Source organism: Neovison vison, chromosome 11 (assembly GCF_020171115.1).
Source record: "Neovison vison isolate M4711 chromosome 11, ASM_NN_V1, whole genome shotgun sequence".
NCBI lineage: Eukaryota > Metazoa > Chordata > Mammalia > Carnivora > Mustelidae > Neogale > Neogale vison.
This window is the reverse complement of record NC_058101.1, coordinates 12,622,950-12,729,665: the sequence shown is the minus strand read 5'-3', so window position 1 is coordinate 12,729,665 and position 106,716 is coordinate 12,622,950. Positions and strand designations below refer to the sequence as shown.

The window sequence follows — 106,716 nt, the reverse complement described above, 5'->3', positions numbered from 1 at the left end:
AGCAGGGAGTCTGCTTTCTCCCTCTCCCTCTGCCACTCCCCCTACTTGCACGTTCTCTGTCAAATAAATAAATAAAATCTTAAAAACAAAAGGAAACAAACAAACAAAACAAAAACCCAAAACAAAACATGAAACTGAATGAGATTACCAAGGAAGAGTAACAAGGTCTTAGACCTGGAGTCAGCCAACGTTAGGAGGTCAAGGACGAGGATGGCACCCAGAAAATGAGACTCACCTATGAGTACAAAGTCTGAGAGTAGTAGGAAATCAGAAATACGCAATGCCCTGAATGAAAAAGAAAGTTTAGGAAGGAGGAAGCAGAGATCAAGAGTGCCAATGCTGTTGATGAGACATTTAAGATAATTTAAGATAATCTACCATTAGATTTAGCAACATGGGGACTACCAATGTCCTTGCAAAGAGCAGTTTTAGTGAAATTTTAGAGCCAAAATTTGACTGAAATGTGCTTAAGGAATAACAGAAGGACAGGTATAGGAGACAGTAAATATAGACCGATTTCTTCAAAAAGCTGTCCTGCAACGTCTTGGAGCAGCAACTGGTGGAGAAAGTGGAGTAAAGATAATTTTTTGGGTGTATGTGTGTTTGTTGTTTGTTTGTTTAAGATCAAGGAAATAACAAAAAGAAAATGACTAAGTAGGAAAGGGAGGGAAGAGTTGCGGGAACAAATTACTTAAGTAGGTGAGAGAAGGTGGGAGCTGGTATATAGGTGGAGGGTTTGGCTTTCAATCAGAGCCCTGGGGGCAACAGGTAGGAAGGCCGATGATGTCAGGAGCAGCGACTGACATGGGAATAGACATGGTGAAGGGTTTCTTCTGAGAGCTTCAGTTTTCAGTGGAGGAGGTGAGAAGCCAGATCATCCATGGAGAACCGGGATGGAGAAGGACGCATCAGGGGAACTGTGGAGGGGAAAAGATGTGAAATAGACATCTAAGAGAACGGGAGGGTGACCAGCGAAGGGTCACATGATGTTGGGGAAGCACCGAGAGTCTACTGGAGGCTTGTGATCCTGAATTTGAAGTTAGACCTGTCAGTGTGGTTTTGTATTTTCCTCTAAACTTGTTCAATGGCATGGTATAGGAAGAGAGTAGGTGGAGATTTGGATTTTATCAGGGTTGTGGTAAAAAGCAAGTCTCATATGGCGGTGAAGCAAGAGAGAAGTCCATGAGTCAAAGGTATGTGTGGGGATGGACTGTGGTATTTACCTAAGCTGGGTACAGCTGTGCCAAAGTGGTATTGATTAATGGGTCAGTGTCAACTAAGGAAGATCTCCTACTCGCATGTCACAGGTCTCTGTCCTTCACTCCACCCTGAGAGTTGTACACTAAAAACTTTATTAGGACAAAAAAATTGTAGTCATGATTATTAAAATTGAGACCAACAATATGTATGAATTATTTCCTTATACTGGAATCCATTCCACATGTACAGTGTAGAAATCGATACAGATGTGTCAGAAAACCATTAAGGACATTATGTATCAAGAAATAAACAGGCACAATATGATATGTGATATTATCTGATAGGATCATGATATAATCCATACCTTTTATTCTGTATTTGATTGTGTACCCTGTGGGAAAGTGTGGGGAGCGAGATTATTTATCAAGCAATATGAGATACTTGGAAGTACTGTGGTAAAGCCCAGAATTATAAAAATTATAGCATAATACGCTCATGAAGGCAATATTATTATTTTTTTCTACACAAAGTAATTCCTTTTTAAAAATTTCTCAGGTATTGCTTTGTTTGCTTATTTTTATTACTACTATCATTCTTTATTTAATAAATCTTTATTGAGTATGTGCCATAAATAATATACTTTACAATGAACTCTGAAGTTTATAAAAGTGAATCAGTCATGGTCCTTTCAGGGGACTGGCTAGTTGTTGAAATCAGGTCTATTCACACATATATAAAAGCCATGGGAAGCAAATATATGTACAGAGAGATTTAAAAAATGGTAAGAAGCCACCTGCAAAGAATTTGGCAGTTTCTTAAAAAATTAAACATGTGCTTAACAAGTGATAATTAATGCACTCTCAGCTATTAATCCCAGAGGAATGAATGTTCACAAAAAAATCCTGTACCACTGACACAGAAATGTTGTAGTAGCTTTAATCATGAGAGTCAAAAATTGTACACAATTCAATTCAAATGCCCTTCAGTGACTGAATGGTTAAGCAAATTGTGGTTTGTCATTTACCATGGAATACTACTCAGCAATAAAAGAAGGAACCATTGACACACATGAATTGGATTGATGTCAATGGAATTATGTTGAGTGAAAAAGCTAACCTCTAAAGCTTTCAGATTGTATGATTCCATTTATATACCATTCTTGAATAGACAAATTTATAAAGATACAGAACAGATTAGTGGTACCAGGTGTTAGAGACTGAGGACAGGGATCGGGAGGAAGCCAGGTGGCTTTGGGTAGCTTGAGATCAAACTATGCTATATCTTGTCTGTGGTGGTAGTTACACAAATCAATGCATGATAAAATTACATAGAATTAAATACACACATACACATATAATTGCATGTTTTTAAAACCAATGAAATCTGAGGAAGATTGATGGATTGAAGGATGATCTCAATGTCAACTTCCTGGTTATGGTATTATACTATAGCTAAGCAAGATGTTTATCATTGTGAGAAACTAGGTAAAGTATACACAGAACCTTTCTATATATACAGTATATAAGTATACACAGAACCTTGCTATATACACAGAATTATATTTTACAACTGTATGTAAAAGTATGATTTTCTGAAAAAAATTGTAAAGTTTTTTTTTTTTGATGGTAAGGAATTTCAGAAAAAAAAAAAGGATGTTATATCCACTTGAGGGAGTCAAAGAAAGCTTCAAGGAATAGTCATCATTAAACAAAAAACCAGCTCATTCTGTTAGTCTAATTATCTCTTCATTTCAAAAATATTTATTCAAACTATTATGATCAAGTACCAATTGCTTAAAACAAGATTACAGTTTAATTACAATAATTGTAATAGATACCATTTCTTGAGACCTACTATATTCTAAGAACTGTGCTAAGCACTTTCCAACAGTATCTGATTTTAATCCCTACAATCAATCATTTAAGGTAAATATCATTATCCCTGTCTCATAAGTGGGTATATTAAGGTTTAGAGTGTTCAATTAGGTGGCTTAAGTCACACAGTTAATATAAAATCTGGATTACTTCTAAAAAATCAATGAGTAAGCAACAATAAAGCTGTTTTCTGCATAATAAAAAAATAAATCAATACTTATTGAAAGCCTGTTACATACAGAGCACTTTACTAAGTACTGTGGGAGGAGGGATTAAAGATATAGAAGGAACTCCCTACCTCTTACACAATTAATAAATATTCTTCTAGTCATGACTTCTTAGCTTTCTCTAATGAGTTAAAATAGACATGTTCAAGAATGCTGAAGCTCTTTACATGTTATCTTTCAAAAGAAATTATTTTAAAAACATGATATACTGTATTATCTATTTCTCTGTGCACATTAAGTTTGAACTATTGCCCATATTTTCACTGTGACCCAACCTGTTTCTCAAATTTTTTTAAAAGAAAGTATCAAAAATATTTCTCTGAGTACTATGATGTCATTGTCAAATTAAACTTCTAAAATTTCTCCTTAATTTAAGTCTCTTCAAGTTTGTTTGCAGAAGAAATTACTCAATTACTATTATAAATTTTTAGCTTAGAAACACCCCCAGAAATCTGGAAAATATTAATCATCATGTAAATTTATATTTATTCATTTTTAAGTCACTTTAGAAAGAGAAATTTTATTTTGTTTGCTTGTTTTTTTTTATAAGAACTTAATACAGAATTTGTACTATGGTTTTTATGACTTCAAGATCCAGACATCGGCTTCCTTAGATTTTTCTACAGCTTGTAGGCGCCACCTAGAGGCCCAACTGCAGAATGTACTAAACAGGGGAATCCATTTGGAATGGAACAGTGATTTTGTTTGAAATGTATTTAAATTTTTGTTTAAAATTCACCACTTGCACCAATTTTGTTTTTTTCAAGACATCTATTAAGTGAAACAAAAATAATTTATGCAAAATATTTCACACTGTCAATTCATGTCAGTTTCCATTTTATTTTAGCCAAGCACCTAAATCTGACCCTTTCATATGCCAATATTATTTGGGTGAGTCAAAGTCAAATTTTTCCTTCTAATATTTGTTTTCAAAGTGATTATGGTCCAATACAGAACTTGGATGAGTAGCTGTATATGAGGAGGCAAGGGTAATGGAAAAATTTAGTGTAATCTCACCATGTTAACGTAGCATAGATAATGGGATGAGTTGTAACTAACTTCATAATGGCCTAGATCACCTGCATGCTGTGTCTCTAACTGCTCAGTAGTTATTTGCCAAAACTAAAATTATGAAAGTGGTTGATATTCGGCTTTTACTCTTCAGTTTTGTCTGCAAGCAATTAGTAATTCAGTGCTATACTGGACATAGCAGGGTGGCAGCTTCCAGGATAAATTCCCATGATATCTTCCCATCTCAGCCCAGAGAAGTCCAAGAGGTCAGTGGTCCAATCCTGGGCTGGAAATTCAGCAGCAGGCAAAGGCGTGCCATCATCTCAAAATGGAGTTCTGGCCTCCATTTGCATGACTGTATCTACACCCTAACACCTGGACCTTATTCCCTTCAAGGCTTTGTATCTGAAAAAACTTTAAAACACAAATACAGAAGCACTTGGTGATAATCCTATTTCCTTCAATATTCTGGACTGATTCTCTTGTCATTCTCTTCTATTCAACAACAACAACAAATCTTAACACATAAGGTATACTGGTTGTTTTCAAATGAATTTTCATAACCTCAGATCTTAAAATAATTTGAAATACATTGAGTAGTATTATTTTCCCATATTCCCCTTCTTCCTGAGCTATCATAATATCAATCAAATGTATGATATTATTATTATATATTGATATCCTCAACAGTGAAATATTAAATAAATATTATTTGCTTTAACTTAGAACAAGTACATTATATAGAGTTTGTATAATTATTGTAGGCCACAGGAAAACAGAATCATCCCTACATTTATCTTGTACTTGTTAGCTAGAAATGAAAATAAAACTGTATCTTGGTTTCTGTGCATTTCCTTAATTCCCATTCTTTTTTCAACATTAAGTATTTGGTGTTCTGGAGTCTGTTTGCTTGACCTGTTGTAACAAATGTGATCATTTTCCTTATACCATTAAGGGGGAAAAAGCTCTTAATACTTCTTTGTGCATAAAAATATGTAGTTCTTTCCTTTTCACATTTCCTTCCACTCTGTCCCGCCCCTTGAAAGTGGAGATTTATTAAGATGAGAGACTCTGGGGAAATGAAAGAAGGAATCACTTCAAGTTGTATATATGCATAAGAAATTTATGTCAATGAGCCAAAATTTTGATGACAAAACTTCTAGAAAACAAGTGAATGCAAATTGGGACAGAACATATCTGCAGAGCAGGATGCTCAGGCTGAAGCAGAGCTAGGAAAGAAACATGCACATCAAGCAGACAGTTTAGTTAGATGGGTCCAATCCGGGTGATCTGCAAGACTTCTTTTGGGATTCTGTCTCTCTGAGAATGGTCCATACACAAACCATGTGTTCCATTCTGCTAGGGTTTTCTCTCTTAGACACAAGTTTTGGAACGGATCCAGTCCCGGAAAGCAGTCACTCTAGTGTAAACACCGGGCTTATTAGGCTGGGCACATTCATCGCCCCAGCTCACTATTCCAGCAAGATACCAGATATCTCTGGCATCTGCACTAACCAGTGGTCCTCCGGAGTCACCCTACAGGAGAAGGGAGAAATTAGTCATTAATAATGCAGTTGATTACGGCAGCATTCTTTATTTTTCTGACTTCAGTTTTCAGTGTGCTCGAATGCAGAAGCCATACCCTCGTGTCAGTAATTCACATAAGGGAGAAGGTCCACTACCTAGGGTACTGGCTTACATTCGGGGGTCAGCACACCGAGATTAAAGGCACCATCTCTTTGGAGAACAGTATTCTTCGCTGGTATATCTGAGAAGGTAATTCCTCATATCCCTTATCACTATGACATAGCTCCCAAAAGAAGGGTGAAGAGTCTATTACTGAGAAAAGCACAGACCCCAGAGATGGACACCTGGGTTTAAATCTCAAGTCTGGTTCTTCCAGGTAGCTAAGACCTTTAATTTATATTTAATGCTCCTAATAATACCTACCTCCGGTGATAATTTTGAAGATTAAGTAAGACAGTAAGTATCAAGTGCTTAGCATAGAGCCTGGCATAAATCAGAACTTAGAAAAGACATGTTTAAAACCCGAAATTCCAATTGTCTATGCATTGTGAACTCTAGAGGCCTGTTCCTTCATACAGGTCATAAAAACAAGGTACAGGCTGATTTTTCCTCAAAATCCCGGGGTCTCTAATATTGACCAACCACTAAGTGTTCAGCACTCTATGGAGTTCTTAATTAATTACATATTATCTCATTAACTCGTGTAATTCTAGTAACAAAATGTGAAGTGAGGTTTCATTTTCTCCATTTTAACAATAAGGAAACCAAAACTCGCAGAAATTAAGTAATTTGCCTGATGGCACATGCTATTCAGGGGCAGAAATGAATTTGAATTCATAGCAGTCTAACTCAGAAGTCCAGATTTCTTGCCCTGCATTGTATTAACTTCCCTGTGCATTTACTTTTCTTCATGTAAAAATATTAGCTAATACTAACGGTAACTAAATTTGTAATAATGTGTCTGTAATTTTTAAATCAGTTAACAGTAAGTGTTTACCTATACCCTCAAATGTCAAAAGATAGTAAATATATGCCCTCAGGTACATATAAATAAATCATTTTGGTAACTGAAACCCAAGCCTATATGAAAGCACCGATTAGGATGAGAAAATAGAAGATTCCAGAGATCACAAAATTTAAAGCTATCTAAGAGAAAGGTACAAAAGAGTCTGAGAAATAAGTAATCAAAGAAAAAAGATAGCAGTGTACTTAACAGCCTTACAAATTGTATCAAGCGATGTCTACTGACAAGTATCAAATAGGCAAAGATTGTCCTACTAAAACTAGTTAGCTTATACATGATTAGTGAATGGGGGAGTTAAATCGGTGTAAGATAGAGATTGTGCTGGTTTATATGTGTTTTGTCTTAGGTAGGGAAGCCAGGGTAATGAGAATAGAATTACGATCTTCAGAAGAGGAAAAAGCTCTCAACTGAGCTGTTGCACAAGCAGAGGTCCTTGGGGCTCTACTTTTTTTTTTTTTTTTTTTTTTAAGAATGTATTTATTTATTTGAGAGAGTGAATGAGAGAGAGCACAAGCTGGGGAGGGACGAAGGGAGGAACAACTTCCCCCTGAGGAGGGAGTCTTGGGGCTCTACTTTAATAAAATATTTTAAAAGTACCTGTGCCCTGGACTCCCCCTGCCAGAGAAACACACCACAGCTTCACTCCCTTCATGGATCCTGGCAGGTTACACTTTCTCCTCTACTCAGGGCTACCCTCTCATGTGCACTGCCTTGGCCCCAGCAAGCTGGTCCGTCCATTCTGTCATTTCTCTGCTTTTTTAACAAACCCCAAGTAAGTAACCAGTCACCCTGGGCATTCTGCCTGCCCACACTGTCCAAGTTATTTTTCAAGACACAATTCTGGTGCTGTTGTTAATTCTCTGGGTAAAAAGTTGCATAGCCTTTGAGGGATCTGTTGGTCTGTCTCTGGCCCTTTTTTCCCATAAATCCTGTTCTTTTCAGTGAGTGGTGTAGTGTGAAACAGGAAATTTAATCAGGATTACCTATCATAACAGAAACTTTGAAACTAGAAGCCAAACCAGGAAGTCAATTTAGTGGTTACGATATGAAGTAATGAAGGAATAGACAAGGGTGTTACACAAAAAGTATGGGGGCAGAGATACATTTGGAAGACATGGTAAAAGAGAAAAATATCTCCAAAGACTTAATCGATTAGATGTGAAGAAGATCTAAAAGGAAAAGTAGACTTCAACAATAAGGAAACCCAGTAACATAAAGGAGAAACTTGAAAATGGAAAAACAGATACAGACATACCTCATTTTATGATGCTTTCTTTATTGTGCTTTAAAGACACTGGTTTGTTTTTGTTTTTGTTTTTTACAAATAGAAGGTTTGTGCAATCCTTTGTCAAGTAACTCTGTCAGTGCTGTTTTTCCATTTTGTGTCTCTGTGTCACAGTCTGGCAATTCTCATAATATTTCTAACCTTTTCATTATCATATTTATTATGGTGATCTGTGATCAGCAATCTTTGATGTTACTATTGTAATTGTTTGGGGGTGCTATGAACTGTGCCCCGTATAAGAGGGGAAACAATAAATGTGTGTATTCTGACTGCTCTACCAGCGAGCTGTTCCCCCATCTCTCTGCCTCTCTTCAGGCCTCTCTGTTCCCCCCAAAACAATAATATTGAAATTAGGCCAATTAATAACCCTACAGGGGCCTCTAAATATTCAAGTGAGAGGAAAGTTGTGTGTTTCTCAGTCTAACCAGAAGCTAGAAATAATTAAGCTTAGTGAGGAAGTATGTCAACAGCTGAGACAAGCGGGAAGTTAAGCCTCTTGCATCAAACAGTCAAGTTATGAATGCAAAGGAAAAGTTCTTGAAGGAAATGAAAACAGCTACCCCCGTGAACACAGGAATGATAAGAAAACAAAACAGACTTATTGCTGATGATGGAGTTTCAGTGGTCTGGACAGAAGAAACAAATCACAACATTATGTTAAGCCAAAACCTAGTCCAGAGAAAGGCTCTAACTCTTCAGTTCTCCTGAGTTCCTGCAGGAGCTCAGGAAGCTGCAGAAGGAAAGGTCAAAGCTGGCAGAGATTGGCTCATGAGGGTTAAGGAATGGAGTTGTCAGCATAACATCAAAGTGCAAGGTGACAAGGCAGCTGCCAATGTAGAAGCTGCACTAGAAGATGTAGCTAAGAAAATTCATGAAGAAGGCTTCACTAAACAACAGATTTTCTAATTTTTTAAGATTATATTTATTTATTTGACAGAGAAAAAGTCTGAGAGAGCACATGCAGGGGAAGCAGCAGGAGAGGGAAAAGCAACTCCCTTCTGAGCAGGGAGATGGATGCTGATCCCAGGACTCTGGGATCATAACCTGAGCCGAAGGCAGATGCTTAACCAACTGAGCCACCCAAACACTTAACCAACTGAGCCACACAGGTGCCCCAAAACAGATTCTCAATGTAGGTGAAACAGCCTTCTACTGGAAAAAGATCCTATCTAAGACGTTCATAGCTAAAGAAGATAAGTCAATGTCTGGCTTCAAAGCTTCAAGGACAGGCTGACTCACTAGTTAGGAGCTTATGCAGCTGGTGACCTTAAGCTGAAACTAAGGCTCACATACCATTCTGAAAAATCCTAGGAATCTTAAGAATTATGGTACATCTACTCTTCCTTTGTTATAGAAATAGAGCAAGGCCTGAATGATTGCACATCTGTTTAAATCATGCTTTACAAAATATTTTAAGCCCACTGTTGAGAATGACTGCGCAGAAAAAAGGATTTCTTTCAAAATATTACTGCTCATTGGCAGTACATCTGGTTACCCAAGAGCTCTGATAGAGATGTACTGCAAGATTAATGTCGTTTTCATACCTGCAAACATATGGGCCAAGTAATAATTTTGACTTTCAAGTCTTATTATTTAAGAAATACATTTTGTAAGGCTATCGCTGCCATAGATAGTGATTCCTTTAAAGTAAATTGAAAATCTTCAGCAAAGAAAGCACCATTCTCGATGCCTTTAAGAACATTTATGAGTAATGGGAAGAGGTCAAAATATCAACATTACATGGAATTTGGAGGAAGTTGATTTCAACCATTATGGATAAATTTAGGGTTTGAGAATCGAGTGGATGAAATCATGGCAAATGTGGTGCAAATGGCCACAGTCACCAAACTATGGAAAGAACCAAGATGCTCTTCAACAGACAACTGGATAAAGAAGATATGGTCCGTGTATACTACGGAGTATGATGCCTCCATCAGAAAGGGTGAATACGCAACTGTTGTATCAACATGGACGGCACTAGAAGAGATTATGCTGAGGGAAATAAGTCAAGCAGAGAGAGTCAATTATCATATGGTTTTGCTTATTTGTGGAGCATAAGGAATAACAAGGAGGACATGGGGAGATGGAGAAGAGAAGTGAATTGGGGGAAATTGGAGGGGGAGACAAAGCATGAGAGACTGTGGACTCTGAGAAACAAACTGAGGGTTTTGCGGGGGGTAGGAGGTTGGGTGAGCCTGGTGGTGGGGATTATAGAGGGCACGTATTGCATGGAGCACTGGGTGTGGTGCATAAACAATGAATTCTGGAACACTGAAAATAAATTTAAAAAAATAAATAAAAATTTTAAAAAATAGCAAAAGAACTAGAATTAGAAGTGGAGCCTTAAGATGGGACTGAATTACTGCAATCTCACCATATAACTTTAATGGACAAGGAATTGCCTCTTATGGATGAACAAACAAAGTGGTTTCTTGAGATGGAATCGACTCCCAGTGAAGACGTTGTGAAGATTGTTGAAATTATAACAAAGGACTTAGAATATAAATTTAGTTGGTAAGGCAGTGGCAGAGTTTGAGATGACTGACTCCAATTTGAAAGAAGTTCTATAGTGGATAAAATGCTATCAAACAGCATTGCATGCTATAGAGAAATCATCTGTGAAAGGAAAAGTCTATGTGGCAAACTTCTTTATTGTCTTATTTTGAGAAATTGACTAAGCCTCCCAACCTTCAGCAACCACCACTGTGATCAGTCAGCAGCCATCAATACTGAGGCAATATTCTCTAGCAGGAAAAAATTACAGCTCACTGAAAGCTCAGATGATGATTAGCAACTTTTAGCAATAAAGTATTTTTAAATTACAGTATATGCATTGGTTATTTTATACATAATGTTATTGTATACCTAACAGAGTACAGTTGAGTGTAAAAATAACTTTTATATGCACTGAGAAACAGAAAAAACCATTTGACTCATTTCATTGTGGTAGCCTGGAATGGAACACACAGTATCTTCAAGGTATGCCTGTAACATTTCACAATGCCTGTTGAGTTTGAGATGGCACATATACAAGTTTTAATCTTATACTAAAAACTTAAAACTTATAAATGAAAATGTTTTTGGAGTAGGTGGAAATGTGAGACTGAATTGGGCAAGAGTTTAATTCTGATTATGTAGTTTTGGAAGTCATTAAAGGGACAACTGAGTTCAGAGAAAAGATAGTTTCTTTCAGTGAGTAGATAGAGAAGAGAGAAAATTTTCACCCAAGACCTGAGTCTTAATGGATAGTTAGTCTTAAACAGGGAGAGAGAAAGAGAAACCGGATAAAGAACCAGAAATGAGTGGTAGGAGAAAGAGGAGGGGAAATCAGCACATTTCAGGATTATAGAACCCAAAGAAGAATCTATTTTAAGAAAGAGGAGGTAGCCAAATGTCACTGAGAAGAAGATCCAAGTAAAGATTTTTGCATATGATGTTATTGATGAATTTTGAGATTTTAAAGTATATGGAACTGGTCAAGTGTCAAAAATTGTGAACACTGGACCTAAAATAGGGAAAAAAAAACATGGTGCCAGAGATAGGAAAAAATTGGTTTTCAGAAGTAGGAAAGCAGGGTTTTATAATCACAAAGTGAAACTTTGTTCCTTCTCGTTAATTCCCCAAATTATAAGGAAAAGGAACATTCACATCAAATACCATCATGGAAGTGGCATTGTAAAGTAGAGAGCATATTTACAAATGAAATTATATGACATCTGGGATTTACTTCAAAATAGATCTGAAAAAATAGGGTGGAGAAGGAAGAGATGAGAAGATTGTGTTAAGATATGTGGGGATGAGGGACGCCTGGGTGGCTCAGTGGGTTAAAGCCTCTGCCTTCAGCTCAGGTCATGATCCCAGGGTCCTGGGATTGAGCCCCACATTGGGCTCTCTGCTAGGTGGGGAGCCTGCTTCCCCCACTCTCTCTGCCTGCCTCTCTGCCTACTTGTGATCTCTGTTTGTCAAATAAATAAATAAAATCTTAAAAAAAAAAGATATATAGGGATGAAGTAAAATTGGCCATGAGTTGATAATTGTTGAAGCTAGGTGATGAGTACATTGGGGTTCATTACATAACTCTCTTTACTTATACATACATTAGAAATTTTCTGTAATAAATAATTTAGAATACGAAAGAGTCATACAGCTCTTCCTTTCAGACTTTTAGGAAGGAAGTAACCATATATAGAGGCTGAGATATTAGAATAAAAATCATAAATGATGATCACAAATGCAAAATCATATGTTTTGGTAATGTTAGAGGCAAGTAAGACCAGAGATTAAGGCAAGAGAAGATCTAGAATATCTAAACTATGATTCTATGACTATCAAGAAGCCAAATAAAATATAATTGATTCTTGCTATTCATAGCAGTTCTTTTTTATGAAGTTGCCATAAACCCTGAATTAGTGAATACTGAATCATTGCTCCAGGGGGAAATAAAGGGTTTGATTTCCATGAGCTTCTGGTCCTGTCTTCATCAACTGATCAACACATATCCATATTTTATGTATGTTTCACTTAAAGACACATTAAGATCTATTATTAATTCATTCATGTGGAGCTCATAGCCAACAGCACTGTAACTCATGCCTGTATGAACGCTTACCTAACACACAAATTTTCTCCATGTGGCACATCACAGCCTTCTTGTACCTTACTTCAGCACTATACTTGGGGACTATTTTAAACAGTGAAGTTACCAACAAAAAGCACCAAAATGAGAAAAATGTGGCACTATATAGACCAAAAAAGAGACTCAAATTTATGGTATGAGAGCTGAAACAAGAAGGCAGCACATCTCCCTTTTGACCTCATGTGGGAACATGCACATTGGGTGACTCATATTTTTTGCTATTCTGCTTAGGTTCATGGATGATCACAAAAGTACCTTGATAATTGATTTGGGATTTACAAACAAATTTTAGCAAATATGTGAATTCATAGGCACAGAGTCTGCAAATAATGAAGCCTATGGGTATATTTTCATGTGTGTCTTTTATTCAATTGGTTTTATTTTAGTATTTTATTCACAAGATCAACTTGAATTTTCTGTATAATTTTGTAATGGGAACTATCTATATTGTCCCTTGTCTTCCTCCAGGAATAATCAGGGTCTCAGAGTGGACAAAGAAACACAATGAGTTAAGTCTAATCTTGAGTGTTTGCTAAGAATGTGAAGAAAGGTCAGCTGGGTGAAAGAGTTTAATGTAGCAAATTGAACAATGTTGAATTGACTGACCCAGAGGTAAAAGTTCGGAAAGGACAATGATGAAGTCAGTCATGGATTAATGGAAGTAAACTCAATGAAAGAAAAAAAAATGTAGTGTATATGTGAGAGAGAAAAAACATGAAAAGTTGAAAAAAAATTCTTAGAAATGAATAATATATCACTGTATGGATCTAGACTGCAAAATATACAGAATAACATGTAACTTCAAAAACCAATTTGAAACTTAGAGGAGTGCACATTAAACATAAGATCTGTCAAATCACAAAATTAAAATTATACCATGGAATGAGTATTGGCCTTGATTCTATCAGCAATGTAGATGAAGACATAGAGATCATAGCTGTCATAGCAGGCAAACAAAGCAAAAGCAGGAAAGCAAAAGCAGGATTCAAAATGAGGTCTATGCTCTAGACAAAGATAGAATAGAATTATTTATTTTTTACCCAAACTAAATTTAAAAGATAATAATTAATTAATTTTTTAAAAACTGGACTTTAGAAATAAATATAAAAAACACTGAAAAGTAGATAGAAGAAGCCAGGAGACCTAGGAACCCAAGGACTCAAGGAATGATAAAATAATGAGCTCCCTGAATTTGCTTTTTTGCTCTACTTATCCTGAACATAGAGCTTATAAAAATGTTAATCTAGCAACCTGCCAACAGATATCGATGAAAAAGAAGCCCCGTGAAAACCTTTTTTTCTCTAGTCAAAGAAACTGAAGTGGGGCAATCTATGGAGGACAAAAAAATCCTTTTATTTTTTATTTAAATATACTTTTAAAGATTTTATTTATTTATTTGACAGAGAGAGAGAGAGGGAGAGAGAGAGAGAGAGAGGGAACACAAGCAGGGGGAGTGGGAGAGGGAGAAGTTGGTTTCCCACTGCATAGGGAGCCTGATCCTAGGACACTGGGATCATGACCTGAACCAAAGACAAATGCTAACAGTTGAGCCACCTAGGTGCCCCTGGAGGACAAAAGCTTTTAGATACTACCTGCTGTACTCCAACCAAACACAGAAAAACTGTGGCCCTATCCTAACCCCCATCAGCAAAGGCAAAGTGGGGAGCCTAGGCTTCTATCCCTACGAGGCTGTAAGAAGATCCCCTCCTCCACCAGAGAAGGCTGAGTTGGAAACTAAACTTTGATTTCTGCCAGGTGATAATGAAACCCTTCTCTTTCTTTCCTATGGTGACCAGCTGGAGAGCATAGACTATAACCCTGTAGAAATGAGGCCTACCTTTCTCACTTAGGGTGATGTCAGAGGAGACCTAGTGCAAAGTCAGGGCTATCCCCACTGTCAATAGTAATGAGGCCACTACCCCATGATGTCTGTGGAGGCCACAAAGGGAGCAGTAACAAGGTTCTCCCAGCCAGACTGGTATCAGAGGAAGCTTAATACAGAGCCGAAAATTCCACTTCCATCCAGCAGTAACAAAGCTCTTCTCCCCTATTTGGGTGTCAAAGGAAGATGAGTAGGAAGTGAGGTAGAACCTACCTATTACAACCAGTGTTATATGAGAGGAAGCATGCTAAAACAGAAGAATTTAAATAAGATCCAGAGTTTTATAATACTCAAAATGTCCAAGATATACCTGGAAATCACTTATCATACCAAGAACTAGAAAATCTCAACTTGAAAGAGAAAAGACAATCAACAGATAGACTGAGATGAGACAGATAGTGAAATTTTCTGACAAAGATTTTAAAGCAGGCATTACAAAAATGTCTTAATGAGCAATTACCACTATGTTTGAAACAAATTAAAAAATAAGAAGTTTCAGCAAAGAAATAGCAGATATACAGAAGGATCAAATAGATATACTAGGACTGAAAAATGAAATAATTAAAAACCTGTTTGGATGGGCTCAATAGGATAAAGATGACAGAAGAGAGAATCGGTGATCTTGAAGACAGAATGGCAGAAATTACACAATCTGAGCAATACAATCAGGAATGGGGATGGGGGAATAAAAAGAAGCTCAGGGACATCTGATACTGACAAAATAACTAACATTCCTATTATTAGGCTCCCAGGATACAAAAAAGAAAATGGGGCTAGGAAATTATTCAAAGAAATAATGGTGGAAATTTTCCCAAATTTGTCAACAGACATGAATCTGCACATCCAAAAAGCTGAGTAAGGACATTTTACTTATTGCTATAAACAAACAAACAAACAAACAAACACAGTAAACCCAAAACAGGATAACCCAAAGAAATCCATGCCAAGACGCAATCAAACTTTTGATAACTAAAGACAAAGAAAAATCTTGAACACAGCAATAAAGAAATGGCAGATCATCTATAGGGAAAAAGCAATTCTGGTAATAACACATATCTCACCAGAAATTCACAGAGGCCATGATCTAAATGCTGAAAAAAAAGAACTGTCAATCTCAAATTCTGTATCTGAAAAAATTATGGTTCAGGAATGAATAAGAAATGAAGAATTTTGTAGACAGAAAAAGTGAGGGAATTTGTCATTAGCAGATGTACATTAAAAACAAGGCTAAAGGAAGTTTCTAAAACAGTAAAGAATGATAAGAAAAAATCTTAGAAAACCAGGAAGGAATAAAGAACAAAATTATGAATAAACAAACTTTTCTTCAACTCTTGAAGAAAAGTGGAACTTGAAGCAAAAACATTATCTAATGTGGTTCTCAATGTATGTAGAGGAAATATTAAAATTTACATCAATACTATCATTATAAATGTGGAAACATAAAGACGCTTAAGGGGAAGTAAGTTTTCTATTCTACATTATACTCGAACTAGTAAAATCTCAACACCATAGACTGTGATAAGTTATGTATATACAACTGAGAGGAACCACAAAAATTTTTCCACAGAGATAGCCTAGTCAAAAATACTAATAGATAAATCAAAATGGAATTCTTAAAAAAAAGATACAGTATGATTCTATTTATATTACATTGTCAAAATTACAAAATTGTAGAGATGGAAAACAGATTCATGATTTGCAGGTGTTAGTAATGAAAGAGTGATACAGGATTTACATTAGCCATAGCAACTGCTTTCTAGATATGTCTCTAGAGGCAAGGGAAACAAAAACAACTTCATCATTATAAAAATCTTCTGCACAATGAAAGAAACAATCAACAAAACTACAAGGCAACCTCCAGAATGGAACAAGATTTTTGCAAATTATGTATCTGATAAAGGGTTAGTATCCAAAATATATAAAGAACTTATAAAACTCAACACCCCAAAAATGAATAATCCAATTTAAAAATGTACAGAAGACATGAATGGACATTTTTCCAAAGAGGACATACAGATGGATAACAGACACATGAAAAGATGCTCAGCGTCACTCATCACCAGGGAAATGCATATCAAAACTACAATGAGATATGTCAGAATGACTAAAATCAATAATACAAGAAATAGCAGGTGCTGGCCAGAATGTAGAGAAAGGGGAAAACCCTCTTTCACTGTTGGTAGGAATGCAAACTGATGCAGCCACTCTGGAAAACAGTAGGGAGATTTCTCAAAATGTTAAAAATAAAATTACCCTGTGATCTAGCAATTTGCTCTTCTAGGTATTTACCCAAAGAATACAAAAATACTAATTCAAAGGGATACATGCACCCCAATGTTATAGCAGCACTATATACAACAACCAAATTATGTCCTTCCACTGATGAATAGACAAAGAAGGTGTAGGGGTGTGTGTGTGTGTGTCTGTGTGTGTGTGTGTGTGTGTAATAGAATATTACTCAGCCACAAAAGAGAATGAAATCTGCCATTTTCAATGACACTGATGGAACTAGGGAGTATTATGTTAAGCGATACAAGTCAGATAAAGATAAATGCCATATGATTTCCTCATATGCAGAATTTAAGAAACAAAAAAAGCAAGCAAAGGGGAAAAAAGAGAATGAGAGGTAAACCAAGAAACAGAGTCTTAGCTATAAAGAACAAACTGATGGTCCCGAGGGGACTGGGTGAGGGGATGGTTGGAATAGGTGATGGAGATTAAGGCGTGCACTTGTGATGAGCATGGGGTGTTGTGCGGAAGTGCTGAATCACGGCGTTATACACTGGCAACTAATATTACACTGTATGTTAACTAACTGGAATTTAAATAAAAATTTAGGAAAAAAAAGAAAGTGATAGAGAAATAGGTGTTACTATAAAGGAGATCTTTGTGGTGATGGAATAATTCTCAACTGCAGTGATGGTTACACAGATCTGCATATGTAACAAAATGCCATTGAACTAGAAGCACACATTGCACCAATGTCAATTTCCTAGCTTTTATATTGTACTATAGGAATGTGAGATATAATATTTGTGGAAAATGAATCAAAGAACATGGGAAATCCCTCTGTATACTTTCTATAAATCTCTAATAAATTCAAAATAAAAAATGAAGAAAAATTCTGCAGCATACTACTAGGTCAAACCACATACCTGGCATGCATCTCTTTTTCCTTTCAAGGAGCCAGCACATAACATTCTAGGAGTTATGGCACCATTATAAGATTGGGGTTCATTACAGGTTTGAGTGTCTATGAGATCCACCTGTACTTGCCAAAGATGATTTTGACTACTACCTAAAGGGAAAAAATAGTCTTTATATTTGTATATATACATATGTTCTATAAACCTCAGAAAAATAAAAATTACTAGATGAGATATATAGAATATGTTTATAGATATAGAAATATATTATAGAATATGTTTATAGAATATGGAATCAAAATTACTAGATGAGATATATAGAATATGTTTTTTTTCATCTGGGAAAGAATTACTTCTTAACTACTTTAAATGAAAGAATTACTTCTTAACTACTTTAAATGAAAAGTTAGGTACTTAAAAGAGAATCTCAAGTTGTTCAAGTGACTTCCATCCCATGGCAAAACTTGGAATCTTATTTCAATAGAGAGAATGGTGACCTTATGATTCTCTCATCTTCACAATTGGGTATATTAATGATACCCAATCTCTTATGTGGTTAATTCCCTATTAAAAAGTTCAGCCATCTTTACTGGACTCCTTACCAAGCACCATTACTACAGTAGTAGTGAGGCGCTTGATAGTAACCTATAGCAATGAACGAATGTGTGTGTCTTCTAAATGACCTAGTTCACAAATAGGGTCAGAGTTGCCCAGGTCCATATTACCAACCTGCCAACATATTTTGGCATAATGACACTCCATTCTTTAAATGCCTTAGAATGCCAAATTGAGTTACTATGGTTTGACTTCTCTTCAAATGCTCACCGTCATTTTGCAGTGCTCCAAATCCCGTCACAAACATCTCACTACCTGGGTGAAACTCATGGGATGCATCAGGGAGACAAATCCTATGTACTGCATTTGTGTAGGGAACAGGGCTAGAAAGCTCTGCAACTGAAATATCATAGTCATGTGATGGATACTTATATTTTTCATGGACAACTATTCTTCTGAGTCTTCGTTTCATCTTTGGAGGGTTTATTGTTACTCCAAAGGAAACAGTCCATCTGTCTGGGTCCTTATACCTGAGGGAAAAGTACAAAGAATAAATTCCACTTAACCTTACTACCAGTGTAATGACTTATATTAATAATAATTTAAGCTGCTGGAGTCAATGTAAGTTTTCTTTTTAAAATTACAGTTTCTATGTATAGAAACAAACTCTTTCTAATCTGAGAATCAGACTCAGGAGTACCATCAGCTAGCAAAGCCACAGTGGCATGGTTGTTGGAAGACACATGCCACTCTGCATCGGAGTGTTCAGCCCAGATCGTAGGGCTTTTTGACATTTCTAGGAATCAGTGACCCCAAGAAACATATGGGAAGCATATTTTGTGCAGAATGAAAGAACCAAATGTATTTTATGCACCATGTTCCCTACCCACAAACACACATTTCTCTGAAAACTGAAAGAGGTATGCATAAATATAACAAAGTGTTACTATCCTGTATACACAGGTATTTTGCATGGGGTTGAAAGGTCTCCATTCTTTGGCATACAACTAGTCAACTTACTCAGCTGTATAATTTACTACCAGATTTCTTCATACTTAATTCTTTCTTGACATGTGGAATTTCCCCACTGAGATGAAACCGACTATCCCAACCCCATCTCTCATAGATATACAGCAAAGATATATATATGGCTCTTTGACATCAAGCGCAAAGTCAGAAGATGATGTTAACATTTCTTTAAAACTCTTGCTTCCTTTGACAAATTATTATTTATTTATCAATGGATAATTTATCTACATGTACTTTGAAGCCATTTCCATTTCCAGACTATTAAACCTCTTCCTAAGGATTATGAGACATCTATTTTCACATATATTTTATGTCAATTTTTTGTGACATATATTTGAGATACACTTTATTGTACCTCTTTGTGACATATCTTTTATCTTTATATTAAACTCATCTCTTTCCAACTTCTTGAGGTGGTTCCTTCCTGGCAAGCCCCAACGCACTTTGCTTATCCCCAGTCGTTCACAAGCCAGTCATTCAGGACTTACGTTCTAAAGCAGTGAGCAGCACTCACAAGCCACGTGCTATTAATTAAAGTTGCCCCACAGCGATGGATTCCATCCCATTGCAGGCTAGCTTGCCACGGCCATTCACCCTCTTCTACCTGTGTCCCACCGACGATTCGCAGACTCTGACTTGCAGTTTTACTCCTCCTTGTCCCACAGCCTGCCCAAGAGAGATGATGACTTACTTAACCGTGCTTTTAAGTGTCAAATTGTGTCACTATCTCAAATTTCTTTTGTACTTTGTGCTCCAACAGTATCAGACATTTTCTCCTCTTGCTTTTCCTTTAGGTATAGCAGTTCATTCATTTAACAATTACTCATCTTGTAAGATTTAAGTCAACCATTACCTCCACTAGGAGGCCTTCTCTAACAATTCCTCTGCCCCCAAACTGGATTAGTTATGGCTCTTTTGATACTTCCATCATTGTTGTCATCTTCATCATCAACATCATCATCTGTGTGTGTGTGTATAATTATACACATAACTACATATGTCTATCTCTATATATATGTATATGTGCTAATATAGTTACCAGTACTAATTATATATATACTAGTTATATATATTATATATACACACTACTTATATATTATTTATATATAATAATATAAAACCTGTAACAGGTTTTATTATATATATACACTAATTACATATACATATATACTATATATACGTTAACTCTTTATATACATATATTACATAGTTTTATATATAATGTATATAAAGTTTATAACAGGGTTTCTCAACACTGACACTATTAACATTTTGAGATGGATAATTCCTTGTTGTGGACAGCTGTGCCGTTCATCACAGGATATTCAGAAGAATCCCTCGCCTACATATATTAGATGCCAGTAGCATACCCCCTGCAATCATGATAACCAAAATGTTAACCAGGCATGACCATGACCATGTGGGGGTCAAAATTTCCTGTTTGAGAACCACTGCTTTAGAATTATGTGTTCATGCATTAGTCTCATACATCTAGTCTCATTAGAGTATGAGCTGTTTTAGACAAGGATTATATCTCATTCATTTTATATCCCTTTTGCCTAATATACCAGTAGCACACAACAGTTTCATAATAAATATTGGTGGAAAGAATATACACCATTTAACCATTGAGGTTAAAAGGATTATTCTTGTTTCTCATGTTCAATCAAGTTTGTGAATTAACCAATATTCTAAGCTGGTGAGTAGCATATTTCCTTCCATCTTTTAAGATAAATACATTATGTACTAATTCCATAATTACCAAATATATCCTCTAAATCATGGTGGGGGACTCTGCTGTAGAGGAAGGGAAATACTAGGCCTAGAGTCAATACTTTTAAAATATGGGTGAAGATATTATCTGAGCCTTTAGTAATTTTATTGATATATATACTCCAACCCCATAATTGCTTAAATTTCCATAATATGAGATTAATGACATCATGCAGATTTTATTTCGTGTAGAGTAATAATAAGTTTCTGCCTGTAGCTAAAATATACCAACATAAAGATGACTTTCATATAATTTTTTAAAAATGTTTATGAGAGTGTATTGTAGATATCTGCTATTAGAATATTGAGTCTTTTCTCCCTTTTTTAACAACTGTACAACACATTTCCACTATACACCTGCTGGGCAGCTATATATCCACTCCATATTTCTCCAATGTTTTTTGTTCTTTAGTAATAAAAGTGTAACTCAATGATAAGATAAAGCATCCTGTGCTTTGCACAGACCAATCAAACTTTATTCTGACCCTATAATATCACACAAAGTAAGCCTAAATGATCTAGTGTTAACTTTTTACATTCTAGTAATGCAATTTTAATAAATATATTACACTTACAGTTGTTTAGAAAGTTGTCTGTTTCTGTCTTGTTGATTTCTGAAATACACAGAAATGGTGAATAGAACAGGGCCAGCACATCAGAATTTCATAATGCCTCTGAGTACTTCAAATAGGAAAGGCTGATTAATTCCATTAAAAGACAGAACCTCTAGGTTTAAAAAAAAAAAAAAAAAGCAACGCTGTTAGAATATCATAGACAGAGCATGTTCATTGCCTTGGGAAAAGGGAGGTCCAAACAGTGTTTCTTAATCTTAAATTTTAGCTTGGATAATAGTCACATAAGGAGCATCTTTAACCTGTCAATTCCTGTTCATCTTCCCAGTAATTCTGATTAAGTAGTTTTGTGATGAAACCCAGGAATCTGAGTTTCATACCAGAAAGTAAAATGCAATATGTTCTCTTTGTGGGGAAATGCTATTCTAAATCATAGTATTGATTCCCGAAATACAATGATATTTTTACTGACTATTATTCCAGGTTTTTTCTTCTACTAAATTCATAGGAATAGTCTCATTGTATAACATATATGAGCTCGAGGTCCATAAATCTGTTCCTCATTTAAAAATAATGTTATCCCTTTCTAATTTTTCTTTCTGCTGAAATTTAGAAAGACAATTTTGGCCTCTTTTCAATTCTAGCCCATGGCTCCTTAGCTTATTGACTTTTCAACAATCAGGCCCCAATCCTATGCAAACACTAAGCCAACTAACAGATATATAAATCTTTAAGCATTTGGGTGCCTGGGTAAGTTAAGCTGTCGGTTAAGCAACTGTCATCAGCTCAGGTCATGATCCCAGGGTCCTGGGATCCAGTCTTATATTGGCTCCTTGCTCAGCGGGGAACCTGCTTTTCCCTCTCCCTCTGCTGCTCGCCCTGCTTGTGCTCGCATACTCTATCTCCATTAAATAAATAAATGAAATCTTTAAAAAAACAAAAACAAAAAACAAAAAAATTCTAAGCATTTAATGTCCTTATTCAATAGATTTCCAAAGACTGAAAATGTTCTCTTTGAATATGCCAGGAGTTCTAAATATAGAAATTTCAATGTTAATTATTCTTTTAGTATTTAATAGTATTGATATGCTAGAAGTCTATAGTCTAGAAATGCTTCTTTTTGACCTTCTCCATTCTGGCTACTTTTGGGGGAAATAGCTCAAATAAGGAAGTGGTCATTTTTCTCAGTAAATATTAAATACTATCACCACTGATCTCTCCATGTCAAATAACCTGTTCTTCTCTATCTCACCCTCTTCCTAGTTCTGGATTTGCATGTTGGTACTACTAACAGAGCCAGCTTAATTGATGTATATCTATATCGGGTCCTGGACTCAGCATGATTTTCTACTTGGTTTAATGCTCACTATCTTGAAGTTCTTGATATTTTCTTATTTTTTATATTTTTTAATATTTTTTATATTTTTTAAATTTTGTAACTTGTACTTTAAAAATGAAGTTTGATAGAATAATGGGTCATGGATGGCATGAGCAGAGGAGATACACACAACAAATGTGTCCATGGATTCTTGGCACCCCCTTTGCATACATCATTTGTGATACCCTATGAACTCAAGAATTCCAGTGGATCCACAATGTTCAGCAAATTCAAAATTCAAGATAAGTGTGGGTATCTACCACTAAGGAACCAGGGAGCACTGACTGTCCCAGGAGGCCATGTTTTCTGTTTGAAGCAGAGCTTCCTTAGAACTCAGAAAAAAGGCAATAGCATTCTACTAAACACAAACCACCCAAGGACCCTATTATAACCTTTTTTGCTACCATTTTTCTTTATATTAGCCAATAGCTTCTGCTGAAAATAATGACATACAAGGACTTTCCAGTTCTTTCTTGCTTAAGCTAAAGGTAGAGAGCAATGGTAAAATGTGCGCATTAACAACAAAGGAAATAAAAATTGTCAAACTAGCCTTGTATACTGTTTCCATTGTTCTGGGAAGAGTCAAATTCATGCATGTGTGAGCTATGAAACACAATTGTACACATACTTAAATGTTTTTGCATTTATATTTGAAATGAATATTTTACAATATGAAGATGGATAATCTAACTAATTGCTAGTATTTTAAAATTCTAATTTTTTCATTTAGAATGGCATTTATTAGCAAACAAAAAATACCATGACAAGTCCAGAGAGACTGTAGAAAAAAGAAAAGTCATATTTTAATACCCTTAACAATACATTTTTGTTGCTTTTTGAAGAGTCCGACATTTTGCACTAGCTAGTTCTAATTACTCAAACCTTCCTTCCTAAGCAAGCAGGGTAGGTGATCATCAGGTCAGGCCTCAGGTTAGATCTATCAGCTTTTATGCTAACACACTATGTTCATACTTTCTACTTGTTCCATGTCCAATACTGTGTCCACTAGTCACATGTCCCTACTAAGTTCTTGAAATGCAGCTAGTCTTAACTGAAATGTGCTATAAATATAAAGTCTTCACTAGATTTCAAAGCCTTAGTACAAAAAAATATAAAATGTCTTAGGGATAATTTTTCTGTTGACTACTTGTTGAAATAATAGTACTTTTATATATTGGGGTAAGTGTCACATTATTTAAATGAATCTCATATGTTTAGTTTTGCTTTTTCAATGGGCTACTGGAATATTTAAGATCCTATGGTTAGCCCACATGATATTTCTATAGCATTGTTCTATAGCACACAACTTGACTCTTAACCAAACTTTTACTTCTACTGAGGATCTTCTGTGTTTCTTACTTTCTAGTAATGAGGATCTATCCTTGCTTATTTTGTTCTCCAATACCCAACAACAACAAAAAACTCAAACTATTTAAATTAGCTGTAAGCTAAGTATGAATAAAACAAGTATAAATAAATTATAAATTTTTCATTGGTGAATGGGCTAAGGGAAGAAAATGTAACAAGGTTTATCAATGAAACTTGAAAACAAATGTGTGGATGGCATGAACCTTTCCACACATCATACTCTCAGAACATAAAATGGAAACAACAAGATGAAGGAGAAGAATATACAAAGCTACTTTCTCCATTTATAATTGGCTGCTATAGCTGAAGTGTAAGGTCCAATGCAGGAAAAGAAACCAGTCCCAGAGGTAAAGACAGACTTGCATAGGAGGCATAAGTTTAGGGTAATATAAAAAATAAATAATTCATTATGACCAATTTAATCCCAAAGAAATGTTCTGTTGGTGGCAAGAGTCAATAATTGAAGGACATCCAAAACAATGTCAGGGGCATTGGGGCAACTGGGAGGCTCAGTCATTTGAGTTTTTGACTCTTGATTTCGACTCAAGTCATGATCTTGAGTCATGAGAATAAGCTCCATGTAGGGCTCCATGCTGGCTATAGAGCCTGCTTGAGATTCTTTCTCTCCCTCTGCCCCTTCCCTCCTCTCTACCAACCGCCCATCAGTGCCTAAGACCAAAATTAAGATGGAGCTGTTTTATGTAAGAGAATTAAACTAAATAAGAGAAATAAACTTACTTTTAATTTCAACTGATTCAGGATCTAATTTAGGGGGTCCTACAGCATCTTGCAGCTTTTCAGGTAGAACTTGTTGGATAACTTTATCAATGGCTTTAGGATCCTCAGTAGAGCGAAATTTAAAAATCAACAGCATATGAGCCAACACTCCATGTTCCTCTTGACTGTGGACCAATAAGATTAAAAAAAAAATGGCTTTAAAAGATATAGTTTGGAATTAGATTTATGGTAGTGTAACAATCTATTTCTTTCTTGATCATCCATTTGAAACACACACAAAAACCAAACTTATAATGTAATTTAAAAGATCCAATTTGGGGTGTCTTGGTGGCTCAGTTGGTTAAGCATCTGCCTTCAGCTCAGGTCATGATCCCAGGGTCCCAGGATTGAGTCCCCACATTGGGGGGGGTTGGTCCCTGCTCAGTGGGGAGTCTGCTTCTCCCTCTCCCTCTGTCTGCTGCTCTGTCTGCTTGTGCTCCCTCTTTCAAATAAACAAACAAACAAATAAATAAATAAATTTATTTTTTAAAAGATGTAAAATTATTTTTAAAAATCAAAATAAAAGATCCAATTTATTTTATTCTATATTCCTATTGTTTACCACATATGAAACTTCCGAATCGGCCGCCCTGATAGTAAGCTAATACACTCACAGTCTCCCTAACACCAAAATATCTAGTTGTTAATATAAAAAGACACTCTCTTGTCAACCATTTAATACTATCAGATATAGTGTATGGTCAATACGGCGTCAACTCTGGCTTTGGTTTTCAGGTTTAATTCCCTGTGACTTAAATCCAATCATATCTCTTAAGCAATGTCAAGCTCTCCTAAACAACTTCTAAACCTAAGGATATTAGAATGCTAAACCAAATTGTCTTGACTTCACCTAATTATATTTTCAAGATAGAGCATTAATCAACCTTAATGTTTTTAGAATGAATTACTTCTTGGAATCATCCTTGACTTCTCTTTCTCATTCTTAGTCAGCTACTCTACCCCTTTTTCTTCACATGCAATCAGTTCTCAGAGAGTCTTACTCCTCACTGTACAATGTATTGACTCCTTATATAAACTGTAAGTGGGAATATAAATTAGAGCCTCATTTTTAGAGGTCCATTTTGTTTATCAATTATACATTTGATGATCCATTCTCTCTGATACAGCACTCTTTTCAAATATACTCTTGTGTGTACAAAGAGATTTATACATGTTTATCATAATCTTATTTTTAAATCAGAAAAAATTTGTAAAACCCAAGTGTCCATCAAAAGGACATTGGCTGAACTCCTGACATTATTTGTAGTGAAATACTATATAACGAGTTGTTGAGAAGATGTCTTTTGTTTCTCACCTCCTTTCACTCACTGAGCAAATCTGTACAACAGTTATTTATTCTGTCTTCTTTCTCTTAGACTATTCCTATACTGGCTGACTAATAGAAATAAAACAAACAAAACCCTGTCTCTACCCCAGATACTCAATTTATCTCTCACCTTCTTATCACAGCAAACCTCCTTGAAAGGATAAATTACACTCTGCCTCATATTTACTTTCTTGCATTCTGCTTCCTCCCTTTCCATTCTACTGAGCCTTTTCTCTACACTAATTGACTTCCTTATTGACATATCCAGTGAATTCTTTCCAGTCATATTACTTGGTTTCTTGGGAGTATTTTGTCAATGCTGTAAATTTTTATCTTTCATGTCAGTGGTGCCTTTCTCACGATTTCTTTTTTTTTTTCCTTCTCCTTCCCTGTATATTACCTAGGATCCTATTTTTTCCCCATCTCCTTAACTATTGTTTTCTTCAGGCTTTCTTCATCATCATTTTTTTCCCTTGCATTACAGTTTTTCTGAGAAATTCCGCTTATATCCATGTTCCAGTACTCTTAGTTGATAATGAACAAGGCATATCTTTTTTTTTTTTTTTTCCGGGAGAAAAGTAACTTTTATTTCTGGTAGTTTAATAGTTTACAGTTTAACAAATGAAGCATCATGTTGTGCAGTCATTACATATCCTAAAATATATTTTAATTAGGAAATTTTTTTTCCTACAAAAAATATTTATTTATTTATTTTTTCTACAAAAAATATTTATTTTTTTTTATTTTTAATTTTTTTTAATTTTGTTTTTAATTTCTTTTTTTTCCCCCAATTTATTTATTTTCAGAAAAACAGTATTCATTATTTTTTCACCACACCCAGTGCTCCATGCAAGCTGTGCCCTCTATAATACCCACCACCTGGTACCCCAACCTCCCACCCCCCCGCCACTTCAAACCCCTCAGACTGTTTTTCAGAGTCCATAGTCTCTCATGGTTCACCTCCCCTTCCAATTTACCCAAATTCCCTACTCCTCTCTAACGCCCCTTGTCCTCCATGCTATTGGTTATGCTCCACAAATGAGTGAAACCATATGATAATTGACTCTCTCTGCTTGACTGATTTCACTCAGCATAATCTCTTCCAATCCCGTCCATGTTGCTACAAAAGTTGGATATTCGTCCTTTCTGATGGAGGCATAATACTCCATAGTGTATACAAGGCATATCTTTAACTCAGTTCCCTTTTCTTCCGTTGAGTGAGACCCTATTTCAGGTTCATGTGGTTCCCTAGTATCTCAGCTCAACATCTTTAATACTGATGTCATCTTCCCTACAAACTTGTGTTTCTTCTTATTGATTTCAGAAGAAATACTAATGAGTAGGAAGAGTACTAGAAGGAAGAAGTAAACAAATTGAAAAGTGATTTGGAAGGTAAAACCTGTAGAACTTAGTTATTCATAAAGTGTGAGGGGCCCAGGAAATGGAGGAATGTAGATTGATATCCATGTTTCCCATTAGTGTAATTGGGTTTCACTTGAGTTAGAGAATTTTCTGTGGAATTTCCATGTGGAGATGTGCATAGACAGGTATGTAGTTCTAGAAGTCAGAAAAACAGTTTCGATTGGAAATAGAAATTTAGATTTCAAAAGCATATGAAGTCATGTGGATGCATGAAGACCCCTTGAGAGATTGAAATTTTAAGGCTGGGAGAAGTAGATACAGATCCAAGAGAGAATAATATTTCAAATGCAGGAGAATAGATGTCAGCTAAGTGATAGACTGAGAAGGAACTCTTGGAGTTTTTGTCATTGAAATAATACTGGAAACAGCTTTCATTCTATTTTTGAGAAATTCAAATAATTTGTATTTAGACAATATATTATTTAAGATCCTAGTATAGTATTTTTTTAAAAATGGTTGACTATTTATTGATAGTTGACTATCAGATCAGATTTTCTAAGGTAAATATTTGGAGCAGAAAGGGGTAGAGAAGAAAATGGAGAAATAGGAGGTTAAGAACACCTCATCTACTACACTATTTTACATAGAGGACGATTGGCTACTAAACTAAGGGATATGGCTTAGGTCCCTATTTATGCTAATTAGTTTCCAAAAAAATTATTCAATCATATAGCCATGAATAACACCTCTGTCTTTTTTTTTTCTGTTGAATACACTTTATTTTTTTTTCCAATTTATTTATTTTCAGAAAAACAGTATTCATTATTTTTTCACCACACCCAGTGCTCCATGCAAGCCGTGCCCTCTATAATACCCACCACCTGGTACCCCAACCTCCCACCCCCCCGCCACTTCAAACCCCTCAGACTGTTTTTCAGAGTCCATAGTCTCTCATGGTTCACCTCCCCTTCCAATTTACCCAAATTCCCTACTCCTCTCTAACGCCCCTTGTCCTCCATGCTATTTGTTATGCTCCACAAATAAGTGAAACCATATGATAATTGACTCTCTCTGCTTGACTTATTTCACTCAGCATAATCTCTTCCAATCCCATCCATGTTGCTACAAAAGTTGGGTATTCATCCTTTCTGATGGAGGCATAATACTCCATAGTGTATATGGACCACATCTTCCTTATCCATTCATCTGTTGAAGGGCATCTTGGTTCTTTCCATAGTTTGGCGACTGTGGCCATTGCTGCTATAAACATTGGGGTACAGATGGCCCTTATTTTCATGACATCTGTATCTTTGGGGTAAATACCCAGGAGTGCAATTGCAGGGTCATAGGGAAGCTCTATTTTTAATTTCTTGAGGAATCTCCACACTGTTCTCCAAAGAGGCTGCACCAAATTGCATTCCCACCAACAGTGTAAGAGGGTTCCCCTTTCTCCACATCCTCTCCAACACATGTTGTTTCCTGTTTTGTTAATTTTGGCCATTCTAACTGAACACCTCTGTCTTTTGAAATTATTCACCACACAAATGCTGTCTTATAGGTTTAGAGAATGTATAAAGCAAATTGTAATCCATGACCTAGAACAGTTGTCAAATGAATGTTGGTTTAATTGAATTATATGATATCACTAACATTTCACAACAGTATTTATTAGTGACCAAGTTCACAGCTTTAGTTTTAAATTATATTCAGAAGTCAGCATTCTAGTTCTACATACCTGAACCTGATAATGTGAGACTTGATAAATTCTTCCCTCAAAGAAGATTTATGAAATGCATCTTTCACCTGTTCCAAAAATGTTCAAAATATATCAGTGAAAATAATTTCTGCAAGTCAATTTAAAGCTCTAAGAAAAATTTAAAAACAAAACAAAGCAAAACAGAAAGCATTAATCAACATTTCACAATGCACTCAACTTGAAGAATCTTTTCTGGTATTCTACTCAGTGATTTCAAATGAACTCTGCATTAGAAGTTATAGTATTGGGGAGACACAGTAGTGGGGCCAAGAGTGACACCTACACTCAGAAAGATACTAAAAAGAATAAACATACTTTTTTTTTTTTTTTTAAAGAAAGAGAAACTCTTCATACCCTGAGATAGAGACTTCCACGTAAGTAAACAAAGGAAATGAAGTAATTCTGCCAACTGATGGTTGGGTCATAGATATGTGTGTGTGACAGTGTCACACGGTTCTTAAAACTAGTGAAAAATTTGCCAAATATCCTAGCATAACCTGCTTCCAATTCAGTATTAAAAATGCTCTTAGAAAGGCCCATGTGAACTAGGATACTCAGTCCACCTAATATGTTCTGTTAGGTTTACTTCAATAAGGTAGAAAAATGCATCTTGTGGAGATATTTCTTACTACTATAATTAAGAATTCTAACCAACTTAAATTTTTAAGTTAGGAGTCAAGGTAAACATGTCAAGTGTTTTTTGGTCTCAGTGTGTGAGACCAAGAGACTAAGTAATCTGACAATGACTAGAAACCAGGCTCTTGCTCTCCTGGTCTATACTGATAATTTTTCCACTTTTAAAAACATTTGATTCATTTCTGAGGATGAATGTTGAAGCCTTTAAAAGATGAGCATCCAGGGGCACCTGGGTGGCTCAGTAGGTTAAAGTCTCTGCCTTCTATTCAGGTCATGATGCCAGGATCGAGCCCCAGATCGGGCTCTCTGCTCAGCAGGGATCTGCTTCCCACCCCCTCTCTCTACCTGCCTCTCTGCCTACTTGTGATCTCTGTCTGTCAAATAAATAAAATATTTAAAAAAAAATAAGTAAAAGATGAGCATCCATGTGTCTCCTATAAACTTATCTACCCAAAAGTAGTCCAAGGTCAGATATTTGTAAATATAAAAATACTATTCAAGTATGTGTCTGAATAGTTTCAATCTTATGGTCTTTTGCTCATGGTGTCTTCTATAGGATACAGCAGTCATATTTTGGGTCACCCTCACATTCCCAGAATTTCTGGACTCTGCTGATTAAGACTGTAGCACTAGCTATGGAAGAACGAGTGGGAGGGACATGAAGGAAGGGCTAAGGTCACTTGCATCAGCCCTGCAAGTCATACTCTCCCAAGTCATGTATTGTCAGTTTTGTTTTACTTCTTTCTGGCAGGGCTGCTTCCCATTTTTCAAAGATAAGCAAGATCAGTTGAATGGGTATTATGGAAACTAGGTACCAAAAAAAGTGGATATAAAATGATAACAAATGCCCTAGAAATGGAGGAAAAAAGTGCTTACCATTGATTCAATTTTTTGGCTCATTTCTGTGAAGTTTTTAGAACCTTCTCTTCCAAAGTCGCCATAGAGTTTGTTACTTGTAAACGACAATGTGCTATAGTAATTGTAGGTCTTCTTTTGATCTATGAAGGAAGAGGGAAAAAAAATCATACTGTTTATCAGATGTATGTAAAGCATCATTATTTCCATGTTTGGTGATTGCTAGAAAGACTGAGACCAGAGAGAAGGGCCCTACCTCAGATCATCATCTCTATTACCTTGCCTTGAGCTTCATGGTTATCTCAGAATAAAAGACAACAGCATTCATCATTATAAGATTTAGAGTATAAAATCCATAAGAAATGCTTGTTGTTCCTATGGGCTAATTAGTTATGCATTATCCATTCCTGAATTAGCCACGAGAGGCAGCAATTCACACCATCTGAGCATAAAAACAAGAATGGACTTGGAAGTTTCCCAAGAGTAAATGCACTTTTATATTCCAAAAGTAGATTTCTCCCAACTCAGTAAAATTACATATCAATTTTGGTCTCAAGGACTATAGTGTAGGAAAATTTATTTGGGGTAAAGAAGATGAGGGTAAGGATGAAAATGTTTGAAGTTAAGCTAGGGAGCTAGAGCTGCCATTTAGCGTAGCCTTCCAGGGATACTTGACTTCACCTGGCTCCCTTGTCACTCCACTGATTTTCTCCCACCAGCCACAGAGATTGTCTTGTCTTGCCATTGTGTACATTTTCTGCATCCAGTTAAACAGCCCACATTTTTGGCCCACTGAAAATTAATAGAACATCCATCTACACATCTATATGAAACAAGTATGAGCCCTAAGAAGATTCATTCATCCAACAAATATTAATGTTAACTACCTTTTCTATGAAAGAAACTAATACTCAATACTCTGTGTTGAGTATTAGGAATACTATGATGGTCAAAACAGCTGTGTGTGTGGTTATTGTAGGATAATGGAGTGTGCTTCCCCTAATCTCAATTTCTTTCCTCTTCTCTCTTGCTTCTCATTCTTTCCTTCTTCACTAGAATCCCAGAGGAAAAGAAAACTAACAGCAGGCACCTGTGTCCCAAGCATATTCATGTATCTCATTTAATTTACCGTAACTCCCTTGGGAAGGCAGTATTGTTCATATTTAACAGATAAAGATACAGTCTCAGAAATGTAAATAAGTTGCCCATCCCCAACATGACATAGCCAGAAAAGACAGAATTAGGTTTCAAGTCAAAGTTTAATTCTCAAAGCACAAACCTTTATATACCACTTCATGGAGTGGGAAAAACCAAACCCATTCACCAAAGCTGTAGGAGACATCTCTTATACATAAGAATTATGGAAAAAACTACTGGTAAATTGCGAAAGAACATCCCAGCTGTCCCAAGGATTTGGTTGGATTGACACTGGCTAAGTAACGGCCAGTGATACAAAAAGAGATGAAGGGTAGCCTGAAAGGTCAGTACCTTCTGGGAATTAGCACCAAAGTGAGGGGCTAGGGAGGTTTTGCCTTTCTCCCTCTTTACTTAGCTCCCTTTCAGTGAACAGCCTTGACATGAATTGCCAGAGTGAACTGAAATGCAGGTAGGTCCCTGGAAATATACATAATCTCAAATAAAGTTTTTAATTTACTGAAATATTAGACATTGGGTCTAAATTGGGCCTAAGAATCTGCATTTCTAACCAATTCCCATATGTGATAATGCAGATGATGGGACATAACCCCTCATTGGGAAGTTAGTATCTAGAGAGGAGAACTGACTCTTCCACATTTTAGTCCTATTTTTTTTTTTTTTTTCAATTTGATTGAGGGCACCTCAGTGGCTCAGTCAGTTAAGCATCTGCTTTCAATTCTGGTCATGATCCCAGGGTCCTGGAATCAAGCCCTGCATCTGGCTCTCTGCTTAGCGGGGAGTCTACTTCTGTCTCTGCCTCTCCCTTCTGCTCATGCTCTCTCTCTGACTCTCTCTCTCAAACAAATAAATAAAATCTTTAAAAAAATTATTAGATTAATAAATTTGAAATTACCATTCTAGAAGCCCAAAATGGTCAAACACCATTGATTTCATATACCTCAACCAAATTAACAACTTGTGTGTAGTCAATATTTTACTTTGAGTCAATAGACTCAAACAGGTCACTAAGTGTCAATATTTCCCAGTTGCTAGAATTATATGGCATGTGTAGTTGTTGGAAAATATTGGGGACTATAACAGAAAATAAGAAAATTAAGGATGAACGTTAGTTTATTGACAATTTTCTGAAAAAGTTTGTGAATCTGTTATCTACAAGGGTGTTGCTCATAATAGAGTCACCTTCTATCATTCAATTCACAGATAGAGTCACCTTCTATCATTCAATTCACAGAGGGACAGAAATGCAGTCCCAAAGGCCCCTGAGCACCAGCTGCCACACACAATGCTCTGTAGTCCTGGGCTTTATGCCAAAATAATGTTGTTGTTTTTTTTCAAGGTAAGTCACCTCCATCTTAATCTGTCTGTTTCTGTAACTATTTATTTTAGTTTGCTTATTTAGGTATGCCAACTCCTAAATGCTCATGTGCTATATCCACTCTGTTCTTTGTTTCTCTGTCAGAACAGAGGGTTCTTACACATGTAAGACAGTAACTGTTTATTCAGGTGTGCTGTGTGGGCAGTGTGGAAGTTGGGTATTCCATATTACTACACTGATCATTCAAACAATAGGATGCAGGAACAGGTGACTGGAAAAATCTTGCCAGGTTTTCATTGTATGCATGTGAGCAAGATGGCTTGGGAAGAGGCAAATGGAGAAGCAGTAAGAAACATTTTCTCTCACCGAGACAATGAGACCTCTAGCTTTAGTAGGAATTCTTTGTGATGTCAGACAAACCAAAGTATGCCCCCTTGAAAATATCATAGGTTTGATTCACTAATCTTTATCATTCAGTATTCAATAGATATTCATTATTTAATATGTGGCAAGATCCTTCTAAGTTCTGGGAACATTAAAAATGAACAAAACATAGTGTTAAGCACCTGTGAATTATGACGCTTACAATATAATGAGACTCAATATATTCCTAATGGAACTGTAGAATTATAAAGTTATTTTAGCCATTATTTTTTTTCTTTTTAATTAAAAGGAATGGCCAGTGATACAAAAAGAAATATTTCCACAGAAATAACCAAAATGTAGATACTCCAAAATTTAAGGACTTGTGTGTGGGTAAACTCAACCAAAAAAAAGTCTGTACTTTAAATATATTTTCTTTAAACTACCCAGAAATGATCTACCTTGCTTTAGAAATTGAGATTGGAATTGAGATTATGTCTGTCAGTGGAGGACGATAACCAATTTACAGATCACCTTGTCTCTTTACAAGAAAGCAACTTGTACAAATTCCCAATTAAATTAGAATCAAGTAATTAGCTTCTTTGGTTACAGTGTCTTGAACATCAAAGCATTAGCTAGTCACTAAGGGAGATATTAAGCCAATAGGTCATAGTGGAGTCAACTAATTATAACTTGAGGCAGAGTGGAGGGAAACTTCAGAAGGGTTGTTATACCCTGGAAGAACAGTCCTGAAGTACCCTGGGGACCTTTCTAATCACAGAGCAGACTCATGGTTCATCTAGCTGTGAGATACCTGATTACCACAGAGTGAACCTCTTTATAATTAACCTTCTCAGCATATTCTCTCCTCTTTAATCACATGCAATACATACCAAGATGAGATTAAAAACAACAGAAACAGACACTTACTAAGCAATATATAATTATGAGCATTTTTCCAGCTTACTGGTACAGAACAGAGGCAACTTCTCTATGATCCTTGATTATGTAATTATTTTTTGGGCTCTCAGGATGTCAGTAAGTTGGAATAATTTTAAATCAAGGTGATTGCTCTGCATCCTCAAACAACTCAACACGTTCAACTCTAGCTCTTCCATGGTCTTCCCCTATTTAATATTTGATTATCGCTTATTAATGAACATAAAAACTAGCATGCTATTCCCAGCAGGAAGCATTGCTACATCAAAGATAGAAGAAAGAATCCTCCTTGGCTTATAAGGATTATGTGAGAGAGACAAGGTAGGTAAAGAATGCTTTGTACCAGCTCTGCCAATGAGTTGTACTCATGAATGAATAAGCCTGAGGCAAATCAAAACCAAAATGCACATCAGGAAATATTTGGGGGTAAGTCACATGATGCCAGGGCAGCCCGTACTTACTATATCTCACATAATGAACAGTAAGTCCAATGCACACGGCCACGACAATCAGGGAGATAAAGGTGATGAGGCCAATAACCCAGGGTTCCAAACAAATTCTCTTCCTGTTCTTCACCACAGCTGGCCTGAGAAAGCAAGGAAATAAATGGGTTATATCACAGGGCACACCACACCCATTCCTTGGGTAAAGTAGATATTACTGGGGAATTCAGGACCCTCACGTGGTAGAATACTGTTTATGTTTGGAACTGATTCTGGTCCCAGGCTGCTGAAGCCAATTCTGGCTCTGGTTGCCTGATCTTAGGCAAGTCATTTGACATCTCTCTGCCCGTTTCCTCATCCATAAAGGGAAGATGATTGTGATAGTACCTATCTCATAGGATTGTTGTAAGGATTAGATGAATTATTATATATAGAGTGTCTACAACAGTGCCTGGCATGTAGAAAATATTTAGCAAGTGTTAGCTATGATTTACTGTGCTTATTATGTCCAAAATAATGAGTTAGGCACAATCAGAGCTATGAAAAGGTTTAAAGCCTGGTTTTACCACTCTAAAATCTTAAAAGGTCTGTGAAATATGTTACAGCTTGATTCATTCTGTTCCAGATAAAATTTATATTTCTACTCTATTTTTCTGAATTATTTCCAAACAAACTTTGAGAAGACACATAAGAGATTACCAGAATTTCCTTCTAGAGAACCTGAGTGCTTGTACTCTAAACTTCAGTAACACTACAAGAAATCCCTTCTGCATAGGAGTCCCTCAACCTCTCCCATTTTTTTTTCTGCTTTCAAAAACATGTTACTGAAAAATGTTGGTCAGTTGGGTTTTTGTTTAATTAGTACAATTGCTGTTTCCTTGTTTTTAGTAGTTGCTAAGCAAACTCAAGTTAGAGGAAATAAAATAATAGTCAGAGTTGGCTAAGGAGTTTGAATATGAAGCTGTTATTTTGTATTTCTTGAGGTATTTATCATGCTGGTAGAATCACTGGCAAATATGCTTCTCCCCAGAGCATTGTCTGGTACGTGAGGGCTGGGGCAAAGTGTGGTGGGATGCTGGAGGAGCACAGGGAGGTCAGTCACAGTGGGGAGGATTCTCAATCCAGCTCTTCCCCTAACAGCGGTGTGACTTGGACAAATCATTTAAACTCTGAGCTGAGTTCTTCCTCTGTCAATAAGGGACAGAGAGACATTTGGTCTGAAGCACATGGTTGATTCTGAGATCCTGAATGAGATCATGAACGTGAAAACTTTCTGCAAATTGCGCAGCTACTTTTGCAATAAATAATTTCTGCTTACAGGAAGCAAGGGGACTCGGTTTCCTGTTATGTAGGACCAAGATGTGACATCATCTTGGGACCTATCCCATCATAGCTTGTCTCTGCCTCGATGTTTTGTTTTGTTGGAACTTGGTCACAGAAGTCAAGACTGTCATCATTACTACATGACTCTGCCCTCCTGAAGGCACCGAGATACAGTGAAAGGCTCTAGAGACGCTATCTGGTCTCCTGTATTGTTCCTGTGATTTTCCTATGAGACTATATAGCCAAGGACACATCATCTTCCTCTCCCCAATCTCTTCAATGTTCAATCCTCCCTTAAATGATATTCCAAACACCTGATCCTACAATGGCAATTACTGCAAGATTAAAAAGATTGCTCCATGAGGAGGTCATTAATTTTTTATGTGCAAATGTGCCTAAAAACCCTAAAAATTCATTCCTGTTCCTTCATCTCTGAATACTTGCTATTCACCTGTTGCAGAATAAAGAAGATGTGCATAGCAGATGTAAACAAAACTTTAGGGGAAATATGGGGAGGGAAGGGCTTCTCAACTAATGTCAAAACATGCCAGATGAAGACTATGAATTTGTAATTATAGCAAATGTGCTGTAGTTATCAAAAATAGATGATCACTGTGTAGAGCTGTGAAATATGGCAGAAGTTCTAATTGTTCTATAACTTTTGATCAAAACAGAAAATTAAAACAACACAGCCATTAAATTGATGGGATAAATCTAGAAGCATCAAGATGGAAATAGTCAATGATATTTTACATTTTAAGGAAAAAATGTTGCAGAAAAATATGCATTGTATGTTCCAGGTTTTTTAAAAATAATTTTTAAAAATTTTTATTTATTTATTTGATAGAGAGAGACAGCAGGAGTCAGGGAAGGGGCAGAGGGAGAAACAGACTCCCTGCTGAATAGGAAACCCAACTCAGGGCTAGATTCCAAAGGCTGTTGCTTAACTGACTGGGCCATCCAGGTGCCCTCATCAAAAACATTTTGAATAAACTATGAGGAGAGTCTGATTTTGAGTCCTGACACCAACTTATTTATTGTATAATCTTATACCAGTAGATTCAATTCTCTCTCTTATATTTTCCATGTCAAAACCAGAGATAATAATTTCAGACCCCACCTAACATGATGAACTATGTAGAGATAAAAACAGTAAAGTTTTTTTTTATTACTTTGAGTTCACAAGCAGAAAATTATCAGCAAGGTCTATTATTATTATCATCATTATTTTAATTATTAATAATAATGGTAATGACCATATTACTGAGATGTTTGTCATTTGAGACTTTAAATCTTCCCTTCCCAGTCTGTATGGCATTGCTTTGCAAACTGATTCACCCTGTTTCTTAATTACTTTCTGTTGCCCTCTCAGCAAGAGATTAAGTAATGAACTACTTCAAACCACGCGTGGTAGAATTGTGTTCAAAAAGATAGGTAAAATGGAGGAATAAATCCATTTTACATATCAGTAGACAATTACATAATTAACCCCTCCTGTACACAAGTCCTTCTGATTATTGTGGCCTTTTGAAACTTATCTGAACCTTTTCATGTAAAATCACCTTCAGACTGGATAAATTCTAATAGCTTCAATAGTGTCAAATTTATTTCTTTCTATGATTTTTCCTTTCAATTTGTGGAGAGTTGTGAGTAGATGATGAATATAGCAGTTAAAATACCCATACATTTTTATAAACCTAAAATTGTCAGAAGACAACTAATATGTCCAGAGTTGTATCCAGAGTTGTGCTATCACTTCTTCATGTGTCATTTTAAGAATGGTACTAAAAAGGAAAAGCAGCAACAGCAACAAGAGGGCAAGGACAAGCAAAAGATACTAACACAAAGAAACCTCATAGCAAGCCCTGGAGAGTAGGTCCCGGCTCTTAGGGCTTCAGAGGAAAGTTTATCAGAACAAACCCCTACATAACACCACCACTGTAGACTGATTAACAGTAGATGACTAATTCTTTGCTCATTCTCAGTAATGGTAAGCGGCAATGATATTCTTAGTCTTCATGTTTCACCAGCCCAGTCCAGCTGAGATGTTTTAAATGAATATGTGTACATTATCTATAACGTTGGTGGTTCCAAAGCATTATTATCAAGTACTTAAGCCAGAAGTCAGCACACTCCTCTGTAAAGTTCCAATACAAACTATTTTAGGCTTCCTGGGTCACACATTCTCTGCTGCAACTACTTAGCTGTGCCCTTGTAGCCATAAAGCAACCATTGACAATGCACAAATGCACATGGTTGTGTTCCAATAATACTTTATTTCTGTGCACTGAAATTTGAATTTCATCTAATTTTCTCATGAACAGTTTTCTTCTTTTAATTTTTTTCAACCATAAAAGTATAAAAATCATTCTTAGCTCAAGCACTGTAAAAACAGGTGGTGGGCCATAGTTCACTGATGGTTGACTTAAGCAATAGTCTACAAATCTATGCTAATTGTGTTGGGAAGCTGTAATAATCTTTTCACTTTCTAGTCTCATCTGCATGGCAAATTTAATGTAGTCTGTCTCCAATCCCATTGCCACTGACTTTATTCTGGAATTCTCACTAAATTGTGTCCTGTAGCTTAATATCAGCTTCTCTTCTGTCCTCTTAACCTCTGAATCATTCTCCATTCCAGTAAGCTATCTTTCTAGAAGTGATGTAGCCAATGGCTGAGACTACTAAAAACCCAAGTTGGGCTTAGCCTGGCATTCCTCTTTTCCCCATTAACTTTTCAGGCTCTTTGCCTTTGTTTCTGTTTGCTTCCTACCTGGAGTAGCAGGATTAATGCTTTGTTTGCATCTTTTTTTTAAAATTTATTTATTTTCAGAAAAACAGTATTCATTATTTTTTCACCACACCCAGTGCTCCATGCAATCCGTGCCCTCTCTAATACCCACCACCTGGTACCCCGAACTCCCACACCCCCTCTTAAAAGCTCATCTGTATTTAAGAGCCTGTTCAAAAAATCCCCTCTGCTTCAGTTAGGTGTACCTTGAGCATCATGTTGAAGTACATATTTTGAGCTCCTTAAGGGTAGGGAGTGAGCCTTACTATCTCTATATTCTCAAACCACATGCTCAAGATAGGTTCACAGAAGGAACTGAATTGAAATTGACTAAACCAGATTAAACTGATCATTTGTCAATACCACAATATGGATCTCCATGTCTCTCAAAGCACTTTTGATTTGCCTTAGTCTTAGAAAAGAACTAGGTATATACACACAAGGAAAGACAGGTCAGATATTGTGCAGAATAATTATTATTTACATAAAACCTGATTTCCATAAAACACTTTATATAATGATCAAGTTTTGTGGTTAATATTTCTATATTACATGTGTTTAAAACACATGATTTTCCAACTGTGATTTGATCTATCCACTGTAAAGTGTTATAATAGTATAGAAAGTGACAAATGCAAATGAGGGGACATTAATTTCAGGAAACACATTACTTGGGGCTATTGCATGTATGCAATGCAATATCAAAACAAAAGCATAAAGAAAGATGTCACAATGATGTAAGAACCTAGTACTTTATGACGTTGCTAATCCCCTAAGTCAGTGCTTAGGATTTCAAATATCAGTTAATAAGCATTAATTCAATTTTTATTATGTTTTTGTCACCAGCTTATTTCTTTAGCTGATTGAGTTGTACCCACTTGTCCTATCCACACAAATACTTCAGGTGATTTCTTCTCTGTGAAAGACTCTTAGCAGCAGGCATTGGAGAGCTCTTTAATCTTTCTTACACCTTGTCAAATAAGACTATAAAAATATACATTTAGCATATATTACACCATGTTCTAGATTAGCTTAAGATAACATAAGAAAAAAGATATATATAGATATATAGAGTAATATATATAAATATATACATATATGTGTGTATATATATATACATGTGTGTGTATATATATATATACATATATATATACATATATATATAATTACTAAGACTACATTAATTCCCATCTAGACATTTCTTTAAGTCAGGCCACAAAATTTGTAGCTTTCCAGCAGCCAACTCAAAAACAAAAATAAAAAAACAAAACAAACAAGCAAACCCTCTTCAGGTACCTTTTTCATGGCAACCATAAGATAAACAGTGAACAATTATTCAGTAACAATACAATTCTTTTCCTCATAAAAAATTACTATGTAATGTAATGAACTATAGTCTCCATTGAAACCCAAATTAGTTTTGTAATACTCTTAGTGTTTTCTTCAATATTGGCAATATTGGCAAATGACATAAATTACTATTTAGTAAAAACAGTTTGATGGTATGGGGAAGGGGAGCAGTATGAATCATTCATACCAAGCTCTATGATAATTTTTAAAAATATCTAACAAGCTTTGAAGCTTTTGAAATCTTCTGCACAGCAAAGGAAACAGTCAATGAAACAAAGAGACAACCCAGAGAATGGGAGAAGATATTTGCAAATGACACTACAGGCAAAGGGCTGATATCCAAGATCTATAAAGAACTCCTCAAACTCAACACACACAAAACAGATATCACATCAAAAAATGGGCAGAAGATATGAACAGATACTTCTCCAATGAAGACATACAAATGGCTAACAGACACATGAGAAAACGTTCATTATCACTAGCTATCAGGGATATTCAAATCAAAACCACATTGAGATACCACCTAACACCAGTTAGAATGGCCAAAATTAACAGAACAGGAAACAGCAAGTGTTGGAGAGGATGTAGAGAAGGGGGGACCCTCTAACACTGTTGCTGGGAATGCAAGTTGGTGCAGCCACTTTGGAAAACAGTGTGGAGATTCCTTAAGAAATTAAAAATAGAGCTACCCTAAGACCCTGCAATTGCACTATTGGGTATTTTCTCCAAAGATACAGATGCAGTGAAAAGAAGGGCCATCAGTACCACAACGTTCATAGCAGCAATGGCCACAGCTGCCAAACTGTGGAAAGAACCAAAATGCCCTTCAACGGACGAATGGATAAACAAGATATGGTTCATATATACAATGGAGTATTATGCCTCCATCAGAAAGAATGAATACCCAACTTTTATATCAACATGGATGGGACTGGAGGAGATTATGCTGAGTGAAATAAGTCAAGCAGAGAGAGTAAATTATCATATTGTTTCACTTACTTGTAGAGCATAAAGAATAACACAGAGGACATCAGGAGATGGAGAGGAGAAGTGAGACTGGGAAAATCGGAGGGGGAGACGAAACATAAGAGACTGTGGACTCTGACAAACAAATGAAGGGTTTTGGAGGGAAGGGGGTGGAGGGTTGGGTGAGCCTGGTGGTGGGTATTATGGAGGGCACGTATTGCATAGAGCACTGGGTGCGGTGCATAAACAATGAATTTTGGAACACTGGAGAAAAAATTAAAGAATAAAGGAAACTCAATATCAAAAAAAAAAAAACCTAACAATACTTCCTTAACTATTATTGAAATGGCTCTGTAATGGGATTTTCATATTATAAAGTATCTAAAGGCTATTGAAATTGTAGGCATAAAAACATAGTATTACTTAGTACAGTAGTAAGTACAGTACTTACTATAGTAGTAAGTTTTTAATAAACATTGTGAATAACCATTGTGACAGAAAACCCTACCACTCATGAACTTTTAACTTTAGCAAAACCCATAACTTAACCATTCCTATATTTAACCAACCATAACACTCAAGTGATAGTATCTTTCCTCCCACCTACTTTTAAAGGAAGTTGTGAAGATCACATATGTGATCATCAGACTTTGTTAAATACACGTATTATATTTCTGGCAAGTATCAGTGACAACTCAACAGTAAGGAATGTCTCTGATCTCCACTTGTGTGATGAACAAGGTATTTATTAAGTCCCCAACCAAATATGGTACAGCACAGGAAACTACAAACTGAGATTCAGGTTGACACTTTGCCTGACCTCTAGAAACATGTAATCACAGATAGACGTGGTGCCAAAAAATTTAAATATATTATTAAATAATTAGTATGGGTTTATAGACTTATAAACTGAGCTATTTTCATCCTTAATTCTACTAAGATATTTGCTTTCTTTTCTTCAAACTCTTTTTACTTCAAGATAATAAACTGCCATCTGTACCCCAATGTTTATAGCAGCAATGGCCACGGTCGCCAAATTATGGAAGGAACCAAGATGCCCTTCAACAGATGAATGGATAAGGAAGATGTGGTCCATATACACTATGGAGTAATATGCCTCCATCAGAAAGGATGAATACCCAACTTTTGTAGCAACATAGACGGGACTGGAAGAAATTATGCTGAGTGAAATAAGTCAAGCAGAGAGAGTCAATTATCATATGGTTTCACTTATTTGTGGAGCATAACAAATAGCATGGAGGACAAGGGGCGTTAGAGAGGAGAAGGGAATTTGGGTAAATTGGAAGGGGAGGTGAACCATGAGAGACTATGGATTCTGAAAAACAATCTGAGGGGTTTGAAGGGGCGGGGGGGTGGGAGGTTGGGGTACCAGGTGGTGAGTATTATAGAGGGCACGGCTTGCATGGAGCACTGGGTGTGGTGAAAAAATAATGAATACTGTTTTTCTGAAAATAAATAAATTGAAAAAAAAAAAGGAAATGGAAAAAAAAAAAGATAATAAACTGCCACAATCTGAGTAAGGAACTTTTAAAGCAACCGTTTCCCACAGAAATGTTGACAAGGGATGCCATTGCTGCCAGTCATGGGGAATTGTACACACTTAAAAATATATTTAAAAAAATAAGAATTAACAGGGAGTGTGTAATTATGTGGGGGCAGGTATGATCAGAAGAAAAGTAGTTGAGAAACATAAGCTCAGAGACACTTTCAAGGCTATTAATATATAACATAGACTTTCAGAAACTTTTTGTAATGTTAGATGTTTTCCTACCAAATATTTCTCATAACTTTCTTTAGACGCCTCCTACGAGAGTTGGCGTGATAGAGTAGAATTAGCTCTTAACTGTAAGTCCAGTGACCTGCATCTTAGGCCTAAAGGTTTCTGCTTAAGGATTAAGTCCTTTAATCTATATCTGAAGATTCTGAGATGAGAAACCTGAAAGCATATTCGACATCAGATAAATTCCAGCATCCGTAATCCCAAACTTGTGTGATGTTGAGTGTCCTCTCATTTTCCTCTTCTGCTAAAAGCAATGAGGATTTTAACTGATCTAGATACTCTTTATTTTCCACCAAAGTTAGTGCTCTGTGCCTCACATTACTTAAAAATGCTTAATATATTATAATTAAAATTTAGCATTTACTAAACAATTAGCTTTAGCATAATTTTTCAAATATCTCATTTTTCTGGTTGCCACATGCCAGATAAGTGGAACGAAGTAAGGAACTGCAAGTGATTTTAAATAATTCAAGTTTCATATGAGGAAGTCATAAATTTTATTACTTGTTTCCTAAGCCAGTTTTTTTTTCAATTTATTTATTTTTAGAAAAACAGTATTCATTATTTTTTCACCACACCCAGTACTCCATGCAATCCATGTCCTCTATAATACCCACCACCTGGTACCCCAACCTCCCACCCCCCCGCCATTTCAAAACCCTCAGATTGTTTTTCAGAGTCCATAGTCTCTCGTGGTTCACCTCCCCTTCCAATTTACCCAAATTCCCTACTCCTCTCTAACGCCCCTTGTCCTCCATGCTATTTGTTATGCTCCACAAATAAGTGAGACCATATGATAATTGGCTCTCTCTGCTTGACTTATTTCACTCAGCATAAGCCAGTTTTAAAATCTGTAGAACCGTGAAATTTCGTTTTATGTAAAACAATGATGGCCCTTAGAATTGGAATGTCTTAAACACACTAAGAGTCTACAGTATACTCCGGATTGCTTTTTCCTGGCAAACAGTGTAAGCCACACACAAAGAATCCCTCCAATAATCTAGAAGTTCCTTTTTATAATAAAACCCTACCAGAATTAATTTATCAATGAAGGGCAATTGGAAAATGCATGGATTCTGTTAATGTTTAAATTATTTTCCCAGAAGTGAGATTTCTTGATTAATGAATTTCCTGTCCCAGCTGCTGACCTATAATAGGTGGAAGTATTGAGTCTTAACTTTTGAATGGAACACCAAATTAATACCATAATAGTATAAGAAAGGCGTTATCCAAAAGAATAAAATATCTTCAGTTACCAATGCTATGGCCTTAATTTACATCTACTTGCTGATGACTACCAGATCCATAACTGCAGCTCAGATCACTTGGCTAACCTTTTGACCCATACATCTACTGCCTTCTTTTCATCACAATAGCATATACCTCTAGTCTTTCAAACTTAATATGTCTGTAGTAGATCCTTGTCAGTGTCTACCCCAAATAACTTTTTCTTAATAATACAATCTTTGATATTTGTTGAGCACATAGCCATCTTGGAAAACAGAATAGTGTCCCTTGTCCACAGGCCTATCTGCCTGCCTCCAGACTTGTTTATACTAATTCCATTTTTTATAAGCCACTGTTACCCTAAATTTCTTGTCCCTCATATATAGCTAAATCTGATGCTATTACAATATGCAAAACAAATCAGTTGCAATCAAGGTGAATTGCCACTTTTTTGTAATTATATTTGGGAAACAATATCTTTGGGAAACTAATTTTTTATAGTTTATATGGGAAAGATGATAAAATATTTTAATGTAATATTCTCTAGCAGCTGATTTTAAGATACTCTTGACTATACTCTATGGCTTTAAGCAAATGATTTCCATTTCTTACTTATTGGATAAAGGTCTGGGTTTCGACATCCAACACTTTGGATTTAGTCCTGGCCCTGCCTCTCACTCACTAGGTGGGCCTGAAATTACTCACTCTCTCAGATTCTACATTTCCCCACCTATAAATGGGGCTACTGATAGGACCTAAGTATAGGTTCTTCTGAGGGTTAAATGAAATAACGCCCACAGAGCAATTGGCATCAGGCCAGGCACACAGTCAGTGCTCCACAAATGTTGTCTGTTGTCACTATATCCTCCTCCATAGTGAGAAATTAATTTGTTTTCAAAGTGGGTAGAAAGTCCCTCAAATTGCCTCCTGTGTGCCTAAGGGGATAAGGAGAAGATAGAGCAGTGAGGCTCCCAAGATTAGTGCCACTTCACCCACAGCAACTCTGCTGCATGTGTCAAGGGTTTGCATTAGGTCTTATGTGCGAAACGGAATTCAACTAAGAAAGACGTATGTTCCAACTCCAGCTCTACCAACCACTTACTCAGAGATTTGGAAATCTCTGTCTTCCTAATCTTTGGTTTCCCTACCTGTAAATTTGTGGTAATATTAAAATTATCTACTTTACAGTGTTGCTGATAAATACCAAATAAGAAAATAAATGGTGGAATCAACTATACAGAATATACACTTGTTTCTTCCTGTTATATGTACCCTCTGTGGATTTTGCTAAATGTGACCTGGCATGTCAGCTTTTAAAATGAACAACTAACTTTTAAAAGGCCATATATTTCTATACTTCTTCAAATGTAATAGTGATACAATAGCAATAGTATTTCCTGAGTCATGTGAACATCTATGTTAATTTAACCCTTCTACTTGATGGTATTGGATTAGGTTTACAGGTGAACAGGAAGAACAGATTCTATCTCTAGTGCTGACTGACTCACCAATTCCTGTAACCACATGCAAATTACCTAAACTTTGAAGGTTGTATCACCTACTTTATAGAACAGAGATAGCAATGCTTCCTGTCTACCAACCTTGGAGGTCCACTGAGAAGACTATTCATTGAATAATAGCATTGTTCCTTGTAAATATAACTTCTATATCTTTGGACACAATCAGACAGTTAAATTATCCTAGCAGTAGAACTACCAAAGTGGATACAAGAGATGTGAGGATGGTTACACCACTGTAGTTAGGAGCATAGGTTTGGAGTCAGATGGACCTAGATTAATTCCCAGTTCTGCCATGTATTACCTCTGAGACGATAATGTTATCATCTGAACCTCAATATCCTCATCTATAAAATGTGTATAATAATATAACCATAGGTTGTTTTAAAGATTAAACACTTGTGATGTTTTAGAACAGTAGTTGGCCCATAGAACATGTAAAACAAATGACGGCAATTATTACTTTGTTCTGTACTGACGCACAGTTTAACTTTAAACAAAGTGGTAAGTTCTTTTATATCTGCTTTTGCACCTTTGAAAAAGAGTTATCCTCTGACATTTTCAGATGAAAGATTGGAGGGTAGAATTTAGTCATGACACATGGTACTTTGGATTCCCCTTAGTTCTATTACCTCAGAATTACTATTCTAAAAATCTCACAAATTGCCCAACCACACAGACCATATATGTAAGTGGGAGACCTTTTGGCACGCAGATTCTGGCATGACTTGGTGTCCCTACACCCATTTTTTTTTTCCCTCAACCTCTTAGAAGTTTCCTATTCTCTAATCCACTCATTTCCAATATATTAAATTTGGCTTGAAATTGTGAGATCATTCTTCCTAATTCTCACCCACTATCTTTAATGAAAAAGTGTCTGAAGGAGTGCATTTTGAGAAGTTCTGTGTTCATTTCCTCCAAAACCTAATGCTGACCAAGCCATGAAAGGCAGCCAGAGCATGGACCACCTTCCTTCTTAGATGACCTGCTCCACAAATGCCCAACTCACCCCATTCTCAAGTACTAAAGCCATCAGACATACTTATGAATCTCAATGCTGATATTGAAACACATGATTTTGCCTTTTTTCTCGAATGGTTCAATTTATTCCCTCCTTGTATCAAAGGAATGACATATTTTTGGAGGAAAGCAGAGAACAATGAAAAAATAACAATAAGGTTCATTGAGACAGTTACAGTTACTACAGACTGATGAATCCTTCCATGATACACTGTACTAAGTGAACTTGATTTTCATGAAATAGCAAATGCTGTAATCCTTTTTAGAAAACAGTCATGATGCAATTAAGGTGCTATACTCTCAGTCACTGATCGCCTTTAAGATAGTGTAGAGAAGTTAGGTCATATTTTCATCTTATTTAAATACAAAGACAGTTTTAAGAAAATCTAAAAAGGGGCAGTCCATGCATCTTTAAAATGTTTCTTAAGTAAAATTATACCACCACCCTTCCTCTTTCAGCATGTATGTACATTATTTCACATCAACCTGTGTACGATCTGTTTCTTTGCCTAGACAGTGTATAGCCATCGATGCCTATAAATACATCTGCAATTTCTCCAGTCTGTATCTGTGTGTGTACGTGTGTGTGTGTATTCCTTATCTCTGTCAGAATGCAAACTTTCCAAAGACTCTTCCTTTAGGGCTGCACACGTGATAGACAATGTGTTCACCATACATCTTAGAGCCAGAAAAGCCAAGCTCAGATTCTACATCCAACACTTCCTAATGCTGCACAGGCTGAGTTGCACTGATTCCGTCTTTTAAAGGAGTTATTGCAGTAAGTGTTTCTCAAGGTATTTCCAAAATTAAATGAGATCGCATTTTACAAAATGTACAATACATAATAGGTGTTCCACAGGTAGTTTTCTTCCATGCAGAATTTAATATACATGAGAACGCAATAAAAATTGTTACATGGACCAGGACCGATAGTAGCTGATGAAGTGAGGCCCTGTCAAAACTTGGAGCAGGATCCCATAGCAGCTCTGGGCCTAAACCTCAATATGATAACCCTTCAGTACCACTACTGACTGACTTCAAGTTGGGATGGAGAGGGGAGATACGCTTGGCTGGCTCTATGTTAAGGTTTCCCTGAAAACAGATTTTTAATTTAAACCAACACCTTCTCTGTTAGACATAAACTCCCCAAATCATGTTTTGTACTCCCATCAGTTTCCCATACCTCCTGAATTTATCTTCTCTTCCTTAATCATCACTACATTGCATAAATGAATGCTCTTCTCCTTTGGAGGGAAAGGTGACTAGGGAGAGATCACCACCCATTAAGATATAATTATACCAATTTAAATAAAACAAAGGGCTGCCTCTTCTAAAAGCTGACCTATTTCATTTCTGCTTTAATTCCATTCTGTCTTACATATTCCTTTCTTTTTTATGACTTTATGCTGTACATTTCTCAAACTTTAGTGTGACTAAGAATTACTTGTGTAACTTTTAAATAAAAATATCATTGCCATGCCTCAACCAGAGATCCATGAGAATTTCTGGGATTGGAACTAAATTTTTCTGTTTTTAATAAGCACCCAGTGATTCTAATGGAGGGGATCCATGGCCCACACACAGACTAAGATGTAGCTCTGATCCTACTAAGTAAAAATTAAAGTTGTCCATTTTTTTTAGATTTGAATATTACTCATTTCATCTCTGTGTAACTAAATTTATGTAGATATTGTCTATAAATTCAGTCTGCTTATCCTTAATTCTTGTCAGTGATTGCTGGTAACTACAGTTGGTATATACACTCATCACCAATAAATATTTATTTAATAAATATATTCTCCTCTTCCTAACTCTCTACCCCTTAAACTTATTCCTGATAAAGTTTTCTTTAACCTTCTGCTCTCTGTGTGTGCATTTTTATAAAATCCAAGTGTTATTCTTTTTATGCTGGAAGAATAGCAAAAAAATAAGAGTTTGGGGGAAATGGAAGAATATGAAGAATAATATTTACCTGGTCCAAATGTCTTCTTACTTTTAAATTCTAAAATATTGGTTTTCATTTAGAATAGGTAAAGTGAGGAAAGGGCTCTTAGAGATTTGGCTAAAGAGGAAGGAGTGTACCATTTGATAAAAGCCCACAGCGTTTCTTATATGCCTTCCCAATTATGAACAACATCCTTAAAAAAATTGTCTACATATTTCAATTACATCTCTTTCTTCAAAGCATTCCAGTTAGCGCACTGCACTTGGTCTGGTGCATAATAAATTTAATCCCTTTCCGCTCTAGCCCATTTTCTTAACATCTCCTAGGTTGACAAACATAGATACGTTCCACTTTTTTACAGAGTTTTAGACCAGAAAGAAATTATTTTGTTTGTTTATTTTTTTTGAGAGATTATCTTCCCTCTACTATGAAGTACCAAAAATACTCTGAATACCAAAAAATAGGTGTATCTTTTGCTTCAAATTAGAGTACACTCAGAAAAATGCTTTCCAATACCCCCACATAATAACTACTCTACAAAAATTCTAGACTAACTGATATCTAGCATAGACAAAGCCTGAAATCCATTTAGTATCTTCATTTTGATAGTGATTATATGTTTAAATAAAACCTCTCTTTTCTATAGCACTATTCTTATAGATAACGTAGTAAAAAGGGTAGGACAGGAAAAAAAAAGTCAAGGATTATGAGGAAGTACTCACAAAAGGCAGGGAGGCTTAAGAAGTCTGACTAAATTTGTTATGTCTATAGCTCTTAGTAGCCTCATTAACATATACAGAAGAGTATTAAACTTTTCATAACAAGTATGTAGAAAACTTTCTATCAATGACAGAGCCCGAGTGTTTTTCCCTATTAAGAGTCCACTGGAAGTTTTACATTTCCAAACTGTTTTCTTCTCAAACTAGAAGTTTTTTCTTATAAAATGATATGCCAAAATATGAATTAGAGAAAATAGAATTTTAATCTGAAGATAAAGTATTTTTCGGAGCCCAAACTAGTACATAGAAACCTTATTACTATTTAATTTCTAACTTTTAATGAAAACAATCTCAAAATAATTTTGACTGATCTGTTAGAGAAGTGATTGTGGTCAGGTACATCATTAGATTAATTTTTTAAATCAACTATAATAATTTAATCATACTATCTTCTTAAATTATTTCTTACTCTTGAGAAACATTTACAGTTTTTTAAATTTAACTATTTAAACAGAAATGAATGTAATTTTGATCTGCATGACCTCAGATTTATTTTCTTCTCATGCATACCTTTGAAAATAAGAGTATTTTCCCAATAAAACAAAGTCCAAGCTAAAAACATGTTCTATTCTTGAAACTAGCTAACTAGCTAACTAAAAGACAGATGTCAAACATGATGTACCTTTATCCTTTGTTGAACCCATCTGAAAGTATATAGAAAAATATTTTTGGATGAATCCTAAGATGACAAGAACACTAAAACAGAAAGAAGAGAAATGTACTTCTTGACATAATTGCATGTTAAATATCAAAAGTACGTTTCTATATTAAACAAATAGAAAATTAAAGATCCACACATTCCCTGGTGTGGTTCTTGCCATTTTAAGCTACAAGTAATCTTAAGACAAAGGTAAAGGGAACTCACTGATACATTGCTGACCAGCAGGGAAGAGTCCTGTGGAGACCAAGGTCTGCAGTCAAGTGCGTGCATCCAGGCTATATCAGCAATTTCATGGGCTGGATTAAGGTGAAGAAAGAAGTCACTCATGATCTAAATAGAACCAGTCTGACGGGTCTTGACTAGTGTGATGGGAACCGTGTGTGTGACTAGTAGGACAAAGTCAAATTTTATATGGAGCGGGAGAACATAAATAATTTATAAGCACTTTCTAGGAGCAGGAACTTAAAAGCTATTGCCTTAAGATTATGCTAGCTTAAAAGTGTGCATGTAAACCAGAATTTTTATAAAGGTCAGATGTTTAAATTTAAAGAGATCTTAAAATCACATTGCTTTGCTTCCTCATGTATTCAGTGAAGAAATGAACTTTTAACTTAAATGTTAAATGACGGTCAAAATCATATAGTTTATGACCCACAAACCAGGAGTAATACCTATATTTTAAAAATTTATCCAACTTGCTTTCTACTCTAGCCTGCATATTTTCCTTTGGTATTGACTATAATCAGCAGTTGAAAATACAATAGAGATTAGAAAAGTATTAGTATATTAAAATTATGTGACTTCATTCTTTCAGAAAAGTCAAGTTGTTTATAAATATTAACCCCCAATTGAGACAGTATATTTCTTTCATTATACTGGAGACAAGCATATCAGCCAACTCTGAGTCATTACTGTCTTACTTCTGAAAAGCAAGTAATGTACTTAAAAAGTGTGTGTTTATACATGTATATGCAGATACTTGTGTATTTGTGTCAGGCATAATCCTGAAATCACCGTCCTTAATCCCCATAAACGAAATTAGGTGTTCTTCCTCTGGGCTCTTGTGATATCATAACCCTGACTGCATTGAGGGAGAATTTTTTGTTTACTTGTATCTCAACTCTACTAGACTGAATTCTTAGCAGACAGTAATCCTATTCTTAGTATATAGGGGACCACAAAAATACGCATGGAAAGAGAATAAGAAGGAAAGAGGAAGAGAATAGATGTGATCGGTTCTAAAAAGTCATCATAAAGAAGGCAGATCGGTACTCCTATTCATTCATTAATTCATTTTTTGGGCACTGTTGAATATTGCCACATCCATTTTGCCAGTGGTTCATCTAAACAGATGCAGAAATTGGGATCCATAGTAAGTGTGTGATTAGGCTACCAAGAATTAGAACCACTCTCTGGCAGTAACCAAGAAACCTGTATGTTGGTGCACATTGTTCTTGGGACTAGAGAGAGCATCGAATGTACCCTTTTTATTCCGGCCAATAGATCACTTAAGACTGAAGAATAAATAGCTGTACATTTACCCGAAGCTATTAAACATATAGGATCAGGTTTCTGTCTACTCACTTGAAAATATAATTTAGCCAGAAATAAAGAGGCAACAATAGTAAAGTAAAAACTTCCAAGTTACAAGATCAAATTTTTCCTACTCTACAGCCTTTAAAAAGTGAAAGCCTCGCTAATGAATGTTAATACTGGCTTAATAATGCTATATTCTATTTAACCCCATATTCGATGAAAATATTGGTTATATTCTTGTTTTCAAGGAAAAAACAGATCCCTCTTTAGTGTATCCCTGGGCCAAAACCTGGTCAGACTCAAATTAACAGAATCTCATGACTTTTTTCTTTACTAAAATCCAGATTCCAAACTCAAATAAATTATTTATATGGTCCTATGCTTGTATATACTTAAGGCTATGTGCACCTAAAGATATAGATGCAGAAAATGAGAGGGCTTTCATAACTTTTTGAAAACCTTATGGATATATGCTAGAATTACAGAAAACCAGAAATTAAGGTTATGCAGATAGAGAATGAGTGGATGTCAACCAAAAGATAATAAATCCCAAATATATCCTTCCTATGTTAATGGCCTTTGTTCAGCCTACTCAAAGAGCATTTGTGTGTGTTACCAAATTTCATGATATTCCATATTCTTTAGTAGACATTTGAAGGATAGAGAAGAAAGGAGGAATCAAACATTAGACTAAATTATCCACCAAATGGAGCATTTTATATCCCGGTATTTCTCTAACAGTTATTCTTAGAGTTGTAGGATACAGAAACAAAGTCAACCATTTTTAACTTTATTGGTCTCTAAAAGGAAAAAAAGGATTTTAGAACAAAAGTTTGTCTTTCAGTCGAATATTTATTTTCTTGTTTGCTGTTTTTCTAAAATCATTAATTTTATTTTGTAATCCTTTTGCCTTAAACTGGTGTAAAGAAATGTATTCAAAGAGTTATCCTCCTCTTTGTGACTGAGATCAGGGCAGTCTGTTTTCCCTGTGTCTTTCCATGAAATGTGGAAGCAGAGTCAGGAGAAATATATTTGTGAATTTGAGTGTCCCAGAAACCCACAGTAGATACGTTACATCGTGAAACTAATAAAATAACAAGTTGACCACAGGTATTTTTACTAGCCAACCAACTATTCCACAGCCCTACTTAGACTTAGCAACGTCATAACAGTGAGGCATCTGATGGCCATAAGCATGAGTATGCTAAAGAAGTTTAGTGCCAGTGTGGCTAGTCATGGATTATTTTTATCATTGTTTAAATATCCTTTAGCTTGAATCAAGTTCTTTTATGCCTGGTAATATATGCATGCTTATGCATAATAATATAATTAATTTATGGAAGCCCTCAAAGTTATACCTAGGTTATGTAATGCCAAAACAATCCTTTTATTGGTCAGTTTATTGGGTTGTGCATTACAGACTGACCGATGTTAAACCTGTGAATGAGTGAGTTATCACAGTAGACACAGTTATTGTCATTTGTGGCTCCATTTCCTCCTATCATTATTGTTTTGAAGGTACTTGTGCACTTTAATTTGTTCAAGCTGAGAAAACAAAGAGCAGCAATATAATTAACCTTTGGACTCTATCCAGTAAGAAGAGATCACGTAAGAATGCTGCTGGGGAACCAGCTATCGCTGACTCTCCTTTCCTCTGTCTTATTTTCTTAGCCAAAATGTGATTTATTTTTCACTAACCTATCAGTACCTATCTCTGAAACCTTTCCTTTTGCCCCTGTAAGCCTTTTCTATTGAACGCCATCATGCTGGAGTGTTTCTCAGCACATTCTGTCCATTACTTTTTCAATGGAGAAGACTACATCAGCTAGCCAGCTAGCCCAGCCTTGTCTTGTAATCAGGTATTGCACTCAGTAGGGTTCCTGGTATTGCGTTTAAGTTGCAAAGGAAGAGGCAGATGAGGATAGATGACTTCCTGCATTTTCAGCTGGTTGAAGAGTGCCACTCCCACTCTGAACATCTGGCCGTTCTCTGCAAAGAGTGTACTGTACTTGAAGCAAAGCAGTCAAACACAAATGCCATTGATGGAACTGTTTGCCAAAGAAATTTCTGGTCCTTCTCTCTCCCTTTAACTGCATCGGGGAAGAATCCTGATCTCTAACTTGGCTTCCACCTGTTTTTTTGAAGTGTTTTTGAGTAAGGGACCTGGGACAAGAAATCTGTCATGTAGTTAAGTATGCAAGAAATCTTATTAATCTAGTTTTGTTCAAGAGTTGCTTATCCAGATGATTTTTTAAAACTCAAGTTTAGTTTCACAAGATCCTTTTTTTTTCTTAATTACTTAAATAGGAGAGAATTTTATATAATTATTTTTACAATAAATTCAAAGAAGCCTGAGAGTATAATTTTGAAGCTAAGGTTGGTGATGGATTTTTTAGTTTATGCTGTCAAGAATGTATACTTCCACTGCTCTAGCTTGATCCACAGGAGAACTCAAAGTAGCTACTTAGAGGTATCCATGTTCCCTAGATGAACTTTCTGAAGTAACTCCTCTCAGAGGACCTTTAAATGAACAAAACAGGAAATAGTCCGAGCTCATAGCCTTCACAAAGGCCTGGGGAGTTAGTATCCTATGTTGTTGATTGAAGGAAGATCACATTTACTTTGTTAAACCAAAAAGGCAGCTGACAGAATAAATATTTTATCAAAACTAAGGAGCTGGGGGCACATCGGTGGCTCAGTTATTTAGGCTATCAATTCTTCATTTCAGCTCAGGTCAGATTGTGAGGTTGTGATATCAAGCCCCATGTCAGGCTCTGCACTGGTCATGGAACATGCTTGAGATTCTCTCTCTCCCCCTCCTCCTGTCCTTCCCCCACCTCATCCCCATATTTCTTGCTCTCACTCCCTAAAATAAATAAATAAATAAATAAATAAAGTCTTTAAAAACTGAAGAGCTGGATGAAATCATGTTTTATTGCTTGGTTACTTATTTATTTATTTTAATCAGAGGGAGAGAGGGAGAGAGAGCGAGCAAGTATAGGAAGACAGAGTGGCAGCAGATGCAGAGGGAGAAGCAGGCTCCCTGCCGAGCAAGTAGCCCAATATGGACTCAATCCCAGGACACTGGGATCATGACCTGAGCCAAAGGCAGCCACCCAACCTACTGAGCCACCCAGGCGTCCCTGCTTGGTTACTTTTGTAATGTATCTCAACAGGAGCATAAATGCAAAATAGTTATTTTTACTTCAATCAAAGCTTCGAACCATAATGTGTTGAATCTCCTATTTATAACCCTTTATAATATCTTGCACATTGCATCATCTTCTACTAATTTCAGCTATTAAAATTTTTGTCTAGTTTAAAACTTCAATTGTGAATCTGATGTAAATAAGATCAACTTCTTTTCCCCCTCAACATAAGCTTAAACTGTGATGCTGACTGCTTGGAGTAGAGAAGTTGGGAGGGTCTGGTTCCTCTCTCCTCCCTACTCAGCCCTAGTTTGGGGGTCAGAGAGGGAAGAAAGGGGTAAAAATCTTACATAATCAAGCATGTTTTGGTGTGCAGTGGTGTCCCAGGTCTTTCTGTGGTTTAATCCAGTTTTGTCTACGGCTAATAGATTCTACTACTGAGAGGTCTGTGCTGGTGATGAGCTTTGTTTTCTTTGTGTGGAATTCAGCTTTACCCTAGCTCTCTCAGTCATTGAGGAATTCATCAGGGAGAATCAATCATGTCCACGTTGGGCCCTGACACCAGTTCTTCCCCTAACTCTTTCTCTAGCTGGATTTTTCCTTAACTTAGAAACTATCTTCCCTTTTTCCTTTCCTTCATGTTGCTCTGTATATAGCTATGGGAACCACTGAGATCACTTTCCGAACCTTAAAGAACCACAAAATACTAGGGTTTGTTAGAGTAGGCTATTTATTCCCTGTCAGTAACAAATTCTAGACTGCATCTCTTCCTACTCTGTTAGTGTGAGCTACTCTAGTGAGCTCTTCTTTAAAAATCTATGACTAAAAATGAACAGCCATGTTTGGTTCACAAGTGGCTCCCCAACTTCAGGTGGCAAGTACTTAACTTCTCCAAGAAGACTCTTACCCACAGGACTCTGCCATAGCAGCTCCAAGTACACTTGTGTGTTCTGTAGCTTATCATCCATCCAGCTGAGGAAGGAGAGGTCAATTTTTCCTCTTGCGTGCTCTTGCATGCTCGCACATACACACACACACACACACACACACACACACGATCTTTACACATGATTCTCCCAGTGGGCTTCCATTATTTGGCTTCAGTAAGAAAAAATAATCTCTTTTTCCCTGAGGAAGAGGAATAACCTTTTCCTATGAACACTGTGCTCTCCAGGAGTTTGTTGTCTTTCATACTCTTTTCCCTAGTTTTCTCTTTATACATATTGACAGCTGGACACTGGGTGGTGTTAGGAGGACAAGTTATTTCACCTCACTGTGTGCTTACCTTTGGTGGGGGACAGTGTGTGGTCTCAATTTTTGGCATCTCTTCAGAGTTTCTCATAGGGAGGGTGCTACTGAGATCTACTTTTTAGTTATGAACAACTGAAAAAGTTCTATTCAATATCCTGAACACTTTCTTACAAATACATCTAATTATTGTCCCTAATTTCCATAAGATTTTATACTTCCTGGAGTATTTTTATTTATTTATTTAATTTTTTATAAGCACACAGTATATATATATTTTAAATATAAAGATTAGGTAGTTAACAGTGCAAAATTGGTTTCAGGAGTAGAATTCAGTGATTCATCACTTATATACAACAACCAGTGCTCATCACAAGTGCCCTCCTTAATACCCATTGCCCATCTAGCCCATTCCCTGTCCATCTCCCTCCGTCAACCCTCAGTTTGATCTCTACCATTAAGAGTCTCTTTGGCTTTTCCCTCTCCTCTTTTCTCTCCCCACTTCCCATATGTTCATCTGTTTTCTTTCTTAAATTCTATATGTGAGTGAGAGCATATGGTATTTTTCTTTCTCTGACTGCCTTATTTCACTTAACATAATACACTCAAACTCCATCCATATCATTGCAAATAGCAAGATTTCATTCTTTTTGATGACTAATTTTCCATTATATATATCTACCATGTCTTCTTTACCCATTCATCAGTCCGTAAGTCCAAGAACATTTGGGCTCTCTCCCTAGTTTGGCTATTGTTAATAATGCTGCTATAAATATCAGGTGTATGTATCCCTTTGAATCTGTATTTTTGTATTCTTTGAGTACATAACTAGTAGTGAAATTGTTGGATCATAGGGTAGTTCAGTTTTAAACATTTTGAGGAAACCCCATACTCTTCTCCAGAGTGGTTGCACCAGTTTTCATTTCCACCAACAGTGTAAGAGTGTTCCCCTTTCTCTACATCCTCACCAACACCTATTGTTTCTTGTGTTGTTAATTTTAGTCATCCTGAGAGGTGTGAGATCATATATCATTGCAGTTTTGATGTGTATTTCTCTGCCGATGAGTGATTTTGAGTATCTTTTCATGTGTCTATTACTTATCTGGAAGTCTTTTTTGGAAATGTGTCTATATCTTCTGTCCACTTGTTAACTAAGCTATTTGTTTTTTTGGGTGTTCAGTTTGATAAGTTCTTTGTAGATTTTGGATACCAACCCTTTATCAGATATGTCATTTGCAAATATCTTCTCCCATTCCATGGCTGCCTTTTAGTTTTGTTGATTGTTTCCTTTGCTATGCAGAAGCTTTTTATCTTGATGAGTCCTAACAGTTTGAATTTTTGCTTTTGTTTCCCTTGTCTCTGATAATGTTTCTAGTAAGAAGTTGCTATGGCCAAGGTCAAAGAAGTTTTTGCCGGTATTCTCTTCTAGGATTTTGATGGTCTCTTCTCTCACAACCAAGTTTTCATCCATTTTGAATTTATTTTTGTATATATTGTGATAAAGTGGTCCAGTTTCATTCTTTTACATGTGGCTGTCTAGTTTCATTCTTCTACAAGTGACTTCCAGGACTTTGTTAAATAGTAACAGTGAGAATGGACATCCTTGTCTTGTTCCTGACCACAGGAAAAAGAGTCTTAGGTTTTCCCCAGTGAAGATATTAGCTGTGAGTCTTTTGTATACTGCCTTTATGGTGTTGAGGTAGGTGCCTCTATCCCAACTTTGTTGAGGGTTTTTAATCAAGAATTGATGCTATATTTTGTCAAGTGCTTTTTCTGCATCTATTGATAAGATCATATGGTTCTTTTTTTCCTGGAGTATTTTTTAATCATGAAGCTCCATCATTTCTTTTGATCCATTAAATGTATCTACTATTAATCCAAAATTATTTTAGCTACTCCCACCTTATCTCTAAATACTAAATGTTGCTCCTGTTTGCTCTTAACCCCTGAATTCAATTCTGCTTCATTGTCTTTACATTTGCTGTCTCCACTTTCTAGAATTCTATTAGTTTTCCCAGCACTTACTCTATCACTTCACTCAAGTCTAAGCTCAAAAATCATTTCTTTAAGGGCCATTACATCCAAAACAGTCTATCCCACTAATATCCCCCATCGCTCTCTATCCTTTAGACTGCCTTCTTTTTCTTCGAAGTATTTACCAATAGTTAAATTTATTTTCAGTTTCCTCCATTAGAATGAAAGCCCTTAAGACTAAAAACTTTATATTGTTCCCTTTAACTCTATCCCTGGGACACTAAATAGCATCTGAAACATGATGAGAATTCAAAAAGTTGTTGAATGAGTGATTTATTGAGCATTTCTTTGTATCCGATCTCTTTGTGTCACAATAGGAGACAATTAGATAGCTGGTTCTTACGCTCCAGTAAAAACAGTAATAGGTAACACAGAATATTTGCCTGTGCCATATCCTCTTCGAGACACTTCATATATGTTTTAATCTTCACAACAAGTCTGTAAAGTAGCCATTATTATTATTATTTTTTAAATTTCTTTTCAGCGTAACAGTATTCATTGTTTTTGCCCCACACCCAGTGCTCCATGCAATCCGTGCCCTCTCTAATACCCACCACCTGGTTCCCCCAACCTCCCACCCTCTGCCCCTTCAAAACCCTCAGACTGTTTTTCACTCCATTTTGCAGACAAGGGAGCTACAATACAGGGATTTATGTAATTTTTGTTAATTTTTATTTTATTGTGGTAAGAACAGTTAATGTGAAATCTACTCTTTTAATAAAATTCTCTACATAATTGCCAACATTTGCTATTTCTTATGTTTTTGATTCTAGCCATTTTGTCAGGTATAAAGTGATGTTTCATTTGGTTTTGATTTCCATTCTCTGGTGACCAGTAATGTTGAGCATTTTTCCATATGTCTATGGGCTATCTGTATGTCTTCTTTGGTGAAATGTCTATTCAGGTCCTCTGCCCGTTTTTTAATCAAATCATTTGTTTTTTTGGTGTTGAGTTGTATAAGTTCTTTTTATATTTTGGATATTAACTTTTTATCGGGTATATCATTTGAAAATATCTTCTCCCATTCAGTAGGCTTCCTTTTTGTCTTGTTGATGATTTCCTTCACTGTGCAAAAGCTTTTTATACTGATATAATCCCAATAGTTTAATTTTGTTTTTGTTTCCCTTACCTTAAGAAATAAATCTAGAAAAATGTTGCTACTACCAATGCCATTGTCAAGAGAAATTACTGCCTACTTTCTCTCCTAGGATTTTTTAGGTTTCAGGTCTCACATTTAGGTCTTTAATCCATTTAGAGTTTATTTTTGTGTATGGTGTAGGAAATGTTGATCCAGTTTCATTCTTTTGCATGTAGCTGTCCAGTTTTCCCAGCACTATTTGTTGAAGGGACTATCTTTTCTCCATTGTATATTCTTATGTCTTTGTCATAGATCAGTTGACCATATATATGTGGATTTATTTCTGAATTCTCTATTCTGTTCCATTGAACTACATGTCTACTTTTGGGCCAGTGTCTTATTTTTTGTATTACTGTAGCTTTGCATTATATCTTGAAATCTAGAATTTTGATATCTCCTGCTTCATTCTTCTTCCTCAAGATTGCTTTGAATATTTGGGATCTTTTGTGGTTATATAGGAATGTTAGTATTATTTGCTCAGTTCTGTGAAAAATGCTGTTTATATGCCATATTTTCTTTGTCCAGTCATCTGTTCATGGACATTTAGTCTGTTTTCATGTCTTTGCTATTGTGAATAATGCTGCAGTGAATATGAGAGTACTAATATCACTTCAACATCTTAATTTCAATTCTTTTGGTTAAATACCCAATAATGGGATGCTAGATCATGTGGATGTGGTAGCTATACTTTTAATTTTTTGAGGAGCCCCCATACTATATTTCATAGTAGCAGTTACACCATTTTGCATTCCCACCAACAGTGTGCAAGAGTTCCAATTGTTCCACATTCTCACCAATACTTTTTCTTTTTATTAGTAATAGCCATCCTGACAGGTGTGAGGTAATATCACATTCTGGTTTGGGTTTGCATTTCCCTGATAGAGATACAGAGTTTTGTTTTGTGTTTTTCAGTCATTTGTATATCTTCTTGGGAGAAATGTCTATTCAAATCCTTAGCCCATTTAAAAAATTGAGTTATTTGTGTTTTTGCTTGAGTTATAGGAGTTCTTTATATATTTTGAAGAACCCAATATCAGATAAGTGGTTTATAAATATTTTCTCCTATTTCATAAGTTGCCATTTGACTCTATTGATGATTTCCTTTTCTTGGAAGATTTTTAGTTTGATATAGTCCCACTTTTGTTGTTGTTGTTGTTGTCATTGTTGTTTTGCCAGGACTTATGTAACTCAACCTAGGTGACTACTGATAATTGTCTAAGCTGGAGTTTGAGCCCAGTCTGTCTAGAATTAGGTTATAGGCTGCATTGTTAACTACCATAATTTAGTAGTGCATTTTTTATGCTTTTATATACTTGGTGAATGACAATGTGAAATACATCTTTTTAAACTTTTTAAATGTAAATTCAACTAATTAAAGTATAATGTGTTATTTGTTTCAGGGGTGCAGGTCTGTGATTTGTCAGTCTTATATAATACCCAGTGCTTATTACAACACGTGCCCTCCCCTAAAAGACATCTTCTAATACCAAAAGTGTCCAAATTAAATAAACTTAAGTTATGCTGAATTAATTGAAATTTAACTGCAGAGGGATAGCTGGGGTGGCTCAGTGGGTTAAGCATCTGCCTCCAGTTCAGGTTATAATTCCAGGGTCCTGGGATCCAATTCTGCATTAGGTTCCTTGCTCGGTGGGGAGCCTACTTCACCCTCTGCCAGCTACTCCCCCTGTTTGTGCTCTCTCTCTCTCTGATGAATAAATAAATAAAATCTTAAAAAAAAAAAAAAAGAAACTGAACTTCAGAACCTAACAATGACTATTTAAATAAGTTCTAGCAAGTTGTGTTTGGCACATATGTCTCTGTTTGGCAGTTACAAGATGAATTTAACTGTAATGATGGAAAAGGCTAACTTCTATTGCAGTCTCTTTTAAGGAAATAACTTTGTTTTTTTTCGTCTTTTATTCCTCAAAGCATCTAACATAATGCCTTGAACAGCTGACTCACCTGAAAGCATTTACAGAGTGACCAGAAATATTATTGTAAAATATGTTGTTCTGCTTGTTTAAAACTGGACCTAAGTGAACAACTCTTTTGGTTTCCTTCTAACATCACAAACAAGGCTATTTGGATCTCTGGAAGCCACAGCTTCCTGTTACCAACCCAAATCCCAATATATTACAGTAATATGTTTTTCTGCCTATTGGTGAATCTTTGTTTGGGCCTAATAAAGTTGAAACAAAATATACAATTGATAATGAGATCCTGTCCTATGCGTGAAATATCTAGAAGTATGGGATATAAATTATTAAAAATATAACCCCAAACAGGCTATCAGAATGGATATGCCATTTATTCATGGTCTGAAAATATTTAAGGGAGAATATCCAGTATCAAGAGTCATATTATAACATTTTTATATCTGAGATATACCTGAAATGGAAAAGAAAGGAGGGCTAAAGTTGGAAAAGAAAAAGTCCAGACATCAAACAGTCTTTTGTTTAAGTAACTTGAGGTACAAATCTATATATCTGTAGAAGAGCACAGAAAGGGTAGGGTAGAAACTTTCTTCATCAGTTTTCTTATTCAGGTCCATTACTCAGCCCTGATCAACTGTAAGTGGATGAGGCCTATCTCTCTCTCTCCACCTTAAAGGAGTTCACAATGGTTGGATGCGTTTGTTACTGAATTACTGAAGAGGAAATGAGTCTCATATCATATTCACCTAGTCAAGACAATTTCAGAATGATTGCTAACATCACCACCATTACCTCATTCTTTTATTGAGGAAAAAAAGAGGGAAAATAAACCTAAATTTTCTGAATATTGAGATAGTATAGATTTTAATGATAAAGTAATCAAAATAATCAGTTAGCTATGAAAATAAATTAAATTTGAATACATTTAATTCATATACTTGTTAAAATATCTATTGTATTTAAATGCTATACTTAGTTCTGAGGTTAGAAGATGGACTAATTAGTCGCATTCCACAAGCAGGAAGTCAAGTAGTAGAGGCAGATGTAGATGCTCCTCGAGTAGTATGGAAACAAAGGGCTAAAGGAAGAAAGACAGTGGGGTAATTGATTCTGCTTAGCAGAGATTTTACAGAAGGACAAGAACTCACAAATAATTAAGATTTCACCAGGATAACAAAGAAAGTTCATTCCAGGAAGAAGCAGCAACATAAGCAAAAATACTGAGACTTGAATAGAATATACAATACATTTGTAAGATGTTCACGAAAAAAGCTCAATCTGAAAGAAATACATTTTTTTTTCTAATCCACCCCCCTAAGTAATCAAACTCTTTATGCTGGTCCCTTCTTGATGGATCAATGTAACAAGCAACCCTGGAAATAAGTGCCTATACTGAGTGCTTTTTGGACAATCCCCTTACTTCCAAGAAACCATTCTGCATGGTTGAACAGGACTAAGTTTTCATTCAAATATAGAAAATTATCACCAGGCCACTCCTACCTTGTCTTTCCTATCATTATACTACTTCACATCCTTGGAATGCATTCCTGAGCCATGTAAGGGACCCTGCTCTCTGCTTTGTAAGACACTGGACTTCACATAATGTCATTTCTTAGCCTGTTTTATAATTTTCTGTCCATGTGTGTCCTTCATGACAGAGTAGGCTCCTTAAAGAGAGAATTGTGTCCTTCTTTTTAGCTATAGTATTCCTAAGGCCTGCCCAAGTGCCAGACCCATGGTTGGCACTCAATAAAAATCTATTAAATAAATGAGTGTCTGCATGCTTGTTGTTTTGGAGGTCTGAGATCCTCTTGTGGGATACTAGGTCAGGCCTGGCCAGGACAAGGATCAGTAGGGCTGGCAACTGAGGATTAGTTCCTAGAGTAGGACACACTAGCTGAGGAGGTCTGTGGTAGAAAAACAACAGAACTGAATTTGAGTCAATGTTCTTAAAGATAATGAAGTTTCAAAGTCAAGGAAACAAAACCAAATGGCAGAATCAGAGTTCTAAATGAGGAGAACCTTAGGCTGTGCTTCTTAAATAGGGGACCTTGTTTTCACGGGAGTATTTGTCAGGGTGCCTCAGAGGACAGGAAGCCATAAGACCAATGTGGGCCAACTTCCTACAATGAAAGATTTATTCAATGGTGAGTAATTTAAAACATTCCATTTCTACTAAACATGGAGTCAAATGCAAATTTTCACATATTTTAAAAATAAAAATGAGATGGGGCACCTGGGCGACTCAGTGGGTTAAAGCCTCTGCCTTTGGCTGAGGTCATGATCTCAGGGTCCTGGGATCCAGCCCTGCATTGGACTTTCTGCTCAGCAGGGAACCTGCTTCCCTCTCTCTCTGCCTACCTCTCTGCCTCCTTGTGATTTCTCTCTCTGTCAAATAAATAAATATTATCTTTAAAAATAAATAAATAAAAATGAGCTTTCAAAATAACTTTAGCTTTCAGTGAGCTACTTCATTAGTATGCCCAAGTTCCTAGAGGTATGTGCTTTTCCCCCTGTATTAGGAGCAGTACAAATTAGGAGCAGTACAAATTTCTGAGAAGTATAAGTAGGGTAAGAAGCTGAACAAAACCAAATTTTCGAATTCACTGAACACAATTCAAGAGGAATTTTTTAAAAAGATTTTCTTTTTTTTATCTGTTTTATAGAAAAAAGGTGTGAATGGGGGTAGAAGCAGAGGGAGAGAGAAAAAAGAATTCAGTACAGATTCCAGGCTGAGTGAGGAACCTGATGTAGGGCTCCCCTGGGGGCTCAACATGGGGCTCAATCCCATGACTGCAGGACCATGATCTAAGCCAAAACCAGGAGTCAGAATCAACTGGCTGAGCCACCCAGGCACCCCTTGAGAAGGATCTTAAGCAACTTATGAGAACAATATTGGGCTGTCCTTAGCTTAATTTTACTGATTTGCATAAAGGTGAATTCTACGGATTAGGGAAAATGTTAAGTAGGACTAGATCTTAACTTTTTATTTTTTAACTAGTATTGACTTTTAAAAATAAACTGTTACCAAAAAATGCATAAAACAAGATTTGGCACAAATTGATCATGTTGTAACTGGGCAATGGATACTTGAGGCTTCATTATACTATTCCCTTTATTCTTTTTATGACTTGAAAGCTTTCGTACTAAAAATTTAAAGAGACAAAAACAATGTGTGCTTAGTTATAGAATAATGTTATATGCAGGTAAGCAAAAGGAAGAAAATGTACAAGAAACATAATTCCATCACCCAGATACCACCATTTTGTAGTATTATTTTTAAAACTACTTGTAGATAGCAATAGGTAATTTTTTTAAATCTAAAAGAAATATAATTCCATTGCCCAGACACCATAATATTGTAAGGTTAATTTTCTAGTCTACTCAGATAGAAATTAGATAGATAATTTTAAAGTTGTATTTGACTCTGTAAACACGTTCTACCTTATTCTCTACTGGATGGCAGCAGTCTGGTTTGGGAAATGGTGAGTGAGAATAACATTCCCTTTGCCAGCTATAAATTCAGAAATCATCAAATGATGCAATTCTCCCAATCATAAATGAGGAAATTGTTGCTAGAGACTTCTAAAAAAGTTCCTTCTCTTCAGACTTTACAACAAATGAAAGCCATTCTCTATTTCTCTATCTGAATGTGAATGAGGAAACAAGTAGTCCTGCTTAATTGTACCTAGAATCTATCTTACAATTATTTGGGGAACCAGCTATAGGATAAAGCATATTTTGATGACAGAGCAAACAGAAACCACCTGGTTCCTTGATAACATTGTCGGGTCACTGAATCAGCTAACCCTGAGTCATGCCCTACATCTGAGCTAGATGAATTGAATTAATACATCTAACAACTATTATTATAAAAACCAATGTATCACTTTTAATTCACTGTATCACTTTTATTTCATTTTGAAATAAAAATTTCATTTAAAATATTTTAAATGAAATTTAAATAAATAAATAAATTTTAAAATATTTCATTTTATTTCATTTAAAAATGTATCACTTTTAATTTGTTTTGAATTGGATGTTCTGTTACTTACTGTCAAAACTCTCCTGACACCATGCAGCCTATTAGTCTTTTTACTACTTTAAGATGTATGGTGAACATATGTCACATGTGTCAAAAAATTCAATGAATTCAATTCTACAGCATCATTTTGAATGCCTGTATTGTACTCCATTGCATACCTGTACCTTTGCATCTCCAAAGCTTATGATGCAATCTTCTTATACTGTCAAATGCATGAAGTTCTTTAGCAGTGAATCCATTAAGGATTCTAATATCAGTATCTTTTTTGAAGGGAAACTTCCCTTTCACTGAATAACCACTGTAATAAAATAGCAAGTATATGTTAAAAATTATTTTATCTAAATTTAAGATTTAGATATCAAGATAGCAACTCTTTCTTGTGAATCCAGAAAGTTTACATGGTATTTTCTCTTTTCTACCTATCGTGAGCACACTCTGAAGGCACACACAAGAGTCATGTCTGTCCACAAGGTCAACTTTATTCAATCGAAAAGCAAAGTTAATCACAAGTATAAAGCAGTCTCAAGATTTCAAACTCAGTGACATTTCACCATGTGATTAAACTTGGCCTCTTACAAAGCACACAGAACAGGACACGAGACAAATTACACAACAAACAAGAAGGGCCTTGGAAGTTAACAAACCAAACATGAAGTCAGTCTGTGAACACAGAGCTGAGACGAGGCCTCGGTCCAGTCTGAGTCAGTTCCGGCACCTACTGCTTATTTTCAAGCCGTGAAGAATCTTGGTTTTGTTCGGAGATCAATCAGGCAGAGCCTTTGATGTCAGTTGCCTTTTTTAAGTGGTCAGACATAGAGAGAGCTCATATCTGAAGAGTTTGACAGTTTGCTGCCCAAATCATCCCCTTGCTAAGGTAATTTAATTGGTCTTGGGCCCTAACAGAACTCCTCTGGTTCTGCTCGTTACCAGTTCCAGGGTGTCAGCCGATGCTGGTCCAGGCATATCTCGTAGCTGCAGTACCTTTAACTGTTTGCATCATTGCTTGACACAGCGCCCTGCTTGACATAGAAGACTCCATTTTGCTTTTACACCACCCTTCATCTAAGAAAAGGTTACTATACCCTGCAACTGGAACAATTCTGCCACCTCCTGTAGAAGGCTGTGCAAAGCTCCTCCTCCCTGAGCTCCAGGCAAAGACAGGGTTCAGTGGCAAGAGTTTCGTCATCACTGTTTTCCCAGCATATTCATGCCCAACATTCAGAAGTGTCAGAAACTAGTGCCTGCCAAAGAAACTGGCTATTGTAGGGAAAAGTAGGTTTTGAGAAGTTCTCATTTAGGTTTTTTGTTTGTTTTTTTTTTTTTTAAACTTGATATGTCGTGTTAACCAATTTTCCCTTGACTGGATGCCATCTTCTCAAAAGGATATTGTATTACCAGATTAGGATTAGGATTATCTGAAGAGAATGGAAAATAATTTCTTTTAGTTATAGCATTAATATCTGTATCAAAGACCCCTAATATGGGTAGAGAAATTGTGAAAAGAGGCAATAGTTCATATGTGAATAGTCACTTCAATAAATAGTTATATCAAAAACCACACCATGACTTTAAAAAAATCGTTAAACCATAAATATTGCAAAAATCAGTGCAATCAGTGCTCTACTAAATTTGACTACACTTGGTGCCCCTTCCCTGGTTATTTGCCTTTAATTTGAAGTGGTTTGCCAAGATCTCACTCATGTTGTTTTTTATTTCATACATAGACAGGTTAACTTATGTCCTATTTATACTCCTTTGTTCTAATAAAATAGTGCTACTGAATTGGCAATGGTCCTAATTCAGATTACTTTATGCATAGAAAATTAAAATTATTGGCAAAAAAATAGAACCACAGTGGATGTTCATTACAATGTACTCTTCAGTTGCCTACAACCTATCCAAAGCTATAGCTCCAAAAATATTCTCACCACACATAATTGTCTCACCAAAGACACCCACCTCTTTCCCAAATGGAAATTATACTAAGTCATGTGTATTTGACCTTCACAATATCCTGAGGTAAGTGTTCTTCAATTCTAAGCTTTCTGTACAGTGTCCTCCAGTACAGTTGAGTCAAACTCAATATGAGAGTTTCAAAATACCAGTCTTGGGTTAGAGGATGAGTCTCACTATTCTTCAATTAGGGTCCCCAAAAAGAAATTGATGGCACAACTAAGTAGGTTAACTTCAAGGAAGAACTGTTTACAAAGGGACTATTTACTAAGGAGTGGGTGTTGGAATTATAAGGTAGAATGCAGGAACCCAGGGTTTTGTAGCAGTTGAGCTATTTCCCCTAGGCCAGAAGTTACCAAAGGAGGGAGAGAATCACACAGAGTGATTTGGCTTGAGTAGATCTGTGACCTTCAATGAAAGATGCAGAAGGCAAACTTGTAAGACAGAGCCTTATCCTCTCCCCTCCCCTCCCTCTCTTTAGACCAATTAGGTTCACTCTTTAAGCTAAGCTCAATTTCCCAAACCAGAGCGTTGCTTTTCAATGGAGAATAAAGTGGAATGTATTTGGAGAGTCAAACACAATTTTTAAAATATCTATCTAATCTCTATCTATGAATAGACTAGAAAATTAATCCTACAATATTATATAGTTTCTAGACAATGGAATTAGATTTCTTATGGATTTTTTAGTACATGCTTTTAACAAGGGATCACTTTCTTCCATTTCTGCTCTCTCAATGAGGTATTTTATTATAGTTACTCTGCCTGTGGTGTGCCTTTCTTTTCCACTCTGAATCCACTGTCCTCTCTCTACCTTTCTCTACCTTATACTCTGTCCTGGGAGGTTGACCTGTATAGACACCATTAATAGATTCTTAAGTCCTCTGGTTTCCAGTTGTTCTAAGCCAATGAGGAGGCACAGCAATAGATCTGTGAGGCATAGGTTGATTTGGGGGTATGGTGAGGACAAAAGTATGTCTGACCAATGATTCAGAATTTTAGAATCTCTCTCTGAGGATAAGGAACAAGTATGAAATTAGTTAAAGGAACAAGTATGAATGGAGAAAGGGCCAATGATGCAGCAGGGTAGCATTCCCGAGAACCATGGGGGATCAGAGTAAGAGGTCTAAGTAAAAGAGAATCATGACTGAACTCAGATTTGTATGTAAGAAAAAGGTAAAAGTCCCATCAAACAGGACTTTCTATAGATGCTCATGGACCCATGATAACAGTGAGTGTGGTCCCTTCTATAAATCAGAGAACAGAAGACCTTTCCTTAGACCATTTATCAAAATATTCAAAACACAAAAAATACAAGTCCCTCAGAATTTTTTCATGGAACTTCCTATGTGTATTCTCCATATTCCATATTGTTTGTCAGTTCTTGATATCAAATCTAAAAAAGTTCATTTTTTCTTACCAGTAGTAGATGTTCTGTTTAAGGCATGATACACTTAAGGATTTAAGACAGTCAATGAAATGATAAAAGTTTTCATTTTTCATTACTTGGAGTGGTTAAAGAATTAGAGCTGCACTACAGCAATATACTTATGTGGGTGTAGAATAATAACTATGAGGATAGGCATTGTACAAATACTAGTTATTTTTTTTAAATAAGCCTCTTCCAGTCAAAAAGATTCACTTAATAAAAACTCAAAATACATGCATATACAGAGTTTATTCTGATTTACCCTTGATATTTAAGTACTGACAGGAACTGAGAAATAAATTTCACAAATGCAGGAGCAAATCAACATAGTTGAATGCAGCTAAACTCTCCATGCCAAATATCTACAGTTAAAAAGAAGTGCTTTAACAATGTTCATGCTATTAAAAACTTTCAAAATACTATTTTTGAAAATAAGAAAAACTTTTCCTCTCAGTACTGTTCTTTTGCATGAAGAAAACATTCCTTCCCTTAAACCCTAATGTTTAGACATTAGGAAACATAAAAGAAATGATATTATCAAGCTCTAAATAAATAAGTTAAAACCTAAATGAATGTTTCACCCATTTTTGTTCTACAATCATCACTAATAAGGTTAAAAATCAATTGTTTTAATGTATCAACCATACCTTCTTGTTGCCTTCATTACCTCTCCATCATTACTTAGTGAAGAATTATATGTCAAGTTCTAGTTAAATCTACATGTGATATATGTATATGCTTATGCTTAGTGTACGATGTGCATGTGTATGTTTTGAGAGAAAATGGACAAAGATGGAGAATAAGGACTGAGGTAAGTTTGTAAGAAATAAAAATGGAATACAATGAAATGTGTTTTTTTAAAGATTGTGATTTTTTTTCAGACAATTCCGTGAATAATTATTTGACCACATTACTAAGTACAAAACACACACATTAATGAGAAAAGGGTGGAGGACAGACTTCCAGTTTCAAAATGGCGAACACTTAAGGTAATCTCCCTCCTACACTATATTCATAGAAATGAAGGAAAATGTATTTTAAAAATAAATACAGCCATAATAAAACAAACAAACAAACAAACATAAGTCATAGGAATAAAAAGCATAGCATAAGGAATATAGTCAATGATACTGTAATAGTGATGTAATAGGACATAGTAGTGTACTTGTGGTGAACACAGCAAAATGCGCAAACTTGTCAGGTCACTAAGTCGTATATATATATATACCCGAAGTTATTGTAACATTGTGTGTCACCTAGAGTCAAAAAACAGTAAAATAAGATTTATAACCATCACTAACAGAAAAACAAGAACTTAACTACGAAAAGAGTAATTGATCTTTGAAAAATACAGACAGGTATGAGGGAGCTCACAGATCGGGATTCCCTTGGGAAAGTTCTGACCTAGGAGGTAAGACCACACACTAATGTTCCATGCGTAGAGATGATGAAATCCAGGAGCAGGAGCTAGACCCAGAAGCAACTGGCAGGGTGACTAGTTGGAGTACCACAAAGGGAGGAGCCGGGCAGGTCAACCCTTGCATATCTCTTTCCTCCCCTTTCCCCTTGCAAGACAAACAGCAGTATCTACCTCCAGTCAGGAAAGATGGGTATGGGCACTGATTACAGAGAAATAGGACACTGTCCTTGAGGGCTCGTGGCAACAAGGGGAATGGGGAGCACTCAAACTCAGACCCGTCATTAAGTTACCTTGCCAGGCATGACATCCTTTACTAGATTTAGACAGAACGTAGTAGAAGAAATATTTCAGGGGATAATTGCCTAGAGTTTTCCAGAACTGCACAAAGACATGAAACCTCACAAGGGGCCAGCAAGGGCCATGCAAAATTATAAACACAGAGAAAAGATGGTGAAATCTTAAGAGCATCAAGTTAAAGAGGAGAATCCTGATGCCACTTTAAAGAAAAGATGGATTCCTTTCAGGACAATTAAAAACGGACTTTTCATCAGCATATTGCTTGTGAAGAAACATATGAACAAAATATTTAGTGAAAAACCTTTGAACCTGAAACTCTATACCTAGTCATATTATCAAATAAACAAAATCATTCTTAGAGAAAACAGTTTAACCGGGAATTTGATGGTCTCCTTTTCTAGTTCTGAATGAGGTTAGCTTAATGTTAAGCATCAAGTAAGTTGTTTTTTGTTTTTTTTTTTTTTAAGATTTTCTTTTCTTTTCTTCTGACAGACAGAGATCACAAATAGGCAGAGAGAGAGAGAGGAGGAGGAGGAAGCAGGCTCTCTGCTGAGCAGAGAGCCCGATGCGGGGCTCAATCCCCGGATCCTGGGATCATGACCTGAGCCAAAGGCAGAGGCTTTAACCCACTGAGCCACACAGGCACCCCACATCAAATAAGTTTTAAACACACTTCAGATAAGAATATGCAGCTGATCCTGCCCTTATGCCCTCTGCTGATTGCCTACTATGGATGAATGCAACTGTTAGTTTCTCTGCAACCAAATCTATTCTTTGGAAGCTACACTCAGTTTGCTCCTTTGTAACACCCATATTTTCTACTCGCTCTCCTGTGCCTCCTCACTACCTCACAAAGAATGTAGGTTTTAAATTTATGTGATGCCTCATGTCTCTGCTCTGATTCCCCTATCTCTAAAGCCCATCCTTCCACAAACCCATGGATCTACCAGACTTGAATCATGACCTATCCCAGTCTGGCTCATTCAAATACCACTTAAGACTTGGTTAGGGCAAATTAAGATTTTCAGTAACATATGAGATTATATGTTATGTTAGAGCTTGAGGCTACAATGTGTCAGTAATAAATCAGAAAAAATAAAAGAGTCCTCTAGCATCTTTAAATTTAAATCTTAATCCTGCAATTTACTAGTTGTGTGACCCAGGGCCAGTCTTACTAAACAGGCCTAAACCTATTTTTATAAATGAGGAGAATACCCTTTTAACCTCAGGGTTATTGTGCAAAACAAATGACATAATATATGTAAGGAGACCAAAAAATAGTAGACCGTCAATAGACGGGAGTTTCTTCCACCTCCTCCTTCTTAACAGCAGGGCAAATTCTGCTGATAAAGAAATGTGAATTCATTTAACTTGGAAAAATCATTTGAGAAATAAAAACAAAAATTCATTTTTCTAGTCAATGAATAAAGAAAAGTTCAAAAAGAGTCAAATGCACCAGATGATATTTTAATTTACTGTGTTGCAGGGTTCCTTGGTGGCTTAGTGGGCTAAGCCTCTGCCTTTGGTTCAGGTCATGGTCTCAGGGTCCTGGGATCTGCTCAGCAGGGAGCCTGCTTTCTTCTTACTCTTTGCCTGCCTCTTGCCTACTTGTGATCTCTCTCTCTCTCTCTGTCGAATAAATAAATAAAATCTTTCAAAAAAAAATTTACCCTGTTGCTATCTGTGAATGCCTATTTAAAATCAAATTATCAAATATTTGAGTATGTAAAATACATAATGCGCTCCCAATGCATTTATACCACGTAGTTATGTATCTGTGTCACTAAAGCGTATAAACCAGAAAATTTATACGTTAATTTGCAGTGAGAAATATTGCCAATCTAGCTAAGTGGACCACCATTTTTGGTTTGGCCTGACCAGCCCATTTTTTTCTGGTAGGCAGATCTACTGGGAAAATCAAATTATCAGAATATTCTCTAGTGAGCATACAATCAGAATGAATAGACATTGGTTAGGTGATTCCAGTGTAGCTGACGCATCTTCTCCACAATGGAGATCTACCTGCCAGGTTATCCAACACCTAGAGGAGGCCTTTTACACTTTCCTCAGTGTGATGCTATTTCTTACTACTGAGAGTGGACCTTGGGACGCTGCTTGGTTCAGCTTCTGTGGCTGAATTGTTCTTCCTTTAAATTTGCATTGGCTTCAACTGGGGTTCCTAAACCATCTAGCTAATGGAAAGTGAACTTTAAAATTTTGAAGCAGGAGAAGCTTCTTCCAACGAGAACATAACATATAGTTTTCCTGCATAGTGTAGAAGTGAGATGGGCCTTTTTTTTTTTAAAAGATTTTTATTTGTTTATTTGATGGATCACAAGTAGGCAGAGAGGCAGGCAGAGAGAGAGAGAGAGAGGAGGAGGCAGGCTCCCTGCTGAGCAGAAAACCCGATGCGGGGCTCGATCCCAGGACCCCGGGATCACAACCGGAGCCGAAGGCGGAGGCTTTAACCACTGAGCCACCCAGGTGCCGCTGAGATGGGCCTTGTACACAAGTAGCTTTCCATTATTCTTGAGCAGAGGCCTGACTATAGGGAAGTCCCCAGACAGAAAGGTCTGACATTGGGCTGAAGTGTTCCACTCAGTAACAGAAATTGGATTTAGCAGGAAGTCTGCTTCACAGAGGTGAAGACAGTTTTTCTTAAATCTGAATTCAGTCCGCTCTCTACCTGCAAATTACTATTCCATTCCTGGAAGCTGTGTTTATAATCTTTATTCAAGAATTTGCTCCCAGGAGGGGAGGAGATGAAATTGTATTATATGTGCTGTTTGAACTCCTTGCCTTACCTTGAAGGCAAGATTAAAGCAAACTGTATTGAATTTGGTGCAGTGGCATCCGAACTATAATGTAACCCTTTCCTATAAAGTGTTATTTGAGATGGAATTGGGCAAAGCACATGACTGTTTTAAGTAGTTGGTTGAGCCTGATTTTGTTAGTGGAAAGAATGTGGGTTTTCCCTTGATAAGCATGGAATTCTCCCTCTCGTGCTCTGTGTGTGCGGGGTGTGTGTGTGTGTGTGTGTGTCTGTTGGCTCATGCTATGTAAAAGTCTGATGGTTGCTATGCAGGGACTTGGAAATATAGTTGGACCATAGGTTCTAAGAGTAGTTACTTGTAACAGTAGCTGTTAGTCAAACATGTCAACTAGTGGCCCACAGTCCCACTGAGGCCCACAGAAATGTTTGGTTTGGCCATGGTAGTATCATTTTAAAAATAAAAGAATGAAGTGCCACACTGCTCAGAAGTAAAGTTTCACTTAAGAATATTGATTTCAGACCTCTTGTAAAATCAGGTCCAGCAAACCGAGGTCTTTGTTCCCACAGGCCACCTTTGTTTCCAGCAGCTTCTACCTTTCAGTGGAGCACATTCTGGCCAGTTCACCTCCACTCTCACGTTGTCTGTTATTGGGTGACATTTTAGCCAAATGTCACGGCCACTTTTGTTATTGCCTGCAGCCTTCATACTGGCCCACTACCAGCCAGACCTCTGTTGACGTTCAACTTTGTAATTCTTATGCCTCCCAAACTTTGCAGGCTCTCAAGCTTCTTATGGGGAATTACCAAAACAGGGTCACCGCTCGGGAGTTGGGCAGGCAGTGCCAGTGGTCCTTAGAAACAGAGTAACAGGGGGCGCCTTGGTGGCTCAGTGGGTTAAAGCCTCTGCCTTCGGCTCAGGTCATGATCCCAGTGTCCTGGGATCGAGTCCCGCATCGGGCTCTCTGCTCAGCAGGGAGCCTGCTTCCTCCTCTCTCTCTCTGCCTGCCTCTCTGCCTACTTGTGATCTCTCTCTGTCAAGTAAATAAAATCTAAAAAAAGTAGTTGAAGAATGAAAATAAGCTTAATTAAAAAAAAAAGAAAAAAAAAAGAAACAGAGTAACAGGCTGATAAACATCAGTAGCAGCAAAGGCAGCAAACAGCCCGTCAGCCAGCTGGCTGGAAGGCTTCAGGGAGGAACCTGGCTGTAGCAGAACTCCAAGCCACAAGCAAGGCAATACCTTGCAAACTCCCCAAACAGGTGCCGATATCTGATAATCAGATAGAGCCTTTAAGCATCATTATCTAGACACAAAAATGAAACGTCACCTCAGTTTGTAGTGACAAGCTAAGGAAGCTGGAGACGTGGGTTGCACAAGTTCTGAGGGGTCATCTCAGGGGCACCCCTTCACCGTCTCATTTGTTCTCCACTGTGTTACTTGTATGGGAAAGCATGCTTTGCCTTCAAATAGAATAAAAATTAAGCGATTTTCCCTTGGAAACTGTAGATGAGGAGGGGTAGGGACATGTTTCTTTAATGGCTATGGAGAAGCACTGATTTGGATGTGGGTAGCACCATCTCAAAGGGAGCACATCTTAAACCTTATACTTTCCTCCATGGTCGCAAATGTTTAATTCATGTTTAATTAATTTCAGTAGGTGGGTAATAGAATTGTATATAATTTGTATTTTAAAGAACTGACAATATGTAATTTGTGCTGTTCTATTTGCCTTTGGGAGGACCTGCTATGCTGCAGTTTAAGCCTGAGAACTTTGATAAAAGTTGAAATACCTGAGGTCAGATGGACTGTGGGAGGGGGGCAGGAATCTTCTTTTTGGAAGGAACCGTGTAAAAGAAAAGAGTCGAGCTCCAACTGAGCATCATTATCCAAGAAATAACTTTTTAATTCACTTTAGTGAATTTAAGTACCTATACCATGTCCATTAATTATAAATTTTATATAATCTATATAATATGTTATAAGTAAAAGAGAAGAATGTGAAACAAATGCAGAGAAATAAGAATTTTTGTTGTTGGTGGTGGTGGTGGGTTTTTTTTTTTTTTTTTTTTTTTAAAGATTTTATTTATTTATTTGAGACAGAGAGAGTGTGAGAGAGAGCATGAGCGAGGAGAAGGTCAGAGAGCGAAGCAGACTCCCCATGGAGCTGGGAGCCTGATGTGGGACTCGATCCCCGGACTCCAGGATCACGCCCTGAGCCGAAGGCAGTCGTCCAACCAACTGCGCCACCCAGGCGTCCCGGTGGTGGGTTTTTTTTGTTTTGTTTTGTTTTCTCGAGAAACAAGAGTTTTGTTTTTTTTTTAAAGATTTTATTTATTTATTTGACAGAGAGAAATTACAAGTAGATGGAGAGGCAGGCAGAGAGAGAGAGAAGGAAGCAGGCTCCCTGCTGAGCAGAGAGCCCGATGCGGGACTCGATCCCAGGACCCTGAGATCATGACCTGAGCCGAAGGCAGCGGCTTAACCCACTGAGCCACCCAGGCGCCCCGAAACAAGAGTTTTTATAAGTACAAACTGAGAAAGGAAATAGCTGGATAATAGGGAGTCTCCATGTGCAACTTTGCAAAATATTGCCAAGTTGCTTCCCAATGTCATTTACCAATTTACACTCCCATGACAGTATGTGAGCGTTCTTGTGTTAATCCATGGTTATCTCTATCATTATATCTCAAGTACCACACAAAGTAGGACCATAAATGATGTTTGATGAATGAACAGATGAATGAGAATCAGGAATTTTTATTTAAGAATTGTTTTTAACCATGGGGACAGTCCAAAATATAGGTCCACACCAGCTCTTCCTAAAGGCATGTAAGGGGAGATGTAGTATTACATGAGGGTCTGCTCAGAGAAGCAAAGGAGAACACACTACATGGAAAGAATAGTGACAAAGAAGCAATCAAATCCCAAGTGAGAAAAATGTAACAGAAGATGGATAGGACAGGGCAGGGAGGCAGTCTTCCAGTAGGTAATACACAGAGATCCAGGCAGCACTGACTATCTCAGTGAATTTTCAGCTACCGGGAACTCTAACTCTGAGGACAAGGCCCCAGTTTCTGGAAAGGAGTGTCAGAGAAACTATTGTCTTTATGGAGAAAAAGACAGTGGGAGGTACAGAGGACTTTATGGAGGATGGACATTGAGTGAAACCCCAGAGCTAGAATCAGAGTAAGTCTGGCAGACTGTGTCTATGTCTTTAATCTCAGCTCTAGACACCCTGCCCCCCCAGTGTTCATAGATATCGATGTATTTTTGGCTGTAGTTCAGGGTCCATGGTGTCAGTTTGCAAACAGATTTCCTCCTTTTCTTAATTCCTTTTACCCTGCTGCTCTCCTCCCCACTGGCCACCACCTGGGTTTCATTCTTCAAGCTGTATGGCCTTACAGGCTCTAGACACAGTCATTACTCTTGGTTGCCATCCTTTAATACCAAATTGTGACTTCCTGAGTTTAGCTCAATCTGCTGATGGTATTATTTCAAATTAATCTGCTAGTATCAAAAATTTCGCCCAGGTGCCTCAGTTGGTTTAGTGTCCAACTCTGGATTTCTGCTCAGGTCACGATTTCAGGTTTGTGAGACAGAACCTTAAGTCAGGCTCCGTGCTTAAGATTCTCTCTCTCCCTCTTCCTCTGTCCCTCCCCAACCTTTCTCTTGCTAAAAAAAAAACGTTCAAAGGATGTGCAGTGAGGAACCATATCTAATAGAAACATAAATATTCAATAATGAAGGAAAAATGCTACTTATCTCTGAAAACACTGCCGATCAGTCTGAATCTGAGAGACTTAACTTCATCTCTCCATTGCAAAAAGATAAATATTTCAAGACAAAAGGGAGTATCTACTTTCTATAATGCCTGCATACAGTCCTCCTAGAAAGGAAAGTTGAGACATTTGGGAGGGATCTTTCTACTAAACTATAGCCAATAATAAATGTAAGGAAGAAATAAACAGTAAGGTTTGTAACATGTTTCTCTTTTTTTTGCCTCCTGGTCTTAAAATTAATGAAAAGTTTTCCTTTGATTAGATCCCTCAGTTCAATATTTATTATTTGTATTTATTGTTTTGCTATTGAAAAATTATATGCAAGAGACTTTATGCTACAAGGTACCATAGAAAATGCAAAGATGAAAAATAAGCTGAAGCCATTCCTCATAAACTGGTACTTGAAAGTTGAGTTTCTATAAACTTTGCAGATCAGAGTGGCAGATTTTCCCTACATTAACACCCTTCATCTGGGGGGAAAAATAAGCCTTAACCTACACCACTTGTGTGCTACAAGTAAGGCATGATTCTCCGCAGAAGTGACACTGCATCTTCAGTGGAGACAATGAAAGGGCTTTATCCAGACTATGATGTGGAGAGTTCAGAAGTTAGATGTCATTTAAGAATCCAGGCAATTAGGAGCAGAAAAACAGAATTGACGGATTCCTACGGAAAAGCTGAGATCTTGCCATGCTTGCTTTTCATAGAAAGAAATACATTTCCCGTATTTCTGTAAATGTCACTGAGGGAAAAAAGGGTTAGCATATAAGTCCCCTCAACCTCGGGGTTCATAGTCAACTGTTAGTTTTCCATTTCTGATATTGAGTTCCTCGTCCTGAAAACCACATATACGTTTATAGGTTTTTGGCTGAGTAATAGAAGATTGAAAGAAAACCCTTCATCCTATTTTTAAAATTCCTTGATTCTAGGATTATTTTCTTTCTAAGCTCTTCTTTCTTTTCTACATCAGGTCAAGGCCAAATTCTTTCCACCTGGAGGCTCTTTTGAGCATCCTCATAATTCCAGGGAGTAGTTCCTGCCTATCCAAATCCCAGCACAAGGAAGAAGACACAGCCCATAATAACCCAACCCAGCTGCCATTCAGAAGTAGAAAGATCATCAGGTTAAGAGGGGAGACAGTGCTCTCTCCTGCAGATGGGCAGATGCACGTTGCAAGGAGCCAGGGGTGTGGAGCATGAACAAAGCACCACACCCACATACCAAAGCCAGAAAGTGTTCGCTCCTCCGCTCAGTGGCCTCTGCGCCAACATCTGCCATGACACCTATGTTTATGGCCATAGTAACAGCACCATGTCAAAAGGATCGTTTCACTGTCACAATTCATTAAGGGCAGCCTTGTTAGAGAAAATTTAGGCTTCGGCTTCTTTTTGTCAGCTTTATTGAGGTATAAAATTCATCTTGCATAACTGAAAAGGATGGAATGTTTCACAAATTCGTGTGTCATCTTGGCAAGGCTCATGCTAATCTCTGCATGGATCCAATTTGTGTATGTATGCTGCAGAAACAAGCACTGGGCTTGTCTGGATTTTTATTTGGGGTGTTGTGTTTTTTCAGTAATGATTTTTGACATTCCTTCGATCTGAAAAATCATCAAATCCCAAATTAATAAACTGATATGCTTTTTGAGAAAAATATATTTTCACATCATTTTAATTTTTCCTTTAAAATGAACAGAGGTTTTTTTTTTTTCCTTAAAACAGTGTGTGCTGTTTTAATTATTGCATAATTACTATTTTTAAATTTCTGGCAATACTAGTTTTCTGTTCTAAGTCTCTTCTTCAAATATTTCTTGGCAATTACCATCTACATATTCTTTCAGATGAAACTTTGAATTATTTCATCAAGTCCCCCCACCTTAGGAAAAAACCTCTAATTTTTTCTCTCACCAAAATATGTTCCAGATAGTGTTGAGTTAAATATAAATATGCAAGCCAGCACCAGAAACAATTAGAAGGAAACATAATTGATTGTCCCTTATCTCTAGGCAGAGAAGAACTTTCTAGGCATAAAAAGCAAAGGAAGAAACACAAGATAAAAAGATTGATGGAATAGATCCCACTATATTTGGCCTTCTCCCCTTGGCTCCCTATTGTTGCCTCGCTGGGTAATCTTAGGCAAGATATTTATCCTTTCTGTGTCCTTTGTGTCCAGATCTATGTAGTTGAGAAATGAGTTCACTCATGGTGAATTTATGGAACACCAACTATACGGAATATCAGGCAAGCATTTAAAAATATACGGAAGAAACATAGGGATTAAAAAAAAAAACACTTATGCAATCTTTAGAAATAGTGTGGTATAATCATAAGACTAGGCTTTGACATTGGACAAACCTGGCTTGTAAATTCTGCTTTTGCCACTTTGGTAGATCTATGACTCAAATATGATGATAGCTGTTTAAAGGGTTGTTTTGAGTGTTAAAAATAATAGAGACTAAAGCACCAAAATTATAACTTCATTGTCCAAAACAGCAAGCCAATCATCCAAATTCGAATGCAGTCCAAAAAACACCATTCATGTCCCTAACTCAATCAGTGCCTCCCAGATTAATAATCAGTCCTTGTTTAATTTCTCCCCAAAATGAGGATACTAGTAACCTGGTATCACTAGTTAGGATACTAGTAAACTAGTATCACAATCTACTCCTAAAAACATGCAAACCAGGTAAGAAAGCAATTTACCAAGAAGGAGAATCCTTGCAATGTATATGACCAAGTGTTAACGCCTTTTATACTAAAAAAGACTCCTAAAAATTGAAATAAAAGATGAGCATGTTCAACTGGAAAAAAAAAAAAAGTAATTAGCAATTCATTGAAGATATACAAAGGATGGAGAGAAAGAATTTAGTTTCATTTGTAATTTAAAAATGCAAATTTGGGACACCTGGATGGGTCAGTCCTTTAAGGGGCTGCCTTCAGGGGAAGTCCTGGGATTAAGTCTGCTTTTCCCTCTCCTTCTGCTCTTGCCCATACTGGTGCTCTCATGCTTGCTTTCTCTCAAATAAGTAAATAAAATCTTTAGGAAAAAAATGCAAATTAAAATAAGAATATACTATTGTTTACCAATCAGCATCAGGTATTAAGAAGACTGATAATACTCAGTGTTGCAGACAGTGAGGGTATACCAGTGACTGTTGGTGAGTTTATAAATTGGTACAACTTTTTTGGGAGACAATTTGATAATATATTAAAAAAATCTATCTTAAAAACTTAAATTATCTTAGCCATACCACTTATAGGAATTTGACCTAAAAGTATCAGAGAGAAACATAAATATTTATATACATGAATGTTCATTAGAACATTATTTTGTAATAACAGTAAAAAATAACCTAAATTTTTGTCACTTGGGTGAATGGTTAAATAAATGCATAATTTCCATCTGTTTGACTATAACACCATTACTAAAAATCGTGACCTTGAGAGCCATTTAAAGAGTGAAGACATTCTTGTAACTAGGCCTTAGATGGAATAGAAAGAATATAAACTATATTTCTTACACTATTCCAATCCTGAAAATTGAACCACTTGACTACACACACAAACACACACAGAAAACAAAACAAAAAAACAAACACAACTAAGTAATGTACAAGAAGTTTGGATTTTTTTCACTTCTTTTTGATTATCAGTATTGTCTAAATTTTCTGCAGTGAGAAGTTATTTACAATTTAAAGGTTAAGAACAAACACAGTTTCTTTTTCTTTCAAAAAATGGTTATTTCATACAAGTTATTTTTTCTTCTTTCTAATTTAATTCATTTTAATTATTTTTCCACATGTTTATAATCAATCAATAGATAAATAAGTAATAATTATTTTATTTCTAAAAAGAACTTGGTGATTAAACAGTCCATTTTTGTAGCCTGAGTGCTGCAGTGTATATAAAGATGGAATTTAGGACATGAACACCATAAAAGGACTTAATAACAAATCAACAAATGCAAAAATATTTTATCAGCAATATAGATAGATGATCTGGTTCCTGCTGGCTAAGATTTTGTTTAGATTCAAGCTCAGGCAAATTCACCATTCTTACTAAAATAAGTTGATGTACCAAGACCTGTCCTCCACCTGTCCAGAAAAACACACAGATTAAAAAGGGCTTAGGGATGCCTGGGTGGCTCAGTGGGTTAAGCCTTTGCCTTCAGCTCAGGTCATGATCTCAGGGTCCTGGGATCGAGTCCTGCATCGGGCTCTCTGCTCAGCAGGGAGCCTGCTTCCCCCTCTCTCTCTGCCTGCCTCTCTTCCTCTTTGTGATCTCTCTCTGTCAAATAAATAAATCCTAAAAAAAAAAAATCTTTAAAAAGGGTTTAGAATGGAAAGAGCAAGCCCAATTTATTCACAGTATTAAGTACTGTTCAGTGAGCCATCTGATTGTTTAAAGAAGCTAATTTGAGATAGAAATTGAGGTCTAGGGCCTAAGAATAACTTAAGGAAATGTGCAGGCCCCACATAACCAGGATACACAAGCATTTCTCCTCCTGGACCAAATAGTGAAATCACTAGTAAAGCCAATATATCCATGGTTTTTCTCAATTCTAGTAGTCTATGATGTTATATGTTGTTTCCTAATAAATGAATTTGCATATATGTAGGAAATTCCTGTCTTCTCATTTCATTCTGAAATATATTTGACTGAAGTGAAATTAATAGAGAAAAAAATAGTTGATGACTAGCTATCATAGAAAGACATAGCAAAACAGCTACCAGATGGTAATTTTAGTTGTGGTTCTTACAGAAAAAATTTCCTATTGTTACCCCAAAATACTGCATGATGTTCTTTATGAGAGAAAACCCCAAAGCAGGCAGCAGGCAGCTCAGGCAACGACATTCTCACATCCCAGTTCTCAAGTGCTGAGTCAACAGCCTTATGTTGATAAAATCTTCAAATTTGATCTTTTGGTCCTAGCATGACAGCATTCAAACATTTTAACAACGTGCACACTAATAACTGTGGTCACCTGCATAATTTCTCTAGGAGTTTGCATACTAATCCTACCACTCTGAAGCGGTTGTGAAACCGTTGATGTGTCTAGTTATTTTTTAAAAGCCACAGAGAGTAATTATAAGGATGGGTGGATGCATATACTTTGGAATTTTAACTCAGAGATCCCTATCTAGAAATTCCCTGACGATGAAACTTTGTCAGTGACAAATGTTTGTACATATACAGGAGAGATTCTAATGCCTAGAGAAAAGAGGGTGTAGTCACCTCAAAAACAAGCAGGGTGGTGCTTAGGTTGCAAAGCCCTGGGGCAGATGGCAATAACTGGTATTCCTCTTTGGCTTTCTTCCTTTTGTTTTTAGCCTTCTAAATGCTATACAGACTCATTCATAGTAAAGCCAGACAATTTGAAAGTCCCTGGGAATGAAATTGAAAAATTAATAGTTTATTGGGGTGCCTGGATGGCTCAGTTGGTTAAGCGTCTGACTCCTGATTTCACTTAGGTCATGATCTCAGGGTGGTGGGATAGAGCTCCATGTGGAGCCCTGTGTCCTGCTTGGCAGAGTCTGCTTGTCCCTCTCCCTCTGCTCCCTCACCCCCACACTCACATGCTCTCTCTCAAATAAATAAAAAATCTTAAAAAAAAAAAAAAAAAGAAAAATTAACATGTTTTCAGAAAGCAAAACATCTATTTATATGGAGAAGAGGCAGTCATCTTTCAGTAATTGGCAAAAGCTCTTATTCTTACTTGGAAAAGACTTCTGAAACATTGTTTTGTCTTCTCTCCTCGTTTATGTAAAATAGTCTATTGAAAGTTTGTTTTGATTTAGACATCTTTTCCCTTGCCATTGGAGCTAATGTCATTGACTCATTTTTAAGAAAACACTGTGAAACCCACAGGTGAGAAGTCACTAGTTATTATTAAGTTGAGCAAGTTTTAGAACTAATAATGATGTGGTTTGAAGTGGTAAGGTTCGGAGCCAATGGCCAAGAAAGTATTATTGAGACATCTTCATTGCAAAAAGGTGGTTTTATTAAGGCACAGGAACAGGACCATGGACAGAAAGAGCTGCATTATAAGTGCGAGGGATGACTGATTATATCTCTCAGAGTTGGGGGAAGTAAAGACAAGGGAAGTTTCCAACAGGATTTTCATATGATAAAAGATCATGGATCCTTTGGATCCAGGGATCCCTGGATGCCATGGATCAAGGATCATGGAGGCCTAACTATTATCAAGCTAAGATTATTTTTCCCACTAGCAAAGCATTACACTTAAGACAATTGGAAGTTTCCTGGAGAAATGTTTTACTTTTCCTGCCTCAAGTATCTGTCTTTGGGTTGTAGGTTATAAGGAAATTTAATTTTATCTACACATCCTTCTGCCTTTGTTTCCTACATCAATAACATGGAGAGAAAATTTCTTAAGTGTGAGTCCATCTTTTTTGCTCTGAGTGGGATTTAAACTGCGTAACTACTATAAGTACAGTCTAACACAAGACAGAGTGGAAAAAAATGGTTTTATAAACCAAGTAGTATGCATTAAACAGGAAAGAATAGAGCTTTTTCTAGTCAGATGTAACTGTATGAGACCCTAACAGACAGAAAACCTATTTGGAATGGAGTCGTCCTTTGAGTGATGAGTTCATGCTAAGGGAGTCAGCTAGATCAGGATTTATCTGGACCCTTTAAAAACTGATACAGTCTGTAAAGTTCCTCAAATGTGGTTTAATACTAGTCTCTCCTTGGTCTGCAGAACCCAGCTCTTTGGAGGTTCCTCTCCACCCTGCAGACTAAATTAGACTTTTCCTTCTCCTTGCTCCCAGGGTACATCAGAGGTTCTTCTATGGTAATCATAGTTAATACATACAGTGTTTACTATGTGCTAAGCTTTATTCTAGGTTCTCTAGGTATATTAATTCATTTAAACTTCAAAGTAACTTTATGAGGAAGGTTCTAATATTATCCCCGTTGAGCACCCAAATGTTAAGTAACATTTGTGTTACTTCAAATGTCATTCACCCAGTAAATTAAATATTTGGTTTTAAACCCAGGCAATCTGGCTTAAAAACCAAGTTCTTAACCATCACTGGATTATCATAGTGTTTTTACATGTTTACATCATTGTGATGTGATTTACAATAAGAAATATGGATTTGATCTTCTTCCTGTTCTGGGCACAGAGCTCCTAAAACTCGTGGAATTTCCTAAGTGATGAGAACCATAAAGGTGTCTTTTATTATGTTAATGAAATGACTTTTGGAAAGCCCTTAGATTACCTAAAGGTAGGGCTGGTTGTCCGGGAACCACCCCTGTGATTAGTGGTTTGGACCTTTCTGTCCTTCTTCATGGAGGGGAGAGGAGCTGAAAATTGAGTCCAAACACCAATGGTTAGGGATTTCATCAGTCATGCTAAGTAATGAAACCTTTATTAAAACCCAAAAGGACAGAGTTCAGAGAGCTTCTAAGCTGCTGGGGCAGTATGCTTCCATGTCGACTATTCCTGGCTCCACACTCCCCAGGGACAGAAGCTACTTTGTTCAGGACCTTACCCTATGCATCTCTTCTTCTAGCTAGTATCCTTTGTAATAAACCACTAATTTAGTGACTAAATTGGTTTCCTGAGTTCTGTGAGCAGCTAGCTCTGGTAAGTTAATCAAGCCCGAGGAGAGGATCATGGGCATCTCTGATTTGCAGCCAGTCGGCCAAAAGCACAGGTAATAATGTGGACTTGGACTGGCATCTGAAGTGAAAGGCAGTCTTGTGGGACTGAGCCCTTAACCTGTGGGATCTGATCGTATCTCTGAGTAGATAGTGTCAGAACTAAGTTGAATTGCAGGATACCCAGCTGGTGTTAGAGAACTGCTTGATGGTGTGTGGACTCAGGGAAGTTCCACTCTCAGCTTCTTTGCTTACAGCCTCGGGACAATGGGGAGTACATGAAAGATAGTGAAGGACCTTTAAGAAGCCACGTCTGGGAAGGGATGCAAATGGCTTCCGTCCATGTTCCATCTACCATTTCATATGGCTGTAGTCTAATTTCAAGAGACACTCTGAACTGTAGTCTTCTCATATGACCAAAAGAAGAAAATAAGATTAATGAGCATCTAGCCAGTCTTCCTTTCTGGCCCCTTATTATCCCTTTATTCATCCTCCCACACACAACACAGTCACTTCCATCACGAACATGAACCTTTCATCACTAACTGCATCAACTCAAAATCCAGGCTCTCCATTACCATGCACTTCTTCCCATCTGATCAAGATGTGATGCCCCAGGCTCTGGAGACCTATGAACTAAGGAAACAAGAAGTCACCCCAAACATATATCTAATTACAATGGTGGAGTGGGGACAAGATAACCACAATCTACACTTCCATTCAGGAGAATAAGAAACACAGCAGTCAAATTGGTTTGAACCAATTTTGAAATCCCACTGGCCAGACACTGCCCTGGGGCAGGAGAAAATCTTGATCAGGCTCAATTATGTTTTCTGGGGAGAACTCCCATTATTCAATGTTCTCAACGTCTGGAAGGCTCTTGCTTGTCCATTATTTTCCTTGACTACATCTGGCATGGGTATTGGGAAGTAAGCCCTTTGTAGGGGATGTATAGATTAAACAGCCTGCCTACTGCTGCAAGGTTGAAGATCTGCAAGTTATTTTAAATCCTAACATCACAAATTTTTTTTTTATTGTACTTTCTTAGTTTCACTGCAAAAACATTTCTTCAAACATTTAATAGTTTTCGATCTGTGTCCAATCAATCCCATATGCCAGTAGCCACACCAATAGTCTTTCTGGACATGATTCTGCAGTCTGATTTGTGCTGTGGCTTCACCCTGTGATTTCCTTTTTACTTAATGGCCACTACCTTGAATCTATCTTGAGCAAATTAAAGACATACTCATAATCTGATCCTTTCCAAGAGTCCCTTTATCCAACCATCAAGTTTACTTAACTTTCTTCATTCACTGCTTTTAGTAAGTCTATCTCTGATTATTTAAGTTTTAAACATTAGGACTTTAAAGCTTGCAAGGTCCTGCATTTCTGTTTATTCTCTCTCTCTCTCTCTCTCTCTCTCTCTGTCTTTCTTAGCATTTCTACTTTTCAGTTGACCAATTTTCTCCTGGAATCATCTCTTTTTTTTAACTATATTTTGCCAAATGAGCAAATATTCCTAAAAAACACTGCTAACATTTGGTTTTCCAAGCTTTTCCTATAGAGTTTACAAGCCCAATTGACACATGGTCTGCATTATAAGGAAAAGCAGGTAACAAATTTACTGAAAGTGTTGCTACTACATAAGATAGCTGTCCAGTATTTCTTCACTCTCCAGAGCCACTAGCTGAGTTAATGCCACAGGTTTTTTTAGGTTTTTGTTATGGCAGTACCTCACTTCTGTTACCAGTTACTGGGTTAAAAGGACTAAAGATCACTAGCAGCTTTAGTAATAAATCTCAAATCAGAGAAGCATAATACAACAAAACTTTGTCTCCAGTTCCTAATGTGACACAAGTACCCTTTCAGGTGACTCTACCCCAAGTGATGACTCACTTTTGGATTCCTTCCTTGGTGAGACTCTTCCATCTCACTTTTAACCACCTGAACAGAAAGAGAATTTGAGATAATAGAAAATACATGTACTGGACTCTGCCCTCAGTTCCTGGCAAAGAGCTCTGAAAACCCTTGTAATTTCCTAAGTGATAAGAATACTAGGAGCTATTCTTATTCTAATATTTGTCTTTGACCCCATCCCTAACACAAGACTCCTAAAACCCTCATAAATTCCTAAGCAATAAGAACACCAGGAGTATTTTTTGTTTTAATGAGGTAACTCTGGGTGGACTCCTGGATGGCTTCTGGATGGTGGCTGATCATGGGAAAAACCCATGAAAAATCTTAGAATTTTCAGTTCCATCCCCTCTCGTACCCTCTTGCCATCTTTAGAGAAGGAAGAGGGGCTGGAAGTGGAGTTAATAATTGGTCATGTCTATGTGAGGAAGCCTCCATAAAATCCTAATAGTGTGGGGTTCAGAAAGCTTCCAGGCCAGTAAAAACCACATGGGGGAATGATAAACCCCAACTCCATGGGGATAGAAGCTCCTGTGCTCAGATATTCTCACACCTCATCCTACATATCTCTTCTCCTGTTTATACCCTTTATCGTATCCTTTAATAAACTGGTAAACATAAGGAAGTTTTTCTCTGAGTTCTGTGAACCGTGCTAGTAAATTAATCAAACCCAAGAAGCTGGTGTTGGGACCTCTAATCCATAGTGGGTCGGTTAGAAACACAAATAATAACCTGGGCTTGCAACCAGTATCTGAAAGGGTGGGTAGTTTGGGGGGGGGGGGGCAATCTTATGGGACTGAGCCCTTAGCCTCTGGGATCTAATGCTGTCTCCACATAGATAGTGTCAAAATTGAGTTAAATTGTAAGACACTTAGCTGGTAGTGGGAACTCCACACATTTGGTTATCAGGAGTATCAGAAGTGAATTGTTCTATGTGAATAATAAAGGAGACTCATACAAAAGAAACACACAATAGGGAAAAAATGGAATTTTCCTTACATATGGGAGGAAAAATCCCTGAGGCTTTCCCTCTAGAGAGTATGTACAAGAGTGAGGAGATATTTTAGTGGCTAGCACTGGAAGCCACAAACACCACGTTCGCTCATTGTCCATAAACTAGTCACTTGGCCCCAGACTGATGATGACAAGAAGGGCTGGGAAATGTAAGCTTCCTGTGTGCTTAGTAAAATGAAAAAGTATTGTTCAGCATGTAGCTGATGGATCTTTGCCACACTATGATAGGGAGAAAAAGCCCAGGCTTAGAGCAGTTATATTTGATACGAACTCTTAGTTCTTACTAAATATTTGGTCTCAACCAAGTTAATTATTGTCTCTAATCTTTGTTTCCTAATATGTAAACACTATTCATAAAACCTATCTTTCTAACGTTATAGAGATGCATAATTCAATTCTATATGCTGTTGGTCAGGGTTATCAATACAAGAAACAGAAGCCACCTCTAATTTAGGCAAAAAAGTAATTTATTGAAAAGATTTTATGTAACCAAGAGAACTGCCAGGAAAGCTAGAGAACCACATTCTGACATGTGGAAAGTACAAAGAATACTAGGCAATAGACCACAACTGAGACCGTGGACCTCGGGCCACGAGAGTACTGTTCCCATCACTGGTGAATGTTGGATGCCACCACTTGCACAACCACCCACCTCTGGCACTGGACTCCGTTGGCCACGCTAGTTCTATTTCCACCAGTGCCACGGAACAGGTGGTTGCTCCTGTGCTGCTGCCACGATCACAGTCTGTTCTTCACCACTCCTGTGCAATGTCATGTGGGTGCAGCTAATCAGTGGAGCCCAGATGTTCCTGTGCCCTTGCTGAAAGAAAGATGGGATATAGAGTACATGGGCTTTAGGGCTTCTGTCAAAGGGGCACATGGTGAAGAATTCCATAAGTATAAAAAGGGAATTTGCACTTGGCACAAAGAGAACAACAAAAGACAAATATTTACTTCAATTAGTGAGTTATATCTGGCAATTTCTGGGTTCAAGGGACAAAAGTCAATGTAATAGTTCCTGCCTCTAAAAAGCTGTATATGAAAGTATTTTATGAATTGGAAAGCTCTCAGAAATTGAATATCTTGATGTTATTATAATAATTTTAATGTCCAGATTATACTAATAGATTCTGGAGATATTTTTATAGACTTCTGTTGAAGTGTCCATCTAATTTCAACATTACCTTAATGTATGCAAAGATATAAGAGCCTCAAAATCTGACTCCATATGTACAATACTATTTTTAACTAATAACTTTTGATTAAGATTAGCTGATAGCAACTCCAAAGTTAAAAAATACAGTCTATGTGAATGAGTTCTATGATTTCTCTTTAACCAGTGAAGCAGTAGCTCCTGATCTAGAAGAAGAATTGCCTTTATTTATATGGAGTCATGTCAAACAACTTAGGGGGAAAAAGGCAAACAAAATAAAAACTGATGTTGCTTATCTTCTGTTATAAATAGAGAATTTGGAATTTCAGATGTTTCATTGAAGAACATTTTATTTTTCTACATTATGATATAAAAGAACTATGAGTCTCTGAAGAGTATTTCTCCAAAAAGAGAAAAAAGGAAATGTCCTTCTCCCAGAGCTAAATTAGTAATCAACATTCAGTGAGTTGAATGAACTTCTGAAAGAAAGTACTGCCAGTCGTTCTTAGTTACCTCACTTACTGTGGCAATGAACTAGGTAGTTTGTGACTTAGCCTGACCCAGAGGGATGGATCAAAATGGGGGGAGGGGTTTGAAGCAAGTCTCAAAAATCCTACTTTTTTGGGAAACAAATCATAAGGAGAAGGTAACAACAATCAGCAACAAGCAGGCAAACCTGATCATGTTGGACCTATAAGCTTATAGGTTTGAAAGGGTTAGCTTGTTCATCTGTCTTTGGATTTCAAAATAATCATTTTTGGAAGTGTAAAATCATTTCACAATACAATATGTATAAAAACTCCCATGAAATAACCAGAAAAAAAATAAACACAAATACGATGAAAATAGAGAGGAAACAGCAGCAGTATCCCCTTTTACAGAGTGACTACAAACCAATGTATCATCATCATCAGTTTTGTCAAGTAATGTTTCTGAATCTATTCCTTCTCAATCCACCTAGTCAAGGAAATAACTAACCTATCCTTGTTCACTAGTTAGAAGATGAAAGAAACAACAGATGACACCTGAATTGGAATCATCACTGAGTGATACAAGTTTTTTCTTTCTCAAATAGTAATGTCTGTATTTCCTCATCCCCAAAACAAGCACACCCTTTTTTCTTTTTAAACTTTTTGAAGCACTTTAATCAGCAGCCAAAGGCATTCTTTAGATTCCCTTAGTTGCAATTCCCATTTTTCCCCCATGATGAACATTCACTCCACCATCAATTAAGGAACAATCGATATTAAAACATACTGAATATAGTTTAATATTCTACATGGAAGCATAATCTCCTTTTAATCTTTACATTCAACAGTTAAAAAATATTATTTCACCCATTTCCTCCAAGAGACTGTGCCGTTTGTTCACCGGCCTTCTGTTTCTTTTGTGTTTGTTCAAAGGAAACAAGACAATAAGGATACAGAGCACAGGGTAAGTGCAAGACAAATAATTTGGAGAGGCACAGAGCTCCAAAGATAGTCCTCTTCCAAGATTATTAATGATGATTAAAGAAAGGTAAAACTGATAGTTTCAACCGAAATAATTCCTAATGACAACACATCAAAACCTATTCATGCTATATTAAGACTCACTTATACCAATTAGCAAGGTAACTGCAAAGGAAATTCCACTTGGAAAAATATCACCATATGTGTCATGGTAAAAAAAAATGAGGATTATGATGAATATGGTACATCATTTCCTTTTTTAAAAAAAGATTTTATTTATTTATTTGAGAAAGAGAGAGGGAGAACATGAACGGGGGCGTTGCAGAAAGAGACGGAGAAGCAGACTCCCTGCTGGGCAGGGAGCCCAAAAGGAGCTGGGGCTCAATCCCAGGACTCCGGGATCATGACCTGACCTGAAGGCAGACTTATTGGACCAAGCCACCGTGGTGCCCCTGTTTCCTTTTTTCTACACTTATGTTTACTAATATAAATAGGAGCATCGATTAGCATTGATTTTGTAGCTTATCCTTTATCACTTGCCAAACTAAAACCAGAATTAAAATATAACTCCTGTGATACATACTATCTTTCTCTAACCCTAGAAATGATTTAAGAGCAGGGGATCGTCAGAGGCCTAAGAATTAAATGTGCTCATCCTCATTACGGATTTTAATATAATTTTCATATTCTCTCTCAAAATATCCTAGTCCTCACATCCCAGGTTCTACTGTGTGCATTATTTTTAGACTCCCGGTCTAACCCGATAGTCTAAAATTACTCACTTTCCATTTCTCCATTCTTGCACTCCATTTCTCCATTCTCACTCTCTCTAAAATTACTCAATTCTCCATTAATGGAGAATTAATCTCTCTCCATTACATTGCACATTATCAGCATCTATGCAATGCCTTTTTTTTTTTTTACTTCCCAACTTTCACCTTTTCTCCATTCATCTACCACCTTCATCTCTCTGCCACCCCCTTGTATTGAATACTTGCCTTTTCAGTTAGTCATTTCTGTTTATTTAGACTCATGCATATCCTTACAAATAAACATAGTGTTGTTTTCTGGGTGTGCGCATTTGATCTCTTTAAAAGATATTCCCTTATAAATCTCATATTGTTTCTTTTTATTTCCTTACTCGCCATGATATTTGAAGATTTGTCTAGCTATATTTTAATATAGAACATTAATTCTGAGTGCTGCATATAACTTAATTATATATCTATCTCTCATTTCACTTCCATTCCTTCCCTGATAGACATCTAGGCTTCCTCCATTCTTATTACCACAAGCGGTGCTGTAAATAGTCTTCGTAGTGACAGGTACAAGAGACCCGGTATATAACTGTTACATCATGTAGAGTGTATAAGTATGATTAATTTACCAAGTACTGCCAGTTGTGCTCTGGAATAATTGTACTAGTTTACTCTCTCTAAAGCTGTATGGGCGGTTTCTTATTTCCTAACATCCGCAACACAAGTTCAAATTATCAGACTTTCCTTAAAAAAAAAAAAAAAAAAAAAAATATTTATTTATTTATTTATTTATTTGACAGAGAGAGAGGGAACACAAGCAGGTAGAGTCGGAGAGGGAGAAGCAGGCTTCCCACCAAGTGGGGAGACCAATGTGGGGCTCAATTCAGGACCCTGGGATCATGACCTGAGCTGAAGGGGGATGCTTAACTACGAACCACCAGGTACCCCTTATCAGACTTTCTAATTAGCATTCCAATTTGCATTATTTGTAAACAGTAGTAAGGGCAAATAACTCTTCAGTTGCTTATTAGCCAGTTGGGTTTTCCCATTCATTTTTGTATCTTCTGTTTCGACAGTAGAAGGCAAACTTTATGGATGCTGCTATTGATTTGAATCTTCCTCCCTTTCCTGATTAGTTTGATCAGAAACTTTTAAAATTAACCTTTAAAAGAAAAACAAACTCTGGATTTTTATAGCAATGCTGGCACATAGATGCTCAATATATATCAAATGAATGATGAATAAAGGAATACAAGACAAATGCGTGTATTTTGCTGGATAGTAAACACCTGCACGGCCCAGTGACACAACAAACGGTATGCAGACTGGTCTGCTGGAAGCTGTGGCTCTGCTGAGATCTGCCAGGCTCGGCTCCAGCCTGCCGTTCAGTTGAGGTCTGTGAAGAGGGGAAACTATCCTTTGGATTTTAAAAATACTTTTTGCTCAAAAGGTTCCATGTTTTAAATTGCCTTATTTTAAAAAATGAAGGAGAAAATATGGTACAGAACATTTACAACCCAGGAAGCCTAACAAAACACCTTGCAAGCTGACTTGCCAGGAAAATATCTTGCATAAGATCATATTTGATTATTTTCTCTTCTTTATTATAACTTAACATCCCCTACTTATAGAGTCTGACTTCCAATAGAAAGAAGACTCTCCAATATGCCAAATTGTTTTACTACAGACCGTCTTAATCCCTCTGGAATAAAACATCTACCCAAGGTGGGTCATAAAAAAAGGAAACAAGCAAAGCATGTTTCAGAAATTTGTGTGAAAGTCATCAGATATAAAGGCATATTGCCACTCTGCCAGCATACATGACTGTACCAGTTGTTAACATTTTCATGCAAGTCCGTGCCCATTGGTAGATCAACTCTACCCTGAGCCCCTCCCCACTGCCTCGCCACTGGCCCAGCCTGTCCCAGGTATATTCATAATCCCCATGGGGAAAACACAGCCAGAGCCTCCCAAAACTTCCCCTGGCACTTTAGCTGGCGTCTGCCCTGATCAGTCAGTGCCCCATGCCCTGCTACATATTCCTCGAGTCAGTATAAACATATACATATGACACATGTGGCACACATGCTTACTCTTTGAAATCTCTGGGGGAAAGAAAGCAGTGCAGTCTTGTTTTCCCCAAAGCTATTTGTTTTAAAGATGCCTCCAGCAGTTTTTGTTCCAAACACAAGGCAAAGCTTTGCTTCTTCCATACTCTCCGCTCCCGGTTACCTTCTGAATTCATTCCTTTTCTTGATCAAACACTTCCTTCCACAATGTTTTCAAATATCTTTGTGTGTCAGCCTTCTGAGGCCTTGGATACCTTACAATAACTTATTCAGCCTTATATGTAATTAATTAGAAAACAAATTCTAGCCTCTAGTTTCTCTTATTTTAACGCTTTCTCTGTCTCTTCCCATCTGGATCTTATATTATTCTTTAATCTTTCAAAATTCGTAAGTCACTATGTCTTAACCTTTCTCTGGTTTTTAGTACAACTTTGTAACTTTGTTCCAAATTCCTTCTGGCAATGATCACTGACCTGGTATAACAACTTACAAATTTGTCTTTCAATTGTATTTGATCTGATAAACAATATCCACAAAACAGCAAGAAGGTATAGCTGATACTGTACTTACTGTATTATTTCATCGAGTAGATTTTTCATATTCAGTATCTCCAACTGGTGCTTCATAACTGATTTTCCTGATTCATGTTTTCAATTTTTTCCCTTTGGTTCTCTAATATTATTTTTTGTTCTTTTTAAAAATCCTTGTTGGTTCTGGTCCATTCATTTGGATTCCTCTTTTAAACATTTTTCAGTTTGCTTACTTTCTTTTCATAGTATTTTTATACCTCCTTTATTATTTTTTTCCCATGTCTCTTAGGATCTGGAGTACTATGTAAATGATTTAAAACCAGATAGCATGGACACTAAGTAATCCTAATAGAATGCTGAACATACTGGAATAGATAGATGCCCATGTAACTACCTGATACAGGCACTTTGCTGAATGACAGCCCAATCTGGGACTATCAGCGATCTTTGCTGTTTATACATACCAGCATATCCTGAATAATATCTCTAGAATGTGAAGTTTCTTATACCAAAAGTCTCTGCCCAGTGACCCAATTCTAATGTTGAGCTGTTATAACCTGGTTGGCAAACATTTTTTGAAATCTTCTCCCTGAAACAATTGAAATATAATTCACATTTTATTATGAACAATATGATTTTTAAGATTATAAAATATTTAAGATGTTAAAAGTTAAAATAAGGCATGTTCAAGAAAAGCCTGCAGTTACAAATATTCTGTTTCTCTTCCAGGGGTATTCTTTTTATTTCCAAATTAGATGACCTGACACAATATCAAATTATAACCATGGGTTATTTTACATAGAGTTTCTAAATCAAAATGTATCAAAACAGTGATGAGCTTTATTTGATACCACAGTACTTACTGTTCTCTTTTAAAATATTTGGCGCTGACATTCGAGTGTCCGAATATCTCTTCCTAGGCACTTGCTTTCAATGAGCCTATCTTGCCACTAGATGGAGAGTGATGACCGTCTAGGGTCTTGTAACCAGTCAGCCTTTAAGGTAGCTGTTTAAGGGTAATGCATATGTTTGAGGCCTTGCGTTCATCACGCAAAAGATTAATATTCTAGTTTCAAAGGTGAATTTAGAAAAGTTTTTTCCCTTCTAAATCACTAAATACGAATAAAACAAGACTTCTTTTTAATTCCTCCTCTAAATTTCCCTATATTTATTTGGGGGAAAAGGGGGGAGAATTGTTAGCTGCAGGAATAGTAAATAAGTAAGTAATCCATTAATCAGCCCGTGCATCCTTTAATCCCTTAACATATCATCATGTTAACATGATGCCTGCTGAAAGAAGAAGTCGTGTGAGCTGTAGTGCCGACAGGCGGAGTGTTCCCCAGAATTCACTGAGCCACATTAATCAGGAAAGGATAGAGATTCCATCAGCAGGTTCCAGCAGATGAAATGACGGCAGATGAAATGTCTGTTTCAACCTTTCAAACCCCCTGAACCAAAGAGCTCTTTCTTACAGAGCTTCTCTCCTTCCAGGGCTCCTACTGTGAGTAGCAAGACATTCAAAGCTGGATCCAGGCATGAGTAACCCACAGACCTCATAAAACTATACTGATAGATATTTAGACACTTACAATTCACATCTAGCATTTGCACCAAAATTGAAGTAACTGCCTCCTAATCATGTTACATAATCTTACTTTTAAGTTAAAGCCTACAGGCTTGGTTAAGTTTAATTTTAGAGACAGTAAAAGAAGAAAGTTTCTTTAATGCTTATTTGAAAGACATACTCTCTATCTACCAACACAGAGCTATAGTGAGAGGCCACTAGATCTTAATGTTACTTACTTAACTAGCAATAAGTATGTGAGGATAAACAAAACAAATGTTATATTTCTCATCATTTGAGATAAAGAATGAATGCATTATTGAAAACTACTGGGGGACTTGGTAAAGACTTGACTGTAATTCACCTATGGTAAGAATTAAAATGTTCAAACTCACTAACAAAAAACATTCTTAGGGTTTTTCTTATTGTTTGTATGTGTGTGCACGCACGTGTGTGTGCATGTGTGTGTTTTAAGTAAACTCAACTCCCAACATGGGGCTCCAATTCATGACCTCAAGATCAAGAGCCACAGGCTCCATCGAATGAGCCAGCCAGATGCCCTTAAAATTCTTAGTTTCTTTTTTCATATAAAATATTTTGTTTATTGGGACGCCTGGATGGCTCAGTGGGTTGGGCCTCTGCCTTCAGCTCAGGTCATGATTTCAGGGCCCTGGGATCGAGCCCTGCATCGGGCTCTCTGCTCAGCGGAGCCTGCTTCCCGGTCCCTCTCTGCCTGCCTCTCTGCCTACTTGTGATCTCTCTCTCCCTCTGTCAAATAAATAAATAAAATCTAAAAAAAAAAAAAAAGTACATATAAAAAAATATATTTTATTTATTTATTTGCCAGAGAGAGAGGAAGAGAGTGTGCACAAGTAGAGGGAAGTGGCCCGCAGGAGAAGAAGCGGACTCCCCACTGAGCAGGGAGCCCAACATGGGGTTTGATCCTAGGACCCTGAGATCATGACCTGCGCTGAAATCAAGAGTCAGACACTGAACCAACTGAGCCACAGCACCCTGTGTCATTTTCCTTTTTAAAAGTACAAATGTGGGGGTACCTGCTTGGCTTAGTTAGTTAAGCCCTCGGGCTCCCTGCTCAGCACCTGCCCCACCCCCACCCCAGCCCCCGCCACGCTGTGCATGCAGTGTTGGGTGCCTGTGCATGCTCTCTCTCTCTTTCAAATAAGTAAATAAATCTTTAAAAAAAGAAAAGTACAAATGCATTAATCATGATTGACAATACAGAACAAAGATGGCTGTAAAGAACATAAACTCTTAAGTTTCCAAGAGGGCGATTTTGCAATAATTATAAAAAACTTAAACAGAATTCATATTGCTTGACTCAGAGATTTCACTTATAGGAATTATAGGAATTCAATTTATAGGAATTGTACTTATAGGAATATAAGATTTCACTTATAGGAATTTAATTATTTATCATAGGGAAAATATGTATCAATCTAGTATCAAAATTCAAAGAATGGTTAAATAAGTTATGATTCAATGCTCTACTTCCATCTCAACCTATTTCTAATAACCTTTCTGTGCCTTAGAGGTTGGAAGGTTAAAAACTACATTTACCAGATGCCTTCGCTGTTAGGGTGGTAGATGGGTTTGTGTCACCCCCCACCCCCACCACCATTTAGCGACGTGGGGTCATGGAGGGAGAACTCACAGCAGTGGCTGGCTTTGGTGCCACAAACCCAACGGTGCCTGCATTGTCCTGTTTGGTCACCACCCTGTGGTTTGATGACATCGTAGGGGCAGTGCCTGCCTCCAGAATGCGGAATTAGCAGGCGAGTGGAAGTTATCAGAAGTTCACTTAGTTCCGGCCATTCCAAAGAATTTAAGCCATCGAATACCCAGTAATAAATTTGTGCTTAAACTAGGTAGGACAGTCTTCAAGTGTAACCCATAGCTAATAACTCATTTCATAATATGACGCATCAGTTCAAAAATCACATTGTGTCAGGACCATTGAACTCACAGTGGTCAAGAAAGAACTCTTGAGACATTTTAGACTACAATTTAGTATATTTAGGTAACACTGGGACCACAGACCAGATCCATGGGTAGAAAGGGCTGTACTTTTGCTGTATGAAGCTGGTATTGATATAATTAGTGTTCAAGGGGGGGGGGACATGCAGGGAATATTAGATCATACGTGTTTGCTTCAAATTTCTACTTGTAAAACTTTCACAAGATTTTTCTGGTGTTTGTCATTCACCTGCATGTTAGCTATCAGTGAGATGTACAGACAGTCACGTGACCCTTTAAGAATGTAGCAACCAGCACGTATTTGATCCTTATCAGAATTATGCAGGCTATCTGTCAGCCTTCTGGGCTAAAGGTGAATATTTTTCGGCTTCTGTCCTTCACCAACATTGTCAAAATTAAGACTTGATGATATACAAAGTAAATTTCTAACTTTTTTTTACTGGGTCAATCTATTTTCCACTGATTTATATTGTATGCATCATTACTTATGCCAAAAACTATTTTCTTAAAGGGCCTCTAAGTCTTTAAGAGCAAACACTTAAATACATGTAATAAGTTTAATCTGGTTGCAGGGAAAATTACAAATGATTTTTTAACTCAGAGCACTAAAAAGATTTCTTTTCTGATGTTCACCTTAAGCTACAATTGCTGTTCTACCCAGTTTCCTTCAAAAGCATTTGTTTTTAGGAGTAATGCAGTTAATCATTTAGCCTGTCCTTCAATATTCAAACAAATTTGGCTCAAACTCACATAAATGGTGTAAGTCTTGCATATCTCCTGTTTCTAATTTTTCAGCTAATTCTCTTTTTTTAAAGATTTTATTTATTTATTTGACAGAGAGAGATCACACGTAGGCAGAGAGGCAGGCAGAGAGAGAGAGGAGGAAGCAGGCTCCCTGCTGAGCAGAGACCCCCCCGATGCGGGGCTCGATTCCAGGACCCTGGGATCATGACCTGAGCCGAAGGCAGAGGCTTTAACCCACTGAGCCACCCAGGCGCCCTCAGCTAATTCTTGAGAAGAGATGGAAGGCGGGAGGGTGGCTTCATTTTGTTTTATTTTGTTTTGATTTCTGGCTGGTTTATCTAGTGGTCTTCTGCTTGTTGTCCCCATTCTTTATGAGAGGGCAAGGGAATAGTACAGAAATGTCTCTCCCTCTGTTATGAACTACACTACTTCCCTTACCTGTGTCAAATTAATTAAAGAGGCCATTAGACTGAGGGGGCTCTAAATGCCCTTTCGGCCCACGTAAGCAAACCAAACCTTAAGCTTGTAAATGCCTCCATGTTATTACATCAAAAGCTAAATGCAACCAACCACAAACAGCTAACTAGACTTTAAACTATAGCCAATCAATAATTTCCTTAATTGCTTCAGTTTTTTCTTTATTAAACGTCTCTCCCCAGTTCCTAACTACTTCTGGTTTGGCACTACCCAGTTTGCATTGATTTTTGCTCAGATAAACTCAAAATTTTTAATATGCCTCGATTTATCTTTTTAATAACAGATGGTAGAAGCAAAATCCATTTTAGTTTTAAATATGTTTTCTACGTCCTTTCTATAAGATGACTCTGTCATCATAGTTTCGTTTGAAAAACTTATAACTTAAGACCACACCAGTATGTTCTGCATATGTTTGTAGACATGTTTGTTTTAAAGACCATAGACTGTAGATCAAAGTTAAAGTCAATCATTCAGAGAAAGGACTATAAGAGAATTTCTAAAAAATGCCACTTTTTATTTTTTTCTTCAACCTCTAGAACTGACTGGAGTTAAGAGCTGTCGTAGGAGTCCCCCTGTTACCTCACCTGGTCTTCCCAGGCTACCATGACTAGGAGGCAATTTGGTACACAGTCTCCCGTGGGATTCAAGATTGGTTAGTTCTGGGTTCAAGTTTGAATTCTCCTACATACTTTTGTTTGGCGAAATAAGTTAACTTGATATTTCAGTGTTTTCATCCTTAAAAGTGGGGATTATGAGAATGTCTTCCTCATAAGGTTATTATGCATGAGAAAATGCATGCAATTAAATTTTAGCATTTAAAAGTCTAAGGTCCTGGGGTTGTGTAAGTGTTGAAGAAATTGACCCAAACTGGATTTACAGTCCTTACAATCCTGATTCTTCTTTTATAATCCATATCTCTGCTAATACATCTTTTGGCTGCTTGTCAAGAACAGATTTTATTTCCTTCTCTGAGCTAAGCATAATTTTGATTCTTTTAAAACAAGCAATGAGAAGAAAATTTCAGAGCAGCCATAATGGTAGAATATGTTACATAGGGATTAAATAAGTAAATGCATGGAAAGTGTAAAATAAACTAATAGTAACAAAATAAATCTTTGCCTATTTCTAGATAATAGAAGCAGTCAGAACTCTTCTCTCTTTTGAACTAGTTAAGTATCTAGTCATGCCGCAAAAGCTTGACCTGCAAATTGTGGGGAAATCTTCATGTCTTACTTCTCTTCCCTCAAAAACAAAACAAAACAAACAAACAAACAAACAAAAAACAAGGCATCACAAAACTGCCACCAGTAATAACTGCAAGAACAATACTCCCAGTTGTGCATTTAGCCCAGGTTATGATGCCAGGGTCCTGGGGTTGAGCCTGGCATTGGTATCGAGCTTCATGCTCAGTGGAGAGCTGGTTTCTCCATCTCACTCTGCTGCTCCCCCTGCTTGTGGGCTCTCTCGCTCTCTCTCTCTCTCTGGCACATAAATAAAATATTAAAAAACAAACAAATTTTAAAAACCCACCACCACCAATAATACTAATAATAACGTCCTTCTTTTGAGCACGTACTGCATTATGCCAGATACTACATGTGCTTTTAATTGCTAAACTTGCCCAGTTACTTTCTGAGCTAGGAATTTTGATCCACACATACCCTCAGACATTAAGACACCCAGTAGAAAGAGGTTAATTTGGCCAATAGCTCCTAAATGGCAGAGTCTAGATTAGAAGAGAAGGTGTGATTCCAGGCTGATTTCTCCTAAAGAGAAATAAAAATTTGCAGGGTTGGGCTGCCCACAAACCAAATCACTAGATGCATGGAAAGTGACAGACTTATTTTAAAATGTAAACCCAGTCATGCTATTCTTTTGAATCATTTGAGATGCCAATTAAAAGGGCAGATTACCTGGCTGATATCAAGCCCCTGAATCTGATCTCTAAAATTAAGACTAGGAATCTGAATTTTCAATAAATTTTTCTTTAGACTTTATGCACAATATAAGATTCGACTTTAGAAATCAAGATCAGATCAAGAGGATGAAGTTCAAACTTTTTATTTTGGCACAAAAACCAGTATCTTGAGGATGAAGTTCAAACTTTTTATTTTGGCACAAAAACCAGTATCTTGAGCAGTGCCCACCACAAAATACATGTTCAATAAATACTTGTGGTGGGGGAAAAAACAAGGATTCAGGAGGGGGAGGAGAAGGGTTAGGTAGGTCTGGCTGCTTAAATATTAGGTAACATTAAGGCTTAAGACAGAGAAGGAGAATAGACTAGTTACCCTACAGATATTCTGCACATATTAATTCCAGTCCACTTTCTGCTTTGTTATTCTTTCTCCAAAAGGTTGCGTAGCCTTTGAAAAACAAATGAAATGATTAACGGTCAAATTAACTATTTTACTTTTCATTTTTTTAAAGATTTTATTTATTTGAGAGAAAGCGAGAGAGAGACAGAGAGAGCACAAATGGTGGTGGGGGCAGATAGAGGGAGAAGCAGACTTCCACGGAGCAGGGAGCCTGATGCCAACCGGATCCCAGGACCCTGGGATCATGACCTGAACCAAAGGCAGATGCTTAACCAACAGAGCCACCCTGGTGCCTGTTAACTATTTCACTTTTTAATGCCTGTCATTCTTTCCCTCTTTTTATTACACCATTCTCTGCTTACACTGGCATGTGAACTGGTTTAACTGGTCACATCAGTTTGGATGGAAGCATTAATTTACAGGAGCACAGCTTGCATTGAGGTCCTTCATATCCATGCACAGCCATACATGAACAGAAGTAGGGGCTGCACATCTGTATTCCAGTTAGCCCACGGCATCTTTTTAGATGTTCCTGGAAATTTGGCCTGAACGTTGCTTCAGAAAGACTGGTACAATTTAAATCCAAACTTACCCAAGTAAAAAGTCTCCTAATGATGGGTTTTTTTTTGTTTTTTTTTTGTTTGTTTGTTTGTTTTTTAAATGATGGTTTTTGAAGAGCAGTTTTAGACTCACAGTAGAATTGATAAAAAGGTACAGAGATTGGAATTTGATCTTATTCCTACTTCATTCTCCTTAGCTGTGGCTAGATGATTACTATAACATTATACAAAAATGACTAACAATAGCTGTGGATCTGAGGGGCAGTTAAGGGCAGTAGAATGTTGGAGCAGTCAAAATGACCTACAAGAGCCAATTATTCAATTTTCAGAAATTCTGGAAGCTGGTTGTTAAACACAGGAGTTATTAAAATTTAGATTTATATAAAGTGATAGTTAAGTATATTAAAATCAAAAGTAATAAATTTCAAAACTGATCAATTCCTAATTTTTTCAACTAAAATTTAATATCTATGTTCTTGAGTTTATCTACATTTACATCTATTACATCTGAAGAGTGGAAATAATATATGTTAATGCATAGTTCTCAACTCTGTATTCAGTAATGTGATGTCACATTTGTAACTTGAAATAAGTCATGGTGTGAATATTTACATCAGAAAAATTGGCAAACACTACAAAGAAGTTTCAGGAGGGTTGTTTGTTAAATATATACCAGCTCACCACTGGTTAAATGAGTCAAAATATCCTTTACTATTTATGTCTTCTACTGTCCTAGAAGATAAATTTCCTCCGAACTGGCTATAACACCATCGATTCTAATACAATGGTTTCTTCTATGATTTTTGATATTCTAATCAGGTTATTAAAAAAACTGAGTATGGACCCTGGTTAGCATGATTTGAATTTAATTGTTTATGAATCTTCAAAGACACCCACAATCCAAATGTATTCTTTATGGTAGAATTCATTCTCCAAATGATTGACTTACAACATTTTTCTAATCTTATCATCAGTAGCAGTAAAGGATAGAGGTTAAGGGCACAGATCCTAGAATCAGAAAAGGCAGATTCAGACTCTAGTTCTGTAATATGCTGGCCATGAGCTTCTATCTAGCAATCAGTAAAATAAAGGTTAAATGAGAGTGCACATAAAGCACTTTTTATAGTGCTTGGCATCTAATCATTACTCAGTAGATTTTGAATTGTCATCTGAGGACATTATTGTTCATGTATCAGTTGCCTTCATCTCTAGTTTCCCTAATTCTCCCAACACACATGTACATGTGTAAAACTTACCCGTGTATTACCCATAGCTTCGGTATGATGGGCCTGTACTCAATTTAGATTTTCAAGTTAGAATCTCATTTACTGAAAAAAGAAAGCATTTTTTATTTTGTTTTCATGTTTGCATTCAACAAATAATGGTTGAACAGCTCCCAGTGTGGTATTACGGGAGGAGAAAGCTGTAGATAGCATAAGGATCATACATTTTCCAAAAGATTTAAAAAGTTGGTTACCCTTTATTTTCATGAACACTTTATAGAGAACTGTACCATTTTGGCACTCAAATTACATGCATCCCAATTTTGATTCAAAAAGTAAGGTGGTGGTTTTAAGGCTAAATTACTGGTGACTGAAAAGTGACTATGCGTTCGGATAGCCATGTATACAAGTAGCCACAGGAGAGGAGCAAGCTTCACTGGACCACAGAGCAGGCTGTGGTCACTTGAGGCACACTGGGTGATATCTCAAAAAAAAAAAAAAAAAGTAAAACTACTAAGTTGTTTGCTTTTATATAAGATATGCATACTTAAAGAACATCGATTAAAATTAAATAAGAGAAAAGTAGAAAGAACATGTCACAGTTAGGAAGCATGCTGGATTCCTTATACAGAGCACAGAGATACCCAATACACACAGAGTTTTTGTGTGTGTCACACACAAGTGACACACACACAGAATAAATAAATAAATATCAACAACTGGAACATAATGTAGGATACAAAAAATAGCTCTGATTGTTTCACAGGTTTTATCGACTTAAACACATCCCTAACATATACCTCTCAGAAGTGGGAATTACTTTTTTCCTTCTCCTAGAACCGGCCCTAGAACCCAGAACTAACTGGGGAGTTAGGGTTGATTTGTTTTTTTTTTTTTTTACTTTGACTACTTTTTATGCCGCAAGCAGCATTTTGGTCATCTGTCTTGACCCTGTGGATAATTATTTTTTATTCATGGCCTCTGACTTATCTGTTTCTCTCTGTTTCTGCCTACTTTACTGTCTTCTTTTAATTGAGATATAATTGACATATAACATTATATTAGTTGTAGGTATAGAACATGATGATTTGATATATGTATATATTGTGAAATGATTACCATAATAAATTTAGTTAACATCCATTACCACACATAGCTACAAATTTTGTCCTTGTGATGAGAGCTTTTAAACTTTACTCTCTCAGCAATTTTTTAAAACACAATACAATATTATTAAATATAGTCACCATGATGTATATTACATCCCCAGGGCTTATCTTCTTACTGGAAGTTTGTACCTTTTAATCACTTATCCTTATTTTGCCCACCTTCCCACTCTTCGCAGGGCTTGAACTCATGACCCAGAGATCAAGACCTGAACTGAGAGCAAGAGTCAGACACTTAACTGACTGAGACACCCAGGTGCCTGTAGTTCCACTTTTTTTTTTTAGATTCAACATATAAATGTTATCATAATGTATTTGTCTTTCTCTGTCTGAATTATTTTATTTTAATTAGCATAATATCCCAAAGGTCCACTATGTTGTAAACAGCAGGATTTTCTTCTTTAAGCTGAATAATAGTCCACTCTGTACACACACACACGCACATGCACACACATACACACCTCATATTTTTTTATTCATTCATTAATCCATGGACACTTTTGTTGTTTTTCCACCTTGGCTATTATAAATAATGATGCAATGAACATGGCAGTGCAGATATTTTTTCAAAATAATGTTTCTATTTTCTTTTCTTTCTTTTTTTTTTTTAAAGATTTTATGTATTTATTTGACAGAGAGAGATCACAAGTAGGCAGAGAGGCAGGCAGAGAGAGAGGGAAGCAGGCTCCCCACTGAGCAGAGAGCCCGATGCGGGACTCGATCCCAGGACCCTGAGATCATGACCTGAGCCGAAGGCAGCGACTTAACCCACTAAGCCACCCAGGCACCCTATGTTTCTATTTTCTTAAGATAAATACCTAGAAGTGGAAATACCTAGAACTGGATCATATGGTAATATTAATTTAATTTTTATTTTTCATACTGTTTTCCATGGTGGCTGCACCAGTTTGCATTCCCACCAACAGTGCACAGGGGTTCCCTTTTTTCCACATCTACCCAACACTTATTTCTTTCTTTTTGACACATTGTCATGTACCTATTGGCTATTTGTACATCTTTTTTGGGAAAAATGTCTGTTCAGCTCCTCTGCCTATTTTTAATTGGATTGAGCTTTCTTTATTTTTATTTTAATTTTTTTAAAGATTTTCTTTATTTGTCCGAGAGGGAGAGGGAGACAGAGTGAGGGCAAAAGCAGGGAGAGCAGCAGGCAGAGGGAGAAGCAGGCTCCCTGCTAAGCAAGAAGCCACATGTGGGACTCAGTTCCAGGATCCTGAGATCATGACCTGAGCTTAACCAGTTGAGCCACCCAGGCACCCAAGGGTTGGGTTTTCTTCCCTTCTTTCCCTCCCTCCCTCCCTCCTTCTCTTCTTTTCTTTTCGTTTCTTCTTTCTTTCTTTCTTTTCTGCTCTTGAGTTGTATGGGTTTTTTAAAAAATATATTTTGAATGTTAACTCCTTATCAGATATATGGTTTCTCCATTCCACAGGTTACCTTTTCATTTCACTGAAAGTTTTCTTTACTGTACAGGTTTTTAGTTTGATGCAGATCCACATGTTGTTGTTGTTGCCAAATCCAAAAAGTCATTGCCAAGACGAATGTCAAGGAGCTTACTCCTATGTTTTCTTCTAGGAGTTTCTTGGTTTGGGCCTTACATTTGCCTCTTTAATCCATTTTGAGTTGATTTTTGTGTATTATGTAAGATAGGTGCCCAGTTTCATTCTTTGGCATGTGGATACCCAGTTTTCCTAGCATCATATAATAAAGACAGTGTCATTTCCCTGGTTTTGTTTGTTTGTTTGTTTCTTTCTTTCTTTTTTATTTTATTTTTTTTTAAGATTTTATTTATTTATTTGAGAGAGAGAGACAGTGAGAGAGAGCACGAGCGAGGAGAAGGTCAGAGAGCGAAGCAGACTCCCCATGGAGCCGGGAGCCTGATGTGGGACTCGATCCCGGGACTCCAGGATCACGCCCTGAGCCGAAGGCAGTCGTCCAACCAATTGAGCCACCCAGGCGTCCCTGTTTCTTTTTTAAAGGTAACAAATGCTTATTCAGAAATGGATAAGTAATAAAAAGTCTCCTTCCTTATTGCCTCTTCCTCTCCTTTCGAAAAAAAGAGACATGTAGGGAGTGTAGGAGAGTGAGAGGGAGAGAGGGACACAAGAGTGACTGTATTCTCTTCTCCATTTCCCATGATGACATCCTGCTGAGCGGAGGAGAAACACAGGCTTCAGCCTGCAGTGTATCATATGGCTATCCAGAGGACCATGTCCAGACGGCCAGGCAGCTGCAACTGGACTTAAAGGAACTGTGATAACCAGAGCAGCCTGGCATGGGGATAGGACGGGGAGGGAAGCAAACCATGCAGCCAGTGTATTCACTGTCCCTCTGTGAAACAGAATCCAAGCAGTGATCCAATAGCCCGATACCGGAGAGACCAGGTCTGACTGTTTTGTGGGTGCCCTCTTTGGCCAAGACATGGAAAGGGTGGAAGAATGTCTTCCAGCTGTTAAAGAGAACTAAATTTGTACTTATTTTGAAGGGGGAAGAAGGGACCGAAAGGAGCTTTTTATTTATTTATTTATTTTAAGATTTTTATTTATTTATTTGACAGAGGGAGAGAGATCACAAGTAGGCAGAGAGGCAGGCAGAGAGAGAGGGA

At 36.8% G+C, this 106,716-nt stretch overlaps 1 protein-coding gene and 1 non-coding gene across 2 annotated transcripts; both read right to left on the bottom strand.

The window, feature by feature from the left end:
• Nucleotides 1-5,419: 5,419 nt before the first annotated feature.
• On the bottom strand, nucleotides 5,420-51,045 carry LOC122919251 (transmembrane protease serine 11E-like). Its single transcript, XM_044268187.1, has 10 exons — nucleotides 51,003-51,045; nucleotides 35,437-35,561; nucleotides 31,222-31,343; nucleotides 29,689-29,756; nucleotides 25,226-25,389; nucleotides 21,745-21,783; nucleotides 19,885-20,062; nucleotides 18,638-18,897; nucleotides 17,822-17,964; nucleotides 5,420-5,848 (listed from the first exon to the last, which is right to left on the bottom strand). The coding sequence occupies exons 1-10, from the start codon at nucleotides 51,008-51,010 to the stop codon at nucleotides 5,687-5,689; spliced, it is 1,269 nt and encodes a 422-aa protein (XP_044124122.1). The 5' UTR covers nucleotides 51,011-51,045; the 3' UTR covers nucleotides 5,420-5,686.
• A 27,917-nt stretch (nucleotides 51,046-78,962) lies between these two features.
• On the bottom strand, nucleotides 78,963-79,064 carry LOC122890765. The gene has a single exon (XR_006381188.1). It is a non-coding gene; the product is annotated as a U6 spliceosomal RNA (small nuclear RNA).
• Nucleotides 79,065-106,716: the final 27,652 nt, after the last annotated feature.

Coding starts and splice junctions, on each gene's coding strand:
- LOC122919251 (XM_044268187.1), bottom strand. Junction 31,344..35,436: donor TGTTCATTATGTGAGATATA/GTAAGTACGGGC, acceptor CTTCCTTCATAG/ATCAAAAGAAGACCTACAAT. Junction 25,390..29,688: donor TCTCACATTATCAGGTTCAG/GTATGTAGAACT, acceptor ATTGGTCCACAG/TCAAGAGGAACATGGAGTGT.